Here is a 144,179-nt window from a genome sequence, read left to right as displayed (position 1 = left end):
CCGTCATTATGTGCATAAATAGGCTCCATATATTCATCTTTGATGGGACAACAGCTGGTATTAATAATAGCAGCACTTTTGAGTTGCTTTAAGTGGCAGGACATTTTCTCATGGAGCTCTTGTGCTGAGATCGGGAGGAAGATACCCGCCATCTGCTGCACTTGCTCGCAGACCCCCCTCCCGTACCAAGACGTGGAGTGAGAGAGGGGAGCTCATCCATCAGATCCGACTTTGATGGGGATGTGCGTGGTGTGGACACTTGGGGGATAATTGCGGTGGAAGCTGATGGATTTTGGCAACAGAGCGTCTAACTGCAGCATCATTCTAGCTGACAACTTGAGGATGATTATTTTTGTGTGCAAAAAAAAAATAGTTTTCTTTTTCCCATGCAATTGCAGGAGCAGGGAGGTGAATTCACATTCGACCAAAGTAAAAGTATGTGCTTCAGGGGGAAACTCTACACTGAATGTGCTTCATCTTGATTTGTTGAAAGAGCCAGTGTGAGAGAATCACCGTCATTCAGTCCTCAGATTTGTCAATATCAACGCTCTATGTGGTATTTGTACACACAAACAATGTCCACAGATAAATATTGAACGGCACTATGTGTACGACTGGACAGAAGTGCAGTTTACAGTGAAAGCAGCAGTGTTTCAACCATCTTGGAATCCTATGTCAGAAACCCCTTTCGAAGTTTGACCTGAGGGGGTGTTCCAGTTGAAAACTCCGACCAGGAACTCGGCAATTCCAACTTCCAACAACAACTCAGTACAAACACTGTTTGTACACGAAGGAAGGTTTATTGGCAGGAAGTGAACAAACTACCCTAGAACAAAGCCCTTTTAGTACTTTTGGCAAGGGCCTTGCAGATAAAACAGTCTAAAGTGTGTATTTTGCATGTTGCGCAAATGAAGAAGAAGAATAACATCTTCTTTTCTGGTACCGTCGTTCCCTAGTATGAGAATAGACTGCGGGCGTTGAAGAAACATTGGGAGTAACACTTTTCTGTCGGCCATCAGCTGACTATATTGGGTCTATCTCCACCTGTGCCGTACCATTACTCTGGTACTCCAAGGGTAGGGTACCGTCAAATGGGACAGTTGGTGCTGGTTTGTTCCACTCGGTGGAAACACGGCTCATGTTTAGTTATATGCACTGACTTCTTGCCATATTTGTGTCCTGGTGGACAGAATAACAACAGGACCGCACATAAAATGGACTGTGTGCTTTAAGTTCAAAGATAATCTGGTCCAAATTGGAGTTGTTTCCATGTGGACGCTCAATATTTGAATAAACGGATGTTTGTGAACATCACAAACATCTTCTGCTATCTTTTATTTACTTTATTCTTTTCATAATTTAGTGTTGATGATGATTTAGTTTTACCCACATAGATACTGTACACGTTTTTTCTCTCCCCCACTCCCCCACGCACTGGAAGCAAGTGAATGTCGCAGTCACAGATGATGGAAGGTGATAACTCACAGGCTTGAGTCAGAATCAGCAAACTGTGGAACACGACGCACACACGGTGACGCTCTCTCTCTCTCTCTCTCTCTCTCTCTGTGCTCCCTCTCTCTCGTCGCGCAGGACTCGGTGCCAAGACGCCGTGACTGTTGGACGCACGCAGGCAGCGCGCACTCCAGGCGCACACCGGCTCTCTTTTCTTCCCTTAGATTTTCTTTTTCTTAGTTTTTTAATCTTTTTTCCCTTTTTGCTATTTTTTTTCCATCTCTAAACAGCCAGGAGTCGAAATATCGCTTGGAGGTAAAATGACCCGAGAGATGCATTAGTGGCGTTAATCACCAGCTCCAGTGAAGGCGGCAGTGTGGGCGGCTGATCGTCAGCGCCGTGCGCAACGGAGAGAGAGAGAGAAAGAAAGAGAGAGAGAGAGAGAGAGAGAGAGCAGGTGGATGGAGAGGAGAGGAGAAGCTGGCGGGATGAAGCTTTCCAGCAGCAGCAGCAGCGCAGCGCAGCCGCGCCGGAGCGGCCGGACTCCCTGTTCTCTGGTGACGAACATGTCGCCACTATGGACTTGAGACGAGGACGACGGTCGTTCGTGAAAAGTAAGTGAAGAAAAATCTGTTGAAAAAGTGACTTTTGTCTGCGGTGTGTTGGTATTTCTGTGGGGAGCCTGGTTTTACTTGTGCGCAACGCAGCGCAATCCTGACAGATTGTTACATTTTGGCTGATAAAAGTTGCGTTTTTTTTATAAAAATCTTTACCGAAAATGCACTCTATGATGTGATTAGTCACTGTGCGTGAGGGATTCGACGTGTCTCCCCCAGCCACAGTCTGATTCTTGTTAGAAAAGACCAAATGATATTGTTTTTGTGCGTATCGTATGTACTTAAAGTTTTCATGGCATTAGACCCATTTATTTTATTGTTTATTATTTATTTGAGTTATGTCAAATAACTGTTCCTGCAATATCCACATGCAACTGCAACATTAATGTTAATCACTTTAAAAGCTGACATAAATATGTTGTAATAATGATCGTACTACACGGTGGTATATGTGTAATATCAGATATTCTAAAGACTGATAATTTTTAGCTTGAGCAATCAGGTCAGGACATGTTACATTGCAGATAACAGTCAAATCCACCAATGGAAAAGCTCCACTGTGTGTGTCTGTGTGTGTGTGTGTGTGTGCATGCACACTATAGTCATCAGGTCACATTAGCAGTGTTTGTCTTGAAGTCAAATGAAATTGGCTTAATTAATGACAATTCCATTATAAGACCGATGATTGTTTTCTTACGTTTAAGTCGTGATTCAACACAAGAAAAAGAATATGACTTTTCCTCAGAGGGTTCTGGTCTGACAAAGAGAGGCAGCAGCAGCACGTTTGGCAAGGGAACGTGCCCCTCAGATGTGTCAAATGTTTGTGATTTTCTGTTTAAAACCAAAATGAACTTTTAATTCAACTTTCACTCAGGTAGAGAGATCAATCTTTAGTAATTGTCTAGTGTAACTAGATTAATCCATTCATTTATTATTCATTGATGAGTAAATTAATCATTAAACTATTTTTCCGCTTATTAAGGGGGAACATTTTCTGTTTTCTTTGCTCCATATTACAACAAAAAAATCATTAAAACAAAAATAATTTCTGTTTGAGGACAAAACAAGACATGTGAGAACATCTTCATTTCAAGGTTCGAGAAACACCGATCAATATTTTGAAACAACAAATTGATTAGATTCACTGATTAGGAAAATTAGTCACAGCCCTAAACAGAATGTTGGAAGACATGACCTTTAGGCTCTGGTGACCACTGATGAACATCTGTGGTACATTTTATCACCAAAAAAACTGTCCAAAGTGGGCCCACATGTGCCAGTCACCATTCTGGCAAACTGTGACAGTGAGAACTGGACTGTTGCCCCTGTTTGGTCCAGCTGCTCAAAGCAGGGAGAGAGTGAGTGATCCTGCCACAGTGTCAGAGCTGTTTGTCCCCAGATCAATTAAATAAACATTTGTCTTTGGCAGCGAGGTGCCCTTGTCGCTCATTTGCTCAGGCGTACTTTTTTCCATGTATGCATGCATATACATGTATGCCTGACCCAGACCACATGGGGTCATTGGTTGGGGGAGGGGGATTTTATGGCCTGGACAGAGATTAGGTGAAACGAGGGGTGCAAGAGATTTTGGCCCAACGAGTTTTGTACCCATAGCTGCATGCCTTCTTCCAATTTTAAACCAGATATCATTCAGTGGTTCAAAATCAATGCACACCAGTGTCATGAAATCAAAGTTGTGTGTTTGAGGGTATGTTGGGTAGTGGAAGGCGTACCAACCTTTTTGGTACTAATGGTGTTTTTCCATGAGACAATTCTAGCATTACTTGGCTACTCTACTTGACTCAGTTTGGGTATCAGGTGTGCCATTTTCCATTACTTCATAAAACCTCCTCAAACAAGGGAGGACATCGATGCGATGGTGTACTTACTGCTTGGTCTGTGGACGTACCGCGGTGTATTTATGCGGACAGCAGCCATGTATGCTTGCTGTTACACTCTAGCCAGTTTTTAAAAATGGCAGGTTTGATTCTTGTGTCGACACTCTCTGACCAATCAGTGGACGGCACATTTTAGTATCGGCTCGGCTCGCTTGGAACCTCGCCAGAGCAGGTATCAAAAAAAGCACACCAGGTACCAGGTACTATCACTAATGGAAAAGCAAAAAAACCGAGTAGAGTCAAGCCGAGTAGTGCTAGAACTGTACAATGGAGAAGGACATACAGTGTTTACAGAAGGACAGATAGTTGGCAGGTGGTAGGACACGCTCATAAACAATCCGTCTATCTTTGTCGACGCGAGAGTGTCATGTTTTCATAGCTTTCAAGTGTTGTCTTATCTATTCGTGGAAAGCATTTGCTAACATCTTTAGGGGCAGACATGGTCGGCAAACAACAATGGCACGACCATAGCTGCACAAAATTCCTTGCTCATCTGATAAGAGCAACTTGACTTGATTCTTGCAGAGTATTGAGAGAAAGTATTGTGTCTAAAGGTCTGTGAATAAAGGTGTGAAAGCAGTTGTGTAAAGTAACCTTGAAACTGTTGCCATGGATGCTCAAGTACTGGTATTGCTCATGAAAGTTCTATATTTATAGATCCAACTTACGGTTCTATCTCTTGTCTGTCTCCATAGATGTATCTTGCTCTTTTACCATCTCCCTGCAGCTGGGATGTGATACTTGTGGTTTCTTGTGCTTGAAAATCCTCAAACCCAAAACCCTGAGCCCCCCAGACCCCCCAAGTCCTAAATCCCCTGTTCCCCCTTATCTACGAATTGTCCCTCAATCCTTATTTCCACTAGCTTTTGCATTAAAATCAGTGTTTTTAAGCAGCTAAATCCAAAGCCACACCACCTTTACCTCTTACTCCCCATTATTTTAGATTACAGCCATTTAAGTCCCACAAACCCTTTCAGCCACCATGGCATTGGATCCGTGGCCCTTTCTCTCAACTCCCCCAAACACCTCCATCCCCGAGCCCCTCCTATACGACAGCTTCTTCCAAGGGAACGAGACCGACCTGGACTCGAACATCTCCGAGACCAGAGTGCACCACCAGGACAAGACCAGCTCTGTGGTCATCACCTTCATCTACTTCATGGTGTGCGCCATGGGACTGTGCGGCAACACCCTGGTCATCTATGTCATCCTGCGGTACGCCAAGATGAAGACGGTGACCAACATCTACATTCTGAACCTGGCGGTGGCAGACGTCCTGTGCATGATGAGCCTTCCCTTCATTGCCCTGCAGCTGGCGCTGGTGCACTGGCCGTTTGGAGAGGCTCTGTGCAGACTGATCATGAGTGTAGGTGGGTGTAGATGGTGCACGTAAAAAAAAATCACACTTTCAAGCTTCTCCATGGGGACGTTACCCTCAGATCTTTGCCCACTATGTTTGCAATTTAGGGGAAAAACATCTTTGCTCTTGAAATTTAAATGTAAATGAGAGGTAGAGCGCAATCTTCATTCGTTTTACAGTTTGAGAGTACTTTTGGCTGAAAACTAGACATCACTCCCCTATAGGGTACTACAGAACAAATCTGAATACAGACACTTTTAAACATCACTCATGTAGCATAGTTTCCAAAGGCTGTTTTTTTTTTTTACTCCACTGAGCAACAGAAACTAAGTTTTTAGAGCAAGAAAACAGATTAATTGGTGGGCCATATTCAATAACACTGGCCAAAATAATTGTATTATTTGTTATCATGTTTTCATATATTGGGCTAAATAGATGGGCATCAAGTATTGGCCCTGATTTCTGCACTGGAAAATCAGTCGATCTCGAGCCTCGACACTTTCTTTAATATTGTACGCCTGTAAAAATCTGCCATATTTTGGTCTCCAGTTTTATCTTCCTGTCGCTCTCTTGGTTGTTTCAACTGCTGCACTGATCAACCCCGTTTCCTGCGCTCCCATTGGCCTTCCAGTGAACATAAACCCAAAATCTCTCCCTCCTTGACTATACCAACAAAATCATCAAACCCATGCAATTATCAAAACAAGAGAAAAAGTTATACGTATACGAACGTGTTGAGGCTTAATTGACTCTAATTGAGTAACATTAGTGACATCTAATGGTGAGACGGCAGATTGCGTCAGGGAACTACGGTTGTGTACATATGCCTGTAAAACACTCTTTGACAAGTCTCCACTTTTCCACTCTTTCACTGTTTGTAATTAGCTTTAGCTTCAAAATGAGAAGCTTGTGTTCATTCAGACTGCTGTAGAAACAAGACAATGGCCTCTGTAAACCAAGGCTGTTGCCAGAAAGGCTTATTCTACAGAATGATTTTCTAATTTAAAAGCATTTATATTGTAATTTATATTGCAAACTTACTAGTCTATTCAGTTTCTGCCAATAACCCTTCCTGGATGTAGCAGCAACCGTTTGCCTCACCTGACACCAAGCTGTTGAACATAATGTTCCCTAGTTGTTGTCTCCATTTCCTTGTAATCACCTCCTGCTTCTTTTTTTAACCTCAGAGATACATAACCTTAACTCCTCTCATCCCTCCTCTGCTTCCTGTCCTCCCTTACCCTCCACCAGACTCCCTCAATCAGTTCACCAGTATCTTCTGTCTGATGTTGATGAGCATCGATCGGTACCTGGCCGTGGTCCACCCTATTAGGTCGACAAAGTGGCGGAAGCCCCGCGTTGCCAAGTTAATTAACCTGATGGTCTGGGGGGTGTCGATGTTAGTCATCCTCCCAACTATGATCTTCAGCGGCCTGAACAAGCTGCCGGTGTGTGGCATCGTGTGGCCGGAGCCCCAGAACGTCTACAACACCGCGTTCATCTTCTACACCTTTTTCATTGGATTCTTCCTGCCCCTGTTCGTCATATGTATGTGCTACCTGCTCATTATAGTGAAGGTGAGAGAACTCCACCGCACATATGCCGTATAAAGTACAATCATTTTGTGGTTATAGCTTTCCAGCAGTCGTCCAAATTCACTAACAGTTTCCAGTACTAGAATATTGTAAGCAACAAGTATTTTGACAGTTAACTCCACGTTTATTTGTGACTTAAAAAAAATTATTACGTTCAAGTATTGTGTGGTTTAGTCTCCACTCAAGTACTCAATGTGAACCAGATTGGTGCACAGATTTTGTTAACCTGGTCTTAGCACACAACTGTAGACATGCACATTGTAAATAACCATATATATATATATATATATATATATATATATATATATATATGGCACCACCAATGTACTTAGATTGACTCAACCAACATAAACTCAAAATACAATTTTTATCCAAACAGAGCCCAATCTGTTGGAGCTCTAGTTGCCAAAGAGCAGGATCTTCAGGAAGGTACTGCTATGAGTAAGACAAATGATTTAATCTGTAATAAAACAGCTCCAACTGGTTACAGTTCTCACCAGTGGTTGTATATAAAGATGGACAATTCTCCATCTAGCTATTAAGTTCTTCTAGACATAATTTGCAGCAAAAGAGGACAATCTAACACTATTCAAGGTATATGTTGACTAGTTTCTGCGTGCCACAAACTAAAATAAGGACTTCTGGAATAGCTGTTCGACTTTGGGGTCATGTTTTACTCTTGAATGCTTCACATTTAAAGCCACTGACACAGTTCCTCCTCTTGACAGGTGAAGTCATCCGGCATGAGAGTGGGCTCCACCAAACGCAAGCGGTCAGAGCGCAAGGTGACGCGCATGGTGTCCATCGTGGTGGCCGTGTTCGTGCTCTGCTGGCTGCCTTTCTACATATTCAACCTCACCTCCGTCACCAGCTCAATCAGCCCCACCTCCGCCGTGAAGAGCGCCTTTGACTTCGTGGTGGTCCTCGGCTACGCCAACAGCTGCGCCAACCCCATCCTCTACGCCTTCCTGTCGGACAACTTCAAGAAGAGCTTTCAGAACGTCCTGTGCCTGAAGAAGGTGGCGGGCCTGGACGAGGTAGAGCGCAGTGACAGCAGAGCGGACAGGAGCAGGATGATGGTCAACGACTCCGTCATCATCAACGCCAACCTGGAGACTCACAACGCCGCTCTGCTCAATTGCGAGCTGCAGACGAGCATCTGAGGGAAAGCCAGTTCAGACGTGTTTGGAGCTGCCAAGTGACCTCTGCTCAACGTTAGCGGGGGCGGGAGGATGATGTAACACGGACACATGAACAAAGTCTAAGTGAAGGGTTTTCAAAGATTGATATTTGAGTGAATGAGTTAAATTGCGGTGGTTGACCCTGAGCTAACGCAAGAGTGTTGCAGCAGTTGTTTTTGTTTGGACTGAAATGATTTCCCACACAACTAAAAATCAAACGCTAATAGAATTGACTTCTGGTGTCAGAAGAATTCAAAACGAGACGGATTGGAGAGCAGACTGCTGTGGACTCACTGGAGAAAATCTGTTTCAAGTTTAGAGACAGAGGACTGAGGTAGTTCAAGCTTTATCTGTGACTTTCTTTGAAGGAGTTCTCCAGAGCTAAGGCCTTGATTGAATGTGGAAATACAGTCGGAGAAGTCAGGCGCCGTACTTCTCTCTCGAGACCTTTGAGCGATAAAAATCGACAAACGAAGCGAAAAGATGAATAGTTTCCTGGTCACGTTTTATTCGTGCCAGCTGATAAGTCTGGTCTTAAATGAGGAACGGGGCAACAGAATGGCAATCTCACAAACGGAGGATGCTCGGATTCTCTTCTAGGAGGCATTTTTTGCATTGATTTGGAAACGCTCGAGTCAAACATCTTGGATTATTGATCCTGGGCAAGTATGGTGGAAGCATCTCTGGAGCCGCCCTGACCTTGCTAAGATCAAAACAGCATGGCCTTGTAAATAGGAAATGTTTTCTCCATCAAATTTCCGAGGGAAACTTATTAGCATAGATGATTTTTTTTTGTTGGAACCAAAAAAAAAATGCTGTAAAATTCTGCATCAAGGGTTTATTTGTACTTTATATGTCACTGCATCCTGCTGTGTGTTGCAGCTAAAAAAAAAAAAAAATAGAAAAAAGAGCCCATTTGTCAAGCACTGTGTTTCAAAAATGTAATGTTTCGTTCTGATTTCACGCCGACACGTTGCTGCCCTTCGGCTTCACGTCGGCTCTGCTCGCATGTGCTTGCGAAAAAAAACAACCCAAAAAAACAAACCTCAATCTCAGAAGAAGACTTGGGAAAGAGAGGGAGGAGAAGACGGTGATAACAGGACACGAAGGGTCAAAGCTTGAGAAACGAAGAGAGGAAGACGTGCGGAACATCCTGTGTGTATATATATGCATAAATGTTCTTTTTTGGAATATTGTACTCTTAATATGTAACTTCACTCTCAAAACAGAAATCACAGGATGCCTGTTTTGGCTCAAGCGCTGTACTGAAGTCGGTGGTTTGTCACAGAACTGATTTACTATAAGTACATTTGTGAGTTTGTTAGATTTCAGCCAATACATCCTGTTAATTAAATAGATCTAAATATTTTTCTTGAAACCCTCCATTTTAAAATAAAAAAACATTGCTTTACACTACATCAGTGGTCAGAAATTGGTGGCGCGTGGTCCAAAACTGGCCGGCCAGCATCAGTATTCTGGCCCCGGGAGATGATTTAACAAATCTGATCATAAATTATTTGCTTATCGTCACAATTTTTTTTCCGAGTTCAGAGCTTTTATTCTGAAAAAATATGAACTTATTCAAATAGATTCTGTTGCGTCCGCATCATTGTTAGTTTAAGGTAGCAAACGTGGGGTTTTTGTTTCCGACTGAAGACGTTTTAAGACACTTTTGCCTGATAAAGATACAATGTTTTGGCCCCAATACATTGCTTACAAAAAAATTGGCCCTCGACCATATTTAATTGCGATCCCTGCACTACATAGTGACAAGATTAGGCTTGAAAAGGTTTGTACATTCATTCATCTTCTACCGCTTTATCCTCCACATGAGGGTCGTGGTTGGCGCTGGTGCCAATCCCGGATGACATAGGGCAAAAGGTTGTAGGTAGGAAGGTCACCAGTCCATCACAGGGCCACATATAGAGACAAACAACCATCCACTCTCACATGTAATTTCCAAATGTATGGAATACTTTGTCTATTCTCACACAGTCATTTCCAGGGGAAAATATGAATACTCTTTTGTTTAAATGAGGTCACTGCGATGTCACAGGGTTGGTGCACGAAAGGTTCTCATTAAAATTATTTTGATAGATTCTGATTTCCTTTCTTAATATGAAAGAGTTCACATAATACGTAAAATCTAACAATTTACAGTCAAATAATTCCCTAATGTAAATACACGAGAGTTGCGGGGACCCAGCGATGCTGGTTTCCATGGATACTATTCAACTCGATAACAAATTCTATACATTTCACTGTCAGTGTCACAAATCGAATATCCCACAAAAACCATTGTATTCACTTGACTTTGATGACAGTGTGAGCTTCTCAGCGCTCACTTGTATTCAGCAGAGTGGATGAACAGTGACAGCGGGAGGCAGAGTTCTGCTGCAGGAGCACCGGGAAGCCACGCTGATTACAGAGGAACCCGATGGAGCTTCTTTTTTATATACGTATATATACTTGTAGAAATGCTAGCGGGGGAGCTTAAGGAAGGAGCTGATTTGATCAATAATTCAGGCGGATATTTGACTCCATCCCCGGGGTTACTCTCACACAAACTGTCAGACTGTTGAATAAATGAACCAGCCGCTGATGTCAAAGGTACCAGAGGCGGCTAGTTATACATGTGGTCACTAACGGGGAAAATGTATTCAAATCACATACAATGAATAAACATGTTCAGTTACAATTACAATTTTGTTATCGCAGATTTCATATTTATGATATAATCGCCACAAAACGTTTCCCTCACATGATTGCTATTATTGTGCGACTTCAATCTATAACAATACGATAACTTTACTTTTACTTTGGATGAGAATAAGGACTGAGGATGATGTAATCTAATCAGAGAGGGACAATCTTTAAAGGGATTTTTGTTCCCATGGAGACAAAACACAGCTCTGTGATAAAAAAAATGCAGTTTGAGATTTTGTACAACCGTAGTAGCAATTTGCCGCCATGTGCATGGTATTTGGAACGTCTATTTTGGGCTACTTCCCCTCAAGCGTCAGCTTCCAGGCTCATCAAGAGCTAAATAAGCAACAAAGTTAACAACAAGACTCACACACAAACCTCTGTGTGTGTTTGTGACCTGGAACTTCCCCAGTGAAGTAACCTCGCTCTGTTATCGAGCGATTTGTCAAACGCCTACAAAGCCTCTACAGAGGTAATGAGGCCGTCGACCATATGCCGCCGTGTCACATTCACTCCCCAGTCCGGGTACATCAGTCGAGTCAGAGGCCATCAACCGGTGCAATTGGAAGGCATTAGCAGGCAGACGAGATTTGTCCTTTACACACACTCACACACACGCAGAGACAATGACTCTGTGTGTCACTGCAAATAAAGTGGCAGGAGGTATGATTGCCCTGCTGTTATTTCAACCCAGTCTGGCCATTCTCTCACTGGCTGTTTTCTCCCAATAGGTCACCAGGAAATCACAATTTCCTGGAACATCAGACGATGTTAAAAGTCACTTCAATCACCTTATTTTTCCCCCCTCATTTTGAATGCTCCGTTTGAACTTCAACAGGTGGTCTTGGCCAATGCAACAGGTGTACCCAATAAAGTGGCTGAAGCACTTTCAGCCTCTGGTGAAGCACGACCCGCAGATATGTGGGTGTTTGTGTAGATGCATTTTCATCTCAACGTGTGTCACACAGCCTCGTGTGAATAATTCAGAGGGCGATAACGGCGTCATAGCGACCGATTTCATTGTGCAAATCAGGTCAGTGCTAAAGGTTTTACATGAGGAACCAACACGGTTTGGATTAGGATTTGATTAACATGCATGTAAACCCTGTGACCGCAGCAGCAAATCTCTCCGTACGCGATTGTATTTCTGAATGTTGTTTTTGTTGCCACAGTACGACACTCGTACCCGCCACCCATTGTAGTTTAGGTATTTACCGCCTTTAAGCCTGAAGTGCATGAGCTAATTAATCACGCTCCCTCCGTCCTCCTGTCTGTCTCTCGTCCACTCATGTGCGAGGCTGGGGAAGAAGAATAATGAGAGCTCACACACACACACACACACACACACACGTTGTGTACACCCACCGAAAGTGACCGGAGCTGAAATGAACTGAAAACACACTGTGGAAAACACAATATGTCCGTCGTTGTCATTGCCACTGGCTATTTCGGACACGGTTAATGTACTTCATTGTGAAGTTTAAGAGATGTCGATAACATGGTTTGTGAAAAAAAACCAGTGTAAATGTAGCGTTAACAAAAAAGTTGTGATTACTTATTTTGTCCAGATTTGTGGCATGTTTTTGTCACCGTGTACAGACAAGAAGGCAGACGGACGCAGGGCAACGGGGAAACCTCTGCCTTCTTGTGCTTGGGGTTTTTTCTTTTATTTCTAAACACAAGTTCATTTGTGAAGGGCTACAACGGTGCACTCCCGAGGATGCAACGTTCAATATAAACTGTGTGTGTGTGTGTGTGTTTCGTGGTATTCTTTTGCTTGTTCTTGCATGGGAAGGTTATAAAGCCTCCCTTTCTGTGTCAGCTCACCAAACAAAACCACTCTCAGAAAACGGGAACACACTTGTACTCAAGTTTGTTATTTGTCTGTGTGTTTTGTCTTCTTATGAATCGATAACAACAATAACAAAGTACAACTGTTGGAGTGATAATCGGCAGCAAACAATGGTGGGGTTTGCTTTTTGTTCCCCCCCAAAGAAATAAAAGGAAATGTTTTCCACACAATAGATAATAAACCTGGAGTAAGACTCATTTTGAGCTGCTCATAATGTACATTATTATTACTGATGTTGTAAAGTCATGCAGGGTGTAATTTGCCGGAGGGAGGATGGAGGGGCTTGAGTACCCAAACGTTATTATGTTTATAGTTTATAGTGCAAAATAATGTCACTTTTAATGTCCATTGCTTCTGTGACAAATTGCATATTTATTGGTATTTTCTGCTAATGTATTTAGCCATTTTTCTTACTACATACTGAGGTTTCTAATGAAAGGGGGATAAATATGTGGCTTGTAAAATTAGCATTTAAACCTTTCGTATTTGATTAAATCCCCAACATGTCCACACAAGGAGAGTAAAGGCATTAAAATAATTGAAAATATCCCATTACTTTTAAATGCAACGGCAGCTGTTGAAGTCATGTTTATTCTACTAATGTCATCGTCTATTTCACCCGACTTAACCCCCCCCCCCCCCCCCCACAAATCGCACCCTGCTGACACGGTTACGTACTTATTTGTGTGCTGTTACGTTTATCTATGTGCCTTGAAACCCAAAGTGGAGCATAATGTCATGTGATATGAGACGTGTGTGCAAACAAAACAAGATGAAACGAAAGGCCTTTCTATTGTACAGACATGTTGTTGATAACCAAAACATGAAAGAGACCGGCTGTATATTACTTATATGTGTGTGTGAGTGTGTGATGTTTATTTGTGACTCTTTACTGTTGCGTAGATTATATATAGAGTGATGATTTCTTGTACAGATGAACTCAGTCTTACAAATGAAAAAAGCTGTCTCCATATCTGGACTTCTATTTAAAACGTGGCTAAAGTCGGTTGGAAAGACAAAAAACTTGATATGACTTTAATTTACACAGATTATAGTATATATATATATATATAAATATAAATATATATATGTAATAAAGGTTTCTTCTTATTTTACATTTAGTGTCATTATTGACTGCACCTGCACATGTGTGTTTAGTGCTACTTAGGAAAGATTAGCATGCTAATGCAAAGTTACAGCAATCTTGGTGAGCATTAGTGTGCTAACACTGACATGTAAGCTCACATTAGCATGTTTATATTATGATTGTTCTCACTCCTTTTCACAGTTTGGGTGTGTTTTTATTTGTTTTGGGTTTTTTTTTTGTGGTTTTTGCCACTTGTAGTAGGGCTAGCAACATTTAGTTTTAGCTATTCCAACAAAAACAAAGTGAATACTGGGGGATATATATTACCAAAAGCCTTTAAAATAAAGTATATTCAAAGGCATTTTCAAACAGAATTGCCTAAAATTAACTTAAATCTCCTGAGTCAGTCAATTTAAGAATATAGTAATGTAATGTAATATAAGCTAACTCTGTGTTTGTTTGTTTTTTGTTGTTGTTTTTTAAGAACAACAACTAATAGATGGATACAGTGATGCTTTTAATGTTTTATATATGTTATCCTATGTCTACATTTTGATGTGTGTGGACCAGATTCATAAAGAAATAGAAACATTAAGAAAACAGCTTACCACTAATGGTTTATCGAGCATTAGACTCAAGCAGAAAATACCTAAATCTCTTTTATTTCATCACCAAATCTGCAAGTGGTTGCTATTAGAGCCTCTGCAGTGAGGACATTAGCTGACGAGTAGATATTCTCCACAAAACCACTGATTTATTGAGACATCTACTCATACTGAACGTCTAAGGCTCAATTTAAAAAGAGCTTCACACATGAGTGAGCCTGCCTGCAACAACGTTTTCTCCTATCACCACTCATTTTCTCTCTCGCCTGCCTGAAATGACTCAAAACACTGGACGCTGTGCCAAACTGCACTGCTACGAATTCAGTTCCACTGAGAAAACAAATGATGGATTCTGTAACAATTGTCGCGCTCGGGGTTGATTTATCGTGTTGGTGTCGGCAGAAGGGAGGATGAAAATGTAGATTAAACGCACAAAGTGGAAGCGAATTTCTCTAAATACCAGTTTAAGGAGAGCTTGATTGACAAGGTGAAAGAAAGTCAGTGAACCCACTGAGATCACAAGCACTTCAGCTCAGGGTTGTGCAACCTCCAGCTTTTTAATGGAAAACTTAGCAGAGAAAATACTTTTGAAAAACCTTTTGAAAAATTCTGTTGCCGCACAATTTAAAGGCAGAACAAAGGATCTAAAATCACACAAGAATTGATCTTCTTAACTAGGGGGCGGGAATCACACGGTACCTCACAATACGATGCGCGTTACGTGGTCCACGATACCACTAATATCACGATACAACGATTGTGTGAAAATCAATATAGTGTCTAACTGAAGGAAAGAAAAACGTCAGTGAAAAGTTAAAAGTGATCATGAAACAAGACTCATGAATATCTTCAGTGCTTCTTATCATACATTATTCATGTGGAATGAACAGCAGAAGGATGAAGAGCATTATTTCATTCATATACAGAATGTTCTCAATGACCTTCACAACATCAAACGACACTTGAAACCTCTAGAAGACTTCATCAACACCCCCACTGTCCTCTAAAATCTCTAGCAAATTCAAAAGGACCACTACTGTAGACCTTCTGAATGAGTGATAAATCTATAAATCCACAGAACTTCTTCAATGACCACGTAGACCCCAACACCAACCCCAGGAACTGACCTCTCAGACCTTCCTGTCAACAACTAAAACAGACTAAACAATCCTGCGAAACCTAATCAGAAACCACTAGAAACTCGCCAAAGACCTCCGGGCCCTTGACATAATTATGAAAGATGTTAAAACAGAACGATGCAGGATTATTTTTATAATCTAACATCTTTGGATTAATTGTGTTGGTTAAATGTCTTGTTGCAGAGACATTGGGGGCTGTCTCTACTAATGTTTGTTAGCGGAAAACCAACCCAAAGGTCGCGTAACCCGGAAGTGACCTGTGACTGGGGAGGAGCTTCACACGGGACAACGATCATATGACAAATCAACACAAATTTACATTTCTATGCTTTTATGCATTTGAGTTTACAGAACGTTTGACGACACTACACTGTGTTACGGTGAAGTTATTGAATGTGTTTTTCACGTCTTTTTCGAGCGTTGCACTTTGTAGACGTTCCCTGCTCTCCGGTCTCACTGATGACTGCGTGCAGAGATCAATGAAGCTTCTCCAGCTCGAAAGACGGCTCTTTTTTTAAAAAAAAAGAAGAAAAAGAACAAGCAGCTGCAGCATAGTGATGACTTAAGTGGAACAGGAGAAAAGGACTCCTTCTTTCCTTCCTTCCATTTCACACACTCTGCAGTTGTAATAATGCAGCATGGTCTTTCACTCCTCTGAAATCATCCAATTTTCTTCCCATGCAGGGGAAGTGGAACTAGATATTCTACTGGTATCTTTACACTGACCTTGCAGAGTCTTACAATCTCGCAAACACATCCAATCGGCATACTCGCTGTGCATGTGGGCCTTTGATCATACAATACAAAAGCTGCTACACCTGTCATAGTCTCTGTGTGTCTCAGCGAGACGTTTACCTTTCAACACATGTGAACATAAACTGCACTAAAAACGAGTTTGACAGCCCTGGTTGACAGAGAATGGTCCAAAAAGGAGAAAAAAAAAATCTAAATCTCTTTGCAGAAATACCTTGTTAATGCCAGAGGTAAGACAAAGATGGCAAAATGAAAAGTAACAATCACTAAAATAAAATAAAACTATGTAGAAGACGAATCCCTGAACGCACAGCATGTTGCATTTTGAAGGACACAAGCTACCGCAGCAGAAGATCACACTGGGTGTCACTTCTGTGTACCTAATAAAGTGACCAGTGAGTGCAATAGCAGTGTTCAGCAGTGAACATGGAGATAAAGGTTAGTGCAGAGTTTTCATTTGGATTTTGCATCACAAAGTCTCTTTTCAAACCCTGACAGCTGTCGCCACCTACTTGTCAGCTGTGGTATTGTTCGTAGTAAATGTACAAGGTTACCGGAACTATAGAAATTGAAGTTACTGTAAACCAAGGGTTAAAAAAAGAGATGGTAGAAAAACAATGCGTTTTTGTGGCTCACATTATGCAAAGATGGCCAAATATACTCTTTGACATTAGCTTGACTGTGGTTTTGTTATTTTTAAGCCTTTCTGAGTCTTTTCTCCCTTTTAAACTTGTGTGAACTTCTGTTTTTACACTGTTTAAAGTCTGAAATTTGACTACACACCTGCAGTGAGTCTATTCTGGGCTCTGAGATCTGGTTTCTGGAGGCGGTTGTCTAGTTAAAGGTGTGAATCCAGGCGACACCTGCAGACACCATCTCTAGATTCACAAGTGATCACTTGCCGTCTACATTACACCGTGTGAATGTGAAGCATTTATTTTGTGAGTGAGAATGAAAACTCGTGTCCACCTGTTTGCATCTAAGTGATGGTTCCTTCTGTCTTTTGAGTTAAGATGATGCAGTTCATTACACAATGTGGCCATGTTTATATCATTTACAGTGCAGGCTGCTCACATTTGTTTTAGTTTTAGTACATATGCATTGCACATGCAACTCTCATATTATTGCTCTAACCCAGAAATCTTAAAAACAGCATTTTATTATTTCATTTTACTGAAAAGTCAGTTATTGCTGCAAACTTGCTTTCATATTTGTGTGATTTTAAGACCAACAGTAACATTTCCTTTTCGTCTCTGAGTGATTTGCAGCTTTCACTTTTTGTTCAGGCTTTTGTGTTTTTTTTAATGTTCTTGTCGAATCAGAAACCTCCACCTTTGATCCGGTCCGTGTCAAAGGTTATTAAAGTTAACGTAAAAAGTAACGTAAAAACTAAATAAAATAAAATGAAATAACGAAAAGCAAAATTCCAAAAAAAACATTTCCACTAAGTTAAAAAATAAAACCTTTAACGAGTTAAAAGGAAAACGATAACTAACTGTTGTGATAGAAAGGCACATTGTTTCACAAATGAAAATTGTGACAAAAATTTTAGTGTTAAAAAAATAAGGTGTTGAGGGACCATTGGCCCCCGGATATCTTCACATTATCAAATCTGGCCCTCGTTAAAAAAAACAGTTTAGACACCCCTGATCTAAATTTTCAATTTTGCTCATGTCTTTCCTCAGATTGAGAGATTGAGACTTCTGTCACAATGTGATGTGTCTCATGAGGGTTATTTATGATTATTTACATGATGTTCATGTGTGTTGGCTATTTGATTCAGGGATGGTTGTTCATCATCGTCCTAATACTTTTTTTTAAATGGCATCGACTCCATATTACGACAGAAACTAACACTAAAACTCATTAAAACTCATTTTAAAAACAAAAAGTCAAAACTATTATAACCTTGGTCTGTGAGATGGATTTTGTTTGTTCAGGACTAATTTACTAATAATAATAAATGACTTTTGACATTTGTCAGTGACCGTTTGTCTTGGTCTCAAATGACACTAAGGTACGAGCTGAATGAGACGAGTGTGAAAACAAAACAACACTTCTTTGTCACCGCACGACATCCGCTGCAAACAGCTGCACGCAAATCTCTGACTCACACCTAAACATTTAAAGTGGCCATTATTTACAGTATAAAGCAGTTTTTATTAACTTTACCCCCCCCCCCCCCCCCCCCACACCTGTATTTCATTCCCTATTTGCCCTTTAATCACAGCAGGTATTAGCTGAGCCAAACGGGCACCTTGTGAAACTAATAAATAAAAAGCTGCCACTGTTATTTTATCAAGAGCCAAATCTCACTATGTGGTCTAAAATAATTAAGGGCATTATTGCTCTGCAGGGTATTTAAGATGGAAAAACTTAATCTTAAATTTGCTCTTGTGAGGAGGAAAAATCCCTCTCTCAAGTGCGTTTTTTTTTTTTTTTTTAATTAAGTGTGAACTCAGAAGGACCAGGGTTCACAGAAGAGAAGCTGAGGTGAAACCGTGAGCAATCACGTCGCGTGTGCACTGGAGAGGAAAACACAAGTTTCACAGTGACAGTGGAGTGGAGTCAGATCTGACTTTGTACCTGCAGCACTGAGTCACTGTGGCAATGTGACTCACGGAAAAATGGGTATGTTTTAAAAACAATGATTATTATTATTAATAATAATAATAATAATAATAATAATAATAATCATAATAATAACAATAACAATAATAATAAAAAAGTAAGACTATAAAAATGGATTTTAAACAACCATCCACTCTCACACAGAGTGTCCAATTTACCTAATCCCCATATTGCATGTTTTTGGACTATGGGAGGAAGCCGGAGAACCTGGAGAAAACCCACACATACACACACACACAGGGAAATACGGGGCCCTTGTTCTGACCGGGTCGCAAACACTGGTCATTTTGTTTAATATGAGCACGGTAAATGTTCTAAAGTGAGTGAATAAAAATGTAAAATATGTGCTGCATGGTCTAATGTTTCTGAGAGGTGACACATGTCCTGTCCGGGGCACAGAAATGTTTGGCGAGTCTTGGTTTTAGGTGTTCATGTGCCTCGTGTCTAGAGACACAGCACATTTGAGAGAAACTCTACTCATTTGGCTCTAGCCTGTTATTTGATTGTACTTATTTTTGTTTTAAGCAGCAGAGAACATTCTTGTGTACGTGTTACGAACCAGTGTCCCCATTTAATTTAGGTAAATGTCAGGTTTTTGTGTAGGTAGAACTAGGTAGAAATTTACCTAAACATCAACTTCTTTCTTGCACTTTCAATGACCCATGTCTAATGTGGAGCAATTTTCTTAAATTCACAAACTTTCAAGGATTTCAAGGACCTGTGGAAGCCCTGCATGGTTTTGGTGGTTCAACAGAAGATGGTTATTGTGTGGAGTTTGCACGGTCAAATTATGCTATTCTATTATCTTCTTCTTCTTAAAGTTGTGGTTGGATTAGATTGAGATTAGATTAACTGGAGACTCTAAACCACTGGAGGTTTTAAACAAGGATGGATTGATCAATGTTTATCAAAATCAAGGGCAGATTTGTTGTAAATTCTTTTGACGACTTGGTTGTTCATCTCCATATGTTGGTCCTGTGATACACACTGGGATCAGCAGTCCTCATGCAGACCAAAACCTGGTCCTAATGAGGCAGAACCTAATTTCTGAAGAACTGGTTAAGTTTAGAGCCAAGGTGTTAAGTTAGGGATTAACTAGTTAAATTTAGTTTAGTCTCTGTAAAGGGTCAAAGTGGCAACCTGTGTGTGTGTGCTGGGGGTCGTCCTCCACACACACACACATAGGGGAAGTCCCAGTTCATACTCAAATGAGCTTTCATGCTGAAATGAAATACAGGTCTGTCTCACTCTCGTCTTCAAACCCAGGATTGTAACCAGCACTTCTTAGTCTCATCAGGTAAGTGAGTGCTTCCACCATGATTTGATGTAACAATCACTAAAAGTGAACTCTGTTGTTTCCGAATGAGACAGCTTTGACCTGGAATGACATTACTGGCTGCCGTTCCATTCACATATTCATAATATAAACCGGAGATACGGCGTAAGAGGACGAGACTGAAACTTAAGAAGAAGTTTTTCTATCTCTGTTGTGATTGTTCAGTGGGATTATTTGTATCTATGTCGTTTTGTAATCTCATGTATTTCGTGCTCTGCACATGGAGCAGCTACGGCAAAAAGGCGCAAGCCACTGTAAACGTATTAATCCTTTATTCTATATATCTGAATAGTTTACACACACACACACACACTAAGTTGTACTGGTTCTATTTTTTTCTTTATTTACCATTGTGTATTTATGATTCCATTTTCACTGGACCCGGTACCCCTGATGCTTCATAAACAAGCAGTACGAAGCCATTTTAATTTTACTGTGTACTTTTTGAGTAATCCGGGGTCAAACTTCACTTTCAACAACACAAATTAGTTTAATCGTCCATCTTTGAAGAGGTATAAAGTACACAATTTGTATGAGTAGTTTATGATTTCACATTCATTGGACTCAGTACCTCTTGTACTTCATACACAAGTAATAAGAAGTACTTTTACTGTGTACTTTTGCAGTAATCTAGGGTCAAACTTCACTTTTTGCAACAAGAATGAGGGTAATCGTCCATCTTCGATGAAGTATAAGACGTATCATTTAATCTCACTCTTTTTACCTATGTTATATTAAGTTTAGTATATTTTTTTTAAGTTTCTTTCCAACATAAAGAAGAGCAAATGTTCAATTCACAAGCAGACATCCACATCAGATCTTTCACATTCATTAGCCTCTTCTCAGGTTTGAAAAGGTGTGAGAGAAGAACTGATTTAATCTCACGCCATCTCCTTATTTCTATGACTAACTATGTTTGCCACGCGTGTGCAGTCTGTAACGTGCAAGGAAAACCTGAGTCTGAAAACTGAAAATGGGACGAGACTTGACCTCGAAAATGGGGGCGACACCACAAAAAGAGGCTTAAAAATATCTCAATATATCTCTACGACTATAGACTACGAGAGGACAGATCATTTGAATTTAAGACTTAAGTTTGTGTAGAATTAAGAACTTTTGTTTGGAATATTGGTGACTTTAAAACACATCCTGTCTAGTTAGAGGGAGGACGGGCCGTAAATCGGGAAAATATTTGCTTCTTTTTTTTAAATAATCGGCACTGGCCAGTTATTATAAACAACACTTTTTTTGTTTTTATCAAAAAAGTTGTTTTGATATTGAAAATACTGTATATATTTGCAGAAATCGGCATCAAACATCGGTCATGGGTCGCCCTGGTTTCTAAAAATCGGCATCAGAACAACAGAAAAACACCCCCAAATCTGTCAATTATGATAAAGACACATGACACAAGTGACGCAGAGATGTGTTAAACAGGGTGTGACCGATATAAATGTGTGGGTGTGGGTGTGTGTGTGTGAAGGGCGGAGGAGGAGGATCTGGATCTGTGTGTCCTTCACAGTCCGATGACTCAGTGCTCGGCGGAGCGAGGACGAGAACAGAGACATGATTTCTGAACGGGGATGGAAGTTTGTTCTGCGTGGACAAACTTCACAGCGAGTTTCACCAAAAAAAAAAAAAAAAAAGGGTCTCTTTAGTCAGCAGACGCCAAATAAAAGGCATTTATTTGCTTTTCATGCACAGATTACTGGATTTTTTTTCTACCTATGGTATATACAGAAAAACAGTGTTTCTGATTTTCCTGTGTGCCACCAGAGGAAGCTGTACCACTGATGGTACACGTACCACAGTTTGAGAAACATGGGGCCTACTAGAGCATAAAAGGGGGGACAGTTACCAGGTCTTTTGGCCAAAATAATCATTTCACAGCATGAATGTGATCAGATTTATATCGTAATACAAAGTTCTGTGACGCAGACGGAGCCCTTTTTGTTAGAGCAACTACGGAACTACATTCTAATCTCTCACGATACGGTAACACCTAAAATTACAACATCAAATCCTCAATATATTATGTCGTATGACCTGGCAGAGTAATAACACACTACAAAACAATGCACTCTTACAATATAATAGTGAGTATAGTATAAGCATTTTATCTTTGATTACTCTAACAACATACTGAATTCTTAGGTTTTGTTCAGGGATCAAACTAACGTTTATCCCTGACCTTAACCAGAACCACAATTCAAATCTCAATTTTAGAGCTAAGATCTGAATGAATAATCCCTAACACTGCACACTCATAATGAAATGAATATATATCTCTGCAACCACAAGGTCCACATTTGAATACTTTTGCTGTGTCATAGTAAAGCGATGTGTAAATATCAGTACATATATTAGTGGTGAAGAGTAAATGAAGATGGCGCACACACAAAAAAAAGCACTTTGGAACGATGCAACTGCAAAGGTTGACTTTGATCACGTGAAGCAAAAGCAAAATTAGAGCGGTTTTAGTACAGAAAGTACAGGCGAGGTCTCGTGTTTTCTCATGTACAAAACGACTTATTTCATTTTCACATCAAAGGGTTTAAAGGAGTGAACCAGTTCCTCAAAAAAAATGAGGTTCTGCCACACCAGAGCCAGATCGTCTCACCCTCTCACTTTCAGCCGATCACATGCAATTCCACCTGTTTTTTTCCGTCTTATCCTCAGCTAAACCGGCTATCGTGTGCATCAGAATGACAACATGCTTCACATCTTAATAGCCACTCTCATGCCACAGCTGTTTCCACCTCATTTAACCCGTATGTGTGTGTGTGTGTGTGTGTGTGTGTGTTTGTCAGCGTGACAGTTATCGGGGCTGATGGGTGGAAGCTGCCCCGAGGGTCAGTACCGGGATCTTTTGGTCAAAACATGTATCCACTGTCAGGTGGCCTGCCAGTGGACACAAGTCCCCACCAGATGCATCAGTTACTGTGGTGAGTGCACCTACACACACACACACACACAGACACAAGGTCAGAGGTCATGGGGAAAGTGTCTGGCACTGAAGTGGTTAGCGGTTGTTCTGTTGATCTTAAAGCTCCAGCGTGGGGATGCACTATATTATCAGCGCGATAATTGCTTTGAAATGTATTCTTTGATATCGGAACGGACAGATCTGCCGATATGACTAATATGGCTAAATTGGCTCACTACCTCCTTGACTTTCTCTGCCACTATCGTTTGCATATCTACATCTGCTGCGACAGAATTCAAGAAACAGGACAGACGTGAATTCAGCGTATCATGTGCAAAACTTCCGCTTCCTGTTGCAGCGTCTGCTCACTGCAAGAAACTGCCTGGCCACTACTACGACCGGCTGCTCAAGCAATGTATAAAGTGCGCTGAAATCTGTGGCAGACATCCACCACAGTGCTCGCAGCACTGCCTCAGTAAGTACATGACTACACTTTTTGTGTTTTTGATCAATGTTGGTGATGAGGTCCATTCAGCCGTCTTCTACCACTTCTCCTGAAAATGTACTTGACGGGACGGGACGCCGCATCTTTCAAAAGTCATATCCATATACAGCATTTATAGTTCTTACTAACTAAAAGTGAGAAGCACACATCTGATGACAAAAACTATTCAACTTTCCAGAAACAACATTATTCATCACAAACAAACCTGATCTCAGCGAGGTTTTCACCATGTCACTTTCGGTGGAAATCCCCTGATATCTCACAGCAGTCAAAAGCATCAGCACTTGAATCTTTAAAGGTCTTTCCCCCCCCCAATGATTCAGACGAATAAAAAGCCATTATTCTTCCCCGTCTTTCCCCTCTCAGCTACATCACCGCTCGGGACCTCAAAAACACTTAAGGTGACCTCACGCCTGCGGCGCCCCGGGGACCTCTCACCTCCCGTCTCCCTGGACGAAACCACCACCGTCTTGCTCTACTCCCTGCTGGCTCTGTGTTTGCTGCTGCTCTTTTCCAGCTTTTCTTTGGCCTTGACGGTCTTCCTGAGGAGGTCCAGAGGCAAGACGGCCACTCTCGCAGCCAAGGCGACGACGCACAAGCGAGAGCGAGCGGTCCTTCCTGGAGAGGAGGTCGGCGTGCCACAGAGACAGCCGGCACTAACCTCTAAAGGTTGGAGACCTTCCAGTCTAATTGCTGATGGAGACAGAGAAGGTCCACCAGTTAAAGACTACGTACCAATCCTTCAGTGAAGGGTTCTTGCTGCAACCATAGATGATTTTCTGCATCCAGTGTGCCAGACACAGGTGCACCTGGCTCTTAAAAGGGAAACTATGAACGGATTAATTGATATAATGACCCAGAAAACACCTATGATTAATTCAAACACCTAAATCCAGTGCTTTCGTGCCTCATGCCTGGAGTTGCTTTAGACCCAGTCTAGTAAAATGGTGGCTCGAGGGCCACATGCGGCCCATAACCAAACATCTAAGTGGCCCAGCCTGCGGTGGTTCCAATAGAAATAACGAGAGGAACACTTTTCACTGTTCCTCAAAAGATTCCTACAGTCGTCAGATGGGGTTTGATCGCAGGATTAGTTCTTTCGTATGTTTGTGGGTCGTTTATGACTTATGTTTAAGACACAATTTCTAATATCGTGCGCACTTTTTGATTTTATGCACTGTAAAAATAGTTATGGCTAATTAATACTGGGCACTTTTTTACGCAAAGGACCGGCGTGACCAAAATATTTTTGATGTACGTTTTCAATTAGTCCTCACCTGCTGCAGAAAGTGTCTGGCCCAGCTCAATTTCTTGGTTTGAAAAACGCAGCCCAACTGAGTTTGTAATTGCACAGTCCTGCTTTAGACCACGCGGCATTGATGGTTTAATTAGTCTTGAGTCTTTAAATTGATTATCTTAGCATCTCACATCGTTCTCTCTACGTCTGCAGATTGTTTGACGACTTCAAGGCATCCAACCGAGCAACGGGCGGCGTTGGATAAATCCAGCCCGACAGAGACGTGCGTGTGTGTCCACTGCTTCCCAGACCTGAGAGACAACGACAGGCCACCGAAGGTGTCATCCGCTCTCCACCAGCCCGCTGCACTTCCTCAAGCGATCCAGGACGACAGGCCTCTCTGGACCGACGGTGGCCTTCACACGTCTGGATTTCGGGGGGCGTGCAACACTGGCTTGACGTCCATTTGTTGCCTTTCGGATCAAAGTGCCTCACAGGGAAACTAGAGTGCATAAAGATGCTTCCAACACACCAGAGAGTGTCATCCTGCAGTTGTCTTGCAGCTGATCCTGAAACTTTGGGAGTTTAAATGAGGTGCGTCGCCTTTAATTGTAACTCCACCATTAACCTCTCAATGAGCGGCAACAGCAGGAATCCATCAATGTCTATAATTATGAGAAAGGCTTTTAAGAACAAACAAACAAATGAGACAAAAGCAGACAGGGACGTTGTGAGAAATGAGCTGATGAAGGGTTTGTTTGTGCAGTCCAGTCTCATACTCGTCATTATCCAAAAAGGAACACAGTGGAATGGAAACAACAACAACACACGTCGGACGATGTGTTTCTCAGTTATAACTCCACCTACATGCAAACATGCAGAGCCTGAACGGCCAATCACCAACTACCTCACAAGACCATCACATCGTCATCGTCAGACACGTCGTTTTCCACCGAAGCAAAAGAAAACACACCACAAACACAAATATATCTCAAGTGCAAACTGAATTAAAACTCTTGGCGACAAAGAAATACTTGAGAACTTTATATTATTACCTGTCAATTTCAGTGATGCACATCAAGTCACGTACTCGGAATCCCCACTGGGGGGCGCCAAAATGTTTAAGGTCTACTTAATCATTTATCAGGGCTTCAACTTTCTTGCACATGTACAGCTGAGGACGAAAGTATTAGCTCCCAGAGTAAAGACTTTCAAACATAAGCACACATGTCTCTGTGGCCACAGAGCTCTAGTTTTGCCTCATCTGAGCAAAGGACCATCCATCCAGTGTGCATACTCCTTCTCCAGGTTACTGGAGATTTTATACTATGTGTAAAATTGGGAGACTAACTTGATTTTAAAAGTTAAGAGCATGACAAAGTGAAGCACATCAGTGCACACAACAGTAGTGTGTGCTATGGCTCAAGAAAAAGGGGTCAGTTCTTTGTTTTTGTGGAATAATTTCATTTCTGTGTGCAAAGTCAAATAACAGTTAAAAGTAGGATGTTTAACAGTACTTGGGAAATACTTATAATAACAATGTCGTCCTCAGGTGTACATATATATATATATATTATATATATATATATAAATCTACACATAATATTGTGCATGCATGTGTAATATTAAAGAATGTAAGTCTATTTCACTTCTACCACTTTCGAGTTAAAATAAAGCGACAGAGAAAAAAACTTTACAGATATAGATTTTTCTTTATTTTGAGTGTCTTTCCGTCACTGTGTCCAGTTCTTGCAGCAGTTACGTACGTGTGTGTGTGTGTGTGTGTGTCTGTGTGAGTGAGTGAGGAATGACAAGTTTCCTTGGATTACGCCCTCCCACCCCCAGCAATGTAGCAGAACAAAAATCGACTTTTGAGGTTTCACCATTTTGTCTCGTACATATAAACTGTACATATATATATATATATATATACCTTTACATACATCATTAACATGTGGAAAAAACAAACAAACAAAAAAAATCCTATCAAACTGTGATACCCAGCTCAGACGGCATGCTGAATGCAAAGTACTGATTCAGTACACGAACATACGGGTTTACATACGCACGCACGCGCACGACACACGTGCATACAAACAGGAACACGCACAAACACACACATCTTTTCCCTCCTCTATCCTTTGATATACGTAATAACATATTATACAAACTCACTTACACTGAGATTTTTTTTTTCTCCCCTTTCCAGGGCACATTCACGTGCACACACACACACACACACACACACTCACACATACTGTATATACAAACACACCGAATTAGAGCGACATGCGGCTGACAGTTAACACTGTAAAATCAGGCTTCTGACCCTTTAAATAACATCTTCCTCTTTTTGATTCTTTTTTTTTTTGCCATTTACCTGAAATAGCATCATGACAACGTGACGATTATGTGTCTGTAACGTCTAAGATTAAACCCCCACCCCCCCACAAAATAAAAATAAAAATAAAACAAACAAAAACCGCTTTAGCAGCAGGTTGGTGAAGATTATTAGCACTTTTTTTTTTTTTTTTTTTTACAAAAACATGATTAACAGGTTAAGTTCTGATTTTTTTGGAAGTGTGGTTGTATGATGTAGTGACACATCCATCAGCACAGACCCTGGACCAGGGACCAGCCTGAGACGCAGATGTTTGCATGGCTGCCGACAAGAACAAACTAACTTTAGCCATTGTTCTAAAGACTCTGCCCTCGCTTAAGAACATGTTTCCCGCTTTATCTTGCTGTCAGACAGCCTCATCTAACTGCAAACTGAAGGTAGTGTTGCTTTCCCACTCCCCGCACCAAAGCCCATGTAGAAAATCAGTGATTTTACACTTAACAGCACGCAGGAGCGGTTAATCCACTGCCGCCTCCTCCACTAAGTTCAAAAGTGTCATTTTGTGACCTCTGTTATTTAAATACTTACTTCCGATTTACCCACGTGACACAAACTTATCAAACGGGGCGGCGGTAGACCAGCAGCGCCAGTGTGGACACAAGCCTAAAATCGCCGATTTTCTCCATGGAGTTTGGTGTGGCAGAGTGAGTCGTTTACAGAACTTCAGTTTCTGGTCAATAACGGCAAGATTAAACATATTCCTAAAATATCAGAGACCTAAGCAGACAATGACTTTATTAAGAGTCTCCCCTGGTATACTTCTGTGCACAAACTGCGCCATCAATGTGCAGCACGTGATACTACAGGACCCTGACACACGAGTATACCATGGTCCGCGTTATGGTGTAGGAAGTATACCAGGGCCTTAAAGTGGCTAAAATCTGTTTTTCCTTGTGTTTCACCCAACTGGGTTCTAGGCGCAAGAGCACAGTGCATCAGTGTCTTTCCCTCGTACAACAAGACTTCAAAAAAAAAAACAAAACAAAAAACCCTGAACTATTACTTTAACAGCACGAAACACAGACAAACAAAGTGACCCTTCTGGGAGAATGAAAGAATCGTAAACAAAACTATGTATAAAAATATAATATTATTTCCTGTGTCGTCTATTTCCCACTGTGACTGTTGGAAGCAGCAAGGCAGAGAAGAACAGATCCTTTGTGGACTTGTTGAGGGAAAAAAAAAAAAAAGTTTTCTTAAGCATCCAATGACCACAGAGTCACAAGTAATAATCGGAATAAACTTTTTTCCCTTTACAATATTCATAACACCATGAGTTATGTTACTGTTTTTCTTTTTTTTGTTTGTTTGCATTTTCACAAAATGCATCATTCCACTTCTATATTTGAAATATTTGGTCATTTGGAGGAGTGTGAGTGTGAAAAAAAGGAGTAGGTTCTGTTTCTTAGCACCCTTAGGTGTAAATATATGCAGCCGTGTGAGCGTGAAGCAGGACACTGGTGAAGAACAGCATTCGTGATCATGTAAACCTTCCCCAGATCAACTACGGTTTAAAAAAAACAAACAAACAAAAAAAAAATCTGCCCATCTTTCCGTTTCAGTATTTCCGCTCACGTAGCAGATTATCACAGCGGCTTTCTTCTTTTAATCCCCTGAAATCCAGCGAAAGAGATACAATATTCCTTCAGTGCCCGAACAAAAAACATCCTCCCAGTTTTCTTGTATTTTCCGCCCACAGTTAAGAAGAGATCGTTCGGCCTGGAGTGTCATACAGACTGGATTATAGTGTGTGAGCAAAGGTGGTTCCATGTTAAGAGTGAGAGCTGCAAGCGCGAAACGATTCAGGTAGGCTTGTGTTTGTGTTTCCTTCACCTCTCTGATGTCTCCCGTTACCTGTTCCCATGCAACTCCTTCCTCCTCGCGTCGTCCCTCTTTCTGTCCTGCGAGCTGCGCTGATGGAGGCGACTACTCGTACTCCAGGAACTGTTTGTGGTAAAACAAAAGGTACCTGAGGAGATAAAAAAAATAAAAGGAAGTCAGACAGAGTCAGACTGGAATAAGCTAGACTGGAATAAGGAGGCAACACTCTGACTCCTCAGCTGCTCACCCTTCACTGTCCAGCACATCCTTGATGCTGGCCTTGGTGATGATGGCGTCGTCACATTTGAACCACTGGTCTTTGTGCTGCCGGATGAAGGTGGTGTAATGGCCGCTCTCTAGTGTCCCCTGGTGGTTTACCACAGCAAATAGACTATACCTGAAACGGGATAAAAGAGAGAGAGAGAGAGAGAGACACGTTTAGGGCTTTAAGCGAACTGTAAATCTTAACACATTTCATTAAAACAAACTGCAGCGGTTAGGAAGACACAGCTGGTTATTACATGGAAAGATCTGGACAAAAGTAACGCAGCAGTCGCACAAGTAACTGCTCTAAAATCACTTTTTAGATTCACATAACTTGCACATGTCAAAAAAGTGTTTTGTGAGCTAACCTCGACTTAAATCTTAACCATTAACTTTATAAACTTATAGGTTAGGTAAGTCACTTAACAGATAGAACAATATATGTCAATAAAGAATATAACATTTACACAAACTAAACTTTACAGAACTACTAAAGTATGCAAAACAGTAATAAAATAGATTCATTGTTCATAAAAACATAATTCCACACTGTATTATATTGTACACTGTATTACAAGTGAACATATTTTGTGCCAAATTAAAAAATAAGTCAAAAAAAGGTTGTGTGAGGTCACAGTGACCTTGAGTTTATCTCGTCAGGCTTCAAACCTGGCAGGTGACTAACTTAGGGCACCATCGTTTGGATAGGAAACGCAAAATATGTCAGTAGGAATACTGAAATAAAAAACGAAACATGAATTGTCTCACTTGTTGTCATTGTTGAAGGGATCCACCGTCTGCTGGTACTGTCCGTTCATCCTGCTCTCTTTACTGAATCACACAACACACATATCCAGATATTTTAGCTACGATTAACAAATATGTTAAAGTGGAACTAAAAGATGTGAACATCTTTCATTCCTCTTCCATTTAAGGTTATTTTTCCTGCTTCTTAAATATTTTAGATATATATATTGTATTATATTTTTATAATAATAAATAATATTTCTACGTGTGATGTGGAGTGCACTCACCTGGAGGCCATGAAGGGAGTCATGTCCAGCTCCAGTGGGAAGGAGACATAAGTTGTGATCTTCCGCCGTAGTTTGGCCGAATGTTCAAACCTCTGAGAGAACACACACACACACACACACACGTTCAAAGTGTCAGACCTCACACACGAACACACACACACACACTCAGACATGCACAAAGAGACACTCACTTTGAGGTGAAAGCAGGCCACGATGGGCAGCTTCTTCATGGTCAGCTGCTTGGTGGACTCCTGGTAACTATGGCAACCGCTGCACTTGATCTTAGCGCTGCTGCCGAGGTGCTCTGGTCTGGTAAACCTGGATAAGAGGGGATGGGATTTAGAGTCTGTGTGTGTGTGTGTGTGTAAAGTGATGCTGCTGTGTCCACCTGATGTCTCTGCTCTAGTGAACTGAAGATGAACATTAATTACTGCAGTTGCAGGGAGCTGTATCTGACTCAGTGCTCTCTGAGGTGTTGATGTGAGGATTCTGAGTTTGTCAGGATGTTTGTGTCTTTGTCTCCATGTTTTTTTTTTTGTTTGCTTTCCGGTTTAGAAATTGTACGTCTGTTATGAAAGGTTAAAAATGAGGTTCTTTTTCAAAACACCAGAGACGTTTGCTATGTTTCAATGCACATGACCCGTAGAAGAATACAGTATAGAGAAGAATAAGAATTGTTCTTGTTATTGTAGACACAGCGTACAATAAATTTGGTATTGAGTGTGCAAGCAGCCAGAGAAGACACTTCATCTTTTTGAGCCAAAAGTGTGTGCAAAATAAACTGAATTACACAGGATTGTATTCTTACCTACTGTATACCAGACCTCCATAGATACGCAGGTTATCCAGTTATATTTAAGATGTTTATAAGTCAAAATTCAAATGCTAGTTTAATTGAGGGGCTTGGATTTTTTTCAGACCATAAAAAACACTAGATTCCATCAAATAAATGTATAGAATTTAATCAAACTTGTGTGTCTTTGTAAGTAAACCGTTTTGCCTCTGAGGGAGACTCAGACCTGACCTCCCGATTATTTTCGGTTACCTGCGCAGACAATCGGTGAGTGTTGTGGCTCCAGTGGCGTGACTCTCCCCGTTGAGTGCTGATCCGTCTCCTCCGGGGCTGAGCGGCCAGAAAGGTGTGGAGGACCCCGGCAGGTCCAGGCTGATGTCCCAGAACGGGTCTATGGTCGTTGAAACGCCACTGAGATGTAACACGGACAGACAGAAGAGAGAGAAATTGTTGCCCAGTGGAGCTCTAGATTGTTATGCGCTGAGGACGCTGTGTTTTCCCTTTACATTCACAGACATGAGAAGGTGAGAACAAATGATGGAGACAAAATTATTTCATTCTGGCACCGCCGCGGCTGCTCGCTCGGATCCTGACACTGTTGGCAGCGCAGCTTGTGCATCTGGACTGTGAAGATTACTGTTGAACAGCATTCGGAGATGCACACACTGCAGCTTTGAACTGGCACTAAACAATATATAAAATAAAATACACCGGTGGACAGGGCTTCATCTTTTCTCTTTATTTCTCTTTACTCTGCTGATTACGTGAGACGCTGTGAGGTGTGGGAGTGTTTCCCAGGTCACAGTGGGGGGGATGCTGGATGCACCCGAGGCTGATGTCCAGTCTCGTCAGTTAACACATGGCGGCTCACATCGCATCTCATAAGTGCCTCATCCGTCAGAGAAGCTTAAAAAGCCCAGATTTTAAAATGATTCAGTAAAGGGAGCGTTGCCAAACTGTGCTCCATCTTTCCAACCGCTTCATCAAATCACCCATTGTCTCGTCTTTTACGATGTACTGCTTTCAGGACTTTTTAAGGCCAATTACACTCAGTTTGACACTCTGTTGCATGATTAAGTCAAACTCTGTCATCAGATGCCCTCGCAATTTCAACTTTATTATCATTATTATCAACAATGGCAGCTGAGAGCACTGTGGATTGTACTGTACAATCCTTAAGGGCTATGAGTGCAATCTTCTGTCATTTTTGGGAGACATCAGCTGGATTGATACCTCCTCCAAATCTGCAGGGGGCAGTGTAGGAATGAGCAGCATAATCGGCAGCTCTGAGTGAATCAAAACATTCATACGGAATCACTGCGGCTACATATTCTTTAGGAGCCTCTGCAGTATCTTCATAAACCTGGGAAACAAAGTCTAATCAGGAGACGTGAAGCTGCAACAACCTCTCTGGCCACCAGATGGGGCTACATGTTCACTTTCAAGACTGTGTTTTTTTTCCTGTTGCTGCAGTGTAGCCGTTCACTGCATGTGTGTCGGCAGCTGATGGTGCAATGTGTAACGGAGAGGAGAGGAGAGGATGAGACGAGAATTGTCACTCAGGAAAAGAGCGGTGAGTGAAGTGTGTCCCTTTTTTTAACTGTGGGGAAAATAAAGTACACATTTCCTTGTACCACGCACAAACACACACACTTACTGGCAGACTTGACAGGTGACGTCAGACTGCAGGCCCCCTGTGAAGATTTGGTCGATGATGCAGTTACAATGGTTTGGGTTGTTGGCTTTCTTCCCGTTGTCATCTGTACATACACACACACACACACACACAGACACACAGTGAGCAAAAGCTGCCTCCCTCTTTGGATAAGAGGCACTCACATCTCTACATCTCTCTCTATCTCTCTTTCTCTCTCCTGCAAACATCCCTCTTCTACTCTCACCTGCACTCAGATAAAAAAAAAAAAAAACATCCTGCCTGTCATTCTTCCTGCTGTGTTTAAACTCCACATCACATGCCAGAGTGTACGTGTCTGTCTCTGTGCAAATGTGTTTTTGACCTTTGCAGTGTCTGTGCAGGACGTCCAGTGCCGCGATGAGGAACTCGTGGGCGTCTTGCTGCTCGTAACCGGCCAGGTGGCGGGCGTGAGTCCACACCAGGTGGAGGAGGCGGAAAGGGATATGAGGCGAGCGGTGGCCTGAGTAGAACTAAAGCGGGAGTGTGTTCGTGAGCTCAAACTGTTCATCTCGCTTATTTTCTTTTTTTGATTTTTTTGAACTGAGTATTAAAAACAATGAAGAGGTACCTCCTGGAAGAGTTGCGACATCTCACACACCAAGCAGGAGTTGCTCTGCATCTCGCATTTGTGCCGGTCGGACAGGAAGAAGTCACGCAGCAGTGGCGTGTGTGTCAGTGCCTGGACGATGCAGTTCATGAAGCACGTGTTGCCCAAGTTAATCAGTCCGCGCAGGCCTCAGGGAAAAAAAGGGGAGGAGGTTTAAATAAAGAAAAGACAAAAAGGGAAATAATAAGCAGAGGAGGAATAAAGAAAAACAGAGGAGGACAGATAGAGAGGGCTAAAAAAGAGCCTGATGATTTGTCATTTTCTGGGCTGATGCAGCGAGGCAGCTAAGCTGCAGTGCTGTCAATGATAAACACACACACACACAGTAAATCCATGATGTCCCTCAGGCAACAGAGGACTGCATGCAGGGAAACCCTTGTCAGATTACTACATGGAAAACCACACAGGAGGAGAAAGGGAGGCCAAGGCAGGCGAGAAAGACGCTGGAAGGAAAGAAGGACAGGAGGCGAGGGAGGAATGAAACGAGGAAGGATGGATATAGGCAGTGTTCTCACAGATGAGCAGCCAGGCCTGTAATTTCCCTCACCTAAGACAGTGCCAGGGATGTTAATGGTGCTCGAGAACACCCCTGCAGGCAGCTAGAAGGTGTTAAACGTATGTCAAATCTCTTCTCTCCCACACGCTGCTTGTCTTAATATTTGCTGCTGCTTTTCTCGGAGGAAAAAAATACAACTTTTTTTTTATGAAAGAACTGCCCAATATCAATATAATATATTGAATATTCATTCAAACTCACAGGTGCTGTTATTAGGTTACATTTTTAGCGTCAGCAGTCTACAAAAGCAGCCATTAGTGAAATACTTTAGATAAATCTGTGTTAAATGTCTTAATATTTGATGATCTAGATTGCTAACAAGGGCTTTTAACTCGCTAATTTTGTTTAGACCTGGTATGAAGATCAATCATATGTGTGGAAATCTTAAAAGAAGAATATATATATATATATATATATATATATATATATATATATATATATATATATATATATATATATATATATATATATATATATATATATCCTCACTGCTGCTGAAAACAACAAGGCTGATCCTGAAAATTGAGCATTTACGACTTAGTGTATTTGCAGATGTTGGTGGTTCCATTGTAACCTCTAAACTGCCTCTCTCTCTCTGTCATGGACCTGTCCAGACTGACAACCAGCAATTTGAAGCAAGACAGAGATGGGTTTTGTGTGCGTGTTTGTGGGAGACACACACACACACACACACACACACACACACACACACACACCCACACAGAAAGACAGACACTCACCGATGGTGCAGTTGGATGTGATTCTCCTCCTCTTGGGGTTGTGGCGGAGAAGTTCCAGCTCCCTCTTCGTGGGCTCCCATGTCGAGTACTTCTCTCCAATGCCTGGAACACACACACGCACCCACGTGTTTGGAAGGCTATTTTACATGTAAATAACCTTTCAACGGCAAAAATACTTCATGGTGCTGTGTCTACAAATATACAAACAGGATGTGAGCAAAATGCAATAAAGATTAAACAAAAAAAAAAGCTGTACTTCATAAGATATAAATTCCCAATAACGAGGGGATGAAGTGCCACAAGGGGGAGCCAGCAATTTTCCAGCCGTACCAGGACCTCATGACTTGTTTTTCCACAAATGTTTACTACAAATATGTATTCCATTTGTAATGTGCGGTGAAATAATTTAGACATTTAAAGAGTCTAAACTAAAGCATATTTTTTACGATTATCACTATTAACAGGCAGCCCATGGCCAAGAGGAAAGGAACTGGGCTAGTATTCGGAGAGGTTCGAATCCCGGGATGGGTCAATCCCGGTATTTGCTCCATCGCTACTGGTGTGAAAAAAGGACGGGTTAAAAGCAGAGGTCAAATTCACTGGAATTCACAGTCATGGATTGGGATTTTTTGTTTTTGGTACAAATAGTTGCCTAATCGGTAGTTCCTACTTAGCATTTATCAGATTCTGCTTGTTTGGAGTCTGCGATCAGTGATCTGCCAGGTCTGTCAAGTAATATTGATGTCGGCGCCAACACTTGGAGTGGCATGTGTGTCACAGTGTGGATTTGTGTGTGTAACGTCGTCACACCTTGCATTTTCCAGGCTTTCCTTTGTTCCTCTTTGGCAATCTGTTCCATGTCTTTGTCATAAATGTAGTCTTGGCACATGAAGCAGTAGATTCCCCCGTACAGCAGGTCGATCGCTGGGGGGACAGAGGAGAAAAACAAAAAGAAGGGAAACAAAAAGAGCATTTTAATTCAGGTGCAGGGACACAGTTTATTCAACTGTCACGGGCGGTAGTAATAAAAGAAAGCGTGAAGCGTTAACTGCTCCATCTCTCAAATCTGTATCTATTCTGGACACGACGCCGGGTAGCGGGGGCTCATCCGCTGACTTATCAGCGAGCTGTTAACACCATCCAGGAACAGCCGAGAGACACCCTGAGAGACGAAGAGAGCGCCGAGAAGTCATAAGGTGAAGAGACGGAGGGAGCCGCAATCCCTCAACGTCACACACTCACTTAAATGTTTACACACACACACAGACACACACAGACAGACCGAAACTGTCCTTCCACTTCTCCTCCTCTCTTTTCCCCTCTCCTCACCTGCTCTGTGCCCTGCCGCTACCTGTTTGCTGTTGCTATGACAACGTGCCTGTGGGCCTGTCATCCTCTGCAGGTATTTGGGGAGGGGGGGGGGAGCAGAGGCAGAGAAATGACTGGATGGAGGTAGAAGCAATTGAGCTGAAAAGGCAAAAAAGGATAAGAGCAATTAGATGAAATCCTGTTCAGATTCTGAATATTGACGGGGTCGTCAGGTAACCATGGGAACAAGGGGAGGGTAAATGAGAAGAGGAAAAAGGGAGATGGGGATTATCCCATATGAAATCGTTAGATCAAATAAATGGGGAAAATAAGGAAGGTGGAGAAATAGGAGGAGCCAGGGTTTAATGGAGGATAATTCCACAGGGTTTTGTTTTTTTTTAAGTCGACTTAATTACCTCCTCACTAGTCTGCTGAGATCTGTCCCTTTTTTTCCCTTTTCTGTCCCTCTATATGAGAACATTTCTCACGGTTTTTGTTGCTACATCTAATTCAGCAGCTAACCTAATTAAACCCACAATTACACCACGGGAGACACGCACACACACCAGAGGGGGTCTTCCCTGAGCCGAGCGATAACGCCAGATAAAAGGAGCTGTCATAAAACAAACCAGCAGGTTTCTCAACATCTGCCAAATGCAGCCTTTGTCATGGACACGCAGAGAGCCTTTTTTTTTGCTGCTGCTGCAGCAGAACCACCATTCTCCTCCAAACGCTGATGACACTGTTATGTACTTCACTCAAAACAACCTTATTTTATTATGTGGAGAATTTAAAAGAAAAGATAGTGGGCACAGAGCTGCTACGGAGGCGTTCAGACTCGCGGTACGCACTGAACATATACAGCTCAACAGTCGCTGCCAACTACAGGAAGTTAAATTCCTACTCATTTTTTCATTGACGTCAAAGCTGGGTACCAGGCTGACCCACTATGAGATAAATCTTGACAATAAAATATTTGATTCAGAGCAATACATATATAGGAAACCCTTAAAAAGCAAAGGGTACAAGACTGTGTGTACACTTATTCTAAAAGTGCATCTAGATGAATTCATTCTGGAGTTAAGGGAACATTTAAAAAGGATTCCCACAAACCGTTTTCGAGCTGTCGCGATCATGATAATGGGATGGACAGATGTACCGCTGCCAGCACTGAGCCAGGAAAAACCTGGCCGGAGAGAAATATGGTGGACTGGCTTTAAAGAGGGTTGAAAATGTGAGAGGTGCCAAACCTCAACCCAAGTGTTACACAGCGCTCTACAAGATGTCGTCAAAAAACCAAAGCAGACTATATCTTTTAGGAGACAGTGGTTCACCCCTGCAAAACCTTCAAACCTGTTTGAGTTTACAATGTACAGCCTAGAAACGCACCAGACAGGCTATCTCAAGCAACGTCGTCCAGCAGAGGGCAACGAGAGCATTGATATTATGCTCTTTTCTGTAGAAAATGGAGGACACGTTCTCCTGAGCACATAATCATAACAAGCAGATAATATAATAAGAAGCAAAGAAACACTTTGTGTTGTTTTGATGTTTCCTTATTATCACCCCATCCTTCACCAAAATATCCATACACATTTTCAACACAGTTCAGATGAATTTTCTCTGCAAATACTTGAGTGATTTTTGAGCACCGTTCTGATTATGAGGAGGCTGCGTGTCCCTGTGGGAGGAGCAGGGACGGGGTAAGAACAGCCAACTGTTCTCGGCGTTCGGCAAACACCCACATCTTTGTTTGAATCTGGATCCGTGCAGATTGTGACTCCGATGCAAATATTTAATTCAAAAGTATTGAAGCACATCCTTTGCTGCGAGAGTTCGCTGACAGAGCAACCTTGGTGTGAAGTGAGCTGTGGTGAGGAGAAACAGTCAGATTCTGAAAATAGAATTCACTTTCTTTAAAAGACCATTTTAATCTCGGATCCAGGTTATCACCGAAAATGTTATGTTTTACACTATATTCTCAGAGCTGGAATCATAATCCTGTCAAAACAAGGTACTAGAGACAAATCTCATTTTTGTCATGCGACCCCTATAAACACACACAGACCACCGGAGGATTTGTGTGGAATTTAATTGCAAACATGGGAGATAAGAAGCAATTAAATTGATTGTTAGCATGCATTAATGTACCCCTAAACAGACCTCGGTGTTAATTACCGAGTTCACCGAGGCGTACGTCGCCTCTAATGGGCTACACGCGGACAAATACCCAGGTGACTTGAAATGCCCTTTAGACTGTGTTGCATTATGTTGCAGCAGGTTGCATAAGAGCTCCCTCTTTCACTCTGCATGGCTTTTGCCTTATCAAACACATCACTAAAACACAAACTCCGTACATCCAACATTGAATCGATCCTAAATACAAACACATGAAAGACAAACAAACACACTCCCATGTTTATAAATGATCAGTGCTTCATGTGCAGCTGCACCAGGCTACATCTTCATTAGTCACTCGACTGTATAATTAGCCCTATTAGCAGCCTTTGTTTTGAGAGAGGGTAATGGCGGCATGTAGATGTGTGTGTGTGTGTGTGTTTACTTACCACTTGATGTATAGTCATTTAAACAAACGGGGGTCAATTGGCTTATAGTCCATTTATTTCACCTACTACAGCTGCATGTGTGGACATGTGAACATCTTAAGGTTCGTTATGCTCAGTGTTACGATACGTGTTCATTTAATCTAGATTTGTGCATGTCTTGTGAAGGGGTGCAGTGTAGCAAAATATTCAAGGAAGCCATAAACTGAGGTCAGTTTGCTGGTGTGCATCATACCTAGGTTATGCCTTTTGCTCTTGGCATGTTCGTGGATGTGTTTCTTGGCAAAGCAGGCAAAGAAGACGCAGTAGAGGCAGGAGTGGAGTCGGTTCAGGTGGGCACCGCACATGTGGCAGATGCATGACTTGGCCTGGAAAACAAAGAGAGACAATAAAAAGGAAGAAAGTTTGTTTTAAAAACATATTACAAACTCCAGAAACAGAAAACTTAACTCACAGAGTAACGCTTTATAGCTGCACTGCATCAAATGCATCTTTCGGCTTATTATTTTTAGATTTTCTTTTGGCATGTTGCTCTCACACTCCATCAAACTCCATCAAACTTAAGCAAGTACACCGGCATCTCACGTGACAGCAGCTGTGATATTTCATTTACATTATCCGCATCAAAGCCTGCTACAGATACATTTGGATGTGCCTGGAAACCAATCTGACAGGTAATTCTTCAAGGATGTGGGTGTGAGAAAGAGAGGTGTGCCTTTGTCTATAACGTGAGTATTCTCTTCTCTTACGACGGCTGAGGGGCCCTTGGCGATCATGTAAGATTCAGGTAATTAAAGTGTAAACCTACACTGGAGTATATGAGCCATAATGAATAATACATTACTGTATATTATATGTTTGATAGCCTTGTTGGAGGGATGGGGGAGGTGGAGCGGGGCACGAGTGTGTGCATGGGGAGCAGATAGCGACAGTTCAAAAGCATGCAGATGAGAAGCTGGCGTGCCAATCAGCCAGCATGAATATGAGGAGATGGGGGGGGGCGGGGGGAGGGGGGTGAGAGAAGGCAGGGAAAAGGGAGAAGAAGAAAAAAGAGGTTAAGGAGGGTCAACAGCAAAATTACACAAATCAAAGACAAAATTCATTCAATCATTTTTACCGCAGGGCCAACATATAGAGATAAACATCACATTTATGGTACTTTTAGAGGCCCACGATCGAACAAGGATTCAAACCTGTGACCATCTCGCTGTGAGGCAACTACACCCCTGTCAATTTAAATTTAAATGATAAATAAAACTGGCTGTATCATCACTATCAATGAAAGCCTTTGAAATGTGTCTAACATCCAGCTACATCAACAAGACTTAAAAAAGGAAATATACTGCTGATTCTGCTGCTAAGCTCCGAGACTGACCACTGACTCTGCACGTCTCTGGTCTTATTTTATATTAAATATACAATACACGCAAGCGGTATTTGTTATACTAATGTTACAAGGCTCCACTGATCTCCATGGAGACATCAATGGAAAATTAGATTTTCTTTGAGACGGACTAATAAGCTGCATTGCACCCGTCACCCAGATGAGACAGCACACACCTCTGTGAGCAACACTGAAACCAACAGAGAATAGAGTCTTTTGAACACCCAAGGTGAAAGGATGCTTAAAATTCAATCTGTTAGACTTGTCTGTGGCCATGTGAGGGACTGATACTCAAGAGGACAGTACAAGAACAGCCTGTATGTTATCCCAGCAGTACTTTAAAGTGCTGCTTATTGCTTAATAATAATAAAAAAGGGTCCCATTTTTGCAAAAATACAACAATTTTTCTTTTGTCTGGTCTTAAATGAAAGGTCAGTAAGTGAAGGACATGAAGAGGATTTGGTTGGATGGCCATCAGCCTAGGATATATTGTAAAACGTGGTAAAACAAGCATGACATGTCCAGAGACTGTCTCTATACAGGTATAGGCAAACTCATCTCATGGATGAACTGGAAAATGAACACATAATAGGTGAATATAATCAATAATAAAAACTGTGAGCATCTGTGATCACACTCCTCACACACAATTCAGAATATTGCTCTCAGAGAAAAAGAGAGAAGTGTGTGAGACTGAAATAAAAGCTTCCCAATGAACTGCACACTCATCTCTGAATGGGAAAACTGAGCCATGATCGATAAAAATGTAGCGTCACAGGGAGGAAACAACAGGAGGAGAAGCAGGGATTTGAGCCCTCCTGCCAGCTCTGTGTGCTCTGGAGTGGGCCGTGATTACAGCAGGGAGACAGCCTGCAAATATTTACTATGTTTATTACAGTACACAAACCCTCCGCACTACCAGCTGCCACTGATCTCCTTCACATGAAAGGTGATGCAAGGTTGTCCCAGAGAGAACAGAAGAGGCACGCGGCCAAGCACACGCTCATACACTGCAGATGCAATACTGTTTACAACTGCTTAGTGCATACAGATCAGCCAAAACCCTAAAACCAGTTATCTGCCTGTTCTATGTTGTGGTAGATCAGTGTCTACATACACAGAAAATAAACAAGCACAGAAAAGTGAAATTTGTGGGGAAACGCTAATTGTTTTAACTTATACGGGGAATAAAACAACACTTGAAGTGGAAAAACACTTGGTGCACAGCATTTTTATACTTAAGCCTTAGAGGTCTATAATTATCTTTCTGAGAGCTACCACCACCACCTCCCATTCTGTGGCCATGTATAACCGATTATTCCTGTCAGAAATTACAAGATGGGACGCCTCACTTTGATCCATTTTCATGAGCAGAAAACAAGTCCTCACAACCAACTAAATCCGATTGTGCCGATAATAAAATGGCATCACAAGACAAAGAGATACTTAGTCACATGAGGGGGAGGTTTCTTGGGTTACAATGACCCGACAAAGCATCAGAAGCATGGATGAAAAAGCTAATTGATTAAAAAAAAAATAACAATAATAATAATACTAATAATAATAATAATAAGTGTTTTTTGGTTTCATTTCTTTTTTAAGCAATTTCATGCAATTGCGATTTCAGAAGTGATGGCACATGTTACACACTATCATAATGTATTCTACTATACTCAAGTGCTTTGGTTCTCAAACTGTGGTACGTGTACTAATAGTGGCACGCTAGCTCCCGAGATGGTACTTGGAGGAAAATCAGAAATACTGTTCTACTGTTTGTATACCAGGGTATGTGATCAGAGTGGAGCTGAGGAATTTTGACCAGAGTGCATAGAAAATGAAACAAATAACAACAGAGGAGGACGATGAGAGAGAAAATGATCTTATTGGGAATAAATCTGCCTCCTGTCTCAAGCTGACTGTATTTTTTTCTGTTACTTCCAGAGCTCAATATTTTCTCAGGTGGTACTTGGGAGAAATTAAACATATGAATAGTTTCAAGCATTTGTTTCTGAATTTGACATAGAACACTTAAAAAGATAGAAAGATTAAACTGAAGCTTTTGTGATTTACTAATTCAAATGTTTCACATTGCAATTTGAAAACAGATGTTACCCTCATTCATTTGTATGGTTGCCACTGAATGAAGTGGTGACACTGGTGAGTCATATGTGCTGTATCAATACTTGTCCCATCAGATAACTTTGCTAAACTCTGAATCAGAAATATAAATGACATAAAACACAGGCTTTTACTCTTACTAGAACACACTGGTCCACGTTAAAGAGAGGCTGACTGGTGTTACACACACTAGAGCAAACACACACGCAGTAACTTGTGGTTATCAGGAAAAGAGGTATAAAAAGACTCAATTTGAGTTTAAACCCGCACATCTTCCCCTACATTAAAATAGCGAGGAAATACCTGCATGCAACATTGACCTGCTGTGTGTGTGTGTGTGTGTGTGTTTGTGGAGCCACTGCAGGCGCAGTGCCAACGCAAACAGATGCACATCACATCATGATGCGGTGTGGATCTGTGGAGGATGCTAACGGGGCTAACCTGCTCATAACGCTTGTGTATGTGATGTGAACGTGTCAGTCAGCAGGTGTGCAGGTTGACATTTGAACCCCAACAGCAAGGTTAACTGGACTCAGTGTGGGCAGTACACAGGTGACTGTGGGCTAACAGGTTAGCATTCAGCGTCACTGTTTGCGGGATGTTTGTGTTGTTTTCAGAAGGGCGGGGAACTGTCCACGCACGCCACAAACCTCTACCCCCCCACGCACACACATAAACACACACGGAGAGTCTGTGGCGTGTTCAGGTGCTTGTTTCCGCCTGTCACTTGTTGTTACCTTGCGTTTTCTGGTCTCGGCTGACCCGCTCCACACGAAACACTGATAAATGACCCTCAGGTTCTGCTTCCAGTTATCCACTTTGAAGCCGCTGACATGGGGGCAGCCTGCGGGACTCATGGTAGTCACAGCATCCGGCTTTTGGCGTCCTCTCCGGGCGACAAATCCTGCACAAATCCCTCCGCGCAGACCCAGTCCCGAATGGGCTGGCTGGCTGGCTAGCTCGCCTGCCAGGTTCGTTATCCAGCAACTGCCGCGTTCTGGCTAACTGGACATGACCTGGCTGCGGTAACGGAGACACGCGCAGTAGCACACATCAAGACGATTGTGTTTATTTGAATATCCGCCCCAAGTGGAGACGAACTAACACTCAAGTCCACAATAGCGCAATGAAAGCAGATTCTCAAAATTCACTGTTACATGTTAGCACGCTGGCTAAAGTTAGTTAGCATTGGAATTTCAACAGTGGCTTACTCGGTGAGCGTCAAGACCCACCTCACTCAAAATGGTGGACCAATGAGAGCGGAGAGCGGCGCGTGACTGATGTGTGCCAACTTTCCTTTGAGCGGCTAAGCACCGCCCTCGCGAGGAAGACGCCGCGCTGTGATTGGTGCGATTTCCCCGCAAACCACATCCGCCCATGGGAGGACGCTGATTGGCTGAACCGCGAATCCGCTTCACCATCAACCACGAATTGTCCAATATGACAATCAAAAGAGTGAATGGGAAATTCACATCACAAGCACGTTACGAAGCATTTTTTTTTACACAGAGAGATTACAAATAATAATAATAATAATAGTAATAGTAAATCAGAGCTATATTCTTAAACAATTTATTATTAACAGATCCACAATCGCAAAGCTCAAGATCCCAAATTAAATGACAGTTTGGTTTCATCTGCTGACTTCATGTCTCTTGTAATAACAAGCTGTCAAAACGGTTTTCTGTACAATGCTCTAGCGACCTCTAGTGGATCCGACCTAAAAAAAAAACAAAAAAAAGAGAGAAAAAGGAAGGAAAAAAACCCCACAAAATAAAAAACAAAAACAGTGCACCAGATTGTGAACAGTTCCTCTGTTGTGGTCAATTTTGGTCAAGGGCATGTACATGAGTACAGATTTTTCTATTGATGATATCTACAATCGGACCAAAGGAGAGAGAGAAACATAGTCATCGCAGTCTTTACAATTGAAGAATACATGGGATTGGATTTATTCCTCGTCAGCCACAGATGCTTTTTATCTCAAATGTAAATGCTCTCGGCCATCATGCAGCAGAACCAAAACAAACAGTGAGATTATTCACACATACATTTGGAACAAATAAGTCCAGTTTTTATTATTGTGGTTTCTGTTAATGTAGCAGTGGCGCTCCAACCTTAACATTGATAAATAAAACACTGACAAAACTGTAATCTTTTTTTTTTTCTTTTTTTTTCCTTTTTCTGTAATGATCTTTCGGTATCCTTTAGACACTGTGAAGAAAGAATAACCAAATTATCATCATCATTCCACACAATTAGATTTTTTCCTTGACCAAATGTCCTTATGCAATAGAATGTTTGTTTTCCTCTTTTAAAAAAAATCCAACTCATCCTGGGACCGACGTGTCGCAGTGGTGGCAGCGTTCGGTCCCAGTCCACGTCCCCTCAGGAATAACTTGACGTTTTGCTACCGACATCGTCCTCCTGAGATCCCATACTCTAAAAAAACAGAGTGTGTCACAAGTCAATATGTCATCAATGTCATTTTTCATCATTTGTTTCTCTTGGAATTAATCATTAAGGGTGTAGCAGAAATGACTTAACTGGATATATATTTATATTTTACAGGCACAGTATGTCAAGATTTGGGCATATTCCTGATTCTGCTCAGGAAATCAACTCATGGAACTCAATAAATTAAAATCGATGAAACACCTTAATGCTACCGTCACCAAAAACAAAACAAAAGGCATTTACTGTGCATACAATTAATCATGGTGTGACCTATTCCTGTGTTATGGTGCTGGAACATACCCACAACTATTAGTCAGATTCAAAATGTGTTCTCAAACGGAACAGAAATAATGGTAAGAATTTAAAATATATATATATATATTACAGATGATAAATTAAAGTAATTAGAATACTACAATGTACAAGAGATGAATTGTGGAAAACAGAATAGAGGATTATTTGCATAAATGTGCTCTTTAGTATGCACAGATTCTGCTCTTGCCCCAAGAACAAATCTCTGATAAAACATTAATGAGTCTCTTTTAATCTTTTAAGAAGAAACCCCTTGATTTATAAACGAGTCCCACGACTTTTATAAAACAAACTTAAAATAACAACAAGCAAACTACTGACATTGTGGTTGAAACACTTTGTGTTTACTCTGTTCATGTGAAAATCACCCCCAAAAAAACATTCCATTCACATCCCTAAAAAACAAATGTATATGCTTGTAAAATGTGAAAGTACCAGAGATAACTTTAAAGCCATGGTTCTCCAACTGTGGTACGTGTACTACCAGAAGTACGCAAGCTTTCTCTGGTGGTACTTGGAGGAAAATCAGAAATACTGTTCTACTGTATACAAGGTTATGTGATCGGAGTTGAGCTGAGGAATTTTGACCGGAGTAAGTAGAAAATTAAACAGATAATTAAAAAAATTCAGTGTGTGAAGTTGAGAGAGCAAATTATATTATTGGGAATAAATCTGCCTCCTGTGAAAAGTCAGTGGCTGACTTTGCTCGGCCTATTTACACCACTGTATTTTAATGTTTGAGAACCACTGCTTTAAAAGGACAACTCATACATAAGGAAAGAAATTAAACATCTTCTCACCTTCTGCACAAATTGTGGGTTTACTGTAATTTCTTGATCCATAGACTTTAGTTTCTCGTCCAGCTCTATACATTTCAACATCTACGAGGAGAAAAGTGACAAGATAAAACCAAGCAATTTACACATGAGCATTAATATGAGCGTTAATTAATGCAAAACACAGAACACAGAACACAGAAGAGACAGGCTTTCACACCTCTTGGTCGATTTTGTGGAGCATTGCGGGGTTGTTGTATTTTTCGGGGTTGTCGTGGAAGCAGACCATACCATCCTTTTGGTTAATGCTAGCGTAGATCTCACCGTCTTCAATCTGCAAGAAGCAAAAGAAGAGATATAACCATGTTCTCCCTGTGTGTGTGTGTCCCCACATACAGATTTGGGGATTAAGCAAATTGGACACCTTTAATTGACCGTAGGTGTTGAGTGTGAGAGTGGACTTGAGCAAATATCAAATAGAAATAAAATGAGAAACACATTTAAAACCTCTAAATCTGTATCCGGAATTGATTTCAAGGATAAACAAATAAAATGTATTAATAGAAAACAACACCTTAAATCTCTGATATCAGTGGTTTGACCAAATACAAACAAAACCTGCCACTTCTCTAATACAAATCGATTCTCATAATGTATTAAAGAAAAATTCATCAACTTAAAATTCATTTTATTTTACGGTACCTGCATATTGGCAGCATTTGGCCCAGCTTTGGACAAAACTCACCATGTGTAAGACATATTTCTCTGCTTCCTGGGGGCCCGACAGCTGCACTCGACTCGCCATGTCTTGCAAAGACAGCGTCAGGAAAGTCTATGAGAGACACGGAGAGTAGGACAAATTCAGAATGTTAGATCTGCTCACGATGAAGTGAAACTATTTTGTGGATCTGTAAAGACTAGTAAACGTTATTGTGGTTCGACTATATTTTAGGACGGACTATTCATTGAGAGTCATGCCATTTTAAATAAACTGTATTTTACCTAGCGTAAGTAGACTATATATTAAAAACAGACATTAACAGTCAGACATTTTCTCAGGGATGTGAATCAGGAAGTGATACTGAATAGCCACCAGGGGGCAACTCCACGAGCTGCAAAAATAAGTCAATTTGACAAGTCAAATTACAATTCTGGAAGCTTGTCATGACCGCCTGCCAGGTTGCATGTGACCAACAACAGACAACAAGAGTATTATAATTGTTACCTTCACCACAGATTATATGATTTTGCTGGGTTGGGGCATAACCAAAGAAAATTTTATTTAATTTTGGAGCAAATCCAATTATTGTGGCAGAGACAGGACTTTTCTTTTCTTCAACTTTTAATATTGCTAGACAAGGTTGTTAAAGAGAGAATACAGGTGTAATACTTGGCACTCAAGCTTGAATTATGCTATAAATGTAACAAGATAACCACTCTCTCACATCATGATTATGCACGTTAGATTGACAGATTACACTATCTGAAGGAAGCAAAGTCTTTGTTCTGTGTTGCACAGCTTTCAACCTCTTATCACATGGCTACATCTCCATACGCCCACGTTTCAGAGTCGTTTCCTGATGTTTTTTTTATTGTCACTGCGAATCATCACAGTTGACTCCACCTTGCTGCACTCGTGCTATAATGTCAAGTCTGAATGTAATCCCTATCACAGCACTTGTGCAGTTCAAACCCTAACCTTGTCACAAGACACACATGCAGTTGTGTGTTTACATAAAATGAAAAGCACAGACACACACACACACTCACCTTTGTTAGCCTCTGGATGTTTTTCTTGTACAGGGAGGAGAGGCACTGTTTGACCAGGCCTGTGTTATTGTCTCGTGTGAACGTCTCGCTGTGTTTGTTGACCACAATACGCAGCTCCGCCGGGTTGTTGGTGGTGTAAATCTGGGCTAACTCGTGGTACGCGTTGCTCAGGGGCTGATGGAAAAGACAGATATGAGACAGATGCATGTCTCCAGTCAGTTCAATCCACCACACGTGGGATCAAAGCAAAGTGTGAAAAGCACCACGGAACTTCTACACATGTGACATTGCAGATTTTTATTTTTATTACATTTGCAAAAAAGCCTAATCAATTTTTTTTTCAACGAAAATTCACTTTTTGAGAGCGAAGAAAAGAGAGCATGGAGCCACAACATTTATGTTAGCCATCATATTGCATGCTTCTGTCATTTTTAAGTATTAAGTATAGATTGATGAGGGAACAACTTTGCTTTAGGCTACAATATTCTTTGAAAATGCAATGTATATATTGTTCTAAACAGCTTTAAACTGTGGAGGAAAGCATTACACCTCTCAGGGTACAGCCTACCAGAAATTATAAGATAAAAAACTAAAACAATGGATCAGTAATAGAGTGAGTTGACTTCAACTGGAAGATCATGGGTTCAATTCCTGGCTCTGCTCATCTACATGATGACGTGTCCCTGAGCAAGACACCTTAAGTAGCTCCTCAATGTGCCACATACAATGTCTACCTGTATACAAATGCAATGGGGGTCTTCTTTCAGGTTTTACAGGATAAACTAGATGTTTTTTGTGACCAAAAAAAGATCTTTCTTGTGTTCCTACCTTGATGAACCTCCCGACTATCTGTGAGGTGTATTTAGGCAGCTGCTGCACTTTGCCGTGGAGGATGAGTGACACCAGGATGTATTTCTTATAGGCTTCCAACATGATGTGGCTTACTGCCATGGCTGGAGTGGTTATTGCCTGACAAAAGACAAATCAGAAATATTAACAGAAACACCACAGAGAATATTCCTGGATTACTCATCACAGTAGAAACCATCTACAAGTACCTGTTCATAAAAATACAGTGCTCTTTCAAAGTTTTTGAGGCCTGTGTAGATCATGCCACCATAGTAGTAGTAACATAAAAAGTGCTTTGCGTCGTAGGCTCCGTTCTCCTTACAGATGTCCATCATGTCCAGCTCCAAGAAGGGCAGGGCCGGTTTGAAGCACTTCGCTAACAAGCACAGCTGCAGGGGAAACCGGTATGAAGTGAGTGTGATGGACAGTTTTACTGTTCTCACCAACAAGATTAACCACAGGAAAATTCATACATTGAAAAATGGATCTAACGATATCCGACCATTCTAATAAAGTATGATTTTCATGTGTAGCCGTGACTCACCTGACACAGGTCTGCATGAACTGAGGTAAGTTGGTTTGTGTTCATCTGCATTTTGTCTATTGCCTGTTTTAGGATGACGACACCCCTCAATGGCTGTGTGAGAGAAGGAGAGAAAAGTTCATATGTATTCCACTACATTTAGGCTGAGATGTACAAGGAAAAGGACCAGAGAACATTTCATCAGAGATTTCAATACAGCAATGACAATTAGCTTTCTAACTTCTTACTGTTCTTCTGAAACACAAGTACATAAGTCAGAAACCACCGTCTTACCTGTTTGCGTTCTACAAGGGCGTTAGTCAACTGGTGGCAGAGACCAGCAACTATGAAAAGAAACAGAGGGAAAGGAAAATGGGGAATTGTAAAGTCATGATCATGACTTTATAGGTGCTGATTAACTACGATGGGGTGTGCACAGGACAGGCTGTTAATACGTGCAATTTATATAGCTATGTAACTTTATGAAATGCATCAAGAATTTAGCCAAAATACAAAGTAGTTTACAACAGCAGATATCAATAAACACCATTAAACCACTACATAAAAAACACATCTTTGATGTTGTCATAAAAATAAATTTTTCATTGTTACTGAAAAACATTTTATGATAATTGTTGAGGGCACTAAAAATACAATGCTGGATACTTAATTGGCCGTTTGCGTGTTAAAAAGTGGTTCATTAAGATTTACATGAAAAACAGAAGCTGCACATATTTCGGGAGAGTGAGAGGTTTAGTTTATTCAGGACTTACAAGTGTCTGTTGCATATCTAATGTGCTCGCCATTGCAGGTACTGATGAAGAGCTGGACTTGGGAGAAGAGCGTTTCAAAATCAGGGATGTTTGGCATGGAGAACTTCACAAATCTAGAAGAAAAGAGTCAGAAACATGCAAAAAATGTGTAAAAGAAATGGTGCATAAATCTGCAAAGTTGTAAATATCAAACAGTATTGGTCAAAAACTTAGTTGACCTTAGGTACTGTGTGGTTTGATGTTTAGGATACTGATGTGAGCTAATAATATCCAGCTTAGTCAGTTAATTGTGGGAAAACACTCACACTGTTTAATATTCAGTGCAGTCAAGGCTTTTCTCGACTTTCTAAATATCTACATAATCACTTTCATTGTTACAAAGTCCAGCTGCTGCGTTTTGAAGTGTAAAAGCAACAGGTACATTTTAGCTGCTTAGTGACAACAACAAGGTTTTCTGTGATACACACAGCATTTAACGCACAGACTGAAAGAAAGAGCATAGTAGAGACTCCTATGTGTGCGAACAGAATTTTGAACAAAATTTTACCAACATAACTGTTTCGGGTTTTTACATATAACAAATAACATAGCAAATTTGTACATCCATTTGTTTAAAATCGTTCTGCTTGTCTACTCAGTTAATTACACCCAGTACTATTTGACCTCCAGCAGACACCACAAACAATGACACTAACTTTTGGCCTATTTAGGATAAAAGTTAAGCATAAGCAGGGAGCATAATGAAGCCAGGGAACGAACAATATAGAACACATTATGAAAACAGCAGCAGAGCCCCGTCTCCACCAAGAGATGTTATATGTTATATTTGTGCCAAGAAGTTGTGATGGGTACCAAAATAACTATTCTGCACTTTATCCAGTTTTGGCACCATTCTGTTGGGGTACTTGAAATGTTTGGGGAAAAACACAATATCCATTATTAATATGCATACACTGTGCACTAGGACAGAGAGAAAATCCAAGGCCGCCTGTGTAATTATTTTCTCATGAACGATGTCTTCAGTGTTAAACTAGTAATTTACATAGCTGATGGCGCTGCTATAACCGTCCAGCCTACACACTCCACAGTGAAAACATAGGCAAGATCAGAGCTAATCCATACCATAGCAAACTGAACTGCACTGCACTATTGAGCAAAAAATAAAAAATCATCTTAAATGTAATTATAAAGTGGCAAAAGTGAAAAAGTTGGTTTACTTACAGCACAGCCAGCACACCTAGGGAGTGCTCCTGGATGTCCAAGGCCCCCAGCACCGTGTCCAAGTGGGACAGATTTTTGGCCAGCAGCTCCCCACTTTTGTTGATCAACTCGCACAGTTGAGTCATCTGGCCTGGGGTAGTAAGAGTGAAAGGGCAAAGTTGAGGGCAAGAGAATAGAGAGCAATTTTAAACATTCCTTCAAATCATTGACATCACTGGGAAGACAGAGATGCATCTCACAATATCTACATTTTAGTCCCAGATCACATTTCGTCATTGTCATTGATTTGAGGTTGGTCTGCTGATAATTAAATATAGCAGGGTTGGATGTCATTGAGTTACAGACTTACACTACACACACACAGCGCCACAATTGAACAGGTTATGTCATTCTGTCAAAGCAGTGGTAAACAATATACATAAGGTTGTTAGCCTAAATTTACAAGAGGAAAATACTTTCTTTCAAGAACGCTTAAGTGTTGTGTATTGTTTGAGTGGTCAGATCGTTAGTATTAATTGCAATATGACGTCTGCGCCGGCTGTAACGTAATAATTTAGGAATGAAAGAAGAAATTGGCCAACAATATTGTTTACAACTGTCGTGCTGCGGCTGTGTATTTCAATGCAATTTGGCCGGTCCAGTGTCCTGTCAAGGCCTTGCAACAGAGGTAATGCCAGTGGGATTGACGGGTGACTTTAAACCAATAGGATTCGCCGATTCAGTTCGGCAGCCAATTATATCTGACGAGGGCGGGACTACCGGTAGGCAGTTACCAGAAATTATTTTCTAGATGAAAAACAAAAAGTATGATTATAGCATTTTCTCTAACGGGGCACAAAGTTCACATGGATCCCTAATGTTACTGTGCATTAACGCATCCCCCGGTGATACTTTACACAACTCTCGCAGCCAAATAAAGCCATTTTAGCGGTGTATTTACATGATAAAGCAAAAAAAAAGGGGCTCTGACCAGTTTGGCTATCGGCAAGGCATTGGATAGCTTGTGCTAGCTAACTAGCTAATACTTCCCACATGAATGAGTTTAGCAAGCCTACCTTGAGCGGAGAGCTGCCGCACATTGTTCACAAACTGCTCCAAGGCTGAAGCCATTATTTCCTGGGTCCAAAGTGCAGGTAATTCGCACTGTTTTTCATTCAAACGTCAGAAACAACTCCGTCCGGACAGATACAGGGGGCCACACAGCCGCCACTAAGGTGACGTTATCGCGAGATCGTGAGAACAGAAGTGACTGCAACGAGATTTAGGAAGCGACCGTTGGATTCTTAAAGAGGCAGGTACACGATGTCCTGGTCGATGTTTGTAAACACGGTAGAATTATTATTATTATTTAATTCTTTTAAGTTTTAACACGAATCTGTAAGTCATCGTGTCTTGCAAGTGGTAAGCATTTAAAAGTGTCCCTTTCACGAAGTAGTAAATGTTTCTTTAGAAAAATAAATAAATACAGGAACTGACGTGAGGTAGGCCTACCATTAACCGGGCTTTGAACAAAGATTTTATAAGATGTGAGATCTCCTGCCTACTTGACTTTTATTGGATTCATTCATTCATCGTCTACCGCTGCATCCTCCCCAATTTACATAATATTATATAATGTTGTATTATATAATATATTATATTTTATCATTAATGTTAATAACAATGACTTAATACCACCGAATAGTGCACAGTTGGAAAACTCTTTAATACACCCAGTGATATTTTATAACAAATATTAATACTTAGCTAGAGTGAGGCTTACTTTATTTCATTATTTTGGATTTTTGTTCTTTATTTTCATTTATTGTTTTAGACAAAACATATCAAGTAAATACAGGCTGACGCACAGGTTAAACTTCAGCTTCGTCATCCATCTGTACATTTCTTATTCTGCTTACTCAAGGTTAAAATCTATGTCCTTGGTCTTCGGATTAGTAACGCGACAGGGTGGGTGTGGAGTACCTGTTGTGTTACAGTAAATAACTGCAATAACATAATAACAGTTAGTAGTAGTAAGTTAAACTGTATCTGTAAATGTAAAGTCAGCAAGATTTCTTTTGACAAAGTAAAAAAAAATGTAAATATATTTTTTCATCTTTGTTCTTGTTATTATTGTTTAGGAACGCCGTACATGAGTGTACATAGTAAAGTAATCACACGCAAAAGTGGAGAGGAGTGGGGCATCTCACTAATGAAACATATCTTTGCAGTGAGCAGCTAGCTCTGTTTCTTGTTTCTACCGTTGAAGGTGCAGCGTGCAGCACAGTCAGTCACGGTTGCTCTTAAAGTCCCTGTCAAACACTGTGATTTTCTCAGTGGTGTTGCTGCCCGCCTGACAGTTAATACACTGTGTGAAACGATATTAACAGCTCCCCCGTATACTGTTACCTAAGAGAATGTCACATTTGACCTGCCCGCTGCGGTTCTGCTAACCCGTTAGCTAAAGTTAGCCGACGTTAGCTCAGCTGCAGCTGATTGGCGGAGAGCCGCCCAGAATGTTACAGTTACACTTATGAACACAACTTCATAAACACACGAATAACAACACCACATCCGGATTCAAGTGTCGCAAGCGGCCACAGTGTTTCGGGAACTTTTATGCGGACCATATCTCCGAGTCTGGACCGGGTCAACAGCGCTTCGAGTCAACAATGTTCCTGTGCGGTACAACCCGCCTCCTCGGAAGAGGAAACACTCTGCTCCGAGAACCGTCTAAGAGGATTTGCGTCAACATGTCCTCGTCCTGTCCGACCGGTAAGCGGTTGCGGGTTCTGGTTGACATGGACGGGGTTCTGGCGGACTTCGAGGGCGGGTTCTTGAAGAAGTACCGGGCGAGGTACCCGGACGAGCCCTACATCACCCTGGATGACAGGAGAGGCTTCTGGGTGTCAGCGCAGTACGGTCAACTGAGGAGTGACCTGTGTGTAAGTGTGTTAATTAACGATTCCCTTTAGAAAACAGTTCATTTATTTACTATAATGACAATATGGCATATAGAAACTGTATGTGAGTGGTTTCAGGTTTTTGCTGAGGGGTTTACGGTTAATGTTGGTTCCTAAGGCAGTCTTATGACATGATATCACGGAATATCGCGATATGTCCCAATACAAAGCGATATGATACATTTCGCGATATGCTCAAAGGCTACCACAACAGGAATTTTCTTATCCATCAATGTTGATAATTATCACATCAAATAATTTTTTTTATTGGTTCCTAGATTAAAGTGTAAAAACAACATGGTGTTAAAGTTCTTTACGCACAGTAAACATTGTGGTTACAATCTGATTTGTGATATAATTTAGTCAAATTAATGTTCAGTTCTGTATTCACTATAATGTTCATATTGTTATATTATTACCACATGACACTGTCAAAACACGAACTACTATTTCTGACATGGATTTGTTACCTGTATTTTCATAGACGAAAGAACAATCCAAACTAGAAAAACTATTTTGTGGCTTGTACAATTAGCTTTTTTTGTCCAGCTCTTATTACTATAAACCCACTATTTTAGGATAAAAAAAACCACCTGAAAATACAACTTTTTGTGTACAGTTACATGGGAGAAACTGTACCTGAACTTCCTAATTAAAAATACAGGAAAATGCATTGCACAGTATTACTGAACAGTTAACACACAAAATTGAAATCTAGATGCCCTACAGACTGTACATTAAGTCAACAAAACCCATGAAACTACATCAGTCAGTTTGCTGTCAATAAACGTTAACAATAATAAATGGTAGCCCAACTTCAAGTTGTTCACTATATTTTGATTCCTAAAATGGCCACATTTCTGAGAGTGTTGAGGAAACAAAGTCACAGGGATTTCAACTAACGGATTTGGATTAACGTGGTGCAAAATATTTGCACAGCCCTTACAAACTTTGTGCCAGGTGTTTGTGGTTTATTTAAATAGACATAAGACGTTGTCAATATGTGCCTGCATTTGGGGACAAATTAAACTGTAATTTTGGAGTGTACAAGAAAACAGAAAGCTTATATAAATCAACCATTATATAAACAGGTCTCAGTTTCTACATACACTCAAATCTGAGCACATGTCATTGTGTAACATACAGTATTGTCCAATGATATGGATTGTATGTCAAGGTCGTAAAGGTCTTTGCTCAGTGTGTAGAAGGTAAGATATTTATCTCACTAACCTTGTAAAACATGACTTTCGTAAGGTCCTTCGTTGAGTACATGAACACCTGTGCCAATACACATACAGTGATGAGCTGTGTGTGTGTGTGCTTTGACTGCAGGAGAAAGCCATGAGTATCTGGGAGTCCAAAGATTTCTTCATAGAGCTGGAGCCTCTGCCAGGAGGCGTGGAGGCTGTCAAGGAGATGGCCAGGATGGATGAGTATGACCTAAAGATACTTAAAGTCACCATGCGACCAATATTCACTACAAGCATCTTGTTTTATTATGTTTTGTATAACATGGTCACATACATTCAATTTTTTCTATTTGTGCTGAGGGAAAAAAAAGTGCACAGTGACATCTGGTGGTTTATAGCACTTACAACAGGGAAAAGCCTCATACATTTATTTTGCAGTGCAGTTAGAATACATTTATGTTAACACAAATAATGTTAATGTACTTATTTCAAAACAAAGTTACAGCATAATCATAGAATAAAACAATACAAATGCAAAGTTAAAAAAGGGTTTGTATTGGTGGTGTTTTTTTATTTTTTTATTTCATGAATTGTATTGACCAATATTATTACATTTATACCATTAATCTGACTATTAACCTTATTCTGAATATGAAATTTTTCAGATTATGGTGTTACATGAGTTGCTTATAACATATTACCTTCATATTATTATCATTCATAGTCTGATTGTCACTCATGTCTATATTACGTCCACTGCGTGAATACAGGATAACAACAGGATGTTATAATCTGATTAAAATGTAAACATGTCTTCATAAAATCATTAAACCCTACATGTCCTCACCTGATTATTGCTTATTCTGAGCTAGACTATTTAATAATATCAAAAGTGAGCTGTAAACATCTTTGTGAAATGAAAGGTGGTTGATAGTAATGAAATGATCGTATTATCTTTTTGTCGTTATTTTTATTTGTTACCAAGTTGATTCAACTAAACTAAGTATCATCTGATCATTTATACTCGAATGTTCTGGTTCTTGAAAACTTTACACACACAATAAGATAATATACAAAGCCGTAGGGCTGATTGATTAATTGATTACTAAGTTAATCGGCAACTATTTTGCTAATTAATCAATTTGAGTGTTCAGATTTATTCAGCTTTCTTTAATATTTTCTGAAAGAAATCACTAAAACATAAGACATGAGAGAACATCATTATTTCCAGGTTTGAGAAACACGGTTCAACATTTAATGGACCAAACAAGTACTTGAAAAATAATAATGAGGAGAAATTGTTGACGTAGGTTTTGGAGGTCAATTTGGTATCAAGATGTGACTTTAACTGCAAAATCTCTCTGTACGTGTTTATTTCAAATGACATATTTCAGCATGTTCTGACCCAATCTCTGTGTTGATAACAATCACCAGTGATTGTATAGATGTCAGAGGTGGATAGTTTCCCAGGTGTTTTGCTGCTTCTCAGGCAATTTCATCCTGACACTGATGATAGGGAGAAAAGCCGTTTTCAGATTTCAGATTTAAAGATGATAAATGATAAGCTGCTTCAGTCAGAACCATTATGGTTCTCTTAATACTCATAATACTGGTTCAGACTGTGATAACAGTAACTGCATGTGTTCATGAAAGCATCTTTCACTGGACCTGAATGTAGGAGGCTGTTACTGCCATTTCCAGAGAATGACAACTAAAAATAGCCGCTAAGTGGTTATAAAACTATGTTTACATTTCCTCTTTCTGTGGAAGTGAGTGGCTTCCTGTAGCAACAGAGCCTGAATGAACCTGGTTTCCTAATCGGCAAAATCTACTTTAATGCATAATTGTCCTATTTTTCTGCTTTGTTTTTCTGTCTTTTTTTTTTCCGTCGTTATTAATTCCATTTAGAAATATCAAGTGTGGCTGCAAGCAGCTTGAACGTAACAAGGATTTGTCTGTTTTTAATTCTTTCTCACCTGCTCGTGTTGTTTCTCTTGCTTTTCGCAGCACAGATGTCTTTATTTGCACCAGCCCGATAAAGTATTTCAAACACTGCCCGTATGAGAAGGTAGGTGCATGAAAAACAGTCTTTTTCTTGCTCCCTCTGGAAAATGCTGTGCTTCATTTTTTTGGGATAATCAAGGTCTCCTCTGCTGTGTGTGTATTTGTCCAGTATGCTTGGGTAGAGAGGCATTTGGGCCATGACTTCCTGGAGCAGGTCATCTTGACCAGGGACAAGACATTAATCAGTGGAGACCTCCTCATAGACGACAAGCCTGACATTCTAGGTGAGGACTGTGTGTGCATTCTTTCAAGTGTTTTTGTCGCAACAACAACAAAAAAATAACATTCTACTATATGTCATAACAGTATTACATATTACTTAGTAGAAACATTGGTTTGAATGTTTTAGTTTCAAAAGAAACAAAAGGATATTAGGACTGGAAACGTTCTGTCAAACATTAAATGTTTATTTTAAGATGCATTATGTAGCATTTCTGCCTTTAAAAGGCTCTAAATTCTCTAAATTAATAGAAATCTGCATTTCTACACAATGGTAAGCTAAGTTTAATTTAGGTTGCCTTTAAATCACAATAAAAGTGTGTAAATGTCTTATTTTCTCAAGTTGAGTGCATTTTATGGCAGTGATCCAACTCTGCCTGTCTCCTAGGATCTGGTAAAAGTGCTTCACTGTTTGCTTGTCCCTGACTGTTTTGGCATCCCGGGTTCACACCAGCTCTCCACCATCTTCACGTTTTTATGAAAACAGCCAATAGAGAGCTCGACATAGCTTGGTATATACAGTATGTCTATGGATCCGAACAACAACAACAACAACTTGCCAAAATTATAACTGTTGCTTGACGAGATTGTGAGACATCAGCCAAAAAATTGATTTACAGCCCAAATATCCACACCACGTTTAATAAATAAGAACAGTGAAAGCATAAAAATATGACGCCACTGGTTGTCACTTACCTGTATATAATGTGTCCTTGTCCAGGTGTGGAGGCCAAACCAGTGTGGGAACACGTCCTGTTCACCGCCTGCCACAACAAGCACCAGTCCCTCAGCCCCTCGCAGAGACGCCTCCTGTCCTGGTCGGACGACTGGAAGGCCATACTGGACAGCAAGAGACAGTGAGGACACTTCCGACAGGAGACGGCCGGCGGCAGGGCTTCCCGGTTAGTGGCCGTTGATGACATCATCATCATCGTCATCAAAGTTTGGAGGGATCATTGTCTTGCGGAGGACTTGGTAAAATAATCCTGAGAAGAAAAAAAATTTGAAATGAGATGTTTAACACAAAGCAGGAGAAGAAGTTCACATATTGGACCACAAGGGGGCACTGTGAGACTGAGTTTGAAGCCGTGTTGACGGCAGTCACAACAAAACGAATGACCACGAGGTCAGAAAGACTGAGTGGACACATGGAGAGCAGAGTTAAGTGGCTGCCCTCTGCTCTGCTCTGGGTTTAGTTTTTATTTTCACACTGTGGTCGTTTCTGTTCATTTTCCTCACAAAAGATTTATCAGAGGAGTTGCATTGATGACTCACACACTTACCTTCATCACCACAGTCTCTTATGTCGTTACATCTGTGCAATATGTAAACACAGGAGCGCGACATTGTTTTATCAGCTCGTTATTTCACGCGCAGTCGTTTGGGAGTGTACCACACCACTGTTGATTTAACATTAATCCAAAATACACACATATACCTCTTAGGATTTTTAAAGACTTCATATGGGTGCTGCTGTATGTTTCTTCTTAATATTTTACACTGATAAGAAAACAAAAAAAGTAGTTAAAGAGTTGCACAAAATAAATACATATGCATGTTGCCAAAAAACCCTCATTATTGTCAAAAATATTCGAGGAACTGTCTCTAAGATAAAAAAGAGAGGATTTATATTTTCACTTACATTTTAGTTTTAGTCTTTCATACATGTAGTCTTAACAATTTATTAGTTTTGGTCAATTTTACTGTTGTCATTGATTCAATACATTATTAATTGTACCTATATGATATGAGTCATTTTAAATCTAAACTTTTACCTTTTTATTTCACACTTTTATTTTCTATTTTAAGCTTGTGAACACACACACACACACACACACACACAGGCACCTGGAGCCACCTCCATGACACGATGCAGTGCTTATGTATCGACTAAAAATAACAGTTGTTAGCCTCAGCCATGTTTTGGTATGAACCCACTTGAACGCTTGCTTCTCTGAGGTGTAGAAAATAACTTAACTCTGCATCATTATCATTATTTTCCTCCTTCACGTCGGTGTAAGTGGAATTCATTTTTGTCTCCTGCTGCAAAAGTGCTTTTTTGGGAACAAAGTGGTGGATCCGGAATTTGTGTGTAATCAGAGATGTACTTAGATGTTGTTTGTGCCGAGCTTAATGTACAAGTTTTAATGCCGTGTGGTTTGTTTCACCTCACTTGTTTTTTCCCCTCGTTCTTGTGTAATTTAGGTTCACACTGCAAAAAAAAAAAGCTATCACACAAAGCTATTGACATTGTAGTTTAACATGTTATTAAAATTTTCCCGTACGTCACATTGTGTACATTTCTCTTGCTGAATATGAGCTCTGACCTCAAAGCGTCCGACCCATAATGATATGCAAATAGAACAACAAAGTGAAATAGCTCAACATAGTTAAATATGATATACATTGTATTTTAGTTGAGGGTTTCTCTTAAATGTCCACGCTTTGATGGGTTCTGCTGTTGTTATTTGACATCAATAAGTTCAGATGTTTTTGCCTCGAGTTCGCAAGTAGGAGGTCTTACTCTGAGCAGAGTTTCCAGTGTAATTCTTTAAGCAGGATGTCAGACATTTCTGAATTCCAAGTTGCATGGAACTTGGCACAAGGCCACATTCTATTGTATTTAAACGCTCATGAAACTTCCAGTTTCTGCCTCCAGTTGTTACTGATGAAAATGTCTCAGAACTACACCAGGAAACTGTTTTAATATCAACACAGAAATTACTATTTTTCTGAATGTAAACAAAAAAGGAAAATAACAGAGTGGAGACTTTGAACTCAGTTTCCATGCTCCTTAACCCCCACCCCCCACACACACACACACACACACACACAAACACACTCTTATGTTTCCCTTACATTCTTCCATCCTCTGCTGACCAGTCAACTGGGTCAGCTCCTGCTCCCAAGTCCCCAAGTGTCATGTGGAGCAATTCATCAGGATCATGTCCGTTCCATGTGACCACTCTCATGATGGTTTCATGGTTTTTGCGGAAGCTGCTGATGTCAACAAGCGAGTTAGCCATTGCGCAGACGTAGCAGCAGCAGGGGCGTTGGTGGTGTTTCCGCCTTTATTTGTCTGTGAATGTCTTATGTTTGTGGTGCAGATGTTGCACTTCTGGGATTATATGATCGCTAAAAAATTAATGTTTTGGTTTTTTTTTTCAACTGAGCAGAAGCTCTTAAAGCTGTGTCCATACTTCAGTGTGGTTAAACTCCATTGGGTTTTCTTCAGGACTGCATGTACTGTGTTGTAATAATAATAATAATAATGTTTTGTCTGCTGCACACAGCATGACTGCTTGTTTGCTTTCAGGTTGTCCTACTTTGCACTTAAGAAAAACATTCAGTGTCTGCACCTCATCCTGCATGTTGTTCAGCCAAATAAAAATACACTCAGGACTTAGTCTTTTGGTGTGAAGCTGCCTATATCACGTTCCTAAATGATGCAGTATTTTTTGGTAAATGTCAGCACCAGTTTTGGTCAAATCATCGCATCATATTCTTGTCTAATGATGTGTTTGGTCTCTCACTCTCTGACTCACAGTCAGTTGGGAGGCGGCCAGTTTTCTTGTGTGTGTGACAAGTTGTTTGATTTTTCTGCATCGAAAAAAACCCCAAGATAAATATTACCTCACCTTTGTTTGTTTCAGAGTTGAAGCAATATTTTGAACATACTTTGAATTACAATTAGAAAATAAAAGTAAAAGCCACAAGCAGCATTGTGCAGGCCCTTGACTTAGTTTTCATGTGTGGATAATATCTGGCCGGGTCTCTACTCTCACGTATGACGTTTTGTGCAGATCGGTCAAAGTACGGTAAAGTCACAGGCCATTTCCTGTTTTCATGGCAACTAAATTAAAAATGGCTGACTTCCTGTTGGGCGAAGTTCATGTTCGGGGTTGGTCTCTTGTGTCACGTATGATGTTTCGAGCAGATCGGTCAATGTATAGCGAAGTTATAGGCCCCTTCCTGCTTTGTGTCGAATGGTCTAAAATCACCAAAATTCCGATGGTTGCCGTGGCCACGCCCTTTTGAATCTGAGACGCTTTGATAACTTTTCATCTTTGATGTGTCAAGTCATGCTTCTCCTTTGGGGAATTGAAGCATTTAGGAGTTGGCTTTGGGTCCCTTCTTCTTTCCAAGTGTGTGCACAAGATTCACAAAACGCCTGTTGTACTGGATTAGACGCTTGGCACGGCCAGGCTTCTTTTTTCTTTTTCCCCTGCTTTTCAACCTTGGGAGTCTGTCCCCTCGTGGACCTTACCTTGGCAGCTACCTACACAATGCAGTACTCCAAGACTCCATAGGAAGCCAGAGAGGCCTCATCCTCAATTGGGCATCCAGCAAACAACAGCACCTGGTCCTCGACCATGTGACCTTCCAGAGCCTGGACATGGGCCTTGATCTGTCCAACAGTTTCCTGTCCGGGAACACTAAAAGGCATAATAAGAACTTTTTCATATGTTAGTACGTGCTCCAAGACTGATGTATGAATTCAAAATGGCTGACTTGAGTTGAGTTGAGGCCATGGTCTCATGGATTTGTTTGTTCTACTTGGGCTTTGTTTTGGTTGTGTCCTCCCGGGTTTCACCTGTGGGGGCGCTACTGCACCATTTTGCACTACTTTTACATATTTAAACCAGTTCATCAAAAGTTCCAGGAACAGGTCCTCTCACCACTGTGTGTGTGTGTGAGTGCTTGTGCCCTAACAAATGCAATTCAATTGAGTTAGTCATTTGCGAATATTATAAAAAGGGGGTTTATTTCAACACAAAATGAATACAAACGTTGATAGAATATTACAGCTTGGGGTCAGTAAGCTGGAAAAGCTCTCTATAGCAGGCCCTCACTGGTTTCCACCCCCTCCTGTTTTTATTTCTTCATGCTGATAACGGCATAGAGCAGATAAGTAGCACATTTAAATATAAATTGATGTGGCAAACATGTTATCATAATTTGCCAACGTATTTGACGCAGCTTCAGACAACGCGCTAAATCCTTAGTGACGCTGGACACAATGTTCTGCTTTAATGAGCACAATACGAGCAGACAAATGTGAGCGTTATCAGGAACAGTTCTAATCAAATATCTGCACACAGGCCTGGAGCGGAGAGCACAGCCTTTGCGTCGACTTCACTGCAAACGTTTTGTCCTCACTGGGCAAGTGCGTCAGAGTCTTGGGGAAATCTCAGCGGAGCAGTAAAGCTGGAGACTGCACTGAATTTCTCTTTCGGACTAAATGAGAGAGGGCTTAGGGGAGTCAGCTCATATTGAACAAAGGAAGAAAAAAAAGAACATCCTGTAGAGTTGGATTGTTTGTGCGGTGGAGATATAATACACAAGATGTCCTTGACGACAGAGAGGGTTTTGTGTTTTGTGCCAGTCACATGCCGTGGAATCTTCCATTATTGTCTGTGGTGGAACATGCCACTGTGTTTGTTTGTTTGAATCATTCGTGGGTGTGATTCCTCCCTGAAGAAAGTACACACTGACAGGAGGAGAACAGTGTGGATACCTGATCGAAAAAAAACTGGACGTACCGAATGTGCAACTGAGCACGTAATGTGAAAGAGGACGAGTCGGGCGGAGCCTCTTCCTGTTTGCCGAGTCGGCTTAATGTCACAGGTCCTTGAACGCCTCCCTCTGTCTCACACACTTTGTTGTCCTTTCTCGTCTGTTTGAATTGCTCGACTGTTTGTCTGACAAGGGTGGAGAATTCACACTTCAAAGCAGTGGGAAATGTTTTGTTGATGATGATGTAACCGACGATGACATTTAACGTTTAAAGTGTAGAAACTAGGGCACGAATAACGGAGACGGGTGGGAGCTTACGTACGGAGCAATACCATCAGAAATCGTGGGGGCAGTATAGAGTCACTAGTCCAATATTTCAGGAAAACGACGAAGAAACAATTGTAAGAAGAAGTCGCGGCGGACATACGTAAATATTGAAAATGTCACTCGTTATCAATCGCTCTCATAAGCAACACCAACAAGTAAAGACTTACATTTAATTTAACATTATAGAGAGCAGAGAAACCCAACAATTCACACAATGAGCAAGCACTAGGCATCAGTGGAGAGAAAAAACTCAGACAGAACCAGACTCAAAGATGTGCGGCCATCTGCCTAGACAGGTTGGGGTGAAAGGAGAAATGGGGGACGGAGGAGAGGTGGGGAGGGTAGTGGCCTTACATTCCACCACCACTATTTCAGATCAAGCACAATAAAAATAAACCCTTTTAACGGCCGCTATGTTTGTTGAGGCCTGCAATTTGGTGCTCGGCACTGCCCTCTAGAGGAAGTATTGTGTAAACGTCCATACGACGCAAAAGACGCACAGAGGTGTGTAGGGTAGTGACGGAGATAACGTTTGGGACAGACGTGCGTAAAATAGACAAAAATGATAATCTGTTCATTTGGAAGACACGATTGTCTGATTGTCCTCAAGTGTGGGGCGAGCTTCAGAGTCAAATATGTCCCACAGGAGTTGGTAGCGAAAACTTGTGGCTTGTTTTTGCCAAGTCATGAAAATGTGGCCTCAGAATCAATGTATTTCTGTATGATAATGTATGTTCTGTATCAGTTGGATGTGTAAAGAAGTGATATAAAGGCAATGCTAATCCTGGAGAGGCTGAATCGATTTGCAGTTCTCTGCGGTTGAATTACGACGCTCGAAAACTTCATATGGCAGATTACATCCATTTTAAATCTAAACATATTGATTTATTCAGCGTTACAAAGGTGATACGCACAACAGCAGTTCTACGAATCCTCGATTAACAACACAGCTTTGACTGGAAATATTACCCAGTCTCACCAAGAACGATGATAATAATGTGGCAATGAAAGGTCTCTGGGCCTGTTTCCCTTTTCTTTTCTTTTTCTATCTTTGTTTTTGGACTCCGTCCCTGGACGCATCCAGAGCGGCTGGAAACTCAAATTAGCAAATCAACCAGCTAATGAGTGATCGTCATCAAACCAAATGTCAGCAACGTGACGAAGACATCAGCCGATACATGGAAACATGGTATTTTGTATTGAGTACATGCATGCACGTGAATTCTCCCAGGATTCTTTTTTCTTTTTTTTTTTCCCCCTCCTCATCATCATGCCACACAGTGTCACTGACTAATCAGCAGACTGGAATGCTGTCAGTGTGTTGTTGTGGCCAGTTGTCATCTGTCTGTTCGTCAGTCATCTGACCTCCCCTCTCGTGTGGCAGACGGAACAGGACACCGTGTTTTGCTGAGCTGGTGTTATGGGTGGAAGTCAAACAATGCATGTAATTACAGAACAGACAGACAAACACACACACACACTCACCTACACTCTAATAAGCTCATTTTATGGCAACCGGTGCTGTTGATCCTCTATTGTCCATTGTATCTATTGCAGGATTTTTTTTTGATTTTCCGTTTCTTGTATATTCGTGATCATATGTTCACTTAGTTTTGATTCACATGTTCGTGTTGACATGGGCCGGATGTTATTTTGTGCTTTACATGTGGCAAAGCCAGGAATCTGACGCTCATCATATTGGTTGGAGATTTGCGATTTGAACAGCACTGTTCACACGTCACCTGCGACCAGCCGTCAGTCACACTCTGTGTTTTTTTGTCTGTTCTCTATAACCACTATTTTGATACATTTTTACTTCAGTACAAGTAAAAGTATTGGTCTAAAAATGTACTAAAAAGTAAAAGTTAGCTAGTTACTTTTTTAACAAAGTTGGGGTTCTTTCTTGTGTCGTGTAAAAATGTTAGAGTGCTGACAAAATAACATATGTAAACACATAATGTATCAGTAAAAATGGGTCAAAGGTCACAAATGCTTCAACTTTCTCATTCACTCAGGGACCTTAGTTAAAGCCAATTCACCTGTCCTAATCGTTCACCTGTCCTCATCATTCACTGCCAAAGTTTCCGGTGCATCATGTTACTCAGTAACAGGTGTGATTTAAAACATAGTGAAGTTCAGAGCTTCCAAAAAAAAAATTACTTAAGCAGAAGTAAAATTACAAAATGTAAAAGTTACTTTAACAAGTACAAGTACACAAAAAACCTACTCAATGACAGTAACGCAAGTAAATGTAATTCTACTACTTTCCACCTCTGTCTCTAACTGACATCATATTCTATTGACGGAGACCAGAAATAATCGTTTGCGACATTCACTCCTTTAGAAAATGTTGAAATATGTTTTAAATCAAGTGAGAAGTGGGCTTTTTTCTCAGAGAGTTTGCAACCAGTGGATTCCTTTGAATCGAACAGGGGGCCACACGGTTGGTGAGGTGGTTAGCGCTCTTGCCTTTGCAGTAAGAAGACCCAGGTACGCATTTCTCCTGGTTCTCTGGCTTGACCATAGGTGTGAATGGTTGTTTGTCTCTATGTGTGGCCCTGCGGTGGACTCGTGAGCGGTCCAGGGTGTACCCCGTCTATCGCCCTATGTCAGCTGAGATTGGCACAGCACCCCCCGCAAGCCTCCGATGGAGGATAAAGCGGTAGATGATGGATGGATGTATTCAAAAGGCACTTATCGACAGAGTTAAGGGGCTTGTTACTAAACGCAGCTTGAAATTACAGTGCAAGGATTCATTTAGTGAGCGTGCAGTCAGCTGAATCAGTGCAAAAAAAACAATGTGATCATTCTGGAAGGCAAAACTGGAGTCTGTGGCTGAGAAGAAAAGTCCATGAAGGGCGTGTAAACAAATGAAATAATAAAAAACAACTTTGCATATGAAAAGAAAACCTCATAAAATATTTAAATAAGGATGTTACACGATGAAAAAAGTCACACTGTAAGGCAAGAATGATTTAAGGCAGTCTTTAGTAACACAATTGTTCCGTCAAGGAATTCTGAGAACGTTGTGAGAACAAAGAAGGCTAGTTAGAGAAGAAAAAACAACTTTCATCTGACCTGAGTGACTGAAACAAAGAATAAATAATACTTTTGTTCTCCTGGTTTTAATCCGTGCCGCTTTGCAGGGAGGGCAAAGAGTTTCTGCGAAACTGACCGAGAAACCTCCGACTCAGACCAGCTTTCAGACTTCACTTTGCATGCAATTTGCATGAAATATCTGGGCTGTTCATTAAATACAGATATGAATTTAAAGAGGTCAGTGTTTTTTCAGAAGGGAAAAAGCTCTCTTGTAGTTTGAATAGGTCGTGTTATGCTGAACGTCCCTGGAAATGGGATTCACTTCCAAGTAAAGCTTAATGACTTCTGCAGAAAGGCAGGGCGGGGGGGAAATGAAGAAGAGTGCAGTGAAAATGGATTGGTATGCCAGCCAGCAACTGGGGCTTTAATATTACAGTTTAACAGAAACAGGAAGTTAAATGCAGTCATTTAATTTAATGCATTGTGTCAGTTTAAAAAAAAACAAAACAGACGTGATGTCCTCCAGGGTTGATGATAAGCGGTGTGCAGCGTACTTTTGATGGGGATTAATTTCCTTTGTGTTCGTCAGCATGGGAAGGGCAGCACATGTTGTGTGTTTGTTTATAACTCGGTTTGTGTACAGTGTGTGTGTGTGTGTGTGTGCGTCACGTATAGGCTGTGACGATCTCACAAATTCAAACGGCTTTAAGATTTGTTTTTAGGATTAGGATTAGATGTCAGTTGACGTTAGAGTTAGGATTTTAGTTTTGATGGTTAAGGGTTTCGTGCGGGGGGCCACTGAGTGAAAGAAAAGTCCAACTTTTTGAGAAAAAGTCATTGAAATAATAATAATAATAATAATAATCAAGATGATATTTCACATCATTTCAAAATAAAAGTTGTTGTTGACATGAAAGTTCACACAAATGTATTTCTGATGCAAAAACCATACAAAAAGAACTAATGAGACCTCTGGTTTAAGGAATACATACATGTACACGATACTAAAATGTGACGTCGACAGACTGCCGGCCACTGATTGGTCAGAGAGTGTCGTGAGCGCGATGTCCGACAAACCGAACAATGATCGGACTTAAAAGAAATCCTCAAAATGTGCACTAATCTCCAACATTTATCAAGGAAATGTCTAAAATCTCAATATTTAACAGAGGAGTCTGTGGATGTAGCGACGGCACTGCTGAAAGCCGGCGATCGTGTGTCACACGGAGTCTGTGCTCCGGGCATGCAGGAAGTACTGAACTAATCACTTCAAGTAAGTGATTCTAATGCAGGGTATCTGCACATTTAGAACCAATTTGAATGACTTTTAAGATCTCAAAATGGAAGAATTGAGACCATTACTGGGGAAAAAGAAGCGCCACGTACCACAGGCACGACGGCTGGTAGCAGCGACTTACAAATACATAACCATGTCCACAAGTCGGGATATTAAATACAGGTAAAATAAAACATTAAACCAAATTAGAGCTTAAACAATTACTGGATTATTAATCGATGACTATTTTTATAATCCATAAACAAGATTTCTGATCATTTCAGCTTCTTAAATGTGGATATTTTCTGGTTTCTTTGCTACACATAACAAAGAAATCATTAAAACTGAGAATATCGTCCAGGTTTGACAAACGCTGATCGCCAGTTACACCATAAACAACTGCTTTACATGTCAGTAGTTTGTGTCGCGTATAAAACAAACACATGTGCTATGATGACCCCGTCCACATTGAGGAGGTACTCTGGTCATGGAAAATAACTTGATATCCAAACCGTGTAGAGACTGTAGACACCTTGTCAGGACTAGTAGTCCTCATGGAGACCAAAAGTCCCTGTCCTAATGAGGCAGAACCTAATTTCTGAGAAACTAGTTACTTAAAAGACCAATATTTGAATTGTGGTTAGGTTAGGCATTATTGGTTACGGTTAGCGCTTTATTACGTCTGCCCACATGGATGGACGCAGTGTCCTAACAGCTAATAGCTGCGCAGACCTCAGTGTGTGGAAATGGAAAGGGGGGAAAAGAGAGTAAATTTCCACAGCGCCGCATGGGCCAGATCACCACATCGCTCTGCCATCCATCTTCACAGAAGAGCAGATATCGTTGTTGACGCACTGATGGCTGCTGCTGTAAAGGCAACATCCCTTTATAGTGCCGCTTCATTTCCAGGCACAGGACCAAGCTGGACATTTTTCACATTAGCCGCTTGCACGTCACACATATACACATGTTCATTTCATCCCAGCCAATTACTAATTAGGTTTGGGAATCTGGTGTTCTCTGTGGGTAAGTGAAGCACACGCGCTCATAAACCAAATATAAACAGCTCTACTGTACAATTTTTAACCCTCGTTTCCCATTAAATCGAGATCAATGTGTTCTTTCACAAGTATCTCAGCTTGACGACACATCATACAGTAGCTGCCCTTAAAAATAGCATTTAATCTGCAGGCTGAGGGAAAAAAAAAACAGCTTTCCAGCCTCACGGGACATGTTGCCTCCAGTGTTCCCGAAGACATAAGTGATATAATCAGTCGTAAAATGACTAGAACAACAAACAAATATAGGCTGAGTAATAATAATAATTATAATAAAAAAGCATTAAGATGTCAAAAATAACATCAAATTAAAGTCGATAAAAGGTTATTTTATGTTATTTACTTTCACAGTGATGAAGGTGATGATTGTTTTACTAAAAGAAAATTTTTTATTTACACATATTTTCCTTAGTCAGGAGTGCGACAGGGTTATGACAGCATGAAACTGTATGGGGGCTGGAACTAAAAGGGGGCCCCCCCAAAAGAGGTCCAAAGCAATTGAGCAATGACAACATCCACTGGAAACCCGTTAGCCAGGGCCCCCAAAGTCCCTTGAAACGCCCCTGTCATTTGCAAAGTTATTATTACGCGTGTGTAATTTTTCAGCGTATGACATTTCTGAGAGGCAGCCATTATTGTCTGTACTAAATAAAAGTATGAACAATGTTGCAGCCAAATAATAAATCAGGGCTCTGCAATACATAATTAACACTTCCGAGTGTTTGATTTAAATTTAGCCGCTGCGAGTGACGGTATTTCCCCCCCGAAGAGTGACTCAACACTCCAGACTGCATTGAATTTTTAATATCACTTGGTTTATTTTGTTTCCAACATGTGGTTACTTTCCAGGAACCACGTTCCAGGATGATCCTGTTTTTTTCCACTGAATACAAAGTTGATAAATAATGCACTGAGCTTGACGGGCGAAGGAGACTCAGACTCCACGGGTGCAGGGGCAGTGGAAATAGGAGATGACGCAAATGACACACACACACACACACACACACACACACATACACACATGCACATTTATATCTTTGTGTGCATAAGTGTCTGTATGTGTGTGTGTGTGTGGTCCAAGAAGACAAAAGATAAAGCACCGCACAGATTGTCTCACAAAGTCCCCCTCCAGTGAGTGATGATAGTGTGTGTGTGTGTGGATGAAAGAAGAGAGGGAGGAGGAGCTGCCACCCCGAGATCCTGAATCACTCAAAAGAAAAGTCTTAAAATTAGAGGAAAATTACAACTAAAAATGAGATTTTAACAAATTACAGGAGCTATTGTTTTTTTCGCCCCCGGTATGAGTCATATTTGGTGTGAAAACACAGGAGAATGTCTTGCAGGCAGTTGCCAAGTCGGGTGGTTTTCAAACCTCCGAGGACGACGGCGTGAGACGGAAATAGCTCGCTATGATTGTTTGTGTCACTCCAGCCAGATTCTTGTGTCCTATTAACTTTCGCGTGATCCAATATCATGTGTTGAATCATCCAGAGATGTTGGCAGTTCACTTGTTTTGTTGTTCACCAACGTCCCCGTAGCTGTGTTAACACACTTATTGTTGTATGCGTCACAATCAATAGGACCTGCTTTGGCAATGAAGTTGCTGTTGTTCCCATCTTCCTTCCATATCCCTGCTTATCTACCTCCCCATCAGCGTACCTGCCCACCTACCAAACGACCTACTTATCTTCTGCATCCTCCGACCTACCGAGTATCCACGCATCTTATGAACCGACTGTACCTCCCTTCCAATATATAAGCCTACCTACCAGTTCCAGTATCTATCTACCAACCTGCCTAAATTCCTTCCTACCTACATACCTCATTACTTTCCTGCCTACCCACCCTCACATCTTACTGCCTATTTCCCTTCCTACCTACCAGTCTGCCTACCTTTCTGCCCACTTTCCTGCCTACCGACGCATCTTCCCTCCTACCTACTCATCTTCCTACTGATCCACAAACACATGTTATGACCGATCCATCAACCAACCTACCTACCTACACACCCACTTTCCTTCCTACCTACATACCTACCCACACATCTTACTACCCATCTCCCTTCCAACATACCAGCCTACCTACCTACCAATAGATATACCAAATATCTACCAACCTGCGTACCTTCCTACCTACCCAACCATCTACCTACCTACCTACCCTCACATCTCACTGCCTATTTCACTTCCAACATACCTGCCTACCTTGCTACCCACTTTCCTGTGTACCTACCCACCCATCTTCTCTTCTACCTACCCATCTAACTACCTACCCACACACACACACATATCTTATTACCAATCTCCTTTCCAACGTACCTTCCTACTAATCTTTCTATCTGCCAATCCGTCTACCCACTTTCCTACCCATTTTCCTGCCTACCGGCGTGATATTTTCCTACATGCAGTATCTTTCTTTAGTGTTCGTTGTGCCATGACTGCTCGCCAAATTCCACCCACCCACAGTACAGGCTATATCTCTCATGCATGTGTATGTGTATTTTTTGTGTGCGTGAGAGAGTGGTGACCGTCCTCGACTGTGTCTACACATCTCTGTGCCAGGAAACTTCACACATTGACGTCTTTCCTGAACAGATTGGGGCTGCGACACAGAGGAACGCTCGCGGCGCGATGCTGTGCAAATGCTGCCAAGTTGTCACTCCTCAGAGTCAGTATGTTAATCCTTAAATGGCATTCCGTCCATCCCCCTGCCGTCTTTGTTTTAGATACACAATGACGCCGTCTGTCGTCATCGGCCCGTGGAAAAAAAAAAAAAAAAGTGGTTTCATACTGTATGTCGACAACAGACTAAATTTAAATGGCAGCCTATGAGAAAACGCTGACTACTTGCATAAGAATAATTCATTTAAAAGGTTTTAGCAGGAGAATGGAATGCAGTAAAGAGGTGTCTGGTCAAAAGAGGTCTATGGTCAGGTGCACCCATGTGACCTGGGTATATGTGTTGTGATCGCACGTGTAAAAACAGACCACGAAATAGAACATGATGTAAGTGTGCATGAGTCCACGAGGAGAAGAGGGAAGGTAGTGATCAGTGGACACTCTGAACTAATTATGGTTGCTTGCCAGATCTAATGCTGCATTCAAGTTCAACTCATGAACTCATAATTAAGACACGAGAAGTGCTGTATAGGCGATGTACTCAGAGCTTTCAGAAAAATGATGTTACATTCACGCCAAACGTGATGACAATGTTTCAAAAGTCTTGGAACAATGTCTTTAGTATCAAAAGGCTATTTTACTGCGTTAAAAACAAGAGCATATAAGCTGAAGCAGGAGAACGGGAAAAAGTAATGCATATAATCGTACTTTATTTTGACACTCCAGACAACACGGAACGTTTTAATTTGATAAGACAAATAATCAAAACAATAATCTCTGTTGTAAGTTTAAGCCTTAATAGGGATAGGGAAATGTTTAAATAACACAAAGTTGCATCTTTAACTTAGGGATCGTTCTGTATAGTCCATAATATTAGCGTTATAGTATGTTTTCTATGATGTGTATCCATGTGACGCGTGGTGCGCACGGTCGTCCAGATACAAAGCTGAGTGGGGTTATTTGATGATCTCTCGTGGGCTAGAACAATTCACAGGCTACGAGCTCTCACAGGCTCGTTATCTCAGATGCCGGCCCACGCTCGTGTGCCGGGATGTGGCTCGCCGGTCCACTTACTCCCACCTAATGACTGCTGAGACATGTGCGCACATGCATACAGACAAGTCTCTGATCAGAAAGAAATTAATCTCAGTTCATTCCTATCACTCTTCCTCATCATCTCCATGCACGTGATTGTGCACTGTGGACATTTGTTATACCTGGAAATTCTCTCTTTCGCTCCGTGGTTTTGCTCCTAAGCTCATGCAAACCCATTAGCACTGTATTGATTCCTGCACATCATTTCTCATCACTTGGGGTATAAAGATAATTTCGTAGCTAGGATTTGAGACGAACGATCGATAGATCGATCGATAGATACTTGATTCATCTCACAGAGAAATTCACAGTTCAGCAGCTCCAAGAATATGGTACAAAATAGAAACATAAGAGACATGCAAGTACAGTCTAAATGTAAAATGAAACATGTATAAAAAAATTTAAAATATATAAAAAATATAAAGACGTTGAAAAAGAATTGAATTATAAATCAGAAGGTTGCGTCATTACAATACAGTACACTACTGCACTAATGAAATGCTCAGACGAGTTTGTTGAACAAAACAACAATGATGGACGCCAAAGTCAAAATGGACGACTTCCTGTTGCGTTGAGGCCATGGTCTCCATAGACTTGTTTGTTTTGCCAGACTTTCGGCCATTTTCACTAACATAACGAAACCGTGTATCATTCGTTCATTCGTTTTTCAAAATAAAAACGACTTGTTTTCTCAATAAGAGGGTTACTTTGAAGCCAGAAACTGCAGATATATCATCATCCTTAGGGTTAGGGTTAGGGCCTGTTCCACACGAGAGGATTTTCAAATCTGACTTGATTGTAAAAACGTGACGCAATGGACTTTGTAACTGATTTTAAAATGTTTTAATCCTGAGAAAGCACAGACGAGACGATCCAGTGAAGACTCAGGACCACACACACGGCGGATTTCAGGTCAGAATGCAAACAGACTGTTGGCGTTGTCAGTTAATAGCTGTTGTACGTGCGATAATTTGGCCGGATAATCTGTTCAAATCAGCCTAAAATCACAAGAAGGGCGCCAGATCGGGACTGAAATCTGTAGCACGTCCTCATAACTAGCATGAAATCAAATGTCACTATTGTAAAATGATGCTTCTCGGAATTGTATGCAAACGCTGTATACTGCATGTTCCACAACAATCATGGAAGAATGAATCGATTATAAGCTGCAGAAATAATGCAGTTAGTTGTATTGTACTGTATATTCGCTGGTCATGGGAAATCTACGTGAACACTTACTGATCTTATGTTTGTCGAGTGTCAAAACGGCTCTGACGTTTGAAAGTGGGGTCACGTTACAGCCAATGTTTCTGCTGCTCTACGAGCAGATCACATGCAGAGGGATGACAACGGATCAGAGGGTTCTAGCTACAATGTACACACACATATAAATCAGGGATTTCATGCATTCCTGTGGCTTCATAATTCTCTCACCCTTTTTCTGCCTTTGGGTGAATAAATAACCGCCATTATCTGTCATTTACTAACAGAGATTCATCAGTGAAGAACTAAGCCTGCAGAGTTTAGATACTATCAGTCATAAAGCCACAAAGATCACTGCAGTTAGCAGCTGTACGTCTGTGACAGCACTAGTATTTGTTAAAACACTGTGACGCTCTCATTGATGATGTAGAAAATGAAAGGAAATGCCGTAGTTTGAAGGAAATTTTTATGAAACCTGAATGCGACACAAGGTTCTTTTTTCATTTCATTTCATTTCATTTTATTTCATTTCTTTTTTGAATGTGTGAAAATAAAGGTCCCAGTGTCAGCGGCTTTGATTTGTATTCAGTGTCATCAGCGCATACAACAGCAGTATGTTGGAAACAGTGGGAGGGAGCATTCATGATGCATATTGTCGTGACATCACACACTAATCATGCGTCGCGGTGTGTGACAATAATGTGTAAAGGCTCACTGTCACTCAGGCAATTCATGTTGTATGTGGAAAATTGATGGAGGATTACAGGCAAAATCCAATTTTCCTGCTTTTCTGGGACTTGAGAGCAGAATTTTTTATTCTGCCACTATTTCAGCGAAATTTTTCCTTTTTTTTGTTGCTTTAAATCCTCCATTTGTGTCCTGTAAAGCAACTACATGCATCTATATATATATATATATATATATATATATAGATATAGATATATATATAAATAAAACAAGTTGAATGCAATAGGATGATTCTACATTTACAAATAAAAGAAGTTTCATAATATAGATACCTAGTCAGTATATGCAATAAAATGTATAATATTTGCACATTTGTGCAAAAACAGCCTTATTACACAGACTAACCATGTATAATGCTTTAAAAACAGAGCTCCAATAAATCTATTGTCATCTATTAAATGTGCTATTATAACACTAATTGCAACTACTGTGTACATTAAAGTGAACTGTTGACTATTTTTAATATCTATAAACCCCAAAGATTTTATTGTTGGCTCCAAAGAAAGTTACCAAAAGACAGATTTGATGTTACATTTTTGTAGATGTCCCTTCAGAACGGCTAAATTGAAACATTTATTTGATCTATTTATGGTTTATTTGACATGAACAGTGCACATTAATAAACATACAATGTCAATGTACCAGAATTAGCAAAAAATTGCATCATCAGGCGTATAATAAAAAAAATTAAAATACTGATGGGTTAGGTTTTAAATGCTTAAGTCTGATTAAATGTCATAATTTAGATGCTTTCTAAATAATAAACTAGTATATTTTCTATGTCAGTATGACAAATGGGCTCAGACTAGTTCACTGATTAACGTAGATTGAGTTGAGGCCCTGGTTACCGTCGATTACATAGGGCTATATCATCTTTCGGGAAATTCGGTGGAACTCAATTTTGCCTCCGTTTTCACCTTAGGGGGGCGCTATAGAGCCATTAAGCAACTCATGGGTCCAATATCGCATTTTTGCCACACCTGACCTCGCACAAATTCGTGCTCAGGCCTTAAGTTAGAAATGAAGGTCTTTCTGCCTCATTAGGACCAGGTTTTGGTCTCCATCCAGTGTTTTTGTCAAATACAAGCGAGACCATAGGGGGCTTGGTGCTCTCTCCACCAGATACTTACACACACCTACTTCATTTTGTCCATGTGAACACATTTATGTGCCAGTGTGCATTAGCTCGAGCAACATGAGATCCCATCACAGGTGCTACCAGGAGACTCTTCCAGGATGCGTTTAAATGCCAATTGTGAGACGTCATCAGATCTCTCCGGACAAATGTTAATACCAGGTTTGACGTCCTAAACACATTTTGCCCAAACAAGACTGTCCGCAACAATTCCTGTGAGACATTAATGAGCAGTGGTAGTTTATAAGAAACAACAAGACGATGTACAAGAACGAGCCACAGAGACTTGAGGCCGTGCGTTCTTCTGTTAAACAGAGACTTGAGTAAGTCCATGTCTCATGTCTAATGACTTCCGTCCTCCGTCACCGAATAATCTCTTGTGTTTTATCACAGTTTTCAAGACCCGAGTGATTCGGTGTGAGACGACAAACACAAGTCAGAAGGGGATAAAAACTTTGTTTTAATCAGCTCTGAAGCTCTGCCTGATACGCACTGCATGTTCTTCTCTAATCTGCCTCCACTACACACCTCAAATACAGTCATTCATGCATTGGAATGGGTAAAAAAATTATAATTTTTTTGTTTGTAACCAAGTTGCCCTTTTTTAAAAATGCAGAAAGAGGAGTTCAACAGTCTCTGAGGTCAATGTTTGCGCTGATGAAAAGGTTTATATGCTCATCGTGTCTCATGACTGTTAACGAGTTTACACAGAGCCAATGAGTACTGTGACCGAGCAGAATTACACAAAGACTGTGACCTTTAATCATTACTTCATACACTCATCTGGACCCTCAAACATAATGCATTCCCTAGCCTCTTAACCATCACAACTAAATGTCTAACCCTAACCCTAAAACCAGGTCTTAACCCCCAAAAATCCCTTTAAAGATGTGAGGACCAGCCAAAAACATCATCAGAAAACACATGCAACAGTTCGGGACTGTAATGAAAATTTTACAGAGAAAACCTGGAGTAAAAATGCACAATTTAGCATTATCGATAATCCTATAATTGCAAATATAATGTTTAAACGCAATTCATTTAAAGTAATGCAATTGCCTGGTTTACCTGTGATATTGCATTCAACTGGCAACCAGTCGTGACGTCACCTAAAAGAAACTCTATGCAATCTGACCTGCATCCAGGCTCCCATTGGACGACACCAGCTGTCAATCACACTTGTGTCAATGTGCCATGCTACATCATCTATTTCCCACTGAATAGGAACATATTTTTTTTAAACAAGATTTACATCATGTTCCATTGAACATGGGCAAACCCATTGCTCCCCAGGCGCTGCTCACTGCATCTAATTTCTAGTAGAGAATGGGTTAAATGCAAAAAAGTTAATTTAATAATAAAAGTACAAAAAAAACATGACCCAAATCTAGCAAGTGAGACCATTAACTCCTCAGGAAAATGATAAATGATGCGAGAAATCAAATGAGAGTCCAACAGACTTTCATTAAAACTGAGTCACCACTCCCTTGGAGGATATTTACAATATTCTTACTCCCTGGTTGGCCTCAACCAGCAGATCGCAAGACTATGTGGGACGAGGAGAAGAACAAGAGATAAGAACTGGTTATTGTAAGATTGTAAGATTGTAAGATTTAGCTGCAGTAGATGGCAGTCATGCAACATCATGGATGCAAGACGCCATTAAAGCTCATAGAAGACGAAAGACCGTCGCTGTTCAGTGGAGCTCGATGAAGGTTTAAATGCGAACATTTCATGGGCGAAGTGTACAAGAATGTTGTGTGTCTGGTGGGGGGGGGGGGGAGGTGTTTGAGACACATGACGATCTGACTGACACATTTATAGACGCTTTTCTAAGGAAATCACTTTTTTTTTCTCTCCCATCTTCTGAAAAGCATGACAGCGACATAAAAGATTTCTCTAAGAGAGCCCGAGTGTGACGGCAGAAATGAAGCATAGCAGGGCTTTTTGTCACGGGGGCTCTGCTTGTTTATCCCCGACTCTGCCATCTCACCAACGTCCTCATAATTAGACAATCACATGGCAACAACCCGATGCTGTAAGGAACGTAAACAGCAGAAGTTCAAGCCATGGCCTAAAAAACCCCCGGAAGAAATGTGACTAAAGTGACGATGAAAGAAACTGCTGATCTGCTGGGATTTTCAAAGACAATCATCTCTGTGGCAAAATGTCTCATTGATGCCAAAGGAGAATGACCAGATAGGTTTGAAAAGACTGTTAGAACGGCAAGAGTAAGTCAAATAACCACTTGTCCCAACCAAAGTATGCAGAGGACCATCTTTGAACGCATCTCATTGAACCTTGAAGCACAAGACCACGCCACGTGCCACTTTATGAGGTGTCCTGTGTACCCAATAAAGTGGCTGATGAGCATACATGCATGGGGACACATGCAATACACGACCATTAAAACTGAACCAGTGCGAGCCATAAAGCTTTGAGCCGTGATAAAACAAAACCCTCGACGGGCTGCAGGACCGCAATCCTCGGTTGATCGGCGCGAAAGGTGACGCACGACGACGGCGGGGAACTCGTGATACAGCATTTGTCAGGAAAATCATCCGCCACATGGCGTATGTTTGTTGATGATCACTTCTGTGAACTTACGCCACCCAAGACCAAACATGAACACGCCCCAGTGCTCGACGCCTGCAGCGTCACAAACAGACAAGCTCATCAAACACGGCTGTAAAACAGATGTGATGTGCCGGTGTTTTACAGCGGCTTATTATGACACCGGCGGCAGCAGCTGCTGTGTTACGTCTTTCTGTCTAAGCATTTTTTATTTTATATTTAACCAGAAAAATCCCAGTGCGACACGTTTGCACTTTGCAATTACGTAATTACGCGGCAGTTTGAGCTATCGGAAGAATTCCAACGGTTTCTGAAAGCTGAGAAGTCGCAATGGCGAAGCCGACGTGTGGTCATTACGGTAATTTCACTCACGTCGTTCCACGACGCCGGCAAATCAGCGTCTTCGTCGCCAGAGAGGAGAGATTTGGAAAAACGCTCATGTTTTATACTGTTCAAATTCAACACATCAAATCTTGGTGTTCTACAGTGTTTCTTCATTTGGAATTGTTAATAAACGATTTTAACGTGCAGTAAACTGTAAATAACTGCCAGATATTGAAAGTTATTCTGGAAAAATGAGCAAAAGGATCATTTTCTGGCTCTTTTGTGGTTATAATAAGCAAAAAAGGGTTAAATTTACAAGCACATTATGAAAAACAAAGTGCATGTTGTAGAGTCGGACTCAAGAAAGTGCTCGAATAAAATGAACTCAGTTTCCATCCTTTCTGCAACATACTCCATGCAAAAGGTGCAGAACTGGACAAAAGCCCTTTTTACCCACAACAGCAACAATGCATGAATTTAAAAGTGGAAATCCTGACGGCTAACACTTTGCCCTGACCTCAAAATGAATTCGCTGTGATGTAACTGTTACGTGAGCAGCGAGGCTCCGCCAATAAGCAGCCAGAGCAGAGATTTAAAAGTGCCTCAGCAACCCGTCACGAGTCCTCACTGTTTACTTTGTTTAAAAATCTGATTAAAAAGAAATGTCATTAGTTTCATTCCAGTGTTTGGATCTGCTCTACACAAGGATGTCGTCTGCAACAGCCCAGATCGTTGAACAGCTCCATACAAAGAAACACACACACGGTGTTTTGTGCAGCTATTTTTCTCAGGACACTGCATGACTTCATTTTGGCAGCCCAACCAATGAAAATATCCATAATATTACACAAAACCACTTAACGAATACCCTTAAAGTCATAATAATAATAATCAAAAGAAAAATGTATGAGGTGCAGACACACATTATCCAGAGCTGATTACGCTGCGTGCACCTCCTGTGGCTGCCAGCTGTGACACAAGGAAAAACAGACTCCGCTAATAAAATCTTCCTCATCTCATAAAGCACACGTTTGTCCAACAGGAAACTCAAAGTGTTTCTTTGTAAACTGCTCACTTGCCTGCACCAAAGTCCAAAAACAACTCAATTTAACTTAAATGGTACCAACAGGAGCTTTCAAAAAAAAAAAAAAAAAAGCAATTTAAAGCAGGAGAGGAAGTAAAACAAAAATACCTTGTAGTATGAGGAGATGAAACACGGGCCCGAACGGAGCAGAACTCAAACAGGACGAACCAATAATGGAGACGCTTGGGAAGGCAGAGATAATCAAACACAGGTGACACTAATGAGCCACAGGTGAGGACTTAAACAAGACAGGAAGTAAAACTAAACAAGGTGCATTCAAGGAACACTACAAAATAAAACAGGAAACAATGGTATTAAGAGTACAGAACAAGAAGTTCACACTGATGAAAGGAATACTTCACCGATTTGCATTTAGCTTTGTATTACTAGATAGTATTTTTTTTTATAAAAATGGTGCTTCCCAACCTCAGTTATATCTTCATAAATGTCTTCATTCTAAGAAAAGAATGAAGACATTTCTCAGCTCAGGGGAAACTGAGGTTGGGAAGCACCCTTAACGCAAAAATACTACCCCTATTCTAGTAATACAAAGCTAAATGCAAAAAGTTTACCTTTAACCGCCCAACACAATTTGCCAGGAAACTTTATTTGTATAGCGCCTTTCATACGAGGATTGCAGCTCAAATTGCTTCACAACAAAAGGAAAATAAAATGTAAGAGGGAAAGAGACGACAATAAAACACAACACAGGGTGGAATGAAATAGGAAAATATATATATATATAGTCAAAAGATAAAAAACTGTGTTTTAGCTTTTAAAATTAACTAAAAATGCAAGTAAAACACAACACATGGTGGAATAAAAAGGAGCTAGTTGACGGCTAGAGTAAAACGATTTTAAGTCTTCTTCTAAAAAAATATCTTGTGGGTTCCAAATTTAGGGGCGTAAGTAAAAAGTCGGCATACACAATTTTCTAAGCAACATAGCTTGGCCCTTTAGGTCCATGGATTAGAAATCAAATTTTGATTGTGACGACAACAACAAAAATAGAGCAATAAAACAGCTTCATCCTAAATGATTGACTTTCTTTGAAGCGGCGAGCTTGTTTTCTGCCATTTAACTTAAATGAATGTGAGTCAAACTTGTGTTTAACTTGCGTTTATCCTCAATCAGAATGTCACCACAGAGCGATTACACTCCACCACCACTATCTATTTGTTAGAAAAAAACGGGAGTAGACAGAGGTAAAATATTGACCAGACAGATGTGTGTCAGTAGTGCACTCAAGATAAAAGTGTAATTGAGCAATTTTCTAAAACCATGTCAGTGTCAGCCCAAAGCACGGTCCGTCACCACCGCGCAGAAACACCTTTTCAGTCACTTGAAGACACGAAGAGTCGTGCGTCAAAAATCTTGACTTGACATCAGATTTAATTGCACGTCATCTCTGGCAGATAATTTCGTGCTACGGTTGATAGCGATGACGGCCCTGCTTCCACGCTGCTGCTCCTTGCCTTGACAGCTGTGTTGTCCTCACGTGTAGGAGTGAAAACATGACACAAGGTCGCAGCAAATACGTCACTGCACGTCTTAATGTCTTCCACCTTTTGATCCCATATGACAGAACATGCTGTACCTTTGTAAGAGCCTTCCAAAAGTGGTTTATTTTTATTGTTATCTGGTTCCTTGCATTGGCTAAATAATTATATGAAATGGTAATGGTTTGTATTTACAACTTTTTTATATTTCGAGCAACTCTTACTCTTACTCCATTACATTTCCTTTATTTCTAGCCTTGATGAACTGCTTTACACTACAGTTTTCACCCATTCACATGCTGCAACATGGGGTTAAGTGTCTTGCTCAAGGACACATAAAGACTAGCAGAGCCAGGAATTTAACCCACAACCTTCCAGTTGAAAGACAACTCGCCCTGCCACTGAGCTACCACGGCTCAATCCTTATACCTCACTTCAGAAAATGAGTTTTGATACTAAGACTTTTACTTAAATAATATTATAAAAAAGTGACTTTAACTACTAAGTCATTTTCTTGTACCTCAAAGTATCCGTTTGAGGTACTTTATACAAGATATTAAATCGCACTTTTCTAGTCTTGACCAAATGGTCAAATGTGTTTTAGCTAAGGTAAGAGTTGCAAAAATGTTAGCGTTAGCAGAAACCTTTTGAACATTTTGTTAAAAGCTATGGTATGGAACATTAAAAATCTATATAACAACATACTCTACATGACAGAGTGATGCAGACAAAACTGCTAAAGCTCAGATTAAATAGCAAAACAGGAAATAGCTCAAGATGCTGTTAGCTAGCCTCTAGCATTAGCCTACTTAAGATTATATTAATATCAAATGTAGCTCAAAATGTAGCTTCAGCTGCAGCCACATTACTGTAATTCAGATACACACGGCTATAAGGACACAATCTTTTCTCAATAAAAGGAAACTGTGCTGTGGCATTGACCCATAAAAAAACACTCAACTGTTACTTATATAAGGTTCTGTGTCATGCTTTACTTTACTGCCCCATGACAAATACCCACTGAAGCACGTAAATCTGTTTATACTACATATGACCTTGTCCTCGAACTCAAGGGCTACAACTGCACTGATACCAAACCACACTAGTACACCTGGAAATACATCCATGCATGTCCTGGTTATGCATGTAAACATAATTTGTCTATGAGAAGGTGATTGCTTACGACTTGCATTGTCCAACCTACAGCATGCACAGTCAAAATGTACGTCAGCGTGGTCTCAAAATTCCTGAATAAAGAGATTTATGACATAGACATGTCGGGGGTCTTGTTCGCGAGGGAGGGATGGAGGGAAAGACAAATGGATCGAGGCTCAACCTGTCTGTTGTGGTGAAGAGGGAGTTAAGCTCTCAATTAATGGTCGAGCTATGCTCCAACCCTCATCAATGCTCCTGAGCTTTGGGAAATCACTGAAAGAACAAGATGGGGAAGACAGGTGGTCGAAATGAGTTTCTTCCGCATGGTGGCCGGGCTCAGCCTTAAAGATAGGGTGAGGAGCTCGGACATCCAGGAGATGATCAGAGAAGAACTATTAAGAGGAGCCAGCTGAGGTGGTTTGGGCATCCAATTAAGTTGTCTCTTGGACGCCTACTTTAGGAGGTGTTTCAGGCATGTCCTTCAGTAAGGAAACCTCAGGGACAACCCAGGATACGCTGGAAGGATGATATCTCTCAGCTGGCCTGGGAACTCCTTGGGATCCCTCCGGAGGAGCTGGCGGAAGTGACAGGGGATAGGGCAGTCTGGGCTTCCCTGCTAAAGCTGTTGCCCCCACGACCCTGGACCCGGATAAGCGGAAGACGACAATGACGTTGACTTTACATAAACAATAAGAAAAAAACAGCTTTTAAAACCAAATTGCCGATTTCAGTCCAGACCTTTTATGGCGAGGACAAACATCACACTCAAACAAAGCTGTGAGAGGATCAGTGGGACCGGCAGTGACCTGTTACAGCTGCTCACCATAATATTGTTTTCACATCGTGGCCGATAACAGCTTATTAGTTTGAGTCATACCCACGTGGTGCATACAGTGTATACTACACCTGGTTTAGTTTAGTCATTGCATGTAAACATTAGCACATGGGTTGTAGGATATCCTGCCCCTGTCTGTAAAATCATCCACCTGCATATGTTTACAGAGGGAGGAATATAAAACCAAGAGTTACTGATTAATCGCACAAAAGAATAAAACATTTATGGAAGATTACGGAGTAAATGGAAAACACACAGACCTGAGTAAAGAAATAGAGGCAGCCATTGCAAATGAATGCATCCACCTTCAAATTTTACATCAACTTAGGGCACAAAACTGGTACATGCTAGTTACAGAGCTGATGAACTAACCTGCTACTTTAGGTCAAAGTTAATCCACCACAGACTTGTTTGCTCGACACATCAGCAGAGACGTGCCAACTGTAGTATTATGCTTTACGTAACCCTAACCCCGAGGCCAATGGAGAGACCTCTTACCTGCTGACCAACATTAGATTTCCTCATTTTCCCCGTCATGACCCCACACAACCCCACTGACCAGAGCAGCAGGGTCAAAAAGACTGTGACGTACTTTTCCCATTTCCATTGGTTAACTAATGGGTAATGGAAACTGAGCAGATGGTGCGGCAAAACCATATGAATATTTGCAAGAAACATACCAGAAAATGAAAAGAGAGCGAGAGAGAGTGAAAAAAAGCAAAACAGAATTTTATTTAGAACCAGAAAGATCAGATTCGTTATCCCTTGTAGAGGAGAGAACTGGGAATGAAGGACTTTTACCAAGAAATATTATTATGTCACAAGAGAATGTTTTGACATCATAGACTCAGTGGTAAATGCCATATACCCACTACAAAGGGGCCATATAACCACTGAAAAATACACAATAACACATATCAACACTGTTCTTTGCACTGAAGCAATTTGTTTATGCAAAAAAACGATAGGGAAATCTCTCATTTTCATTAGAAAACTACTTCAATTTAATAGTTGTTGTAGGTAATTGCACTGGTGTGAATCGTTTACAGTAGACCACAATACACCACTGTATAGACAGGATATAAAAAATGGACATAGTCTTCTTGTTTGCTCGTTGAAGCTCATCGGTAAGTAAAGTAAGAAGATACTGAACAGCCACCAGGGGGTGAATTTGTAATGTAAAAACAACTCTGTTTGAATGGAAGTCTATGGGAAATTATTTAAAATATCATTTTCCTGAGCAGTTAATGACCAAAATTGCTATTTTCAGTTAGAATTTTGGTGAATTATGTTCCCATTTAAAAGGAAAAAACACGATAAAGTACGGGTGATATGATTGGATGCACCACACAGTTGGTGGAGTGGTTAGCACTCTTGCCTTTGCAGCAAGAAGACCAGTTGGAACAAGGGCCTTTCTGCATGGAGCTTGCTAGGCGGTTTTTTTGTGGCATGTTGTTCTGGGGTCAGAAACAGCAGAGCAGCAGGGAGGTGGAAAATGAAGCTTGAACACTGAAGAGCCTTTTTCTTCTGTTCAGGAGAAAGAAAGAAAGAAAGAAAGAAAGAAAGAAAGAAAGAAAGAAAGAAGGAAAAAAGATTGGAGTGTCTCTTGTCTGACAGTAATCTGCTCCTTCTACGGCTTAAACATGGGAGGAGACAAGACCCAGAGTGAAGACTGAATTACTGATGACATAAGATTATGATGATCAAAGGCCCTATTGATGTGTGCGCAAGTGTGTGTGTGTGTGTGTGTGTGAGATGACTCACACGCACACTGCTGCTGTTGTTAGTCACCTTGCTACTGCTGCCTGTTTTGGGTTTTTTTAGATCTTAAAGCCGACGTAAAAGACATATTACACAGTGACGTCTCATCTCTAAGAGAAGGCCACTGTGGTGATGATGAAATATAATAAAAAAACAGGGCAACAAATAAATGTTCTCCTTGTCTAACAGTGACCAGGAATTCTTTTTCCGCGCTGAAACTACGTAACTACGTTACATACGAAACAATGTAAACCCCAATATTATGGACGCTGTCTGCGTTACTTACAGATAAAGATACTTAACGTAGACAACGTCCATATTATTGGGTTTTCCGTTTTGATTTTTGTAGAGGTGAAAGTGGGCGTGACTAGAGGGGTCCATGTGAAATCTGATGGTGATCGATCGCTGTTTTCGGACGTTAAGCTCGGTCATCCGGGAGGGGCTCAGAATAGAGCCGCTGCTCCTCCGCTTCGAGAGGAGCCAGATGATGGCGGCTCTGGTATCTGGTTAGGATGCCTCCTGGACGCCTCCCTGGTGAGGTTTTCCGGGACCGTCCCACCAGGAGGAGGCCTCAGGGAAGACCCAGGACTTCCCGGAGAGACTATATCTCTCGGGGTGGCCCGCGAACCCCTCAGGATTCCCGCTGGAAGACTTGGACGAAGTGGCCGGAGAGTGGGCTTCAACCCGATCTTAAATAAGTAGTAGAAGATGGATGAATGAATGGATGGATGTTGAAATTCAAAAGCTAAATGGAAATATTTATATATTGGAAATATTTGCTGGTTTTATCAATGGCAAACCTCAGCCCGCACCAACGTGAAAAATCTAGAGGAGATCTTTTCATACTACTTTTGTAATCTTTGTGCATGTACTCATCTTTTTATGGACCATTAACAAGTGCCTTGAGGGCACATGTACGGCCATGTGAGACAACCAAGAGGAGACACAAGGTTGAAAAATAGTTTCTTTTTAAATTGTCCCTCTATTACGCGAGCAATATTGCTTTTTTAAATTATTTCCTTCATTTTTGAAGTGTGCTTTCTTATTTTTCTAGTTTCCTCCGTTTTAGGAGATCACGTTGAGCGGCATAGCTGAAAATATTAAGCAGGAGTTTTTGGTGAAAAGGTGAAAGTTGTGATCCAAGGAAGAATTTGTTATATTCTTTGGTTGATCTGTTCATTCGATTACGGGATTTTGAGTGGATTGGCACTGAAAGTCATGAACTTTGACTTATTTCGGTGGTTATATGTTAACCTTTTTTGTCCAACATTATTCTGTCCAGCATGAATTTGTGACAGAGGAAGAAAAATCAAAGGGAAATTACACATTATAAAAGACATTTTTGAGAAAATAACACAAAGTTATAAAGAGTTGTAGTTTAGTTTTTGCATCTGCATATGCATATTTCTGCCGTTTGCCACAATTACATATAAATATTTATCAGGGACTGTGGGTGAAATGTGCTTCAAGTGTCCCCTCTTACAGTCAAGGCAGTCACATAGCATCTATGAGATGTACAGTATATACTCTGGGTTGAGCTACAAATTGCAACGCTTTCTTCTCTGCTTCTCTGTCTGAAATAGATTTCATGAGACACTATCAAGTGCGACTGAGAACACGTGTGTGGAAGCATGTGACGGTGTGAAAAGACACCAAGCACAGTGTCCTGGATTAGTGCTTAAGAGCATTTTTCATACCCATTGAGACTTAAATTGGCCGTGTATCAAGTCTGGACCAGAACCATCAGGCCTCACAGGCATAATCTAGACAAACAGCAGGGCTGCAGATGGCACTTAAATCATTTTTCATGTGCGAGTTTGGCTTTTTTTGTGAACATGTGTTTGTCTTTGTTCCATATGGTCTGAGTGAGTGGGAACAAGGACAGAAATAGAAGGAGAAATCACAGAATCTGGACTTATTAAAGCTGAATAAATGGGTTTTTTTTGCACATCAAATATTGCTTTCCATTTCCCTGGGTATAACACACAGGAAGTCCTAAATAATCCTAAATCATCCTGAGTTTCTTGATTAAAAATGACATTTTTGAGTTGTAATAACAAATAATGAACCATTAATAAGAAAAACGTCTCACATTCTCATCCCTTTTATTGTTCAAAATAAGATATTAACCCTGTAGTTTTGAGGATTTGGCAACGTCACTATCCTTGTTCAAAGCACAGATTGTATAAGTATACTACTGAGTTCTATTTCACTGCTTCTGTTGTTGTTTCTGTTCAGTTTTGTGTGTTATTGAATGTTAAGCGCTTTTGTTCGACTCATATTAAGAGAACCAGTAACCTTGCAGACGTGTTTTGAAAAGCGCTGAACACAGAAACTAAAGTTAATTATCATTATTTTTATACGTAGACCCAAATCTGTCTCACTCAGAAGAAGAACCCACCCAAACAACTATTGTTATTGCCATTTTTTTGTTGCTTCCATGTTACATAACCTTAATGTTTCAAAGTGCAAGGGTCCATGTCCTTCTGTAAAGATCCGGTGAGCGGCAGGAGAATGGGAACACTTAATGGCAGCAGTGACACGAGGGCAAGTTTTCCGGCTAATGGGCGAATTTCACTCAAAAATAATGAACAATGAATGACCGCAAATAACTTCCGCTCGGACCTCAGACTCCACACACGCTGCTGTGGTTTTAGTTTAACTACAGATTACATCCGGTGGCTCAGTTACAATCTAATGCACGAATCATCAAAAATAATCGCTAACTTGCAGATTGCGTAGACGCGCACGACACAAACGGGACGACTTCCTGTCCAGTGTTTATCCACAGTGTGAGATTAACAGCAAATGTTGGTGAAATTACTGCTGCGGAGGTGCCAAAGTCTAATCTGTGTCTGGAGAGCGTGACGGAGAAGTGGAGCATCGCAGAGATTTGATGCAAAGCCACGAAGCTAGGGAGTTAAAAATCAACACTGCAGAAAAGAAATGAGTGAACTCTATTTAGGCTCAATCCAGCTCCACGCATTACTCCGACCACTTAATCCCTCGATTTTGCATGTTTACACTGTCCTGATTCTTGACTAATGCTAACTATCCCTCCAAAAATTACCACCATGACATTAACATTGGTTAGCATGCTGTTTAGCTATGCTAACCACAACAAAACTTGTCAGCAGTCTCTTTAACTCACCATAATCTGGTCTACCAACAGGTGTTGAAGAGGTTTTCTTACATGTCTGCAGACATACGCTACAAAGAGCTCCAGGTGGTGGCAGGAAAAAACTCCAGATGTTCACCATGATGGCAGGAAAAACTCCAGATGTTCACCATAGTGGCAGGAAAAACTCCAGATGTTCACCATGATGGCAGGAAAAACTCCAGATGTTCACCCTGGTGGCAGGACAGCATCAATGGTGGTTTTAAGCCCAGAATTTACTGCGCACTTTAAATCCACAGAGATTGAGCTAATTTGAGCGACTGAATATATCTGACCCTTATAACGCCCCCTGGTGGTAGACGTTAACGGGCAGTTAACGGGCAGCCCATGGCCAAGTGGAAAGGGAACTGGGCTTGTGACCAAAAGGTTGCCGGGTTCGTGTCCCTGCCAGGTCAAGGGCTGGGACACCCCTGAGCAAGGTACCCAATCCACATTGCTCATTGATAATTGGGCACACTCCGATAGTACCTGATAAGGGATAATTACAAAAACAGAATCCATTGCTTGTGGCTTCCTTTCACTTTTATGGCCTTGATCTAACTCTTCCTTCTCTCAGGATCAGGTAGAATGTTCTGTCATTTGCTTGTCCCTCACTGTTGATATATACCCGGGCACAACAGAGATCCACCACCTTCACTTTGTATGAAAATGAAGACATAGCGACATTAATTGTCCAGTATTATTGTCTGGTACAGTATATTTCTGGCGTTGTTTTGGTTCTGAGCGTTAGAAGATGGAATTGTGCAAGGTCAGCTCGTGGAGTCATGACCAGTGATATAACGACATGTGATGACGTGACGTGTTCATGAAGGATTGTAATTACAACCCCTGTAACTCAGTTCCAAGAAGCAAAGAGTTAAGAGTATCATGTCATGTCATGTGTTGGTATCGCTAACTATGTTTGAACTATAGCTTTGGATGGAATTGAATGAAAGAAAAATTCAACTCCGACGGTGTTCTCACACAAGTGAAATCGGGGTTTTATCGGATCACGGTTGAACCGGCAGAAACTTTTGTTTCCTCCACTAACAGTACACATACATACGGCCTTAAGTATAAGTGCTCTCAGGTGGAAAAACAACAGCGTGTACAGTGTGTTGTTATGTCATCAGTTTGATCTCTGCATGTCTGGATCATGTCCGCGTCTGCTCTGCTCAAACATAAATACATTACAGATTAAGCAGCGATCCTGCCAGAGACTCATCATTCCTTTATCACAGGTGAGTCTGGCTGGGCGGAGAAGAACAGTCCATCCGCTCCATCCATCCATCCATTCATCCATCCATCCATGTGTTGTGTAACAGGCGAGAAAGAAAATGAAGGTCTTTCTTTTTCCTCGGCTGTAAAAACAGAAAGGAGCAGCAAAATATTTGAAGGTTAAATAAAGTGCAGGTCTGACATGTCTGTAGAGAAGTACATTCACAGTTAGCTGTTACATAACCGTGTATTTTGTGTATTTAAAAACATGAGAGGACATAACGAAACAAAGTGCCATTGCACCCGAGCTTCTCGTTTCCAAGGCGCTCGTCTTAATGCACATGGTTTTTAAAGTGCACTGGGTAGATTGCACAAAGCCCTACGGTGTAGTACATGATGATGTCGATGTAAGTGTGGCTACATAAGGGTGTGTGTCGATGGGACACTCTGGCTTGTCCGTCGTCATCGTCATGGTCCACTGCTGCAGAACAGTCGAGTCGTGACACGCAAAAAAATATCCATTCAAAGAATTGATGGGTCATGAGGAGTAATATCAAGGACGGTCACATCTCAGTTTTTTCCCGAAACTAGAAGGAAACTAATCAACATTTTCTGCCATTTTATGGACCAAAAGTACTCACAGATTAATCACTTATGAACATATTTGGTTCATTAAGTTGCAGCACTACACAACAACCATGTTTTTAGGTTTATAAAGATACTCTGCGCCTATAAAGAAGAAATAAACAGTGTTGTAGTTTTATTTGAACTGATTCCTAAATGACATTTTGTTTGTACAAACACAACCATTACCCACTGGTTTGCAGACAATTTGATCAGATCATTAAAGCCAGGTTGGTTTCAGTGGAGTGTGCAGCCTGCTGTTGACCTTCAGATTAAACAATAAACTCACAAATTTCACCAGGACAAAAAGAAATTTAAACAAACGTGTCGCTCTCCAGCAAAGAGAAGCAGCTGCTGCAGCGTGATGATAATGATGATGATGATGATGATGATGATGATTACCATAATGAATACAAACAGGAGCGGAGCACGTGGTGTTACTGATCTGTGGGAGGCCAGTGTTACAGGACACTGCACACAGAGTGTCCATGACTTCTTACATAATCTCTTTCTCATCATCAACGCTCAGGGTAATGCAGAATAATCTGTGTGTGTGTGTGTACTTGTATTTGTTAACTCTGTGGGACCTTAGCAGGAACAGGAGTCCTCATGGAGACCAAAACCTGGACCCAATGAGGCAGGGATCTGACATTTTAGGGTTTTACATTAACTGGTTAAGGTTACGGCTTTTGTTTAATGCAGTGTCCTAAGAAGAGCAGCTGCACAAACCTCTGTGTGTGTGTGTGTTCTTGTATGTGTTACTTTGTGAGGACCAAAAAAAAAAAATTAACCACTGGGTGAGTGAGATTTTGGCTCATCTTCACGTTCTGTCACCCATTAAAATGACTTTTGGGATAATGTTTGCATGTATTATATATATATATATATATGTATATATATATATACTGTATATATATACATATATATGATATATGATATATATATATTTATTTCTCTGTTTTTGTCATAAATATTAAATAACTATAAAGTGTACGACAAAACAATAACTTTTACTTTGAAATCCGATGAAATATCATCATACATTTCTTTTTCATTCTTTTTCTTTTTCTTCTCATTTTCATTATAATTGTAAGGTTATATTGCTCTAGTCCGGCCCCTCTTGACCAGACTGGACGCTCATTGGAGTTTGACACCTGTGGTTAAGGGTATTTCGTTGTGATGGTTAAGGTTAAGGTTAAGGTTAAGGGACTTGTGCAGGGGGTGTGCAACCTGTGACAGACCATGGGTTCACTTGCTGCTGATAGTGAGGACCTGGTTACGTCACAGAGAGAACTGGACACTTTGTCTCCGGGACAGAGAAGAAAAAAAGAACGGTTGACCTAAACTGATGCAGAATTAAAAGTGTTTGCTTCAGGGTGAGATTATTAAGTGTGTGATGCAGAAATCTAAAAATCAGCTTTAACATCTTTAACAAACTGCCACTGGGTATTTTTATTTTTATTACTGCCATGTGAGTTTATGGTCATCCTGTGTTGAATCTTCTGTTTTAGACGTAACATTTTTATCTATTTATTATCTAACACAAGTATAGTTTCCCCCTGTGGGATTAATAAAGTCATATTCTGTTCTACTCTATGGCAATGTTGACTCCACGATGAGGCTTTAATTTACAAATAAACAGTGATTTGACTCTTTACTCTTTAATCTGCTTAGTTTCTTCAGACACATTTGTCCTTTTTGTAAATTTTCTACAACCTAAAAGTCAGTTTTTTTTCTCAGGAACAAGAATTAGAAACGAGAAGGAAACAACATTTAGTTTTACTTTGTGTTTTTTATTATTGTATTTTCAGACTTTTTCTCTTCTTTTCTTTTCTTTGACTTCTTTGCAAAAAGATTCATTGACATTGACAAATAAATATACATTCAAAAAATACTTTGGATTGCAACAATACATTCAAGTGCACTAAGCCATTATATATATATATGTAAAAAAAATCGATATAAACAAATGTAAACAGCATCATTTTCTTCTTCTCCCTCCACGCTCGCTCCACCTGAGCCATGAGTCTCTTTTCTCTCCTCTGGCATCTTTTTAAAGGCATGACGTCAACAACACACATTTATTTTACGCATCGATGCGCGAGTCTCACAAGGTATGAAGCCACGTCACACTGACAGAAGAAGCTAACATACTTAAAGGCCTCGTGGGCACTAGAGTGTGTGTATGTGTGTGTGTATTTTCAGTGGTTTTGTCGCGGACTCCACACAGTCAGTGTCCCTTGGAGACGGCGCTGCGCCAGAGCGCACAGCGGCGGCGGCCGCGGCGTCTCCACTCCGCCGCCGTCAGTTCGAGCGCATGCGAACCGCACAGGTCGCGTCAAGGCTCCGTGTTTCTTTCAAAGATCTGCGTCCAGGTTTTTTTTAGTTTTTGTTTTCGCACCTTCACACAGTCCGCTTAGCTGATCACGCACCTCTCCTTGTCCTTGCCCTGTCCGCCTCCTACCGCCTTCTCTTTAATGTACATGAGGTCGCTGTGCACGCTGGGTCTCCGCGCGCACGGCGTCACCACGCCGTACGCCTCCCCAATGTCCTTCATCTTCTTGTTCTTCAGGGACTTCCTGTGCAGCATGTCGCAGTACTGCACGGACACCTTGCGGTGCAGGTCGGGGCTCATTTCGTGAGGTAGTTTGGCCAAAGTAAACAGAGTCTGAAACATCTTATCCACGTTCTCGTTGCGCTTGGCGGAGATCTCGAAGTAGGCGCACTTGTCGTCGCCGGCCACCAGCTGCTCGATCTCCTGCTGCTGCACCTCGCGGTGGAACTCGCGGTCCCCCTTGTTGCCGCAGATCACCAGCGGCACGTCGATGTTCTCCTTGATCTTGTTCTTCAGGCACGACTTGGTCTCGTAGATCTGCCGCTTGAGCCGCTGCACCTCCTGGAAGGAGTCGCGGTTGTCGAGGCTGAAGACGAGGATGAAGACGTCACCTGGAGGAGGGGGGGAGAAAAAAGAAGGATGCAGAGGTGAGTTTATGTCAACTTAGAACTGGACAGTATCATAAACACTCTGTGCGCCGCAGCCACGCGCCGCAGCCACGCGCTCACAGCCTCAGCAACATGTTGCTGCCTGTGCGTAAAAGTCTGTGGATGTGGATAAGTACCTGTTAGGATGGACAGTCTCCTCATGGCGGGGAAAGGATGGTTCCCTGATGTATCCAGTATGTCCAGCTGGTAAACGTCTCCCTTAATGCTGTACACTTTCCTGTGAAAGTCCTCGATGGTCGGCGTGTACTGCTCCTCGAACCTCCCGTTCAGGAACCGGGACACGATGGCTGTTTTCCCAACTTTGGTGGAACCCAAAATCACCATCCTGTAGCAGTTCTTGGCGGGGATGTCAAAATCACTCTCGGACGGCGACATTTTCTTAATCATGGTTAAAACCTTGTGCGTAAAAGGCGCTGATGAGCCCGTTTTTCCCTCCTTTTGAGATGACTTCTGTGTCTCTGCTGTTGCTGTTTCTGTCTGGGTTGCGGGTCTGGAGGCTGCTATTTAAAGGCGCGCTGGACTCCTCCTCTTCGCGCGCGTCACAGCGGCAGCGGCAGCGCGCAGCCCCTCCGCTTGTCCAGCGGGCGCTGGGAAAGCGGAGCAAAGACTGGTTGCGTCAAACGGCCACTTTTGGCAAAGACAAGGCAGGAGCGCGGGGAATAGACTTTAAAAACATTAAAAACAATTCAAATGAAGAAAAGACTTCCACTGAAGCAACTTAATACTTGTCTTCCGGTGTTTGGACACTGAGTTGACAGGGAATTCTGGACATTTTCTGAAGATATCACTGATGTTTTTTTAACACTGGACACTAATAATAATAATAATAATTGATATTATGTCGTGAAGCAGCTGCAAAACAACATGTTTTTGCAGCTGCTGTCATTTATACAAAAATACATTTAGCACTGTAACAGTGTGTCATGTGTTTGCATTAGAGGATAAAGTGCAGGAGGATGGTGATGCTGACGTCTGAACCAGAGTGACCAACAGGGGGCACTAGAGGCACAGTTGAATCCACTACAATGCACGAATAACCTGTTAGAAAAAATACTAGGAACTGTGTGTGTGTGTTCTTGTATGTGTATCTTTGTGAGGACCAAAAAAACTTGCAAACCATAGGGAGGGAGGACATTTTGGCTCGTCCCTTAAAATAACTAGGGTTAGTGTCAGGCATTTAGTTTAGGTCACATGTGTCAAACTGGCCCGCCCACCACTGTGCAAGGTGATGGAATAGAGACAGAATATAAGTCTTAATGTATTTGCCAGCAATATTTTTTATAATAGTAATAAGATATTCAGTTGTAATCATTGCTTTATTAAATGTATTACACTCAACATGAAACTACATATATTTAAGCTGTTTTAATCACAATTATCCTCGTCATTATTTACTAAATTTTCAATTTGATTCTCCGTATTTGTGCATCATAAATATGTTTTTATTGTGAATCATTTTATATCAAAACAAGCACTTTTACTTTGCAATTCTGTCTAATATAATAATGAATATCTTATATTGCCCACCGGCTACTAAATAGCCTCTATGTCGGCCCCCACTTGACCAGACTTTATGCTCATAGTGAGTGTGTGAACAGCTTTAGGTCCCCACAACATGAGGAATACCTGGAACACACACACACACACACACAAACACGCACGTTTGCGCAGCATTCATAGTGAGGACACTCCTGGACATAATGCATTCCCTGTCCCCTTACCCTTACCTTAACTCTAAAACCAAGTCTTAACCCTTAAAAAAGCCATTTTAACGGGTGACAGAATGTGAGGACGAGCCAAAATGTCCTCACTCCCTATAAATGATACGGTTTTTTTTTGTCCTCACAAAGACACCCATACAAGAATTCACTCTCTCCCTCGCACACACAGATTTGCATAGATAGTCTTCTTGGGACACTGCATTGAATCATTAACCATGAGAACTAAGCTTCTGTATCCTGTAAACCAAACCTGTGATTGGAGACTTTGACCAATCACAGGGCAGCTCAGGGAAAGAGGGCGGATCCTATATTTTACAGTAGTGATAACAACAGCCTAGAAAAATGAATAAAATAAAGTTGAATCATGTTCCTACTCCTGATTTAGGGGCTGTTTAGGGACCTCATTATTATCATTCACATTGATTTTATGTTTAGATGTTCTGTATTTTTAGGGACCGTCAACAAGGAATAAAACAGAGATTGATTCATGTGTTCATGTGGTGGAAGGAGCTCAAGACAGACAGCCACCGTCTCAACGACCAACAGACGAGACTCAACAATCAAGTTTAATTATGTGTTTTTGTTTTTTTTGGTGTGTTGTCACTCAGCCCTCTCGGCGGAGGCAAAATCACCATGGCGACATACAAACAGCAGCCAGCTCGCTACAACAGATGAGTCACGGTTCCTAAAGGATCACCACAAGAACAAAAGCACAGCTGCAGTGTCCAGCGCTGGATCGTCTTACATCGGTCAGTGGAGCTAAATCATCATGTATGTGTTTGATCAGTCACAGTGATTATTGATTATCAATGGAGGGGGGAGGAGGGGGGGGGGTTTCAATTATCCACATCATTCATGTCATCATCCACCCACAGTTTGTCATGCGTGAATGTGACAGCCGTCAAATATGGTAAAGAGTAAAGAGCCGGTGACGGTGACGCATGAATTAATGAGCTGATGCCGGTCAACCAGTGCAAAACCAACTTCAGTCCCTCTGAAGTCTGACGTGACGACATCAGTGACAGCGTGGCTTCACCGCTGTTCACCACTGGCAACAGTGTTGGAATGTGACAGAGCGTGAGACACTGGGCCTCGTCCAAAGTGAGGCGTCAATTTAGTTGTATGACGTGTCTTTTCAATAATCTTCTGTCTCCTTGTGGTTGTGAAGTGTGACTTTGTGGTTATAAAGTGTCTCTTTGTGGTTTTTCTGTGTCTCTATGTGGTTATTGGCACATTTTTGTAGTTATTTTGTGTATCTTTGTGGTTGTAAAGTGTTTTTTGAGGTTGTTTTGTGTCTCTTTGTGGTTGTAAAGTATCTCTTTGTGGTTGTAAAGTGTTTCTTTGTGGTTGTAAAGTGTTTCTTTGAGGTTGTTTTGTGTCTCTTTGTGGTTGTTTTGTGTCTCCATGTGGTTTTTCTGTGTCTCTATGTGGTTATTGGCACATTTTTGTAGTTATTTTGTGTCTCTTTGTGGTTGTTTCGTGTCTCTTTGTGGTTGTAAAGTCTTTCTTTGTGGTTGTTTTGTGTCTCTTTGTGGTTGTTTCGTGTCTCTTTGTGGTTGTAAAGTCTTTCTTTGTGGTTGTTTTGTGTCTCTTTGTGGTTTTTCTGTGTCTCTGGGATTCTTTTGTGTCTCTCTTTGGTCATACAGTTTCTTTGTCTTTCTGTGCATCTTTGCAATTGTCTAGCGTCTCTATGTGTTGATTTTGGGTAAATATGAACACTTTCATACAGAGACACTGGTCAGCAGTGCTGTGACCATGAGGCCTGTTCACATATCCATCCATGTTATTGGAGTCAGTAAGTTTCTTTCTCTGATTAAGACTTTTCAAACATGATCCGAAAAGAACGCGCATTGTCCAAGTTAGTGCTGGGTCAGGTCGTTGCATCACAGGGTCAATGTACTCCACTGCTCAGCCACTTCACGGCTTATATGTACTGTACATACACACACACACACACACACACACACACACACAAGTGTTTCCTGAGGCTTTCTGCTCTGACAACAAGACTGTCTGTGTCCATGACTCAGTCACCTGTTTAAACGCTGTTTTTTTTTTTTAAAGAAAAAGAAACATAGATCAATGAAGTCTTTCATGAAGGGAAAAGCACGTATGAGTAATATGTTCCCATCACTTCAGTGTAAAAATGTACTTTCACCAGTTGGTTACTCAAAGTTACCCTTGCCAGACAAAAACAGCATGAACTGTGCAGGGATGTATAATTACACAAAATAGCTGAGGTGCTTGTTACAGATCTGTAAGAAGAAGCGGGGGCGATGACGAGGGGTCAGCAGTGGGAGAGGCGAAAAATGGTCCAAATCACAGTCGCCAGTTCCTGTCTTTTATTTTGTTGAAGGTCTTGGTTTCCTGTGTAGTGTTCTTGCTTTAAACGAGCTGCTGCAAAAGTTCCTGCGGTGGAAAAGATGAATGAAGATGAAGCCACCAGGGGGCGACTCCACTGGCTAAAAAACTGAATGGAAGTCTACGGGAAAATGATCGTCAACGTCTTATTTGAGAACATTGTCCAAATCAATTAATGGTCTCAAACGCTAGTTTCAGGTCTTCTCCAATAGAATAAAACTTCACTTTTGTACGTTATGTCCCCGTTTTAGAGGTAAATACACTATAGAGCACATGATTGACAGCTCGTATTGTCCAATAGGAGCCTGGCTGAATTTGTAACTGTAAAAAAATGGACATAGAGGCAGTAAAATCACGAACGCGACAGGAAGACTTTTATATCGAGTTTATGGGTTAGGGTTAGAGCCAGAATCCACAGTTTTACTATAGGCAACTTCCAGTGTTGTAGGGGCGGAGCTTTGAGGAGAATAGATTCAAAACAGACAAAAAGAAAGACGTAAAATAAACACTTGCATGTGTATTTATTTTTAATATCACACGACAGACATCTGAAAATTATATTGACGACTGTTCACGTTCGTGTGGTTTAAAAAAATTATTTTTTTTAAAAAGCTGCAGTTTTGTCCTTTGTGTCCACACAGGCAGCTGGGGAGAAATGTCTTTCAGTCAGTCCCTCTGTCCGTGTGTCCGTCCACATGACAGGATGGGAATCCTCGGCCAAAACCAGGAGCAGCAAGCGCCTGCGAGGCGATTACTCGAGCTTGCGGCGCGGACTCCGCTCCTCGTAGATGTGTTCAGTGAACGGTCTGTAAATACAACGGAACAAATTTATAAGGGGACAATAAATGTCCGTACCACTCTGTGCCTGGAGCGTGTGTGTGTGTGTGTGTGTGATGGAGCGTGACTGAGCTTTATGTGTGTGTGTGTGTGTATATGATAGGAAGATTCATCCACTCGGTTGCACGTGAATGCACATGGGACTTATAGAACGACCACCTGTGCCGGCAAACAGTGGCTCTCTGCTCCCGAGGTGCATTCGAGGAAATCTGGGAATTATCAGCCCTTAGAGGGGGGAAAAAGTCTAAAGTCTGTCTAAATCCAGACAGTCTCGAGATCGTATTATTCAAGTAGCTTAAAAAGTAGAATTAATCATAACCAAACTAAGTCATGAATGTGGTTATAAATTATAACAGGACACTGACATGATACATTCACTAAAGTTGGGTCAAAACATCGATTTGGTGATATTTCGCCAGCACAAATATAGATATTTTAACCCTTTAACACCTAACCATAAAAGAGCCAGAAAATTATCCTGTGACTAAGTGCTTTCTTTTTAAAAGAATTACTTTCAAGATCTGGCAGTTATTTACAATTTACTGCAAGTTTTATTTAAAGGTGACATCGAATTTAACGTTAACATTTTCTACAGTTAGCCAGATATCATGACACATCGCTATATGATTGTCATGTGATGTATTGATTATCACAGAATCGCTGTATCGTGCGTCGCACATCGTATCGCGAGGTTCCCTGTGATTCCCGTCCCTAACTCTCACAACATGTTTACTCTGCGTCCAGTAATCTGGACAATATTAACACATTCCATTCAAAAGTGCAGTGTGTAAAAACTGCAGTAACATTTACTGGTGATGTTACAGCTGAATAACCTTCACTTCATTCTTCTGTTCTGTTCCAAGTGTGTTGGAGAACATATGTACTGTAGCATTCAGTCAACGCTAAAACTCAAAAGATGTTTACTTTGTCCACTGTGAGCTATTGCAAGAACATAATGTTCAATGTTAAATATAAAAGGCTCATTCTGAAGTCTTTTTTCCTCTTTAATTTCTGCCAAATGAACATAACGTTATCTATATTATACACACTGGGCCTTAATGCCGGGTTCGGCACACAGATGGTCCTCCTCACAAAAGAGAGAAAAGCACGGAAGAACACGAAGGCAGGAAGGAAGGATGGAAGGAGGGAAGGAAGGAAGGAAGGTTGGTGGCTGACTCGTACGGGAACAAATGTGAAGGTGACAATTTCAGAAAATCAGTGAAAAGAAAAATACTGGATAAAAGCACAATATAAAACACATGTTTTATATGATTTATATAAATAGGAAACGTGAGTAAACCCGATCTTGCATAAATGTAGACACACACGAGGTCAAGTGGAAGGTCACGACACACACAATCACACACAAACCATTTGCCTTGACTTGCTTTGACGTTTCAGGTCGTGTCTGCGTCACCGTAGCAACCGTTTCAGCTATAATTTAAGGTCTGGCATACAGACATACAGTGGGGCAAAAAAGTATTTAGTCAACCACCGATTGTGCAGGACCTCCCACTTAAAATGATGACAGAGGTGTGTAATTTTCCTCATAGGTACACTTCAACTGTGAGAGACAGAATGTGAAAAAAACATCCTGGAAATCACATAAAGAATAAAATTCTTAAAGAATTTATTTGTAAATTATGGTGGAAAATAAGTATTTGGTCAATAACAAAAGTTCAACTAAATACTTTGTAATATAACCTTTGTTGGTCCTCTAGAGCAGTGATGTTTTGGGGCTGTCGCCGGGCAACACAGACTTTCAACTTCCTCCACAGATGTTCTATGGGGTTGAGGTCTGGAGACTGGCTAGGCCACTCTAGGACTTCGAAATGCTTCTTACGGAGCCACTCCTTCGTTGCCCGGGCGGTGTGTTTGGGGTCATTGTCATGCAGGAAGACCCAGCCTCGTTACATCTTCAATGCTCTCACTGATGGAAGGAGGTTTTGGCTCAAAATCTCACTTTCCTTAACACGGATCAGTCGTCCTGTCCCCTTTGGAGAAAAACAGCCCCAAAGCATGATGTTTCCACCCCCATGCTTCACAGTAGGTATGGTGTTCTTGGGATGCAACTCAGCATTCTTCTTCCTCCAAACACGACGAGTTTGTACCAAAAGGTTCTATTTTGGTTTCATGTGACCACATGACATTCTCCCAATCCTCTTCTGGATCATCCAGATGCTCTCTGGCAAACTTCAGACGGGCCTGGACATGTACTGGCTTAAGCAGGGGGACGACGTCTGGCTCTGCAGGATTTGACTTGTTTGTAGGTGACCAAATACTTATTTTCCACCATAATTTACAAATAACAGGAGGAAAGAAAGTGAAAATGCCTCCTTTTTCCTACTTCTCCCACCACAATTATTGTGATTATCTTCAATAAACTCTTAAAAACTCTCTCAAAGCAAAGAATCTATTTACTGTAGTTGTTTAAAATGAGCTTATATTAACACCATAACACACACAGCAACAGGAATGATCTAATCTAATACGACGAAGGACACAGGATTTGTTTGGAGAGGTGAGATGGAAAGAAATCCATTGAATTAAATTGAATAATCAAAAAAAAAATACACACGTAAACAGGAGGGTGAGCACGTTAAACACCAAAACTACTGAATCATAATTGAAAAAATGTCTAAGAAGTGAGAGTCATGCCATGCTGACACGGTGTAAACATTCATTAAAACATAATTGATCGCTGTCTCAGTTTGCTGTGCATTCCCGGGATTTGTCAGTAGACGCGAAGGCTATAAAAATCATGATTTGGTGTCATCTTTCGCCGCCGCCTCACACACACACACACACACACATGTTCGACATTCATGACTTGAGGGGACATTGCATTGACTTACATTCATTTCTTGGAGACTTACTCTAACCTTAACCACAATTACTACTGGCCTAATCCTAATCCTAACCCTAACCCTAACCCTAACCTAACCTTAAAACATATCTTCACCTTAAAATGTAGTAATTTACGTTATGGGGACTTGCTTTTTGTCCCCACAAGGAGGACAAGTCCCCATAATGTGACTGTGTAAACAGGTTTTGGTCCCCACAACATGAGTAAAACCTGGAACACACACACACACACACACACACACACACACCTGCTCCAGCAGCGGTCCCACCACTGCCTTTACCTACACTACAGTCCCAGACGCTTGCCTCTCATCGCCTAGTTTAACTACATGAGATCATTCAGCATCTTAGGGGGATAAAAATAGCCGATGAACCGTTTTCCTCGCAGTCGCTCGCAGTGTGTGGTAAAATGTGACACCTGCCTCTCTCTCAATTCACAGGTTCTGGCTAAATTGCCATAGTGGGGCACAGGCGCTGCTGGAAATCGCCTGCAGTGATGAGCACACCTGCGGTCACGTCGGCGGGAACGCCGGGTTAATGTGTGACACGCTCGGCGGGAGCACGTGTGTGTGTGTGTGTGTGTGTGTCGCTGCTCTTTTCTGCGTTCACGTCCAAATGAGACCTGGTCTGGTTTCCCGCTCGTGCGGTCAATGAGACGGCGTCTGAATCCTGTCCTCACACTTTACTGACTCATGTGTGATGATTCATGAAGCGGAGGGAGATGCTGGTGAAATGATATGAATAAAATAAGCACGTTAGGCCTCGGGTCCCAGATTAGGAAGGGATGTTAAAGAGTTTGTCAGGTGTAATGTGTTGCTGTGTGTGTGTGTGTGTGTGTGTGTGTGTGCTCTTTAGTCATATGTACGTCAGCCAATTTTTCCATCATCAATTTCTTCGTGCTACAGTTTATTTGATCTGTTCTCCTTCTTAAAGCTGTAGTGCGTGACCTTTGGTGTTTTCTTAATGACGTTATTTAGGCCTGAATGAGTGTTGAAAAAAAAATTATTGGGATATGATTCGCGATATTAGAGGAAATGGTCATTTTTACACCATTAAATCTCATTTTCATTTCGAAAAAACGTATTTCAAATGATAACTGTGTGATATCTGTGCAGATCTGTGAGAGACAAAGACGTTCTCTTCAGTCTGTAGAATAGATCAAGACAATAATTCATCTAAAAATGATATTTTCACACACATTTTGTCTTTCATATATACTGTGCTGACATTTTATTTCAATAAAATTGGCTCTAATGTTGTTGTTACTTTGTCCCCGTCTCTGAACCGGCTCTGTCAGGCAAAACTATCAGACCTGACAATTTTTGTGAGCGGGGGCAAGAATATGGAATTAGATTTGTGACGATCATTTCAAACAACACTTTACATTTATTTATTTATATGTTTATTTCGGTCATGTCAGTTAAATCACTCATCATCACACATCATCTTAGTGTAGTTCACACAATACACATCACCGAAAGGGAAAGTGGGAGAAGCAAAAGCTTATCTAGTCCCGCCCCCATTACCCACAGAAACATGAAGCAAGCAACACTTTCTGAATTGAGCAAACAAAAAAATGAAACCATACAAAATCCAAACACACAAATTACTACTTACTAAAATATCGATTTAATCGCGTTTTTTTGTTTTTTGTAGGAAGCTGCCTGCTGATTGGCTACTGAGTTTTGAAGTTAGAGCTCAATGGACAGGAAGTAGTCGCCGTCCGCCTGGAATTAGTTCCCCAAGCTTTGTCGGAGTTCCAGACTGACAGCAACAATCTTATGTAGGACGTTAAGTTCTTATTCTAATTGTTGTTTATAAGCCGTAAATGAGCTATTGTGTGAATGGAATGAAGTGTGACGGAAAATGTGCTGTATGAACGTGTGACTGAACGACTGATGACTGTCATCCAAACGAGAAAAGCACTTAATAAATACAGACCATTTACCACACACACACACACACACACACACACACACACACACACACACACAGGCCTGATGAGTAATTGCACACACCAGCTGCTTTTATGATGAGCTCCATTTGTGATTTGTGAGCTGCGGCTTATGTGGCCTCAGCGTGTTTGTGAGTGTGTGAACTTCTATATGTATATGTGTGTGTGTGTACAGATGACCAGAAATAGGTCAACCTTCGTTTGTTTTGATGATTTAGAAATGATTCCATCAGGGGGAGGAAGAGGAAAAATTACCCTAACCAAGGAGGCTTTGAATACACACCGATTAGAAAAAATCAACTCTTGGCCTCTTTTTAATCTGTCTCCACTCTTTCGCTGAACTAATGGATGTCGCTCTGAATAGATTGAGATGACATTTAAAAAGACGACACAAGAGATGAGGACGAGAAGTGCCGGGAGCGGAGAGACGGGTACGTCACCGCCCTAACGAGGTGGCCTTGTCAACTTGAGTGACATAACCCCAATTACCTGTATGTAGGTATGACCTACATACTATATGAAGCGTGTCAGTGCCACAACATAACATAAGATCAGAGTTTTCAGTTCACTATTATGAAGGCATATTTTCTGTGGTGTCTTGATTTGGTTATAAAGGGAGACGGATTTCAACGTAGACCCTGTCCAGACTTGGTAATAACATGCACACGCACACCCGCCCATACCCGTTAATAAACGCCCCGCTGACCCCACCTGTAACTGTGGTTTAAAACACGGGGGCTCTCATACTGACGCTCTCATACTTTAACCCTATAAAATACACAAAATGCAAAGAAATAAAATTAAAATAAAATACTCCATGTGTGGTCACAAAAATAACAAACATATAGTGAAACTAAAAAGAACAATGCACATAATTTACAAGGTGTCTTTTTTATCCCCTTGTTGATGCCGGCGACATCTGACTTTCAAAATAAAAGAAATTTGGGCTTATTAAAAGTGGTTTATTTTTATAATGCATGTATAAATTAGTTTTTTTTAATGAAAAACCAATATATTTTTGTTGTCACTCGCTGACCGCCTGCGTTTAGTTAATTTTCTCCCATGTGTGAACCCATGAATTTCATCCATCCATCCATCTTCTACTGCTTTATCCTCCACATGAGGGTCTTGTCGGACACCCCACCCGGTGCAGGACTCTGATCTGACGTCATGTGGGCGGCCCTATCCGCACAAGGATACGCTGCAGTTTCACTGTGATTTTTACACAAACCAGTTGGATCCCTGTCGACAAATGTCAACACCAAGTCTGTATGGGGCCTCAAACAGTCAAACAAAACTCATAGTTCCACAGGGCAGAACTCTGGGTCCCCTGCCGTTTGGTCTGCTTGTATAAACATCGTCTTTTAACATTCAAAGCCCTCCATAACTTAGCTCCTCCATATCTCACTGACCTCCTCCACACTTACACACCTTCCCCTTTGCATTTTGAATTATTGTATTAATTTTTAACCTCCACCTACTGTGTTGATCTTGTCCATTTTATTTCATTTCAACGTCGGTGTGTTTGATGTATCTTCAGCGACCTTGAGAGCCAGAAAGGCACTTACAAATAAAATGTGTTATCATTATTATTATTATTATTATTATTATTATTAATAATAATGTTATTGTTATTATCTAAATGTTCTTGACAGCAACTGAAAATGTGTTCATTTAATAAAATGAAACAGGACATGAGACAAAGAAAGACTTACCCCTCGAATGTCAGTGCCACCTTGTAAGCCACCGCGACTATGACGGTCAGAACAAGTCCGATCGGACTGGCGCTACTGGACACAGAGAGGGAGAATAAAAACACAAAGATAAGTCTTGGTTAAAATACCGTAAAAAATCGAATGTGAATGTGAATTTGATGCAGACGGAATCAAAGTTTTAGCTTGCTTCATGAAAACAAGGAGTGACCTTGATAATACGGAATATTAAACCATTTAAATTGTCCTTGTAACAACCAAGATTTAACAAAGTTCAAATAGACTTTTAATCGGCGGTTTCCGCACAGCATACGACACACTGACCTACATATACCTGAAGAGAATGTGACACAGTGACACAGTTTTATTTTACTCCGGGAGTTTGTGGTGTAGTACAGCTTTTATTGGTAATCATCGTGGAGATAAACAAACACACACACACACACACACACACACACACACCCCCCCACCACCTGTTCACACAAGAAGTTGAAGCCTGCAATTGTGAAAACATGAATTATTCAGGGGGGTGACACACGCTTACAGGCAGTAGGGCATCTCAAAACTCTTGTTGATGAGGCTTATGAAACCGTCCACCGTGACCTAGTTCAGCAGACACAAATGGAGGCAACCAGATACAGGGAAGAATAAAATGACAAAGTCAAAGACTTTTAATGCTTTTTTTGGAGTTTTTTTCCATACACAAAAAAGCAATTAATGCAAAGCCAGCACTGAATTATAATTTATAATCTGCTTTGGACTTTGACAAAAAAAAAAAAAAAAAGCTTTTGTGCCAACTCCATGGACGAAATGTTGAAGGACATGCTACTCATGGTCTTTACAGACTTAGGGACATTATAAACATGAATAAATGTCCTGGTCTTTGTTCAGACGCTGCCGAGTTTGACACAATTATATAATAAATTTATTCTATTTCCACTCTTACCGGTCGACATTGGTCTGACTGTGGTCGGACTTGAAGTAATCTGCCATACTGGCGAGTTAGTGTGTCCTTTTTTTTAATTAACAATCACTTCACTTTCAGTGCTCATTCTCTCCTTTTTTTAAATTCTGTATGTTAAGCACATTTACATGTTTCTCTATAGTATTTTTTTTCCCACTAACTGCCGTGATCACAAACAGCTCACGGCTTTAAATCTGACACATGCTGCCACGTGTGTCATTGTGACACGTGTGTACATCTGACATGGCAATGACTCGGTACATATTGTGCGTGTGTGTTTGTGTGGTTATCTTTATTTACCGTGACCCATATTACAAAAAAACGTCATAATTGCAAATGGGAGAACAAATATCGGTCAAGCCGCGTGACTGGCTTGTGTTGAAGTGGAGTCATAATCCCCCAGTTCAAACGTTACTCATAACGAGTAACGTTTGCAGGAATTATAACAGAAACTACACGAGGAGAAGTAGTTAAATATCTATATTTAGATGGCGTGATCATGAGGGTGATCCTTTGAAAATGGTTGAAAATATTCTGTTGCCGTGGCAGACAAATATTTCGTTCAGTCCCAGACAATGAACAGGATGTGACTGATATGTCGGGCTGATGAAAAGTGAGCACATTCAAAAATGTGAGTCATTGCCACTGTTACATGTTCTGCACAGAGATGTGGGTCATACGCAGTCATCTTCAAAAATCATAGACTTCATTGATGATAGTTGTGACTGTGGGAGCAGCGCCCGCTGTGTTCCAACAAACACTGATGGAACATATTTGCACAGCGCACGCTCACTTTGAGAGCAGATGTAGCTTTAATGGATAAAGGCGAGGATGACATGCGGGTCACTTTTTTTGTTGTGCGGGGAATGTGAAACGTCTTCAAATGAATGAAATTCTCTCATTCTGGTTTCTTCATATATATTCAGACTTTAGACTTACTTTATATATATTCAGACTTTCATTATATATATATTCACACTTTATATATATATGTATATATATATATATACATATACATAAGACTTTCATTATATATATTCAAACTTTCATTATATATTCAGACTTTTTTTATATATATATATATATATATATATATATTCAGACTTTCATTATATATATTAAAACTTTCATTATATACGTATATTCAGACTTTCTTTATAATCAAAAACTTTCTTTACAGATATTCAAACTTTCTTTATATATATATTCAGACTTTCATTATATATACTAAAACTTTCATTATATATATTCATACTTTCATTATATATACTAAAACTTTCATTATATACATATATTCGTACTTTCTTTATATATACATATATATTCATACTTTCATTATATATACTAAAACTTTCATTATATACATATATTCGTACTTTCTTTATATATATATATATATATATATTCAGACTTTCATTATATATATTAAAACCTTCATTATAATCATATATTCAGACTTTCTTTACAGATATTCAAACTTTCTTTACATATATTCAGACTGTCATTATAAATATTAAAACTTTCATTATATATATATTCAGACTTTGAGTAGAATAACATTCTGTGCAACCAAATCACTCACATAAGCATTCTATGGGTTACATAACCTACTCGGAGCAAAGGAAATCAAGACACGGAGGGCTGAAATTACAGTGACAAAGGAATCCACAGAGATCATCCTGCTCAATTAGAAAAGCACATGGATGTCCAGCTGTACACTTTTGAAAAATGTCACTGAAGTGCTGTGAAATTGAAGGTCAGGGGGAGACGCAGAGTTTGCAGACAAGCCCGCAGCTTAATGAAAAAACTGTTTTACAAAGAAAACAAATAAATAAAGATTTGTCAGTTCTTTTGCATCCTGAAGGCCTGTGCTGCAGTGATGAGGTTGATAATCCCAAAGAATTTCATTTGGTGCCAGGGTTTATGATTTATTATTTTCTACATAAAAAAGAAAAACAAGCCCGATGTTTTATCCTGTTTCATGACAAACTGCGCAAACCCTACAAATTATCTTTAGATGTGCAACTGACGGGGAATTATTTAGCGAGCTAAATGTGTAATCATGGCAGTGTTTGTTGGCGGTGGAGGTTTACACATTATATTGCAGGAAATGCCCTGGCAAGCGAAAAGATTTGTCACTTCCTGGGAATCATTTTCCAAAAATAGAAAAAAAAAATGAATGTGCCATAGATGCTCTGAAAATGCTCCAGTACAAAACTAAGTTAATGTCAAAATAGTGACATTGTTCTGAAATAGTGAGTGATTTCCACTTAATTTCAGTCCTAGTGTGTTTTATGAACATCTGTTTTAATCCTACATGTGCTTGACCAGATTTGACTATGTTATGAGGATAGCATATGCACATCTATATTCATCTGTAGACATTAAAAAACAGATGTGTTTTTCCTTTACTTATGTTAAATGATTAAAAACGCTGTTTTGCATTAAAGATGCATTAAAATGCAATATTTTATCCACGTCTTAGGCCTTGTTCATATCTGGTTTTAACATCCATCCTATCATGCCCATATCTCGCCAAGTGTGACTCTTCACACCTGGCATTGAAAATGCATCCTGGATGAGTTTCCTGTGAACGCATCTCATCGGCTTCTCCACTCTCTCTCCCGCTGACGTCACGTCTGTCTGCAAGAACTAAATTATGTTTTTCTTAATGACTCAAACTGCAAAGACGTGACGCTCTTTTGTGTGCATCTGTGAAACGGAGCACGTCAGCTGAGAAGGCGGTCCCTCATCCGTCCCGAAGACAGGATTCTGGACAAAAATACGTCTTCAAATCACCTGTGAATGTGGTTTCTGAACATATTCAGGACTGTGATTGGATCACCGTGGATGGATTTAAATACCAGGTCTGTTTGGGTACTTATCCCGCTGTAAACATTTGTAAATTAAAATATTGACTGCATTTTACGTTACATAAATGAAGCTGATTACCATCTTTATTGTTTTTACTTTTGCTAATACCGTCAAGTGACTTGTATTTATATATAGCCTGACACTATAAACACAGTTCGCTCTAATTATATAATCCGCACCGTATGCATATTGTATTGTGTATATAGTACATATAGAAGTGGCGTTTATGACACGATTATGTCATTTCTATTTCTTGTTCAAACACTGATGCAGAAACAAACGTTCAGAGTCACATATGGGGAACACTGGGCTCCACTGTGATAAACACATAAAACCATGAATGTACACTTTGTCCTGCCGAGCTGTCTTGAGATGTTTCACAGCTGTCACAGTCCGGCTGCTTTTAACACTTACATCTACATATGCACACACACGCGGTTTATTATGAGCCACTGCCGCTGCAGAGTTGGGGCTTGGTGGTGGTGGTGCAGGGACGTACGATTGATTATGCCTGCGGTGATGAATGACCTTTACAAAAAAAAAAAAAAAAAAAGCCTAAAGATAAGGCATCCGTCCCACAAGCTCAACACATGATAACGGTCCGTGACATAACCGGAGGGCAGCATTCAAATCCATGTATATTACTCCGCCAATGTTGCGGTTATAATACAAAGGGTGGGAAAAGAGGAGGTGAAAGAAGTTCAACGCATAACCTTTAAAAATAGACCCGATGCTGTTATTATTCCATCATTGCCATTTTTGACCATGAAGATGTTAACAACACGTTTGTGCTGAGTCATGTCAAAGACATAATAATTCTCCAACTGGGTAACAAATAATGGTCTACCAAAAATAAACAGCCCAAAGATGACTCCGCTAAAATACTTTTGCTGATTTGTATTTACATTTTTACAGTCTGTGCAGCGCAGAGCATGCGATATATATAGGATATATATTTTTGGACTGATTGGGATTTTATATTTTTTTTCTCTCCTCGTATCCGATCGAGTGATTTTGACCAGTATTGGACCGATACTGATTCTGAACTTTTTTCTGCTTATTTTAACCATAAAAGGACCAGAAAATGTCCTGTAACTAAGTGCTTTTGCCCATTTTTCCAAAATAACTTCCAATATCTGGCAGTTAACAATTAAAAAAACTATTTAACAATTTAAAAAACATTAGAGTTGTACACGAACAACCGATTTTGCACGTTAAATTTGAAATTGGAACAGTCTAAAACATATTTACAATAACATTTGTCTCTCAATGTGCAAAAAAACGGGGCCAAAATATGGAAACTATGTACAACTCTCTCCTCTCTGGCAACAAAGACTCTGATTCTCCGGCTTCCTGAAACAGAGCGCGAGTTAAATTACCATAATAACCACATGTTGGCTTTAACGTGCAACTTCTCAGCTTTCAGAAAGCGCTTGTGCCAACGTGTCGTCAGCGACAGCTCGATGTTAAAGGGTCAAACATTCATCTGATATTCCAACATTTAAAGTTCAGGTGTTCCCTTTTCATGATGACCAAAGAGAAGAATAATTTTGTGGGCATTCCCAGGGGTTAGGGTTAGGGTTAGGGATATAATCCCTCCAGCGTGTCGTGGGTTGGCCCTGAGGTCTCCTCCCAGAAGGACATTTCTGCAACACCTCAGCTGGATGCATTAATAAGTTTTTATAATAAACACTGCAGCTTTAAATATGATTTGGCCTCACTAAGAGATAAAGTTAATCCATCAAACTCCAGTCATGATGCTGCTGCCTATGACCTTGGACGAAGATGTGGATAATTAAATCATGAGTTCAGACAAAGTGTATCATGATTCTCCTTCATCATTTATCGTTATTATACATCAACAACATCAGAGAACACCGCTCACACTGATCAATACTTATCACAACAGATCGAAAAATAACCAACTGTAAACAACACGGATGACGTAACATTTTAAAGCAGCACAAAGCAATTTTTTTTTACAGTATAGCCTTAAAAATAAAAGCTTCGGAATCGTTTATATGGGTCACTGACTTGTAACGTTGAAAACGGAGCCTCTCTCGTTCCCACTCTGCACCTGAACCAAATGTCCTCAGTGCAGGCACTGAGGACATTTGGCGAGTCGTGACGGTCACAGAGCCATAAAATCATGGAGCGGCTTGACTCGCAGTTAATCCTTCAAGGAGAACATGCGGTAATCTCATCACTGCTCTGTGGAGTATGTAAGGAAGCATCAACGCATCTTTACGCAGAGAGATGAATTCTACTGCTCAGGTATTTTTTGGTGTCAAGCAACAGGTTACGCTAAAATTACAGATTGTTTTCCCTTTTTTTTTTTTTTCTTCCTCCAGTTGAATGTGGGTTGAAAATAGACCCCGGAGAAAGACGCCGCTCACACGCAGCATCTTCCGCACACACATACAGTCCATTAAATGAAGGCGGGGGCGCACAAAAGAGTGACGCATCCGTTGTGACCCACATCCGTTGTGACCCACATCTGTTGTGACGTGCCACGTTGGTCTGGGAAGTCGCAAAGTGGGTACAAATATCTCAACTTTGAGGGTCTTTTGATACTCGGGCCTCGTCTGTTGACCCTGCCATCATTCCGACAAAGCCCCTATATCAGTTTGTGGAGGAGAGGAAGCGCCCCAGACATGGCCAGTTACTAAAAGTGTTTTCCACAATTCACTGAGGCTGCAGTATACCTTCAGTCATCTAAGCAGCTTCCAGGGTTCAGTTACGGCTTTATCCCTACAAGCGAATTGGTTAAAAACAAATTTCATGTGTTTAAAGGCGCTGCATGTGACCGACCTCTTCATCAGCAGAGCAGTCTGAAGTGGCTTGGAGGAGGGAGGCGGGCGTGAGTAAACATCTGTGAGCCATGCACAGAAATACTTATTTCTCAGCCCCACTCAGACGCTCCAACACTTTGTTTCCATGATAAAAGCTCGAAAAAAAACCAACTGAGAATGAATGTAGGACAGAGCCAGGACAGTTAGATCGAGGGTCAGAGGCATGAGGAGGCAGCGGTTGCTAGGATGTCAAGAAGAGTTCAATTGTTTGAATGAAAAAGCCCTTCTCACAACAGATCGAGGTAAACTGTGAATGAGTCTCCCGTCATTCAGTGAAGACACAGTGAGGAGTTTGAAGGTTTTCACACGCCGAGCTGAACCCACGCCTCGTCAGTGAGCGACCGCTCTTCATGAAGAAACGCTGCAACACAAAAAATTCCCGATATGCTCGACAACAAAACATTTCGATTTTTCACTTTACCAAGTAGCGGCTGGTGCCAGTTTCTCTCACGTCGTGGTGGTGCTTCGCACAAAAAAATACTGAGCGTCGTGCAGCAATTTCGGCCCTCACCTTATTTATTTAGCAGCATGAGCGCGGCTCGTGTTCCTGTGTTAGTGTAAGTGTGTGTGCTAATGTGTGTCGGCTAATCTGCCATTCAGGTCACAGAGAGAGGCCAGTAAGTGGCCTAATATGTGGGAGAGATTGTCTGGCTCTCAGGAGTATGTACGGTGTGGGTGGACGCCCATGGGCAGCCTCTCTCCTCCTGAGGTTAGTTCTGTACCACGATTATATGCGTTCCCATACTCAGAAAATGCAGAAACTGCTTTTGTAAGACAAACGCAGCGTGAGGTGTTCTGAGACAGACGTGTCCATAGCATGCAGGTAAGAGGCGGAGCCTGGGTCGAGCACGACAGAAGATCACAGGTGTCACCTGATACCAGCAAGAAGTCACACTGGTGTCCGCCCATTATGTGCTGTATCATCTATTTTACTCTGTAGGGGAATTATAATTTACCACATTTACATCATGTGCTACTGAAGAAGACCTGGAACAAGCAAGTGAGGCCATTAACTCCACAGGAACATGTTGAAGTAGAAGCTTATTGTACCACAGACTTTCATTTAGACTGAGTTATTTTTGCACACTGGTGGCTATTCATTTTTTTTTTCTTACTCCCAGTTTAGCTTCAACTAACAAACCAGCAGACCAGATATTATCCAGAGGTTTAAATAGGGAGATGGCAGGATAAGTGCTGGAAAATGCCTGTAGCAACTTTACAAACTGAAGTTTGTGTTGCACTGTCAACCACTCAGTCCTCGAACCAAAATCTACTGAGAAAAAGGAATTGTTGTTGAAAAATAAGTCCAAATATCTTATTTTATGACTTCAAACTTCAAAAACCATTTTGAGCCCAAAATATTGTATACAGCCAAGAAACGCACCAGACCTTTTGAAGCTCAGCCTTAGGCCCAGTCTTAATGTGTGGTTCTACACCATAGATGGCAAAGTAACCGACAAAACCACAGAATAAGCAGTTAGCTTAGCAGTTCATCGAACAGAACAGAAGGTTTATCCAAATACCCTTGAAGGAATAGCGAGTGACAACCCACACCAAAAAAATCTGCTTCAGTTCACAGGAGATTTGAACCAAAGTGTTTCACTGCAGAGGCAGCAGCACAGATGGACGATGGAATGAAGACAGCAGTGGTGGAAGCGGAGGACGCTGCTGTATCTCAGAACCGCGCGGAGGGTCGGAGGACCGAGACAGAGAGACAGAGATAGAGATAGAGAGAGAGAGAGAGAGAGAGAGAGAGATGTAATATCTAACAGCGGAGAGCAAAACAGGGCCAAAATAAGTCTCAACAAAAAGAATGAGCAAGAGTGCAATTAGGAAGAAAATCGGCGTAGCTCGCTGTGAGCAAGAATGGAGGGCTAATAGCTTTTGTTGGTGGCTGAACTTGCTAACCCCGGAGCGCTTGCCTAGCAACTATGCACACCAGGCACGGAGTGATGCGGTCACAGTTGTCATAGAGACGAGGCACGTAAAACTTTTTTTAACTCTCCACCTTTTCACTGTCTTTTTTTTTTTTATTTGAAGATGAAAACAATGTCCAAGTTGGAAACAACATTTATTACCCGCAGGTCGCGACTTGTCTGCCTTGTTTTTATTCAAGGGAATGAGGAAGTGTGATAAAAACCAGGTTTTGGCCTGCATGAGGACTCCTGGTCCTAACACGGTCAGTGTTTATGTCAGAAAAGTTCCTAAAGAGTATACACACACAGACACACACACACACACACTTACGTGAGTGCCAGGCCGAGGTAGTTGGCAGTGCTGCCCCAATACATCGGGTTTTCTGTGATGTTAAAGGGAAAACCTGTCACCTTCTCCTCCATCAGGATTCCAAAGTAATCACCTGAAAAACACACAACACAAACACATGGACCCCGATGACAAAACACACACACAAACACGGCTTTATGTTTACACTTCCTGCTTTGGCGTGTTTTGTGAGACTGGACTTTATCCCACTTGGCAGGAGCAGCGTGTGCTCTGAGGATGAAACGGTTCCAAGCGTGTCTCCACGCTCCGGTTCATCAACAAGTTCAGGCAGACTGTTTCACACTGTTGCCATGGTATCCACTGCCATCGACCACGCTGCCTTGTTTTAAACTCAAGACCTGACAGATATTTGTGCGTTTGTCACTCCACAGTCGCTTTTGACGCATTTGTGGCAGAACGGCGGCAGACACTGAAGTCACACTGAGAGCCGCTGGCACGGCACTGTCCTGTTAGTGCCGCACCTCCGTCACCTTTCTGTTACTGATGTCAATGATACGACCACATGTGGAGGGAGAGATGGAAGATTACAGCACCAAAAATGAGAAAGAAAAACAATAATTATATATTTGTGTCATTCTTATTCTAAGTAATAAAAAAGCAAATTAAGTCGTTTTTTTTTTTTTATGTAATTGTTGACGCAGTTTGCCATGGCTGTGGTTGAAAAACATTTTAAGAGTAAGTGTTGCTAGGAGACCTGCTGTCAACTCACCGACTAGAAAAACATCATAACACGAGTGTATTAGGAGATCATGATGAAGTGACACAACTCGGCTTTGCTGCCAGGTTTTCAAGCTGCCAGTCACAACAATAACAGTAATAAAAAAAAAATGTAATCCAAAACCTTGAAAATCTATCAATTACTGGATGAAGTTGAACTGTCAACACAAATAATATAATAACACTTGAGATGGTGACATAAATGCAGAAAACATTATGTAAATGTGATGTGATGAGTTTTCTTTAGAGAAACTACAGTAGATACAGATACAGTAATGGGAAGTGTGATTGCATGCAGGGGCGACGCAACATGGTGGGCAAGGCAGGGGCCCTAGGTTGAGAGGGGGCCCCTCACACAGAAGACCCACTTAAGAGGCACCATGAAACTAGTTTGCATCAAAAAAGGAGAGCGAAGGTGAGGATAGAAGGAAAAAAAAACAATTTGGTCTCGAAATGTCTCTGAATGCAGTGGGAACACAAACTGGGGGAAATTTTGGCCGAAAAAATGATTTTCCCTTGTAATTTCTTCTTTCTAATATGTAAGTTAATTGTTTATTTTTACTGTATATTCACTCAAAAAGCCAATTCATAGCTTCCATATCTACTAATTGCAAGCGCAATTTGCATTACCATAATTACGTGATGGTGGTTATTGCGGTAATTTCACTTGCGCTGTTGCAGCAAGCCGGCGAATCAGCATCTTTCTCGCCGAAAAGAACTGAGTTGGAACTGTTTAAATTTCAAATTTAACACACAAAATCTGGTGTTCATGTATAACTACAGTGTTGCTTTTTTAATACAAGATTTTAAATTGTTAACACACTATTTTGACATGCAGTAAATTGTAAATATTATTGAATGGGCAAAAAATGGGCAAAAGCACTTACTCACTGGACATTTTCTGGCCCTTTTATGGTTAAAATATTCACAAGTCCAGGCAGATATTTTAAGGTCTTAAAGGGTTAAAAAAGTACACTTGCGTTAATGTAATGTTTCATGTAAAGAAGACAAGAACAGAAGTTGGAGCTTACTTCCTGAAATGTCCAGAGAAAAGTAGTGCTGTGTTTTGAAATCCAACGAGGGAGACTCAACATAGGCATGGTGGATGCATTATGATTTTCTGTTTTCCACAGATGTACGTGATCTGATTTGCCTCGTCTATACCGGCAGGTGCTGCCACAGCTGTCCAAAAAAACCAAATAAGTATTTCCTTGAAGGTCTTTAACCGATGGGAGGGGCAGCTGAACTCAAAACATTGTTTGCTGTAATCTGAGCACTTACTGTACTATGGCTTGCTACGCAATAAGCTGCCCAGGTACTCTCCACAGACACACACACACACACCCACACAATGACCCATTTTCCTTGTAAAAAGGAAATGAACATTTAAACTCTTCGATAATGCCTCCCTCGTCCACCCGCGCTCATTTTGCATGCACACACCGTCAGGAAAAAGCAACCTGCTGAATAACATGCGGCAGCGCTGGCCCCGTTTTCTGCCTAAAAGAGGCCGCTAATGTCCCAAGTTACATAACGGTTTTTTATTATGTATGACAATTTAACCACAAAACACCACAGGTAGAGCAGGGAGAAGAGATTATGTAAACAAATCTTTTTGGTTTTGAATAGAAAAAGCTGGCCTTCAGAACAATACGCTAACCTAATTTCTGACCTCAAACCTTTTTTTTTTTTTTGTTATGATTATTATTATTTTATTTTCCATGTTCCAGCATCGATGTTGTTTTCTTGTGGTTATGAAATTGACTAACCTGGATTTGCCGGTAGAAGGAATGATATCAGTGGGGTGTCGTGGGTCTACGGTCGCAGTCTGGGTGGGCCAACACGTTTACTGTGAAGGCTAATTTGATTGTGTGTGTGTTTTTTTTTTTTTTATCGGTTTGAATCATCAGGTCACGGTGACTCAAGAGGATTAATATCGAACACATAAAGCACATCCAATTACAACACAAGCCCACGGACTATATCCTCCACTACGTGTGTTTGTGTTTGTGGAGGCTCACGGAAACTCTGATTGAAAATATTCAGTCAAATTTGTAGAAATGATCTCGTCCCACAGCTGATGATTTCACTTATTTCTGATTAAATAAATGACCTTTTTGTTGAGCTGATCAGTCGTTTTTCTCTATATTGCTCACAGAGGAGAACAGTGTGTGAAATATTAAGACGCACAAGATGTTTCGTCACAAAAAATTTAATTACTGACACATGTTTGATGAATTTACAATTGGTACTGAGAACTCAGAAACTAAAAGTAATGTGCAATATGGTCGGAAGCTCAAAAAAGTGAATAATAAGTGAATTTTCTTATAATCAGAAACAGTCATTTAATCTTTCTAGGTAAAAATCAACTTGTGGTCTGAACAAAAAAAAGATGTAAGACATAATATAAGGACTTAAATTCACACAAAAGGCTGTAGGTGAATCATTATAAACATATTTTTTTCCCCTTTAGTTTGCAAAGTTTGACAAAAAGCAACTCAACTTAAGTGTTACATTTCCAGAGTTAATTATAGAGTATTAAAATCACCTTTGTTAAACTTAAACACTCTTTACTTAAAGAAATATCTAACCTTTTCCTTTTTGTGATAAACTCTCAGAAGCACAATCTCCATTGTTTTCTTTGTTTGAGTATTTATTGCAACCTATAGCCAGCATCCCATGTGACAAGGTTAAGTGTCTCTACATACAGTATATGTGTAATACAATGGTCTGGATCATTCAAGAGTGTTTAAGCACTCAGTTCTCATAAGTCACTAAAAGCAAGTTATTATCTCTGCAGTGGTGTAATTGTGGGGATAATTTCCACGTAACCTTTGTAATTGGAGCAGCACGCTCATTTCGACGCACGTGCCTCGACAAAAAGCCGCGTTTTAGAAGAATTTCTGCTGATTCATAAGCCTGGTTCCCGCTGCGTGATTTTCACTCCATTTTTCTGGGCACTGATTAGTTTTGGAGCTTGCAGACAAAATACAGCCCCAAAACGGGTTAGTTAGCACTTAAACAGCTGACTCCACTAACCCGATGGATGTGAACTCTTCAAAGACTCGGCGATTGAGGACCACAGATGCATCCCACACACTTAGCCCAGACACTTTGAATTAGAGTTTGCAATAACATCGGCCAAAAAGTGACCATTGAACTGAACAGGGATCCACAAAAGCTTCATACACACTGTATTTACTCTATTTGCCAGGCACTGACTCTGGAGTCGTGTCAGTGAAGGTTCTCAGTCATCCAGATCATAATCTTCTTCACCTCTCACTAACAGACGGAAGTGAGACCTGCACTCTTTTAAATCTATGTTGAAGCGACACTTGTTCCAGCAGATTTTTGCCACCTAGAGCTGAAACAATTACTCGATTATTAACTGATTATCAAATCAATCGTCAACTATTTTGACAATCGATTTGAAGCTTCTTCTCCCTACCGTCTTTTAGGCCTTCCCTTTCACTTATGCTGCCATTTGCGCCCGGATGCCCTTCCTGACACAAGCCTTCCCATTTATCCGGGCTTGGGACCGGCACTGGGACTACACTGGATGTGGTTGGCTTTTTTTGTTGAACTGTCATCCTTCACGAAAAAAAACTTTGATCATGTTCCATATCTTGGAGATCGCAGAGTGAGACGTGCCAACAGCCTCTTGCATTTTGCTTTACCAGCTCTGCATATAAAGCAGACTCTTGCTCATACATGAACACAACACCTCCTGCCATCTCCTGTCACCTTCTGCTGCTCCGGCTGCCTCCCCTCTGTCGACACGAGGAAACAGCGACGGGCTGAGTTCATCTCAATGTTGTGATGAACAAAGCTGGTGCAGAAGCTCAGATACAAGTCTTGGCGATGACTCACTACAGTGACCCAGAAACTAGATATGGGCATTTTCCCAAGTCAACACAAAAGTGTGATCATACTTGTCCTGACAACAGAAAAAAAAAACATGTTTGTCTCAGCGGCAAATGTCACAATATGTGTGTGTGTCTGGTAAGTGAGGACACAAGTGTCACTTCACGTGTGCGGCCGTGAGTGCGAATGTGTTCACGTGCCAGACTGGTGACTGTTCGCTGCTAAAGAATGGCCGGTTTTCCCCTCGACTCACTCGTGACACATTTTCAAGTGGACCTTTAAGCTCATATTCCATTCTGTTTTGCATAGGGTAACAATACACAGTTTTTAATTATTTTCCTCTAGATGGACAATAGCATCTGCCAGGCTATCACAGACATGAATGGAAATTCATTATTTTCTTGCACAAAAAGCACTGTATTACAACGGGTATTTGTTGTCAGTAGGTTCTGAAAGCTGAGCTGAAAACGCGAGCTACGCTAACTATCGTTCTGTTTCGGGGGGGTTTTCGGCGTGAGTTTTCCTTTATATCTTCAAAACAAAACTATGTATCTAACTTGTATAAAACACAATAACATTGGCTTCTGAAGTTGGTCTGAAGACATGGATGCACATTACCATGGCGTATGTTTTACGACAGCTGCAACCTTTTCCAACTTTAGCGGGACCCCCGAGATCAAATACTACATTGTCTCGCCTTAACGCTTCTTTGACATAACTTCCATTACTCACCTAAGAAAGTTCCAGTGAATCCCAGAGTGAGGAAGCTGCTGATGACGAGCAGAGTACCCAACACCATGAAAGCAACACCCGTGTAGAAAACCTCCGTCCTCTCCATCACTTCCCACCGGGCCTGGGCCTTCATCACCACTGTTATGCTGCAGGAAAAATGACACACAACAACCAAAGGATCAAACTTAACCCAACAGAACACACTCTGAACACACTCAGCCTCCAGGAGAGAGCACATGCTGTAAAAGATAAGAAAGAAACACAGAGGATGTTCAAGGTGAGGTGAAACGAAGAAAGCCCACTTTGAGGAGAAGAAAAAACATCCACATATCATTCATTGTTTGTGTTCTTTAAGGCCAAATAATGCTGTTTTTAGCCAGCACAAGTTTAAAGGTGTCTGATAACACTGATTTAATGAATAATAATAAAGGTGTGAGTGCCTGTGTGTGCTTTTAATAAAAGAAAAAACAGAAAATTCGCTTATTAAAGCAGTTTAATTTGATATGCATGTAAATACTGCAGCGTTAAACAAGAGAAGTGACAATGTTAAGCATAATGTAATAAATGGTTAGTAATGTAATGGAAACGTCACTCGGTTAAGTCTCTGTAGGTTTTAAAAAAGACTCCTAATGGTTGATGTGAATGGAACACACACACACACACAGTTACAGGGACGGAAGAAACTTTGTGTAACTGTGTGAAACACACTTGTGCATATGAATGCGGGCAAACTTCCTGTTTGAAAGAACTGGCCCCTACAGTAGGTTTGGGGTCAAACAGAGAAAACTGGGTTAGGAGGTCTGTGTAAAGACCTCTGTGTAAAGAGGTCTGTGTTAAAATCAAACTACTGTGAGTCCTACGGCAGTCGTTCCTTTGTCACAAAGGGCAGAGGGTATAACGTGATGGAGCCTGTTGCACCACATCAGACACAAAGAGCGACTGCTGAGCGGTCTGTTGGCGGAGGCTGTGCACACTGCTGAGAACTGGATTGGAAAAAAGATGGGAAAAGAGGAGTGGGGGAGACAATGGACGTATGGGCAGGTAATGGGTGAGATTCAAGTGTACTACAATAATGGGTAATGGGTCACTGCTGATGTAAAACGGGAAATGCAGGACAACCTTCTTTCAGAAACTTATGTTGCACAATTGTATATCTACAATGCCCCGAAGAAAAGTCACATACGCTAAGGTCCTGGTCGTACTTTACAGGGTTCCACGTCCTTGCAAGGCCACTTTGCTTTTCCACACACGCGCGCATACATGACCTTTTTAACCAAAAAACAAGCAAGTGCAGTTGGAGCTGGGAACGTACAATCAGAACGGACTCAAACTCGAGGTGTACATGCGTTCTTCCACGTACAGTGCCTGCGTTAACGTTCAAGCATTGAGCAGACACTTTTATCCAAAGCGACTTACAAGAGAGGAATAAGCTACATAGGACTCGTCTTGGAAAGAACTCCACTAGATGGGAACAGTGGACGGATCCAAGTGCAGGGGAGGGGGTAGGGGTAGAGGAATTGGTAGGACACAAGAGCTTCTTGAAGACAGACAAGGACGCCCCTATAAATACAAACAAGAGCAGTGGGAAAAATGCCATTTCACTGCTTCAGATTCACTGTGCATGTTGGCTCACAGTTTCACTAGAACCTCAGTTGTCAACAATCTCTGTGTCACTTATCTCTTATATGTTCCATTCCCAAGATGAAGACTTCAAAGGATGTGAAAGCTGCATCTGCCAAGCATGCAATCTATAATTTCCAATCAATTATCTGACTTTCTTTGTTATTTCAGTGCAATAACACACTCACAAATGCTCCACAGGTTCTGTCAAAGAACGACTTTAACATGACTAAGCCCTGGTTTCAGTAATTGAACCATTATTCACTTCATCTTCTGCTCCTTGAGAATCAGAGTGAATGAAAATTGCACAGCCACTATTTTTAGGTTAGAGTGTGTTTATCAGCATTTTTGTTTTCCTTTTGAGAAGCACAAGAAGAAGACTGGAAAGACAATTTATCGCTGCTAAGCAGCTTGGTGGAAAAGCATTGTTGCCCGGCAACAAACATCACAGAGAGGCAAAAGGAAAAAGAAAAAGTCTTCTCACCCTAGCATACTGTATATGTGTGGTTGAGTGGACAGGTGTTTTGTCACTGCTTTAATCCACAGTGCAGGGCATGTGCTTCCACTGGTTGCTGTGTGATAGCGGTGATGGATTGACACTTTACCGAGCAGACGGGAGAAGGAAGAACATCGAGGCAGAAACAAACTTTATCTGAAACACCTGAATGCAACAAAACCAAAGATCCTCACCTCAGACACTAGAAACAAAACTAAACGTAGTTTAGAGAAAAGTTCAGGAAGTTCAGATAGTAGCCTGCCATTTTACATCAGCAACAGTGACTATATATACATTGGAAATGAAAAATAAACCAAAAATAAACCCTTTATATCTCGGATACAGATGCAGCCATCTGGTGGTGGTTGCATCATTCGAGATCTGGCAGATACAACCACTGAGATTAATATCAATATTTTGCCATTTTATTTCATTAGAGAACAGACAAAGGAGTATTTTTCAAATAAAAAATGCACTTAGATTTTTTAATAATTGGCTTTATTTGCAAGACTAACCCAAATGAACACATATTTTAGCTACTAACCTCACACAACTAATGTCATTTGTAAAAAAAAGCAGTCTAAGCATCCCATTTTTATAGCATTAAATAGAATATAGTAGTTTTGTTTAATTGTTGCCTTGAAGTTAATAATTAAATAATATGATTTGAGTTAGCTTGCTTTAAACTGTTAAAAGGGATGTTAAAATCCTATATGCGTGAATGTGAAAGAAACTGTTGCTATTGACGGTAATTCATTCATTCATTTGAAAACGTGGAACCGCATGCTTTTATTTTGAAGTGCAGTAAACAACGTGCTGGTTTTCCGGCTGCTGAACTTCGCTCCGTTGTACAAACTGCAGCATTAAGCATTACATGTTGCCGTTTTTCGAAGCTTCCACTACACAACACTGCAACACAACACTAACCCTGTTTGGGGGAAAGATGAGGCAGATATTTTGGAAGTTGTCATGTCGTCCCTCTATATGAGTAGTAGAGTTCAGTCAGTAGACTGAACGAGGTGTAACATAATCTGCTGAATTATTTTAAAGACCCAAGCAAGAGGAAACAAAACTTCTACGCTTCCAGGTCATGAAACACCAATGATGCAAAAGGAGAGAGTGTGAGAAGGGAACAAGATTAAAGGAGAAAGATGTGATGCTTCACCTGTGGCTGCGGTAGACGTTGAGCAAAACGATGACGCATGCCAGGCAGTAACAGGCCAGGTAAGGGCTGCCAAAGACTCTGGAGATCCTCCGTGTTCGATGTTCCCACCGCGCCACCTGGCAAACGACATGAGATGACGGAGATTTATAATTTATTTATAATTTATAATAAAAAAAAACCCATTAAATTGGTGTTTACAGCTTTCTTCCACTGTGACTCAAATAATTAGATTTTATCACTGTTCCACACACACAGCACACCTTAAACTGATAAACTCAACATCACTTATGTAACACTGAAAGTAAAAAGGACACGACTGTAAATACAGCCCTGACGAGATGTTGTCATATCTATTGACAAACTACAGTCAGCTGTGGGCTAGGAAAGCGCACAAGAAACGCAGCAAAACATTAAGGACACAAATGTTGCCATGGCAACACTTTTTCTATGTTCAGGCGGGGGAAAGGTAGAAGAAAGAGCACAGGAAATTTAGGCGAAGGGAAAAATCAAACTTTATAAGTCTGTGTTTTAGCAACTGCAGCAGAACATCTGCTGAAATATGGACAGTCGTTTTCAAGATGCCTTCCCTGCAGTCAGAAAGCCACCTGTGGCAGAGATTACAGGGTTTAGCTCTTTCTTTCTCTCTCTCTTTTTCTTTTTTTTAAATATACCTTTTCTACTCTTCTTTTCCTCTCTTCTGTCCACACCAAGAAGAGACAGAACACTGCAGCGAAAATAAAAGGCCCTCTCTGACTCAGACATTCAAACAACTGCTCCGTGAGACACTGGGACACAGTGAGCAGGACAAAAAATGGAACAAAGGCAACAATAATGGAGGAAATAATGGTCAGATTTAGCCTCACCTGTGACATGTCTGTGAGTGCAACGTAAAAAGATGACGTTAAGACACTTCCGTGTTGGTACGTGGCATTTTAAGACTTAAGGCGTAATCACAGGTGCAGTAGGTAGCACTGACCTTATACAAGTGATCAACAGGGTGAACGCAAATTTCAGAAAAAAAAACCCAACAGATATAGACACTGAAATATTAGAGGTGGAGAGTTCCACAGTTGTATCGCCATATCATTTTTGTCGATATTAAAAAAAAATCAATGGTTGAAAAATTCAATATAAAGACTTTGTGCACTTCAATGAGACATAATTCAATGTTTTACTTAGGATGAGTGAAATGCTCCAATTTTTTATCAAGTGTACTTTTCGCAGGCTATTGATTGCTATAATAAAAGACACATTTTGTGTATTTTTCTTCCTTTTTTTGTATCCCATTTTCTTTAAACCCTGGTTGTTTATCATCTTCTACCATTCACATGAGTCAGTCATTTACACCAGGTCACTGCTTAAATCTATTCCTAGAGCAGCTATCGGAGCTGGAGACCTACTCGCACTCTCTTTAACACATCTACAATCCCTCAAAGGTGACGAGGCGAAGCATAAAAACACTCACTGAAAAGGTGGTCTGCATTCAGTCCGCTGATAATGTTATCAAATTGTAAAGCAAATGGGAATAAAAAGAAAAAAAAGAAGGTGTTGGGTAAGGCGAGCGCAGGGGAGTCGCGTCTGCTTGGCAGAACAAGTGGATCTCCATGACAAATTCAATCAAGGCTTAGGTAACAGGCTCCTTCTGGGCCCACATCGACGCACTTCAATCTTAAGAAACAGGCACTCGAATCAGGTTTGAAGTCAGGACATTAGGGTGGAATAATGGAGGAGGACCTTCTGATGTCTGATGTTGCTTAATGGACAGACATTTAGGCAGCAGAAACTGGAAAACAAAGTTAAAATCGCCCAGATTGCACCTTAATTGTATACACTGAGTACACAGAACTCACAGTAAAGCTGTGTTACCATCGAGTGGAACGGTTCCGTTTGGTACAGTACGGTACTTATTTTTTTGCATTTCAATTAGAAATACCATTTTAGTTTTTGGCACCCTTCCCTTGGAGACCAGAGTAAAAATGTCCTCCATTGCTGCGCCTTGTTCAATGATGTTGTTCGTTGGTACGCCATCACTCTATGTATCTTGCCGAGGCAGCCATTGGGCACAGCCCACAACCCCATCTACAAAAGTAAAGCTACTGTTCTCAATCAAAAACGCAACCCTGCCTTACGGTGTTTCTAGTTCGGTACGATATGTATTTTGATGTGTTTCCATTAGGAATAGTACCATTTTTCCATTTCTCGTTCCATTTCCAATTCTATTTTTTGGTACCCTTCCCTTGGAGGTACCAGAGTAAATGGTACAATACGGTATGGGTGGCGCTAGACTCACAACAGTCAGCTGATTGAGCGACAGAAAGGCGTCACCCACCCTGCAAGCAGCGTTTCTTCAACGCTCGCAGTCTATTCTCATACAAAGCTTGAAGTCTTGTTGAGACAAACAGCCACAAACCGAGGATGTCCTCCATTGTTGTGTTGTGTTCAGTGTTTGTCGTCATCGCACTGGTACAATATCGCACTACGTATCCCACTCCCACGGCCCACACTCGCTTACCATGTAAAGGTACCGTTCTCAGTCGGAAAGCAACCGAACCGTACCATGATGGAAACCCAGCATATGTGACACTACAGTTTGGAAAAGGGTGCTTTAAAATTAACCTCTCTATGAATACAGTTTGAAGTTTTTAATTGTGCATTAAGGAGCCTGATCAGCAGCTGATTATGCTGATCTAGTGACTTAATGTGTCTCCACAGACACAAAGTACAAACACACAAACGCGCAGACAGAAGTGTATTGATGTGTCTGAGCTGGAGTTAACGGGGAGAACAAGAACATAGGCCGATCACAGGCACACTGGGAACATCTTGATTAAATCCTCACTCAATTGACAAAACACTGATTGAATATTAAAAATATCTCATGCTTTGTGGACGTTCTGTCAACAGGAGTCCAGGAAACACTGGCAGCTCATGCTGTTTCAATATTCTATCTAAATATGGATCAAAATGTGAGAACAGGACAACAGTGATGATTTCAGTCATGCCTGCAGGTTGGCTCCAAGGAAACTGGCTGGTCAGTTATGTGTTTGTGATAGTGGCCAATTGTCAAAGCTTTTTCGTAACAAAAAAATGGTGGTAATCATGTTGCATTTCGGTAGGAATTAACACACCAAAACACAGTCATCAGTCACTTTATTAGGTACGCCTGTTTAACTACTTGTTAAAGATATAATACATAACATTTCTGCATTACAATATCTAAAAACAATATTATATCATGTTGGATTGGTGTACTTACAGTAGCCAAAATGTTACATATGTATTCATATTTAAGGTAACAGGATATTTCATTGGTTAATGATGTCATGCAGTTTGCAGAGCTACCACAAAGCCATATTTTATGCAATAACGTGTTGTCCTTGTGTTAGTTCTGGTAGGAGCATTAGAATGAACCGGATCTTATCAAGGTCAACAGTGTTAGCTACTTCAAAGGTGGAAAAATAACCCCAAAACACAGCCTTGGTCTCAGAATGTTGTTTGCTTGTCATGTGGAAAATGACGCGACTATAACCCTGTGGGTGCACAAACATGAGTCACACTGTGACTATGGTTAAACAACACATGTCTTTATGCCTTCATGAAATGGTCAGGGTCTTACAGTCCGTGAAACTGTAAGTTGACGAGAGGACAGACATGAAAGCCTTGAACCTGGAGGGAACGACATATGACAGGTCAGCGAAGACTCTGTAGTTATCTTTGGCTGCAGAAACTTATATTGGAGAAATAATTGTTACAGCAGCATAAGGATTCAAGTTAAACAACTGACATGTACGAATAGGAGAAAATAGCCACAGCTTATTTAGATTCATCAATAATATGCGTACAATTATGTCACGGTGTGTGTATAATCAAAGCAAATGCATCACTCCTCTGCTAAATTAAACTAATTTTCCTTGTGGATCCATGTAAGGTCACCTCACAATTGCAATCAGTGGAATTGAGTCGAGTGAATAAAATCATTAACAGCAAATGAACTCGATCCTTTGTCGCTTGCTGAAGCCATGAATATCCATTTGAGCATGTCTTACCACCTGCCTGAAATAAATACACATGCACAATAATGGATTTAATAAGAGACTCGGCGCTGCTTTGTTATTGTCCGTTATCTTCAGCATCAAAGTCTTGTGAGGCCACAACTCCAGAGCAACTAATAAGTAATTCAGCAGCATTAACCAGAGACGCTTTGATTCCTCACGGCACTCGCCGAGTTTTACTTATTTTGTTATTTTATTAAATCGTCGTTTGATCAGCAGCTTGCAACTTTAGGATACAGATATATTGATAGTGTTTAATATGTCTCTCACCAGATTTCTCCTGATGATATGCGCGAAAGCTTCAGCTGCAAGAGACGTCGAGTTCCCGCAGCAGACAAGGTGGACAGCATTTGTTTTCAGAGATGTAGGTCACTGGGCAGAACAGACCAGATGACTGAGAGTCACTGCATATGCAGGAAAAGACTGGCTGAAATTTAATACGTTGTTTGCTCTATCGGCTTCATTGCCACATGCATGCTGCTGCTAGATAATGCATAAACCGGATGGCATCTATTTGTTCAAGTGAGGCTAACCTCTACTTGTGAGGGCAGAGTGGAGATTACATTTGTGGAGCTACCGAAAAAAAAAACCCCGGATTATTTGATTACACTGGGCAGCTATAAACCCAATTAAGTGAAACTGGGAGAAAACAGAATTTACACTCATAACAGTAACAGTAACCAGGAGGCTTTGGGTTTTTCCACATGTTACAGGAGTGTGTTGTGGTCACTCTGCATTTGACCTAATCTACAGTATAAAAACTGAATATTAAATTTAACTGGGGCCACACACTTGGAGGGACCCCCACACAAAACAGCTTATTACGTCATTCATTTTGTGGGAATGTACAGGGTATTACAATGACACCATGGCTGGAAAGACGCCAATTAGCCCCAACAATATTACCTAAATTGTTAGTTAAATGTACAACCATGCATCTCTTTTACCACTATATATATATATATATATATATATATATATATATATATATATATACACACATATATATATATATATACACACATATATATACATATATACATATATATATACACAGTATATATATATATATATATATATATACACATATACATACATATATATATATATATATATATATATATATATATATACACATATGTACACATATACATCTTGCACCACCATTGTCTCTACAGAAGCCTGAGCAAAAAGACTTGCCAGAAGGTGGATTTTGAAGAAGGTTACCACACAAACTTAGAAGAACAACATCCCTTTTTGGTATGCAAAGACCACCATAGTTCCCTGTTCTGCAGTGTCACCATTAGATATTGCACTAGTTCCTTACAGAAAGTTCCACACTTATTACACTAATGCATCCGTGCCCACACTTCAATCCATACGAAAAGAGCCTCTTCATCAGACATCACAATATAAAAAAAACAAAAACTATAAAGTTCCACACACAAACACACACATGCACACAGAAGCAGCATACAAACTCTGACACTTTAATGCACACTCCTCGACTCATGCAACCTCGTTAATAACACCCAAAATATAAGTGCCATTAAATTTGTGACACAGCAAAAAGGCTCGCTCCCGTGTGTGCAACACTTGTGCCTCAGCTCATAAAAATAGTCTCTGCCAGTAGCTATAATGACAGCATGAGAACCAAAGAGTCTGAAGTCAAACACACGGTCTCTTGTACTGGAAATGAATTGATGCCTTTACATATATGGGTTTTTATATGAAGTATTTCAGTAAATGATGACCCAACTGCTTTGTTCTCAGTTTACTTTACATATACAGTGGAATCTTCATTTCCACCTCTGTCTGTAATTTTTAAATTGGTTCTCAGGGCCTGAACAAGAAAAGCCTTAACTTTGTGGTCTGCGGCCATTACATCATTACATACAGTATACTGAGTTTAATAAGGTTAATACATGTTTTTAATTAGCTTGCAAATATGAGTGTAATCAGAAAGTGAATTATTGTAAAGCTAAATTCGTCTTCTTCAGTGTTGCCATCCACCGAGACTTTAAATACAGCAATAATAATAATAACATAATTAAAGCAGTGAAATAAAAAGATAGCAGTAACCAATCACAGCTGTTTTTACAAATGGCAGATGTCACAGTGTGTGTGTGAAATTATTAACTCTCTGCTCCGTTACATATTAATTACAAAGACGTGTCTCACATTTCGTCTCTCATTTTAATTTACAGTTTGTAACCAGCGATTTTGAGAGGGTCACACCGACATCACGTTGCAGTCTTACTTTTGGTTTATCTCATTGTCTCACCTCCCCACATCAAATTTCTCTCCATCCAACCTCTTACAGAAATGAAACACTCCTTCTCCATTTCTCTCTGCCTCGCTCCGTCTGACAATCGAGCAGCTGATGACTTATGGAGTTGATTGTTCTGCCATGTGCAGAATCAGGAGCCTTTGGGCCACCCATGAAAGACAGCACAACATGGGGGCTACACTTTATGTGCAAATCAAAAGCAATTTCGCATGTGCTCTTTTTCTCAGTTTATTTCTGTGACTGCTGACGTTTGGCTCATGGCTTAAAAAGCGGAGAAAGAAAGAGAGAAAGAAAGATCGAGTAACGATTCAGTAGACTTTGTGATCTCCAGCAGTGGAAGACATGCCATTTTAAACTAATAATATGCCTCCGGCCACACGGTTTGTGAAGTGGTTAACACTCTTAATGGGTAAGTAACTGCATGGAGTTTGCATGTTCTCCCTGTGTGTGCGTGGGTTTCCTCCCACAGTCCAAAAACATTCAGATTTGGCAAATTAGACATTCTAAATTGACCGTAGGTGTGAGAGTGGATGGTTGTGTTGTTTGTCTCGATGTTGCCCTGTGATGGACTGGTGGACCTTTTGCCCTATGTCAGCTGGGACTGGCACCAGCGACCACCAGGTGGAGGATAAACTGGTAGAAGAAGAATGAATGAATAAATAAATCTCCAAGCCAATTGAAATAATTTGAAGTGTGAATCTATATGTATATGTGTATATATATATATATATATATATATATAATCTAATTGTAAATATTAATACTGTTCTATTTATTGAGTTATGGTCGAAACAATTTTTGAATCTTTCAAAGCAAAATCTCAATTTGTAACAATCCAATCTCACAAAGGCTGCTATGTAATTGTTCTATTTATATATTGTTTTTGTTCTGTGCAGTTTAAAAAGTATTACATACCCATTATAAATTATGGAAGTTCTTGCATTAGAGTATAGTAGCTAATATGTTAAGTCAAGTCAAGTGGCTTTACAACGCTTAATCACATTTTAAATCTACAACAAAGTGAATATTGAGGTGGAGCGTGACTTAAACAAAATAACATTGCAAGTCGGATCGTAACTGCAATACGCAGTACGTCAGAAAAGTCACAGTTAGATGTTTTTTGTCCCCTTCAGATATATCTGAAGGCAAAACAATGACACCAATCAAGGTCCATCTCAGCATTGCTATCTCTACATAGATAAATGTAGATAAAGTGGCAACATATTTAGGATTAGGAATTATGATATACTACTGTATCAAAGGATGGCTAGATATCACTTTTACGGTACTGATATCACAACCTCAAGTATCTAACGATGCCGATATCAGTCTGATTTGACACCTTTTAAGCTGATGCATTTACTACTTATAATTCTCCAACTGTTTAACAAATGTTCCATATACTCCCATAAAAGAATTAATAAACATGATTTTTATTTACATTTTTACGGATGTTTGATAATATCGAACTGATCCAGGTCGGTATCGCACCGACACCAGTACCAGGCATCACATCAGCTCATCCCTAACTGTATCTGCCTCTGTCGCACCCATTGTGATTATTTTTAAGCTATGAATAACAATTCTGGCCATCAGACGGAAGAAAACACTCATGTTACATCATACGCTCCAGTTTGCAAGTCACCTCCTTTTCATCGGTTTCAAAAATAGAACATTTCCAAAGCGATTTCTAACAATTTCATTCAAGCCTCTCCCGCTGAACCTGCTGCCTCTTTATGTGAAGGTCAGCAGAAAAGTGCTTGCACTGCAGCCTTCATGCAGCTGTGGTTACACAGTCTGTTCCCACATGCTCTTATCTAAAGCCTGACGTGCACTCGATTCCAGCTGAGATGTCAGTTTAAGACGTGGAGATTAAGTAGTAGCAGGCTAGCCACTCTCCCCGGAGCCTCGGTGTCACCGTGACATTTATCTAACGAGTTTGACTCATTTAGCACCAGATCTGACTTTGAAACTGTTAAGGTATCTGCTGAGCCTGAGGCAACCTGTTGCCTTCCAGAAAAGAGAGAACAGATGTGATTTGAACGAGGAATCGTGCGGGAATCAGCATCGGCTGAATTGAATGGATAGTATGACGATTACGTATGTAAAAAAAACGCTATTATTTCTTCCACAAGTTTACTTTACAAAATCTTTCTGATTCAGTTCCATGTATTGAATGTTTTGGTATTATTATTAAATTGTTATTCAATGACATTTGCCTACAAAAAGGATAACCATTGACCATAATATTCGCTGCACTTATTTACAAGGATTTTGAGCAGTGGCTATAAATAAGTACACATCTGTTGATCTCTAATTCATATCATGTGCCTTATTTCCTCTTACTGTTTCTGTTGCCCAGGAAACAAGTTTGCAAGGATATAAAAGATGCAAATAATGTGGATTAAAAAGAAAGGTTTAAATTCACTTGTGGCTTTAACTTTTTAACTTTTCCGCCGGAGAACTTTAAGTGTAAACTCCATCACAATGACTCATTCCAGAAAAACTCAAAAGTGCACAAATGTAATGAAAAAAGTCAAAGGCCTGAGAGAAAAACCCTCCCCTCCCTCATATTAGTTAAATTAATCTCTAATGTGGAACATATTTAATGAGTTCAAAGTTACCTTGGAGCTGGATTTGTCATCTGTGTCAGGATTATTTTTTTACTTTCATTGAACTAAGGAAAGCAAAATATAGTTGAGTTGACTTTTAACACACTAGAGGCAGTTTTAACAAAAATGTAAGCATCACAGAGATTCTGTACATCTTTTCAATGATCCTATTGAGGGATGCAACATTAATCATTTGTTTTTTGGTGCATAAAATGTCAGAAAATGATAAAAAAGTGTTGATTGGTGTTTTTCCCAAACCTCGAAAACCATGGCGTTCTCAAATGTCAAGTTTTATTATCATCATTATTATTATTATTGTTATTTGTTTGTTATAAGCAGCAAAGAAACCAGACAATATTCACCTTCTAAGATTTAATTATTAAGACTCAAACCCACTAACCATTTATGAAAATAGTTGGTGATTCATATATTGTAGCCCAAATGTTACTGAGCAGTTTTTAATATTCACTTCGTTACATAACCTTGCGTGATAAAACGGTGTCAACCAAAAAACAACTTTTTCTGATTTTTCTTTTCTGATTTTCTGAAAAACATCGACTGTACAACAATGTCCAAAATCAGCTGCTGAAAAACAAGGCAGTGATTTAGCAAGATACCCCTTTCATGCCTGCAGGACAAAGTTCAGTGTCACTGACGGAGTAGACACGTTTATGTAAGCGGGCTGATGATTTGAACTAAAAAAAAAACCAAAACACATTGATTACAAAAGCAAAGTGAAACGCATCACAAGGCTATCATGCAGAATCCACTGCGAGTCAGGAGCCGAAGCTAAAAAGTTGTGTTTATGACCGCGAGGCTCATGTAACAAGAAAACTGTTAGAGGCCTACTTTGAGCCTGTGTGTGAGCGAGGACACGTCCGCAGTGTGGCGGTGCAGCAACGCGGATCCATTATTCATGCATTCATTGCAAAAAGCATTGTTCGATTGTTCCTGACAGTGGTAGCAATGACAATAATGGGATAAACACACTGTCATTTAAAAGGTGTGCATATGTGCTATTCTCAATGATTGTGCAAATTCCTCTGAGGGATGTCCTCCATTTTCCTTGAGTGGCAACTCACTGCGACGTCCACTATCAAGGGTGTGACCTTAAGTGCGACTTTCTGAACACCCAAAAATAATATCTGGAAGAGTAGGTGCCTGAATGAGCTCCTACACCTACAGTACATCTGAAACCATGAATCTACTGCACGGCATGAGCTCTAAATCACATTGCGTCCGTGTCTCAATACACGCTGTGCTTTGTCCATTTAAATGGGGCCATCATTTACAATACTGACATCATGCTGTATTGAAGAAGTCCTGAAACTACACTTGACGCTAAAACCTTTTTTTCCAGGGGAAAATGTTCACCGACTGAAATCACACTGGGGAATATTATGGTTATTTCCTTACATCGACTTACATGAAAACCAATAGAGTCACCGTCTAATGGCCTCATCCATTTTTATGGACTCTTTTTCTTGACTTTTTATTGCTCTGGCTGGATTCATGAAAGGTGTTGCAACATGGTATGCAAGGCAGGCAATTGGCCGGAAAGGTGACCCCCAAAAAACGGCTGATTACACTGGTCCAAAGAAATGAAACTTGCTAAAATGACCCCATTACACTAGCTTTTTTTGGCTTATTATTGACTAAACAAATCTGTTCGGTGAGAAAGAAAAGACACACAGACGTTTGAGTCAGCGATAAGAACCGTATAAAGACGAAGGCCTCGTCACGCAGGGGAACAAAAAAAAAAAAAAAAGACAATCACTACTGTGTGATTCACTGACCCCGCTTTTGACAATGGATGAGAGTGGCAGGACAGGCTGAGAGCAGCAAACAGCAGGTAGCGGAAGAATTGGAGCAGAAATGAAGTGAGAATAAGGAATGAAAGAAGACGCCGAGAGGAGGAGTTTGACCGGAAGGATCAATGATGAAAAGTGTCGAGAATAGACATTGAAGATGTGTTCACCGCTTTTTCTCGCCATTAGAACCACCAATTCTGGTGGAAGAGAAGAGTTTTACGCTGGCAAAGACACAGGAGCTGCTGGTCAACTGCTGGTCAACTGCTGCCTTGTTTGTTAAGTGTATGTCACCTAGAAAGATCTAAAACAACTCCTGTAATGCCATGTTGTCAAATCAATCAGTTTGGTACAGTACAGTCCAAAACTTCAGTTTCCAGGCTCATGAAGGCTATGTGATGGCAAGATAAAGCCATGAATGCATTCTCATGATATCACAGACTTAAGGAGACACAGATTTTACTAGGTGAGCCTTTTGCAAAGTGGTCAAAACTTGTTCTTCTTTATCTCCACACAAACTGCGGCATTCAGCGGTGGCTCAGTCAACAGAGTCAGTGTTGATAATGACACGGAATTATACCTTTACATTGTTATCACGCTGGGCATTATGTTCACGATGAATTTGAAGCATGTTAATATCTTTCCTGCCCCAGTTCTCAACCAATAGGGCACAACCAGTGGAGACAAACAGGAAGTGATGCATTGCACCTGTTAGATAAGAGATATTACACAGCCTGTGGGCCGCTCTGAATGGTAGCGAGTGCCCTGTACTTTACTGTATTACATAAAAAACGGGAAAATGGCTCACAATAGCAACAGAACTAAAGCGGCTCCCATACGGTGAACGCAACCAGAGCTGAAAACCATGAGCGAGGTTTTTAAGAGACAGGCTGACTCCTCAAGTGTCAACAAAATCACAAAGCTTTTACAAAAACAGGATGTTCAAATGATACCACAAAAAGCCACAATTCAATGCAATGGTCAGGGTCCGTAAAAAAAAAAAAAAAAAAAAGATACAGGTAATTTCCACTGCTGGAATAAAAGCCAGTTTTCGAAAACCTCTAATTTTGAAAATCACCACGCTCTCCGGTGTCAGGTTGGCTGAGGAGTTTTCGTAAGTCTCGGAATGACCAACGTTGATAGACATGCCGATGTCAATGACAGACAGACAGGCAGACAGACAATTTAACTGTGTGCCAAAGTGCATCTGCTCTTTCCAGAGGCTTTTAAAGACTCTGTGGATGAGTCACTGTGTGGGCCTCACACACAATATCAAACACCGTGATTCATCAGAAGATGCACTAATCAAGATCTAATCAATATTTTGTTTGTGTGTGTGTGTGTGTGTGTGTGTGTGTGGCGGAACAATCAAATATTAAGTGATATTTTGAACATTCTTTTAGTGATTCTGGCTTTAAAATCAGACACATACAGTATAACGGTCACCATGGCTTCTGGTGACATTGGAGGTCAGCGTGCCAGCGACACTGTGACATAATGACCTTTTGAGAGAGGGAGAATCAGTGAGTGGATTGGGACGGACAGACTCACCCTGTGGTTTCGCAGCAGAATAAAGTGACCTTAGCAACATCTACATCATTTGTACGCTGCATACTTTTAGTCTCCGTCACACAATATTATCAGACCTGAACGAGGGAGCGTTTGTGTATATACAGCAGCAGCAAAAAGCCAAATATCCAATACCCAATACTAAATTAACCGTCAACTATTTTGATCGATGAATCAGTTTGAAGCTTTTTTTCGTGATTAAAACAAGATTTCTGATTGTTTTAGCTTCTTAAATGTGAATATTTTGCACCACACGACAAAGAAGAAGCTTAGGAGATGGTACATCTTGAGCCACACACACAAACACAATTCTTGTCACGACACTGTGTTCCGTGCAAATAAAGTAAACCCCCACTTTAAGAACAACCCAGACTTGTTCTCAGTGGGACAATTTGGAGGAACCAGTAAGCACAGATGCTTCACCCTTTATTATTTTATTATTTTAGTGCATGATCTACTAGTTAAAATAAAGAATTTAAACTGAGCAGCTTAAGAGTCAAATTGTATTTCACACAGCCGCTTAAAAAAATGGAAGAAAATGTTTCCTGCTGTGAAAACTATACTTTTCAAGGACTGAGGTAAAAGCACAGCACATGCAGCACGTGGACACCAGTGGAACAAGGCAACAGTGTGGCCTGCCTGCATCAAATGACGGCAAGAAGCACCCACCCGCTACCTCTTCCATTCATCAGACGTCATTCGTATAAATGTAAAGGTGTAGAGGAACCAAACCCAGCAAGATAGTGTCATAATTTGATGGGTTTCCACTCAAAGTCCCCCTCGGCTGTCATCTCAGCCCTCACATGCAAAAGACATTTGACCTGGAACATTAGAAATCAATGGGAGATGACAAATGAAATGAAACGCCACCGCCTCAATATAAGCGGGGAACCTTTTCCGTAGCTCAAGCAAACAAGAAGAAAGGTTTCTTAATACCTGTCTATCTAAGTAAGTTTACCTCAATAACCCCCCATTACAGCCAGTTACAGCTCATCTTCCACCACAATGCACAAAAAGGGTGATTTAAGATCACGTGCTGTACTGTACAAAGACACACAGTATCTGTGTGATGAGGTGTGATGGTGAACTGAGTCCAAGGTCACCCTTCCACCCAAAGATCCAAAGTGTGTGAGTGAGCATGTGGCATTCAGTTAGCGTCCAAAAAAAACCTTAAACAAAAAGATCTTTATAGTTGGTCAATTGTAAAAACATGGCCACACACTGACATAAAAGTATATATAAAAAAGTCATTCTGGAGTCATTTAAAAAACAACAATTCATACAATCATTGTATGTTTATTGTATTTTATCAATGATTGCATTTATAAAAATGACGTTTACAAGGTTTCTTGAATGCATCTTGTTAATTGCTCCTGTTCGAGCGACACGCTGTGAACCCTGCATTACTTTCACTAGCTCTTACAATATATTCTGACACTGGTGCTGTTCAATTTTTTTAGAAGCTTTTCCTGCCGACATAATACACTATATCCACTGCACTTTTCCTCGATGTCCTACATTGTATCCCTCAATGATCCGCCCTTTGCCCTTGAATTGCCCCTCGAGGGATAAATAAAGTTTTCTGAATCTGAATAATCAATCCTTTAATACGTGGCAAACACACAAACTAGGGACAAGGAGAGCAGTTGTTTTTAGTGCTACTGAATCATTAGTTTAGTACAATCTGCATGACCAGTGACGCCTGACATTCACTGGACAGGTTGTGTTTCGGCTCACAACAGCTGGCTTTCAGCAGTGCTGTCGCTAAATACACCTCCTCTGTTAAATATTGAGATTTTAGAAATGGCCTTGCTAAAAGTTGGAGATTAACGCACGTTTTCAGGATTGTTCAAGTCTTTTTAACTGATCTACAGTTCAGCATTGTTTGGTGATTGATTCCTGTGTCAGACGCCGCGCTCACGACTCTTCCAGTGAGGACACTCTCTGACCTATCAGTGACAGACAGTCTGTCGACGTCGCATTTTAGTATCGGCTCAGCTCGCTTGGAACCTCGCCAGAACAGGTACTAACAAAGCATGTATCTTTAATCGAAAAGTAAAAAAAAAAACGATTAGAGTAGAGTCAAACTGAGTCGAGTGGCGCTAGAACTGTATAATGGAAAAGCACCATATTTCCTACACATTGGACATGTAACTTTTTAAGTTGCCCCAAGTCCATTTGCCAACATGTAAGAGACGCGGGTTATATAATCCATTTTATACACAATCTATCACTCTTTAACTTCTTCAACAGTGCACAGCAGTCAACACTACTACCACACTGATTCCACAAAGGGAGATAATGTGATGTGCATTTCATTAGCTATCAACTATAATCAGTATGTATCTTCAGAAGATGAAATGAGGCTTAAAAACAATATCTGATTAAGTTGTTAAGTTCATGCAGACATCTCTGCTGTCTGTGAAACACAATGCTGGGAGGGAGGGAGGGCGGTGTAATCAGGGCTCAGGGACACCTTCAGGACACTTTGCCTTGGTTTGACAAAGACAGCCCATGAAACAGTCCGTGTCAGTGCCCATGTGTTCAGACCTACACCTGCGAACGCTCCCCGAGTCTCCTTAGCTGAATAGGATACTGCATGCAATGAATATGTGTTCATTCATGTCTGATGATATATCATGGGGTGTTGACTATGACTTAATGAAACACATTTCTTGCATAGGTTTGCACATGTCTATATTCCTTCAACCTGGTTTTCTGGGTTAGGCCATGAAGGCCATGTGTGAGGCTGCATGAGATCATTTTGAAAGACGTAAAATCTACACACGTGGACAAAATTGTTGGTACCCTTCGGTTAATGAAAGAAAAACTCAAAATGGTCACAGAAATAACTTGAATCTGACAAAAGTAATAATAAATAAAAATTCGATGAAATTTAACCAATGAAAGTCAGACATTGCTTTTCAACCATGCTTCAACAGAATTATTTAAAAAAATAAACTCATGAAACAGGCCTGGACAAAAATGATGGTACCCCTAGAAAAGACTGAAAATAATGTGACTAAAGGGACATGTTAATTCAAGGTGTGTCTACAATCTTGTAATCAGTCGGTGGGCCTATATATAGGGCTACTGTGCTGTTTGGTGACACTCAACATGGACCAGAGAAAGCGAAGGAAAGAGTTGTCTCAGGAGATTAGAAAAAAAAATGATAGACAAGCATGTTAAAGGTAAAGGCTCTAAGACCATCTCCAAGCAGCTTGATGTTCCTGTGACTACAGTTGTACATATTATTCAGAAATGTAAGATCCAAGACTGTAGCCAACCCCCCTGGATGTGTCCGAAGGAGGAAAATTGATGACAAATCAAAGAGACGGATAATACAAATGGTAACAAAAGAGCCCAGAACAACTTCTAAAGAGATTAAAGGTGAACTTCAAGCTCAAGGAACATCAGTGTCAGATCGCACCATCCGTTGTTGTTTGAGCCCAAGTGGACTTAATGGGAGACGACCAAGGAGGACACCATTGTTGACAACAAATCATAAAAAAGCCAGACTGGAATTTTCAAACTACATCTTGGCAAAAAATTGAACTTTTTGCCAAGGCACATCAGCTCTATGTTTACAGACGGAAAAATTAAGCATATAAAGAAAAGAACACTGTCCCTACTGTGAAACATGGAGGAGGCTCTGTTATGTTCTGGGGCTGCTTTGCTGCATCTGGCACAGGGTGTCTCGAATCTGTGCAGGGTACAAGGAAATCTCAAGACTATCATGGGATTCTAGAGAGAAATGTGTTGGCCAGTGTCAGAAAGCTTGGTTTCAGTCGCAGGTCATGGGTCTTGCAACAGGACAATGACCCAAAACACACAGCTAAAAACACCAGAATGGCTAAGAGGAAAACACTGGACTACTCTAAAGTGGCCTTCTATGAGCCCTGACCTAAATCCTATTGAGCATCTTTGGAAGGAGCTGAAACATGTTGTCTGGAAAAGGCACCCTTCAAACCTGAGACAACTGGAGCAGTTTGCTCATGAGGAGTGGGCCAAAATACCTGCTGAGAGGTGCAGAAGTCTCAATGACAGTTACAGGAATCGTTTGATTGCAGTGATTGCCTCAAAAGGTTGTGCAACAAAATATTAAGTTAAGGGTACCATCATTTTTGTCCAGGCCTGTTTCACGAGTTTATTTTTTTTAAATAATTCTGTTGAAGCATGGTTGAAAAGCAATGTCTGACTTTCATTGGTTAAATTTCATAGAATTTTTATTTATTATTACTTTTGTCAGATTCAAGTTATTTCTGTGACCATTGTGAGTTTTTCTTTCATTAACCGAAGGGTACCAACAATTTTGTCCACGTGTGTACAAGACGATTCCGCGGTGGTTCTTACCACATTCCAGAAGAGGGGGTTGAAGATAATGGCGATCACGGCGATGCAAAAACTGGAGTCTTGAAAGGAGAGGTGCTTCAGGAAATCCTCCATCGGGGTCAGGTCCATCTGTGAGAGACACATTAGACATGAACCAAAAGGTGTCATCGTATAAATGTGGCCTTTGTTACTATAGTCTGATATTAAGTCGCTGTGGGACACAGCTTAAGTCTATGATGTCTTAGTACTATGTTTCCTGCTTTAACTTTAAGTCTTTTCTGACTGGAAACTGTAGTTTGCAAATTGCTCACTCTCCTGCACCATAGTCCAAAGACAAAATCAGCATTTTTAACTCACAAGGACACAAGTACTGCTACTGGTGAAGTGTTATCTTGTTTAGCAAGTCTGTCAAAAGTAAAAAAATAACACATTTTAAATGTAATAGATGAGGCAGCAGAACAGGGCCGGCCCAAGCCTTTCTGGACCCCTAAGCCGAATATGATTTTGTCTATTAAGGGCTACACGTGGTGCTGTTAGCACTGACCATCTGACAATAAGTTATGCAATCACTCTGTTAAATAAATAAATAAATAAATAAATGTTACTATCCCTTTAAGGCAGGGGTCCTGAACTCAAGTGACCTGGGGGCCAATGAGCGATCACTCTGGTCATGAGTAAATAGTTATAAACTGTGGGAAATTACCTTAAAATCAACAATATTCATGATGATATTTCACAGAAGAAGTGTTAGTTAAGATATGGAACAAAAACAGTTTTTACTAAACAAGCTGATATAAATAATTCTGCATTACATGTTATATAAAATATAAAAGTGTGATATATACATATATAATCTAATATATTATTGTTATTAGAATATTGCTCAGCATTTATGACAATAGTTAATAATCATATTTAATATTATATTATGTCTATAATCTAGAGTTCACGGGCCAGTTCCAGTTCATAGGAAGTGGTGGGCCGCATTAAATTGAGTCAGGGGGCCGCATGTGGCCTGCGGACCTGCGAGTTTGAGACTCTGATTTAAGGGCTACACCGCCTGTAATAAAACTCCATGAACTTCACCACACTTAATTTATTGTTCTGATTGTCATAACCCAAATCACATTTTTCGCCCCCTGTCACACGCTGGGAGCTTCTGTGTGGTTTCCCAGTTTAAGTCCTATGACGCCAGAGATGGAAACACAACAAAGTGTCTTTCAGGTCTTTCAGTGTCCTCACTTTGTTTTGCGGGCGGGAATCAAATCAGGGTTTTGGGCCTGAGGGGCAAAACAAATCAGCCACAAGACATTTAACTCCTCTCACAGTTGGACTGACTGACCTCTTATTTTATATTAAACTGCTGGTTCGATTTTATGTGTTGACCCTGATAGAGAAGCAAGTAAAAACAACACAACGTGATGGGTCCAGTGTTTACTGCTAAAGGGCTTCTGAGGAAATCAGTTTATTTTTAAAGCGTGTGTCTTGAAAACAATGTTTTGGGGGCCAAATAAGAACAAAAAGTCGATTTATAAAAAAGATTAAATCGGTGGAGCATAGGCAGATAAAATAAAAAAAATGAAGAATTAAGTTTGACAAACTTAATTCTGTAGGAATAAGACTATAAATGCAGCAAATGTGTGTGTAAAAATGATATCGTATTCTAGTGTTGAAGAGAGAGCTAGAACCTAACAATAGTTGAGTGATTTAATTGTTTTTTTAATAAGACAAATTATCTCTCGAATGTGGTTATGGATGAAATCTGACCATGAACTTGTTATTGTAGCAAAGAGCTACATTAATTTTTGTTGGTGGCCGTGACTCATCATAACCCACAAAATCTTAATTTTATATTCATTCATTTGTAATTTATTCTATTAAAGATGATTCTTAACCACTGCAGGGAATCATTCTCAAACTAAGAATGACAACAGACTGAGAAGACAGTCAGATAAGTTATTACAACTATATGGAAAACAAGTTTTTAAGGACAGTTTTAAGCTTTATTTTAGCAGAGGCAATGGAGACTATTGCAACATAATGAAAATGATGTCAAAAGAGGTATTTATGGCTCAAAATGTTGATAGGAATCTTGATGACGGTAAGATTTTAGGCTCTAATATGCAATCATTATTATAAATACTGGCATCTTAATGTTTACAGATGAAAAAGTACACGTTTGAGTCAGTACACAAAAATATATTTTAGTCGTTTTTTTTAGTTTAAAAAAAAAAAAAAAGGTAAATAATAAAGCCAATAAAGCCTCCTAAATGTTAAAACTGGACCTTTAAGTTTGATAATCTCCAAGTGGTCGGTATTCCTTTTTTGTATTCATATTAAAAATGTTTTACTAAACCATTAAAATGTGTGTTTATGCTTTGGCCAAGACAATAAATCTATATGTGTTTTTATTTTGAAAAGCCCGCAGTCAAGTTCCGGTTGACAAGCGGTTCAAACTCATCACGAATTAAACCGAGTGAAACCGAAAGTCGCAGGTGGTCGGGACAGTTTCGTGTGAGGGTCAGAGAAACACGGAGACTCCACAATGGAGGTGTTTGATGTTTTTACCTTTGAGTAATCCACGTTGTTGAGTCCTCCGCAGCAGTCGAGCGGTACAGGGGGACGAGCTCCCGCCGGATTATCACCGTCACTGAGGCTCATTCACTCACAGGAGTGAACTCTCAGCGAATGTCTTTCACCTGCGACAGAGAAAACTGCGCAACACCGAGGGCAAAGTTCTCAATTCCTGGCGATAAAGAGAGATAGAAGGGTGCAGTATGTGTCTACTGACAGCTGCACACGTCCACGCTACCTTCGCGCAGGGCATTCTGGGAAGTGTAGTTCGCAGTACTTTTAGCATGGATGCTGTGTTTACGTAACCTCACGCTACCTTTTTTCCTTTCATTTCCTTTGTAGTCACTATACTGTAAATTCCGTGACACCTGCTGGATGAAAATACATCAGGAAGCTCCCTACATTTACTTGTTTACATTAATTACATATATTTTTATTTAATTGTCATTATTAACATATGTGTTTATGTAACTTCCATCCACCTGCAGCTGGTCAAACACATCAAGCTAACTGAAGTGGTTGTCAACAGGAGTCAAGTCATAAATCGTTATTTAAGCTTTTATTTCTGTGCACAACAATACACACAAAACTATTTATTTACATTCTCTATTCTTTGTATAAGTGTTATATTGTAGTTTCTCCCTCCATTTTGGCTCTACTTTCCTCCACCATCAATTCTCTCCCTCATTTTCCTAATTTTTCTCATGTATTTTTACCCTCCTTTTCTCAACTGTTCACTCCTTTACTTCCCTCCTTTCATCCATTGTTCCTCTCTTATTGACCTTTCCGTCTCCTTACCTGCCCTCTTCTCTTCCTTTCCTATATTAATATTCCTCTTCCTCTTGTTTATCTACTGTCTCTCCTTTTACAACTAATACAGTTTCCTACCTCGTACCATCTGCTTCCTGTTCTTGTTTTTTACTTCGTCCTCCGTTCTTTCCTCCCTCGTGTCCTGTATTAAAGTTTTATTAAAGTCTACATTTCACCTCTTGTTTTCTTGCCCTCCATTCTTTCCCTCTTTTCCCGCCGCCTGCTGTTATGTTTTGAGTCGATCGTTTAGGTGGGAGCTGCCCCATGTGGAGGGAGAAATGGACCGAGCGTTGAAAGCATCACAGCTCCCTGACCGAGCATTCTGTCCATTCATCAGCCAGCGACAGTCGGGGACGAGAGCTTCATCGTGTGAAAGAAACATGGACATGACATCCAGACGGCAGGCGCAGATTACAGCTGAACCTCAGACACTCTCGCTGCTGCTGCTGCTGCTTCTTCTTCATCTTCATCTTCATCTGCCCTTACTACTATGACAACCTGCTGCTCCAGATGCAAAATAAACACCACAAATCGGACAATAAACTATTCTTACTAAGGTTTATTTGCTCAAGCTCTCGAATAATTACATGCCTCTCTCTGTCCACTCTTTGTTCTCAATATTAATTTAATCTTATAGTTACAGTATTTATACAGTTACAGTATACAATTGTGCTCCCATTTATTTTGTTGTAGCATATTCCAACACTTAGTTACTTAGGTTTACTTGTTTTAATTCACTCTTTTTTAGACTGTTGGCATTTAATTTATTCTGTTTTGCATATTGTAACATATTGTACAAAATTCATATTCCTCTGTTTATAAATAGATATTACTTAGGATACTTGATTTTTTTATAAATTGTGAATCACCCCAGAAATATGTATATATATATATACACATATATGTGTATATATGTATATACATATATGTGTATATATACATATATATATATATATATATATATGTATATATACATACATACATATATATGTATATATATACATAGACATACATCTATAGTTGCAATATACTGGGATAATAGGCTGTTCATTGTTCATTTTCGCCCCCCAAAAAACCACTCATAGTAAAAACAACATTGATTTATGCACACAATATATAGTGTCAAATTACCAAAAGCCTGCCAGTATTATTTGCATATATATATGTATATATATATATACATATACAGAACATCAAAGAACCAATACAGTATCACACCATAAAATATTGCACTGTTACTGTGTATAGATATTTATTTCTGCCTTAACATAGACACAGAGGCACACATGTGCACATATACCCACATGTACGCACATACAATCATCAGCCACTTTATTAGGTACACTTGTTCAACTGCTCGTTAATGCAAATGTCGAATCGGCCAATCACGAGGCATGTGCACATGTTCAAGAGGAACCTGCTGACTTCAAGAGAAGCATAAGAAGTGATTAAAGTGACTTTAAACCTGATTTTTACACCAGGAGAAATCAGTAATCTAGTGGGATTTCCACACACAACCATTGCTAGTGGTAAAAATGGTCAGAGGAGAATGAGCAGACAGCAGAAGACCACACCAGGTGCCACTCACTGCCAATTAATTACATGTCCTGTGTGCCTATTAAAGTGAATAAATGTTGTGAAAAGACTTTTCTGTGGATATTCTACTGCGGTTGATCACACAGGATTAAAAACTATCTTATTTGTGATACACGGTCACATAATCAAATGTCTCGGAGAACCACTCGTCGACACGCTGCATATGTTCCGTTTGCACACACAAGACACTTTCCACATACAGTTAAACATTCACACGGCGGCGGCTCAGTGTGTTTGCTTTTCCGTGGGTTAGGCCGGAGATCTGTGGGTGTGTGTGTGTGTGTTGTGTTTTCGTTCACACATAATTGCAAACATTTACGACTTGCGAGGACTGAACAAGAAGAGGAAAAAGACACAAGACGGAAGAACAGCCTGTTGACGGACATTTCATTCAGAGTGGAAACACTATCAACCCCCGTCCCACAGACTTGCCTTTTTGTCTCGGTCCATCATGTGACACACGTGTGTTCGCTCATCCATTACAACGTTCGTGACTTGGGTCAAAAGTTTGTCATTAGAGCTTAATGTTGTCAGATGCAGTCACCGAATGCCGACTGCGTCTGTTTGACGACTCCACATTACGGAAGGAAATCGGTAATTAAGTCATGGAGGAGGAGGTCAATCACCTCAGCAGGTGCATGCTGTAAGGCGGGGGGAGTTTTAAATGTGTGGGACTTTCTCTTCCAATGCTTATTTGATATCCACCATTATTTAATGAAGTCTTTTCTATGGAGAAGATGAATGTGATGGCGTTGCGTCTGTTGCAACGTGACTGTTTTTCTGGGTGTTCTTGATGAGTCTGTTCTACTCTAGGTGGAATTGGTCTTTTATTTTGATATGTCTTGTCAGGGTTTACCCAGATGCCTGCTCATTCAGACAGACAGGCATCTGGTGGGTTTGGTTGTTGCTGATAATCCATCATCTTGATTGTGATTATTTTTCTGTTTAATGTGTTGATTTCATTCAGCGAGCCTGGGCCTCTCAGCCGCTCCCAGGCTATGGTTG

General features: G+C 40.7%; 7 protein-coding genes across 10 annotated transcripts; 3 read left to right on the top strand and 4 right to left on the bottom strand.

The window, feature by feature from the left end:
- The first annotated feature begins 60 nt into the window (after window positions 1-60).
- Window positions 61-9,471, top strand: sstr2a (somatostatin receptor 2a). 2 transcript variants are annotated; one of them, XM_058621136.1, is made up of 5 exons: window positions 61-1,473; window positions 1,591-2,066; window positions 4,663-5,337; window positions 6,579-6,904; window positions 7,651-9,471. In XM_058621136.1, exons 3-5 carry the CDS (start codon window positions 4,950-4,952, stop codon window positions 8,083-8,085), a joined length of 1,149 nt encoding a protein of 382 aa, XP_058477119.1. In that variant the 5' UTR covers window positions 61-1,473; window positions 1,591-2,066; window positions 4,663-4,949; the 3' UTR covers window positions 8,086-9,471. The 2 variants fall into 2 exon arrangements, with proteins under 2 accessions (XP_058477119.1, XP_058477120.1); XM_058621137.1 differs by having other exon boundaries at window positions 61-1,531; window positions 1,743-2,066.
- Window positions 9,472-20,097: 10,626 nt separating this feature from the next.
- On the top strand, window positions 20,098-26,464 carry LOC131448732 (tumor necrosis factor receptor superfamily member 13B). Of its 2 annotated transcripts, XM_058621453.1 has the most exons (5): window positions 20,098-20,173; window positions 23,023-23,157; window positions 23,497-23,613; window positions 24,010-24,312; window positions 25,094-26,464. In XM_058621453.1, the coding sequence occupies exons 2-5, from the start codon at window positions 23,043-23,045 to the stop codon at window positions 25,384-25,386; spliced, it is 828 nt and encodes a 275-aa protein (XP_058477436.1). In that variant the 5' UTR covers window positions 20,098-20,173; window positions 23,023-23,042; the 3' UTR covers window positions 25,387-26,464. The 2 variants fall into 2 exon arrangements, with proteins under 2 accessions (XP_058477436.1, XP_058477435.1); XM_058621452.1 differs by lacking the exon at window positions 20,098-20,173 and having other exon boundaries at window positions 22,893-23,157.
- Window positions 26,465-26,572: 108 nt separating this feature from the next.
- usp22 (ubiquitin specific peptidase 22) lies at window positions 26,573-43,646 on the bottom strand. Its single transcript, XM_058620450.1, has 13 exons — window positions 42,904-43,646; window positions 38,900-39,032; window positions 35,603-35,716; window positions 34,793-34,894; window positions 33,458-33,624; window positions 33,212-33,359; window positions 32,851-32,953; window positions 31,446-31,604; window positions 30,592-30,718; window positions 30,401-30,492; window positions 30,135-30,197; window positions 29,350-29,499; window positions 26,573-29,250 (listed from the first exon to the last, which is right to left on the bottom strand). Exons 1-13 carry the CDS (start codon window positions 43,021-43,023, stop codon window positions 29,208-29,210), a joined length of 1,521 nt encoding a protein of 506 aa, XP_058476433.1. The 5' UTR covers window positions 43,024-43,646; the 3' UTR covers window positions 26,573-29,207.
- A 76-nt stretch (window positions 43,647-43,722) lies between these two features.
- cops3 (COP9 signalosome subunit 3) lies at window positions 43,723-52,100 on the bottom strand. The gene is made up of 12 exons (XM_058620451.1): window positions 51,903-52,100; window positions 50,848-50,977; window positions 49,627-49,739; window positions 49,148-49,197; window positions 48,875-48,967; window positions 48,540-48,719; window positions 48,310-48,450; window positions 47,482-47,655; window positions 46,457-46,543; window positions 45,932-46,045; window positions 45,736-45,816; window positions 43,723-44,608 (listed from the first exon to the last, which is right to left on the bottom strand). The coding sequence occupies exons 1-12, from the start codon at window positions 51,955-51,957 to the stop codon at window positions 44,555-44,557; spliced, it is 1,272 nt and encodes a 423-aa protein (XP_058476434.1). The 5' UTR covers window positions 51,958-52,100; the 3' UTR covers window positions 43,723-44,554.
- A 674-nt stretch (window positions 52,101-52,774) lies between these two features.
- LOC131448203 (5'(3')-deoxyribonucleotidase, mitochondrial-like) lies at window positions 52,775-59,551 on the top strand. Its single transcript, XM_058620452.1, has 5 exons — window positions 52,775-53,771; window positions 55,122-55,222; window positions 56,987-57,047; window positions 57,153-57,267; window positions 57,984-59,551. Exons 1-5 carry the CDS (start codon window positions 53,499-53,501, stop codon window positions 58,121-58,123), a joined length of 690 nt encoding a protein of 229 aa, XP_058476435.1. The 5' UTR covers window positions 52,775-53,498; the 3' UTR covers window positions 58,124-59,551.
- Window positions 59,552-91,280: 31,729 nt separating this feature from the next.
- LOC131448600 (dexamethasone-induced Ras-related protein 1-like) lies at window positions 91,281-93,006 on the bottom strand. Of its 2 annotated transcripts, none has more exons than XM_058621201.1 (2): window positions 92,628-93,003; window positions 91,281-92,454 (listed from the first exon to the last, which is right to left on the bottom strand). In XM_058621201.1, the coding sequence occupies exons 1-2, from the start codon at window positions 92,896-92,898 to the stop codon at window positions 91,925-91,927; spliced, it is 801 nt and encodes a 266-aa protein (XP_058477184.1). In that variant the 5' UTR covers window positions 92,899-93,003; the 3' UTR covers window positions 91,281-91,924. The 2 variants fall into 2 exon arrangements, with proteins under 2 accessions (XP_058477184.1, XP_058477185.1); XM_058621202.1 differs by having other exon boundaries at window positions 92,041-92,380; window positions 92,628-93,006.
- Window positions 93,007-97,090: 4,084 nt separating this feature from the next.
- Window positions 97,091-141,317, bottom strand: pemt (phosphatidylethanolamine N-methyltransferase). The gene is made up of 7 exons (XM_058622057.1): window positions 140,763-141,317; window positions 138,216-138,323; window positions 121,532-121,647; window positions 118,251-118,396; window positions 112,899-113,010; window positions 103,965-104,039; window positions 97,091-97,399 (listed from the first exon to the last, which is right to left on the bottom strand). Exons 1-7 carry the CDS (start codon window positions 140,853-140,855, stop codon window positions 97,345-97,347), a joined length of 705 nt encoding a protein of 234 aa, XP_058478040.1. The 5' UTR covers window positions 140,856-141,317; the 3' UTR covers window positions 97,091-97,344.
- Between the last annotated feature and the right edge of the window lie 2,862 nt (window positions 141,318-144,179).

This window comes from Solea solea, chromosome 21 (genome assembly GCF_958295425.1).
Source record: "Solea solea chromosome 21, fSolSol10.1, whole genome shotgun sequence".
Taxonomy (NCBI): domain Eukaryota; kingdom Metazoa; phylum Chordata; class Actinopteri; order Pleuronectiformes; family Soleidae; genus Solea; species Solea solea.
This window is presented reverse-complemented; position numbering and strand designations above follow the sequence as displayed.

Coding starts and splice junctions, on each gene's coding strand:
- pemt (XM_058622057.1), bottom strand. CDS start 140,855: ATGAGCCTCAGTGACGGTGATAATCCGGCGGGAGCTCGTCCCCCTGTA. Junction 138,324..140,762: donor ACAACGTGGATTACTCAAAG/GTAAAAACATCA, acceptor TGTCTCTCACAG/ATGGACCTGACCCCGATGGA. Junction 113,011..118,250: donor ATTCACTGGAACTTTCTTAG/GTGAGTAATGGA, acceptor TGTGTTTTTCAG/GTGATTACTTTGGAATCCTG.
- LOC131448732 (XM_058621453.1), top strand. CDS start 23,043: ATGGGTGGAAGCTGCCCCGAGGGTCAGTACCGGGATCTTTTGGTCAAA. Junction 23,158..23,496: donor CAGATGCATCAGTTACTGTG/GTGAGTGCACCT, acceptor TTCCTGTTGCAG/CGTCTGCTCACTGCAAGAAA. Junction 24,313..25,093: donor GCCGGCACTAACCTCTAAAG/GTTGGAGACCTT, acceptor CTACGTCTGCAG/ATTGTTTGACGACTTCAAGG.
- cops3 (XM_058620451.1), bottom strand. CDS start 51,957: ATGGCTTCAGCCTTGGAGCAGTTTGTGAACAATGTGCGGCAGCTCTCC. Junction 46,544..47,481: donor ACATCCAGAGGCTAACAAAG/GTGAGTGTGTGT, acceptor TGTCTCTCATAG/ACTTTCCTGACGCTGTCTTT. Junction 45,817..45,931: donor TCCACAAAATCGACCAAGAG/GTGTGAAAGCCT, acceptor TTCTCCTCGTAG/ATGTTGAAATGTATAGAGCT.
- LOC131448203 (XM_058620452.1), top strand. CDS start 53,499: ATGTTCCTGTGCGGTACAACCCGCCTCCTCGGAAGAGGAAACACTCTG. Junction 53,772..55,121: donor AACTGAGGAGTGACCTGTGT/GTAAGTGTGTTA, acceptor CTTTGACTGCAG/GAGAAAGCCATGAGTATCTG. Junction 57,268..57,983: donor CGACAAGCCTGACATTCTAG/GTGAGGACTGTG, acceptor GTCCTTGTCCAG/GTGTGGAGGCCAAACCAGTG.
- usp22 (XM_058620450.1), bottom strand. CDS start 43,023: ATGAGTCCCGCAGGCTGCCCCCATGTCAGCGGCTTCAAAGTGGATAAC. Junction 34,895..35,602: donor GAAAGCCTGGAAAATGCAAG/GTGTGACGACGT, acceptor TGTGTGTTCCAG/GCATTGGAGAGAAGTACTCG. Junction 30,719..31,445: donor CTCACCGATTGTCTGCGCAG/GTAACCGAAAAT, acceptor CCTCTTATCCAG/GTTTACCAGACCAGAGCACC.
- LOC131448600 (XM_058621201.1), bottom strand. CDS start 92,898: ATGATTAAGAAAATGTCGCCGTCCGAGAGTGATTTTGACATCCCCGCC. Junction 92,455..92,627: donor GAGACTGTCCATCCTAACAG/GTACTTATCCAC, acceptor CCCCTCCTCCAG/GTGACGTCTTCATCCTCGTC.
- sstr2a (XM_058621136.1), top strand. CDS start 4,950: ATGGCATTGGATCCGTGGCCCTTTCTCTCAACTCCCCCAAACACCTCC. Junction 5,338..6,578: donor CAGACTGATCATGAGTGTAG/GTGGGTGTAGAT, acceptor ACCCTCCACCAG/ACTCCCTCAATCAGTTCACC. Junction 6,905..7,650: donor ACCTGCTCATTATAGTGAAG/GTGAGAGAACTC, acceptor TCCTCTTGACAG/GTGAAGTCATCCGGCATGAG.